Here is a 140,665-nt window from a genome sequence, read left to right on the forward strand (position 1 = left end):
GGCTACAGGTAGAAAAGGTAGCGTGGGGAAATATTAACTGGGCTCGTCACTTAGCGAAAGGCAATGATGTTATTTTTGAGCTCGTTTTCTTCGCGCAAGAACTGACACAACCACGGAGCCGAAGCTTACAGGAACAAAGTAACAATTTCAAGTATAACTTATTGCAGTATCGAAAGGTTGATACCCAACATATGCACCGAACGAAATAACGCATGTTATCACCGTGATTTTGTGCCATTCCTTTGGTCATTTTTAAGCTGAAAATAAAACCGTAATGACTTACATGGTTGCACGTAGGATTGCTGGTAGCGTGCTCCCACTCAGTGCACTACCGCTTCGTACAACGGTGGGAAGTGTATACCGTAAAGTAGAATAACGCTTTATTGCCTTATCTGAGGAGTGGTATGACGACCGACACATTTCCATTGTCATCATCACCATGTTTTCAAAAATTGCTGCCTCTACTACCTGTTTGTAGTATTTCTGTCCTCTGAGGAATTCCGTCTTATAGCGATATATGTCAGAAAAACGAATACATTAGGCCGGTTCGGTTACAGCTAGCGTTGTTTTACACCATTAAGTTGCTGAACCAAAGTATTTTGTTGTTTACCTCCTTATAGAAACACTGTAACCATGATATTTTGACGCAGTAATTTTTTTATTGTGATAGTATACCCTATGGCATAGACTACGTTACAGGTATAAATTAACTCCCGTTTCGCGAAATTGTTGTGTCAGCAATGCGAAGGGGTGACGTTTTCGTGGTGTCTAAATCAATGTTGGACACGAATGGGCCTTAATTAATAAATCTCCTGTCACCATAATCGTTCCATATCAGCCTGACAAATAAATTAATAAAAACCAAGAAGAGTGTTCGGTTTGGGAATGAAGGGCAGTTAGCATTAGTAGGCCAATTGTCATCTTATGCAAAGGCTAGGCTAGGCGGGAGCCAGACGAACTGGGCCAACGCACCGACCGGTCTATACGTCACGTATACACATCAAGCTGTTGAGAGTAGATTTGTACGCCTTTTACGTATCTTTATCGTTATTCGGCTCGCCTCCCTACAGGACAACGCATTGTTAGGGTATCCCAACCAATTTACCAACAATCTCTGCCACGCGGCAAGCAATTTGATCATTTTCTTTCATACGCAGTCAAGTACTACAAGTATGTGTGACTTAGTATGACGAAAGTTAAAGTTCGAACTTATTCGTGTCCGATTGACGTAGCGCTGTACTTATTCTGATACCTAAGCATCTCACCTTTCGCAGATCATTTTGGGAGAAGAACTTTAAAGTTTTCTTCATAGCACCGCAGATATGTGTACGAGATAGACGCAAGGGACGCTGTACCTAATACTGCCTCCAATTTAGATATAGCATCAACGATTTCGAGGAGCATAAAAAGCAGCTTTCGAATTAAGGCAGCCACTTATTGCGTCCCATGCGCACAGCGTATACGTCTGGTTCTTCAGACTGGAAGTACTTGAACAGAACGCATTGATATTTGCCATATCCTAGTCAACTTTGTGTCGGACGAAGTATATCTCGATATCCCAAAGCCACTGAAACTTATCAACTCAACAGTGGCCCGTGCGGGAAACATTTCACCGGATGTCACGGCACTGCATAAACTTTAACTGGCCTGTATGTATAGCTATGTCTTCGGAGGAGGTATCTATGGTGGATATGCTTATCGCACACGAGAAAAGTGTGCAAAATGACTAGTTGACTAGCAGCTGTCCTCCCATGACTCCGGAGAAGGCCCCTGATCCCACGCCCAGCTCTCTTGCGAGAATCTCGACGCAACTCGGGCTTCTTTCACCTCCGTCGCAACCGTGCAAACGCCCATACGTGACCGTGTACGTCACACGTTTGTCTCCAGCCCGCCGGTCACGTACAAGTTGATCGAAACATCACTGGCCAGCTATAGTGAGAACTTGCAGTATGGAGTTTAAGTGCGTTGCATCTATACCAGAGCGTCGGACAAGAAAAAAAAATATCACCCTGAAGAGACCTCGTGATTTATGTGTCCAGCCACGATTATCCCCTATCGCCTTTAAGAATGCGCGCGCTACTGAACTGCATATGATCCATCGCTGTATATCAAAACGGTCCGTGCACACGCTCGTACCATTCCGAGCGATTATTAACTAATGACGGCCACGTCTTCCGCGGATGCCCCACGCGATGGCAATTAATCAAGCAGCAGGTAGCGGCACACCTTCCTTGCCGATCCCACTACCGGTCAGGAGAGCGAGCCTGCGCTGGCCGAAGCGTCAGGAAAAAAGCATTGCGAGGGCGCCGTCCATTCGTTCTCTGACCTCAGCTATCCGCGCATTGATTTGCTATACGCACTTGGAAAACGTATGCCTCGTTCTGACTTCCCTGCTTTACGCCCATTGATTTGTTATGCGCACCTCTTAAACACAGGCCCCGTCGTTGGCTTCTGCGCCTTCCTTTACGGCTTTTTTTTTTTTCGATTCACGATGTGGAGTCACGGGAGGTCAAGACGCCCTGCTTCCTGGAGAACATGGTGGACTTGGTGGGAAGGAAGCACCACTTGAGCGCCATGTGTCCAGCTAGCAATGTCGAAATGCGGCCAATCCTTCGGTGACGCTGCACAAAAGAGAAGTTTTCCTATTGCAGGACGTATTGCCACGGGACGTGGTGGACAATCTCCGTGGACAATGACGACGAGGAAGAAGAAGCTGTGTTCGGGGCGCCGCAAGCGCGGACTGTCTTATGGCCGGTTTTTAAATAGTGTAAATTAGACCGCTCATCCCCTTCAACGTGTCATCTGTTCTTCCGCCAAGCTACAATATGAATAAAAATTCTAAATTTCTGTGCATTCTCAGGAATTCCTGATGTCGACCTCACCTCACATTCGAGGTTTTTCTCTTTGTGCATGTAAGTAAAGACTATCGCATGGAACACTACCAAGCGCAACAGTAACCCGTAAAGAATCCTGCACACAGCTCTGGCGACTTCGCAAAGTTTCTGACGACCAACAAAAACTGATGGACCCGGAAAGCCGGACTGCAGCCGCAAATGCGGCCCTGGACAAGGGGCGGCACCCTGCTAACCAAACAAAGAAAGTGTTCTGTTACTACTGTCGATTGAGCCAACCTGGCAGGGTACCGAAACACCCTGTGGAGTGTTTCGCTCAGTAGATTCCAGCGGGAAAGCTGTAGCAGTGCTCGCAATCACGACTCCAAAAGAATGGGTTTCATGCAAAGAAAAATGGGTGCATGCAAGCAACGGTACCCTCCAGAAGCACCGCGAAATCTTCACTGCAGACCTGTCCTTCTTCACGGTATTGCAGTCGCAAGACGTGAATTCTGCTGGAGCGTTCGGATGTAGTCAGCGCCCAACTCGGCGTAGTGCGTGTCAGCTGCCAGCTACTACGGACTCACTGGCATAGTCAGAGGGTCATTACGTTCTACATGCATGCCCTTGCATGTGGAAATGACTGGCAATGATAGTCACTCTCCCTGTTAGCCAATACACAGCCTCTCTTGTTATCCCCCCCCCCCCCCCTTTTGTTGCCCGCGTTTTAACAGTATACCGCCTCCAATTCTCCTATTTAAAAATCGACTTTGGCTTTAGCCTCCCCATTCAATCGTCGTGCCGCTCCGAGTTTTAGGCAGGAAAAGAAAAAAAATCAAAGCCTTTTTCTTAAACCAAATATGGTTAAGGCCGAAGATTTCTCCCATGCAAGAGCCCAAGACAAAGTCCAAAATCTAAACTGCTTCAACCGTGTCGGTATACGTTTCTTGCCTACTGACAATGGACAGGGTGTTCCTTTGGACATTTTCATGCTCCTGAGCCTGCATAGAGGCCTATGAAAACTCCGTATGGATGTCAGGCATGCGAATCCAAATGGACGGCCTGCTAAGGATTATTTCACTGAGAGTGTTGCCTACATCAGAGATGTATTCGAACTAGAGGAAGAGCAACCCAGCTGGGTGCACATACTAGACACCCTTGTAACCATGAAACGCTTTTAACAGAACCGCACCGGCCAAAGTGTATTAATTGGTGTTATTTTTTTTTTACCTTGAAGTGTTTGCATGCATGCCTGCATGCATGCCTCTTTGTTTTGTGTTGTTGTATCAAGCAGGTAATAAAGAAAAGAAAAGGAAAGGTGCAATCCGATAGTCATCGGCTTCATAACGCGAGTGACCCCGGTTCAATTCCGACCTCGTGAAGCGTTTCTTTTTTTTTTTTCTTTCTCGAGGCGCTTGATATGCCTTCATATATCATCACCATCGTCTTGTGAAACCCATTGGGTAAAGTTGGCGTTCCTGCAGTGCGTTTCTACGTGGATGACCCACGCCTTCGGCGAAGCAAAAACAGCTTCGTTTTAAAAATTGTTGAAGCGAAAACTTTAGGCGACCATTGTGCGAAAAAGCGGCGTTGTTGTGGCTCGGTGCACAAAATAGCTACCGCTACAACGAAGGAATAAATGAGACGACATTTGCACCCCCCTCTCCAGAATAGGAGCCGAATGTTTTACCACCGCACTATTTCAGCACGCTGCCAGCGGTGGGACAAGAATTATTCTGTCACGTGCTGCTCTGACGTCATGTCGCGTGTCAAGTGAACGTCGACGGCTCGTCAGTAGAACAGGCGTGCTGCACCCAGAGGGCTCTGTTTCTGGGGAAGCTGCGGCGTACAGTGTCGCCAGCCTGCCTGTCGAATAAATTTGCAGACGACGAAACAAAAACGAAGAAAACCGAACGCAGCAGTAACGAAGTATTTGATACGTATCGCCGCGGGAAGCTTCAATGTTTTCGCCTTCAAAGCACTTAAGCAGACTTCAGTGCCCAGAGGAAGCGTGGCGCACATCCTCGCCTGCATCTACGAGTTCGAGCAATCTGATCGGTGGGACCAGTCTCAGTCCTCACGCCAACAGTAACCCTCGGAGCAAGAACTCTGAAAAGCCGGAAGATAACAAAAGTGCGACATTTCGAGTTCCTCACAGAATCCTGAGCAATATTTCCACCATTTCATAGACACGTCACAAAAAAAAACATATCCTGCCAACCACTGATTGTTTAGCGAAAACGATTCCTCCAAAGTACCGTGCAAAATTTTTGCTGGTTAGAATCTGGACGTAATATCCCTACGGATTTACGAAACAATTTCAGTACGTCTCCAACCAAAGTTATGACACTATTCTCCTGTTCTTCCCGTATTTATTTGTCTTCAGAAATTGAATAACTGGAAAATATGAAATTTTATTCAAGCCGCGGCTAGCATTCTTACCTTTGCTTATGTTTGGCATTATCATATATCTATCTATCTATCTATCTATCTATCTATCTATATATCTATCTATCTATCTAATCTATATATATATATATATATATATATATATATATATATATATATATATATATATATATATATATATATATATATATATATATATATATATATATATATTCTTTTGGGTGTGGGTTTGTGTACTTTGCCTCCCTGTTTTTTCTTTCTTTTTCTTTTTTTTTTCTCTTTCCTTTTCTTTTTGCCCATACCTGGTCAATCCCCCCCCTTCTCTACTTTCTCATTTGTCCTGAGGCTTGCAGATAGTTTCTGATAAGGACCCAACTCTCAACCCCTGGCCTGCTTCCAGCGGTTCTGGGAACCTTTCCGCATGCACCTGCAGCACGTCAACAAACACCCTCTCATCTGTTCTCTCCAAAAAATCCCGGAATTAACCCCCACCCCCCCTCCGCCTGACTTTCCTGTGACCTACCTCGCAGCTCAAACTATACAACCTTCTTTCCCCCTCAACATCTCCCCCGATATACTCCCTAACCAATCAGCTTGCTCAATTTCCCTTCCATCTTTCCTTCTCCCCTTCCACCTGTGGTCCTACCCCTATATAAACCGTGCCTGCCAGGCGAGAGATTGCCCTGAGGAAAGCAAGTTCTCTTTGCTGAAACGTAGGCCACAATCGTGCTTTTACCTTGTTCGAAGTTTTTCTTCTCTTGTGTTCTCTACCAACTTAATCGTCGCAACTTAATCGTCGACTTTTAGGTCTGTCGCGAATTCGCGACAACAGGCACTTAAGCCAATATCTGGAATGCAACGTTATCGCCTACTTGGTCTTTATCGCCTACTTGGGCCATCCTTTTGTTTGGTTTTTTTTTTTTTTGCGTTGCAAAAAGGTTGGTCTGCTGGACAATGTGATCCAGTAAGCTGCCATCAAAAAACTCTGAAATGTTCAGTAGGTGCTCGCACAGTGTCATTTTCAGGAAGAGTGGTATTCCAGGATGGTATTTCCCGCTGTTCTTTTTTTTTCACTTCACTGTCTGTTTTGCAAATGCAGTTGGCAAAGGCACCGCGTCACTGTTATCTTCACTGCTTTGACGGAGGCTCTCCCAAGGGGGCAGCTCGTGCTTGCGCAAGAGGATCGTAGTCAACATCGTCGTCATCACTGTCACTAAGTCAGCACTTTTCTTCCATACAACGATCCGACATCCATCGTCTGCCACAAAATAAAAAAAAACCATCATATCTGCAGTCACCGCAAACTGCCTAAATTGTCCAGTGCCGCGAATTCGCGACATACCAGGAAAGCAAGAAGAACGCAACAAAAAACGTATTTTTAGACAATGTAACACCTCATTGGCAGTCACCTGAATGAGTGAAAATAGAAAAAAATTGGGGGACCTTGTACTCACTATGATTAGGCAGAGAATGACGAAGTGAGAACTGTCGCACGTAGCGCGCGCAGTTCGCCGACCGATTGACATACTTGGTCTAATTTGAACAACACCTTATACGAGATGGCGCTACATGTCTGGAGTGCAACCACCACCTCTTTGCCGCAAACACATCACAGCCGCTGCTGAAGGCAGTAAAGGTTTCGCGAGTTGGTTGGCCAGCTTCATTCAGTATGTCGCAAATTCACGACAACCGGCATTAAAGGGATATATATATATATATAAGGGTTGGCAGTCAAGAAAACCTCGGAAAGCAAAGGGGAGGTTGTGGTGGGTCACTGAAAGAGATGAAGAATTTTTTTTGTCGAAAAGAAAGTGGTGAAAAAATTCCCGCCGGGTGGGATCCGAACCCATGACCTCCAGAATACCGGTCTGGTGCGATAACCACTACGCTACCGGCGGGGCTGTTTCCCCAGCACTTTCTCGGGTATTTATGTTAAGGTATTTTTTTGTTTCCTGCACTTGGGGGTGGTAGCCAGCGCCACTCGAACTACTCGGGGGTGAAGGGGACCTTCTTTTTTAACCCCCGGGCCGTGACTCGAGTGTCTACGACATGCCGAGAGTGGTCGACCAGCGTTGAACCCTCTAAAGCTCCCTTTGGCACCAAGACTGCCAGAACAGAGGCCCTCGCTAAGCATGTAGCGAATCAGAAAATGGGAAATGAGGGGCTCCGTGAAATAAGACAGAAAATAAGGGTTGGCAGTCAAGAAAACCTCGGAAAGCAAAGGGGAGGTTGTGGTGGGTCACTGAAAGAGATGAAGAATTTTTTGAGTCGAAAAGAAAGTGGTGGAAAAATGCCCGCCGGGTGGGATCCGAACCCACGACCTCCAGAATACCGGTCTGGTGCGATAACCACTACGCTACCCGCGGGGCTGTTTCCCCAGCACTTTCTCGGGTTCAACGCTGGTCGACCGCTCTCGACATGTCGTAGACACTCGAGTCACGGCCCGGGGGTTAAAAAAGAAGGTCCCCTTCACCCCGAGTAGTCCGAGTGGCGCTGGCTACCACCCCCAAGTGCAGGAAACAAAAAAATACCTTAACATAAATACCGGAGAAAGTGCTGGGGAAACAGCCCCGCCGGTAGCGTAGTGGTTATCGCACCAGACCGGTATTCTGGAGGTCGTGGGTTCGGATCCCACCCGGTGGTCATTTTTTCACCACTTTCTTTCCGACTAAAAAAAATTCATCTCTTTCAGTGACCCACCACAACCTCACCTTTGCTTTCCGAGCTTTTCTTGACTGCCAACTCTTATTTTCTGTCTTATTTCATGGAGCCCCTCATTTCCTATATATATATATATATATATATATATATATATATATATATATATATATATATATATATATATATATATACAGAAAATGTAGCAAGGGCGAGGACAGGGCAAGGGAAGGAAGAGTTTGTACAACAGCAAAAAAATGAGAGCAGTGGACGAGGTTAAGAAAAAAAAAAGGATAACAAGAACCCACAGTCACGCGGTACGAACATGAGAAAAAAGAAAAGAAACAGGACGAAAAAAAATAACAAGGTAATTCCCCCTTCCCCCGTGGTAACAGGGGTGAAAGAGGGGTCAAAACAAGATATGCTCATGCACGCATTTTACATCTGCAAAAAAATCACAGTCACGCGGAATGAACATGAGAATACAACAACTAACAAAAGAGAAGAAACAGAACGAGAAAAAAATTTAAAAGGTAATTACCCTTTCTGGCAATAGGGGGGAAAGAGAGGGGTAAAAACAAGATATGCCCTTGCGCGCATGTGGCATGTGCATAAAAAACGATAACAAAGAAATCACAGTCACCTAATACGAACATGAAAAAGAAGTACGAAGAAAAATAAATTAACAAGGTAATTGGTATTTTCAGTGTCCCGTGGCAACTGGGGGCAAGAGAGGGGTCTGCCTCTGCTCCCTTCCAGCCCAACGCCCTGCACGACGTCCCCGGACACACGTGCCAACCGACCAGCCTCGCATGCCCCCATGACCACCGTGGCCACGGACCTTCGGCTGAGCGCCAGGGACCTAGACCCGGAGTCCCCGGACGCCCGCCGCAGCCTGCCACCCGTACGTGCTCCTGAGGCCACGGCCACGGAGCACCGAGGCATCGCCTGCAGCCCAACTCCGAGAGTGCGCCGCGCCGAGAGCCTGCCATGCCCGCCCTCCGGATCCGCAGCGGCCACCGGAGCCCCAACCACCACCGAGCCCCTGGAAAACGCCAGCAGCCAATCCGCACTGCCTTCGGACGCCCCAAAGCCAGCCCATGCTTCGTACAACCTCCGCAAGAAAGTGCCTTCTGCGCCGGCCAACTGACTAGGACGCAGAAAACCCGGTAATGCAGCCTCCTACCCCTTGTCAAAACTGTTCTTAAGATTAAGAAAGATTTCTGAAAAACGCATACGTTCCGAATTGCACGTTTCCGCACTTTCACGGTATTTGTCTGCTGAGGTAGCTCCCATGGGTTTGAGGGTAAGGCTGAGACCTCCAACTGCCGAACTCTCCCCATCCAACATGAGGAAGTGGCAACAGGTACTAGACAACGCATCCTTGCAATTAACGCAGATAATTCTAAATCACTACGAGACTATGTCCCATTCCCTCCGCCAGGAAGAGTAAATTCTTAGTAAGGAGCTAAGTGAAAGAGAACAGGGCCTTCTACGCAGCTACCAATCCAAAAAGGCATCCGCCATATCCGAAACAAAAATCCGTAAATTTTCTCGAGATAATATTCCCAGCAATGACTGCACCCGTAAGAATAAGGTTAGTCCCTCTACTAATGGCTGTCCATTATCTGGAAATGCCCATGAAAATCGCCCCTTTAATGCGATTAAAGCGTCAAATACTGACCATTCACCAGCTCCCATTAGCGGCAGTACTGATCAGTCTGCCAACGCAAACCCAAATTTTTATCCCCCTTCTGTCAACACTGCCCAGGCTATCAACGCTAAGAAAAATCTCACTGGAAATGTGATGAACCTCGCTAGTATTACCCTGTCACCAGATAAGATGAGCGCTCTGTCAAAAGGTCTGAACTTTTGCCCGGCAAACTGGCGGTTTCGACGAATTTTTACTTTTTAAGGACTTAGATAACTTCGCCAGGCATATGAGACTGCGAGAGTACTTCCATGACCGTCCTCCAACCGACGAAGCCCGAACTGCATTACCTAGCCATAAGCACTAGGCCCCTCCCACGCAGCGCGATACATGCCTCGACATGTCCATTAAAGCCGTTCATCGCGATCTACGAGCAGCATGCCAAAAGCAAATCTCTTTCCGCCGTAACATCACAAGCAAGGAAAAGAAAGCCCTGGAGGAACTCGCAGGTTGCCCCGAAATAATAATCAAACCGGCCGATAAAGGTGGCGCCTTCGTGATCCTCGACAAAGGTGACTATGTCAACGAGGATCATAGACAACTATCCGAATCTACGTTCTACAAAGTACTCCCTAGTGATCCCACTAATGATTATAAGCTAATTGTCAAATACAAACTCACTCAGCTTGTTCAAAATCAGGAAATAACCGAAACAACTGCTCGTTCTCTTATCCCCTTAAGCCCAGTAGTTGGTAGATTCTACCTTCTCCCTAAGATTCATAAAAATAACAACCCAGGTCGCCCCATTGTTTCTGGCATTGGTAGTGTCACCGAGAACCTCTCGCGCTATGTCGACTCTCTCATTCGCGACATTCCCCCCCCCCCCCCCTCGCTTTCCATCCTTCATTAAGGATACAAATGATTTTCTCTCGGATATCATGAAGATTGAAATTCCTAACAACTGTTTACTTGTTACCCTGGATGTCGGTCGCTATACACTAACATTCCGCATGCGGATGGAATCACCGCTGTATCATGTGCGTATGAGCGGTCGGCGGGTGACAAACGTATATATACGTTTACGTATCTTGCACTAATGATGTTTTTAATCAAAAACATTAAATGCATCATTGTGCGGATACGTAAACAACTTCCACACCCAAATACAAATTGCGAAGCTCGCCATTCTACATAGCAAAGCGATCGGGACGCTCGAGCGGATATGACGACCGACTGCAAACCCCTGTTCAAAAACTTTCAACTGCGCGATTTCCCGAAATGTTTCGTGACGCCAATCTATTGCCTTCAAAAGCGGTTCCCGGTTTCCTCACCCTCTAGCCTCCACTTTAGAGGTGTGCACACGTGCCTCTTACACCCCACGAGGAACCTCCCCACGCTACCCGCTGCATCACTACCTGCAGCCGGGGTTTCCATGACGCTAGGCCAGCCACTGACATGGGCATGCTGCAAGCCCCGGAGGAGCGGCAGTTCCCCTCTCTCGCTTCAAAGATTTCGGAAGGGGAGCCCAGCTGCCGTCGGGATCGAGAGGCGGAGCCCCGAAAGCATCGAGAATCCGGCACCCTGGGTTATGACAGATGATACGAAAGTGGACTTTCGACGCACACTCACTCGGGTCATTAGCAACGGCGTCGTCTAAATGGAAATAACAAGACTACTCAAAGACATGCCCGTCCATTTCGCCGCTCTCACTGGGCCTAGAATGCATCGCGCCGAGAGGTCTGCGTGGTGATTGTTTTTCTGGATATCTGTTGCGTTTCGTTGCCGTTGTTGCAGTATCCAGGGCGCTCGCTGAGGCCGGCGCTGATACCTCTTCCCCGGATACAAAAGGGAGCAGCCACCTTGGGCTGTGCCTACTAAGACGAGTTGGTTCGGTCTCCGCGCTACTTAACTTCGAGCACTCCGTTGCGTCGTCGAACAAAGCGGCGTTTCTTGAAGCGCCGTCATCTGGTATGCACATCGCGTTATCGCCTCCACACCTCGGGCCTCCGGGGGCGGCGTTCTCACGTACACCCTCAACGTCTGGCAGCACTGTCGATGTGAACGAACCAGTTCATTGTGCCGTAACCACACGGAGCATTTTAATTGCCTAATTTCACCTCGTTTATGCGGCAGAAACACATCACAGGGCTTACAAGGAACACTGATTGTGCCGTGGGCGTCGACCATTGCGAAACTGTTGGCCGGGTCACGGTCATCTTATGGTGCGTCGCAGTGAAGCGAAACGGAGCAATTTTTCCTGAAATTTTAATACCGTGTTTTGTCGAGTCTTCAGAATTGCTTTTTTGTGTTGTTCCATGGATACGATGGCCGGTAGTGCTGCTCTAACGGGACGGTGACGATGGCGATGGGGATTAATGTGATGACGGTGATAATTATGATGAGAGGGGCAACCCAGAGAACCATGCGTATGCACATCATAAATGGATGATGTATACGCGCATTGTCGGTGTCTCTAAGATACTCGCTCAATCTAAATGAGGTGCACTCAAGGCTGCAATACAGGTGCACCTGAACGGACAGACAACCGATTTTTGTCGAGTATACTTACTTTATCCCAAGTGAAAGGGCATAAATGAAAACCTTTTAACCCGAAACGGTTTTGCTGATAGCGCACTAGAACTCTTGAAATTGGAATTATTTAAATCTACCAGCCTTACGTGCCCCGCAAAGAGGAACGCTGACAACCACGACAGGCAGCCATGTGGCGAGTGGGCAACACACTTTGGACTGCACGTGAGATTAAATGAGGCATTTAAAAACTTGCCCCCGGCTAAAACGACAGCAATAATGCGCAGCCTTTCCTATTCCTTTATGCGGTATTTGAATAACGCGTTGAAATAGACGGAGATTTTTCGGACAGGTAACGTGGTGCCACGTGTAGACACTACGTGTCGCCACCTTTCACACTTCAGAAGTTTTAGTGCAAAATTAAAATTATTTCCGCCTGTTTATCTAGAAATTTCTTGCGGTCAGCCCAGTATATAAATTTCTGGCTTTCATATGAGCTAGACGGCATGCACTCCACAAAAATAGGTTGTCTATCCGTTTAAGCCTGTAAACAGTGGAATATCGTTGATACGATTGGGCATATTATGTTTTCCGGCCTAATACGTTTTTCTTTTAGTTCCCGGCCAACGTCGCTTAGAAATAATGCATTTTCTACGATCACACTTTTTTCGAAAATTGGATAATACGATCGTGACAGCCGATCTTGACCGACAGCTCTAGTAATCTGAAGTTTATTCTTCGGTATAGACCTTTTCATCTGTTAATCTTAAATAAGATCAGAGCATGTTCTGGGCTGTGTTGGGAATGCGCAGTTACACCTTCCCGTCCACTGCGCCAATTGTAGGGCCGCTAGCACAGCCCAGTGATAAAATGGAAGCCCCCAGGACGAAGAAAATAAAATGGTCTATAGACGCTCAACCGCATACCAACAAGCTACGACCTGCAAGTTGCAGACACGCCCAGGGAGCGGAAGCGCCGTTTTTGCGGCAAAAACATTACTGCAATGCGTCGCCGTTCCGTGCAAGGCTGACGATAAGTGAGGCGATGCACCCCGCCATGTAGCAAATCGTATCATAATCAAGGAAGAAGGCGCGCAATGCTCGCGGCAGGCGCGACTTCCCTTCCCGACTTCTCCATGGACCGTGCTTAACGCGCATTGATTTGTTCTCATTTTTCTTAATTTCTATGCGCGGTCGTGGTTTGTAGCAACGTCAAAGAAATGCAAGACGCAAGCGGAAGTTGTACGCCAATTCGAAAAGAACTCGAAGAGGAAGCGAATGGAATCGGCAAGAGAGCTCCCTTTGCCAGTGTCAATGCTCAACACTATTGTCGGTCAGCGAGAGTAACTTCTAAAGAAGCTGCAAGTTTATGAACCTGGCTTAAAACAAACGCGGGGTGTGAAGTACGAGTAAAAGGAAAACATGCTGTTTACATGGTTCAAGGAAGTTAGAGCGACAGGAGTGAACTTCGGCGGGTCAGTCCGTCGCGCTCTCCTTGGGTATTCAAAACTTTCAAGCATCGGGAGGCTGTCTTCACAGATTGCGGCATGACACAGATTGTCGTACAAGGCTCTGTCTGCCAAAGCAACAGGTACCGGTATCTCCTTTTTGTACGTTTTCGAAGAATTTACTCTTGGACATTTAAAAGAAGAAAGGGCAGCACAAATTGAACAGTTACTTCAATGTTGCTCCATTAAAGCGAGTTGCTGATGGTGCATGAATATTTTCCTCCTGTTTTTTAACCTGTTTGTATAAAACGATTTTCGGATAATACGTTTTATTTTACGATTCCCGTGAAAAACGTATCAACGAGATTTCAATGTATATATAAGGCAATTTATATTTTTTGTCTCATTTGTTCGTTTTTAGCATTTTTTTTATGTTTCCGTTTAACGTCATCATTTTCCTTGACAGGACGGTCACTGTCCATTTAAAGACAGAATTCAACGCACGTATACGGCGGGAAAGCGGGACACGTGCCTTCTGGTGGAGGCGCCAAAGATGCTTCGTCGTCAAAGGAACTCTTCTGGCTCGGCTACCGTTAAGCGAGTATACGTGTATGCATCTAAGCGATGCGCCTAGCGTCGGGAAATGGCCTACCCGCACGCAAACACAGAAATTACGCCTTATCCACCGGTATGACGTAACGCAAAGCTGGCATTCTTTAAGTACAACGTCCTTGTCAAAGCAAAGTTCGCCGGCGTCCTTAAAAGCCCATTGTTAAGCATTGCATAACGATGCCGCGTAAACAGCGCATCTTCATTTCGCATATCTTACAAAGCGCCGCTTCGTGCTTGCTTTCTTTATTTCGTGGCTACTGTCCAAGCAGTCGCACCTGAATTGAAATAGCCAGAAGGATTTTCGCTTTTTGTAACGTTCCCACTTAGCATGTCTGACTTTATGTTTACCTTTTGCACGCACCGAAAGAGCTCGAAATGGGCTGAGTAGACAGACGGTAAGTGAACCTTGAATTGATGTGCCAAGACTCTAAATGTGTGCATCTGCGTGCATTTAGCGGTCCCTGTCTTTTGTCTGTTCTTGGCGCTAAAATTAAATCGACGCCATTGTTAACTTCCGGCTTAGAAATGATGTGTTTCCTTTGGCCCCTGCGCGTTTTAGAGATAAGTAGAACCCCGCTTATACGTTTTTCACGGGCGCGGGAAAAAAAGCGTAGTGGCCAAGAAACGTAGAAGACGAAGGTGCCCTTAGTACCGCAAAAAACATGCTGCTAAACATTATAAAAAATACATAAGCCAGGGTTGAAGCACAAAATTAATTTACTTGTCATTTTCAAGGCTTAAGAACACCTCTCATAAAATTACGCCCACCTCCCCTCGCGGGAACCCTGGTGTGATGCAACGCATCTCATGGGGGGTTCCATTGGCGTTTTCCATCGTATTGATTACGCTTATAGCAGGGATTCTCGCGCGAAGGGGAGGTGGGCGTAATTTTCCATTTTCACCATGCAATGCACATGCAGTACACGTATGTTCAGGTACGGTCTTTATTGCAGACGAGAATGAGTGCCTTGTGGTCCGTAAAGCGCACAGTTAGGGGCTCGACGATTTAATCGTCGAGTACTGCGAGAGAGTGCAAGCGTAACGCGGACGACCGTCGACTGAGACCGTCGGAGCGCGGCAGGACAGGAGAGCGCGGAGAGAGAGAGTACTGCACATGCGCAGCGCCCCCCACCGGCGCCTAGCAACGAAGTGAGAGCGCGCTGCGCCAACCCGCAGCTGTTTGGGAGAGAATGTTCGCTATCGTAAAGAGGAGAGGCGGAGAGGCGCAGCTGTACGGACAACGCCGGACAGACGCAGGAAGGACAGAGGGGCGAGCATGAAATGCGTTGCATCTAAAAGCTTGGCCCTTCTTCCGCGTCTGTGGAATGACATTGCCCTTCTCCAATTGCTAGAACGCCTTGTGGCTCTCCTCATCGCCGAAGTGCCATGACTGACGCACCTTCGTTGCTTCGTCCAGCTAAATTGGGTTCTACAATAGTGTTCAAACAGTAGCGATCCAAACTCTTTCACTATACGCATCTTCCTCCGTGCCAGTTCCTCGTCGACTCAGAACGTCGAGTTTGTCTTCGAGAGAGAGGGCTTTCTGTTTTCTTGCCGTCATCGGTGCCCGTGGCAAAGGCAGTCTGGAACGTTGTAAACTTTCTAGCAGAAAACAGGTGCAACCAGTGCAACGACGTGTACCGGCGCCGTAACTAGTAGCACTCCCGTGCGAATAAGGTAGCGACCACTGTGACGGTGAAAATGATGATGATGCTCACAGGTGTTGGGTTGTGCCCTCTCGTTTCCGGGACTTCGGTGGTGCACCAACAGCGATCGTTTTGGACTACGCCATTCAGGGTTCTTCTTAATTTTTTTCCACACATTTTAATCACATCAGCTATTTTTTTCATTGTCTCTACCCTATAAGCGCAACGTATAAAGCAGGAACGTCGTGGTATGACGACGTGTTAAGGGGGATTATACTACATGACTGTCTAAGGACATTTTATTGGGACCACGCGAGCACGACGTAACGGCCAGGAAAACGTAATAGCGAGGAACGTGTAAGCGGGGTTCTACCGTTAAAATAACACTACGTTTGGACAACCTCGAAGCACATTGTTAAAATAGATCGCTGAGTCACACTGTTCATAACCTCTCAAGATAAGTACCACCCCGTGAAAACTTGTTAAATCTTAAATACCTCATGCTGTTGCGTGGATTTTTACGCGGCCTTGGAGGCATAATTGATGCGCGAGACAGTTATAAATTTACAAATTGCTAACAACTAAGCATTAGTTAACCGAAAGGTATGCGTATACGTTTGTCCTGTTGAACTGGAGGACAAAGTAGAACACTTCGCAATCTTGCAACCCGTTTCTATCGCTTCACATATGCGTTACCCCAACTAGCATAAATTTTCGTTTTGCTAGTACCATATTCTGGTGCTCTTGGCTACAATTTGATATAAATTGTATTGCAATATTGAAGCAAGCTATGGCAACGCAGGTCTCAAACGACAAACTGGTTTGAATGCCGTTGAGAGGTTGGTGAGCTTGAAATAGCCACTGCTTCTGATTTCACAGAACAGCCAAGAACAGCTAAACCAATTTCAAAAAACTTGTTTGCTTGTTTGTTTAAAATGATTATTTCCACTTGTTGTCGGCTTACGCCGTGCGGTAGACAGGGCTTGGGAGAGGGTTACAGTACAGATAAGCGAATTGGTAATTTTATCCTTCCCACCACATAGTGCACCCCACTCCGTGGAACAACTTCCGTAGTCAGCAGTTTCTGTGCAATAAACCGTCGTCCCAACGAAATGGCTTCACTTGTAATCTTGCTCATTCGAAGTGTTTCATGGTTGCCTCTGCGGAGTATAGAGCGCACGTCATACCCGCTTTTAAGGAAGCATAGCTCATAACGAAGCCATCTTTCTGCTCCGAGGACTTCATTATAAGGAAGGTTCTCTGTCTACGTGCTGATCACATTTTCAAGTAAAATAACCCACTCCGCATTCATGTAAGCATAAAAATAGATCTGACAGGCGCCGACGAACGCGCGATTCACAGATACCTGATAATTAGAGCAGAAATGATACCGTCATTAAACTTGCAACACGTTCCTGCAGTCCTGGAGAACGTTGAGAAAGACAAATCGCTCGACTGAAAGTCAACAAGGAAAATAAATCTTTCGACAAAGCGCTTTCTTCACCACTTAAAAATGTAAAAAAAAAAGTTTGCGATCCTTGTGGCAGAGCGGGAACGTGGAGGTTTGTTCTGGAAGTTCAGAATTCCTCCTAAATTGCACAACCGGAAGAGTTCGACCGCTGCAGCCGCCACAAACCTCGCTTTCCTCGTGGGTTGGCAGATGGAGGGTAGTGGCTTATTAACCCTTTCTGTCGAGCGGCAGAGTGGCCACCTATCCCGTTTCGTATGATGGCGATGACCATGCGGTTGGCCGATGCGGCATTTCTTTCTTCTTTTTTTTTTCAGCTGCAAAGTAGCGTTGTTCTTGGCAGAGTTTTAAATGCGCATGCATTTATTAGCCGGGGGTTGTCTTGCTCCGTTGGCCGGCGTGCGCCTGCATTCCTCCAGCGCACGGTGTAAACACCGTGCTCCAGCGCGAGCGCACGTGAGCGCGCGCCTCGTAGTTCTGCCTTCGTCGTCGTCGTCGTCGTAAATGCGAATGCATTTCTTAGTCGGGGGTTCACACAATGCAACGTGAGCATTACGCCTCTCCCTGGCGGTGACGTCACTGCAGTTGCTTCCACGACATCATCATCGGTTGGAGAAGAAGAAGAAGACAAGTCTGCGAAGCGAAGAGCGCGTAATGCCGAACGCGTTACGCGCTCGGGAACATCAAGAAGGAGTGTAGTCGTTTGAACGCGCTTCGGGTTCTTTGGAACGAGTTTGGAAGAGGAGGGGATGAGAACGGTGACGCCATCATCGCGGTCTGTGACGACAACCCTCGTCTGCCTCGTGCCGCGAGTCTGGTCAACGGGCGCGTTCCTTCGATGAGCGTGAGTTTCGGCTACCGGTACCCTCCTCGTCCGGCGCACCTTCCCATTACTGCTTGCCGACTGGTGCCTTGATAGCGATGGAAGTCGGTGAAGTCGAATCCCTCGCAGCAACGATACCACCAGAAAGTACGCCATTAATAATAATTACTCGCAGCGCACTCATCGGTGCACCCAATGCATTCGCATTTCTGCACGATTCCCTTCGGGGAGGTGCGGGGGAATTTTTTTTTCTTCTTTTTTTCTCTGTGCGCATTGACTGGGCAGGCTCGCAGGCTGCGATGTTAGGTCGAATTAACCGACGCGCGCTAGAATTTTGCAGACTTAACGAGAGTTCCGATCCATAGACTCCTGTTTATAATTGTAGAGACCACGCGCGCTGGTCGCATTATCCAATTTTCCGAATTCACGGGGGGTGAATTAACGAGCTTCCAGTGTAAATTAATTTGGTGAATTTCGCGTTAAAGGTGGTGTCAGGGTTATTCTAACGAGGCAATCTTTCGAATGAACCAAACTTGCACTTTGTCTTCATGGCCCTTTAAGGGTTTTGTACTGGAGTTTGATTTTTATTTTTGTCGGTCATCGTGCAGATAGCTTGTGGTCTTCCTTAAGGACAGATATGGTCAAAAAGGTATCAAAGGCTACCTAAATAGAAATAAATCTGTACCTTGCACATGATAAGGCATCAAAAGAGCCTGATTCTAAAACAGGTGACATCCCGCATCCTGGCTGCCTGGACGCCCGTGCGGAAGAAGCCGCCCTTGCCGTGCAATCCGCTGCCGGCTTTCGCAGCCCGCCGTCCAAGCGTATATGCCTGCACATGGAAGGCGGCATCCTGGCCCGCGTGCGTGTCTCATGCCGAAGCAACGCCTGGGTGTTTGCGTGATGTTTGATTTACGCATCACGACTGCACCGCGGGCTGCCGGCTCGAGACGACGCTTGACCTCAAACGTGCAAGCTCCATTGCGCTACACTGCACGCACACCTTGCGGCCGCTGTGTGTTCCGCGACCACCGTTTTTATTGCTTTTCTCTTCTTTTTTATCTGTGATTTTTTCGCTTGCAGCATGCCTTTTTTTTTCTCTCTGCGTGTTTTTTTTTTTTTTCAAGAAACTCCGGAGGAAGATGAATGGAGGGATGTTTATATTAAAATATTTCCAAGCCTTACACGCTTTGAATGTTTCATGGCTCAAGTTCGAAGTAGCTGCAATGACTGTATGAACTTTCGTAACATTAAGTTCAGCGGTTGAGACGTTGGCCCGGCCGACAGGTTGATAGCTCGGCGGGACAGATAAGGCTAGGTCAGCACTCGGCCGCTTTGTTTTTGTTTATGAAAGGTTAGCGCTGGGAGAAATGTCGTTTATACTACGCGTGTTGAGAAAAAGCACACGCGTAGCCCTAGCACCACGTTGCGTTCGAATTCACTTCCGGCGAGGAATCTTAGCAGGCACCGAAATCATTCTGACCACCGCAGCCTTTTATACGCTCGCAAATCTCGCCGCTCTGACGTTCTGGGTTTTACGAGCTACAGCAACGTCTGTAGCACGTGCAGGCGAGCCGTGCGCATAAAACTGTGCGCCGTGGGAGAAATGAAACCTTTTACAACCCACTTTGTGGTTATCAGACGAACGTTGTTCACAGTACGTGTGTGCACTGATATACGGTGAACTACACACCCGCAGCCGAACAACGAGGGGAAGAAGGAGCGGGCGACGTCCTGGGATCGGAATTACGAAAGACATCAGGAGTGTGACCTGGCAACGCCCGACTAATTTGTCATTCAAGACGCGGCAAAGAGAGTGAATGGGGTAAGGGCGTGTGTATGACATCAGGCCAGCGTTACTAGTAGACTACCTTCATAACGTTCGGTCAGAGATGCGAATGGACGCGCTGACACTCTTAAAGCAACTTCACTTCCGGGAATAGATGTGAACGCAAGTGCACGCGAGGCGTATAACTCGCTTAGAGTTCAGTCAAACAAGTGAGCTCGGTTGGTATGTTTGCATCTTTTAGGTGTGATGAGAAAATTCAGAGATATAGAAAGGGGAGGAGAACGTTCAGCTGAGCCAGCATAAGCGAATACGATGCGTTGTAAGTGTACACATTTCGCCAAAGTGTACACATTTCGCCGGATGTTACATCCTTCCTCGCAAAAACAAACATTAGCCGTTCGATGTCGTGCCGTCCCATTGCACTGCTTGTATACGTGACTGCCAACACGTCGCACCGAAGTCCGTTGCTGTCTTCGACGTTTACGTAACACTAAAAGGAAACAGAGGACTAGCGAAATTAAAAGAAATATTGGCTATACAGCTGACTCTATAAGCTGCTTCAGCTCGACGCAGATTCGCCTTCCTGCGTGCAGTAGGCTGAGAGCGTAGGGCGAGGAGCTCTTGAGCGAAGGCTGACGTAAGGGCCGAGGGCGTAATGCACCGCTTGAGTCTGGTCCCGGTAAACACCACCCACACTGACAACAGCGCCTCATGGCTACGTCTTAGAGCCGAAGTTTCTCGTCGATAAATCGCTCATTTCATGCTTCCGTCGATTTCCCGTCTTTCCCTCTGACACAGCGCACACGTTCATTCTTGTCTGCTTGACGTTCCCTGGAGTCTTCCGATGGTTGTGCGGTTGCTTCTCCCTTGCAAGCAGTGTGTGCGCAAAGCACACAAAGGCGAAGGAACGCAGCCCTCATTGCATTGCGCCTAAAACGGCTGTCGGGCATAACAAGGCAAACAGTTAGGCCAAGAAGAACAAACTGAGGCCATTGGCTAAAAGGCACTACGTCAAGGCCTTTGGCACCGGCAGGGAAGTGCAGCTTTGGCTTAGTTCGGCTTGGCTCGACTTGATAAGTAGGAAGCCAAGCCGTGCGAGACGGGTGCTGCTAACGCGTAGAAAGCTGGGAATAAAAAAAAAAAAACGCGTAGGAAGCGAAGAATCAAAGAAAACAAAACCGCCCGAATAGACAGTGAAAGACTCGACAACAAACTAGCCGGGGACGCGTATTGCGGTAGCGGGCATGTAATGAGCGAGGAGAGTTTCCATGGCCGCCGAGTCGACACACCTGACTCAACATCTAGGGCCCGATACCTCGAAGCCAGCGGGCGTCTCCGCGGGGCTGCGTGTTCGTTTCAAAATCTGGCTTCTTCTCCTTTTTTCTTACCTTTCCCCTTCCCCATCTCCTCACAACCCCCCCCCCTTCCCCCTCGCCCGCCCCCCTGGACTTCGTAGCTTTGCACACTTATTTGTCTTTCTGCTGGGAAGTCAAGGCCGCTCGGTGTGTAACTAAGAGCTGCGTGTTACACAACGCCCTGGTCACGACTCCGAAGATCTCGAACTCGTGATCTGGGTACTTTTCTTCATCAATTTCGTACTCCTTTTGGGGGGAGCGGGAGGGGGATGCAAGCAGGAGCCGAAGTTCTAGTGCACTGCCGAAATCATGTTTGTTGCCAACGGCTGACTGTCGAAGCATTTACCAAAGCTGATCTTACCATAGCCTAGTTTCGCGAAGAAACCTGGCTTTAGATGAGGCTAGATCCTGACAGTATTTCCAAGCACTCGTAGGCTAGCGTAAGTCAGATCATTAAAAAGACCCACAGCAGGACTCGGGGCTGGGCAGCCGACCCACAGCTAAACCGATACAACGACTCATTCGAAGTACGTCTTGAGTTGAGTGCGCCAGCGTGGCACGTTTACACTGTATCCGATGTAGGCAGCCATTAGCATAACCCTCGCCGTGCAGGCGTTTCACAGACGACGCATGGGCACATAAATATGGCTTACGGGCTGGCATTTCCCGAGTGCCATGAAGTGTGCCACAATGCAAGTCAACCGCATTCCTGCCGCGCGCGTGCAACGTCTCGAAACCTGCGTGTCTGAAAGCCCCAAGAAAAAAAAAATGTAAAATATAAAATGTACGCTTCGGCTCGCAGTCTCCCCACAGGCTGTGTAGAAACGCGCTATACACGGGTGATAACCGTATATTTCCTGCCGCGAGGGGCGCTAAACTCGCGCAGAGGCATGCTTTTCGCCGTCGCTCCATTTTGAGCACTTTACGAAACACGGGGGCGCTTTGCAAACGAATCGCGCAGCCACGGCGTCGTAAGCTTGTGGTGTGCCTCCCATCACCATCTCACACGCCGAAGCCATAGGGAGGGGACAGAGGCCCTAAGACACACCATCACTGGTCGTTCGACTACTTTCTACTTTTCCCACTGGCCTGCACGTAATGATCGGTCTATGATCAAAGCCTGACCTGCTCCTGTCAGAAGAATGTGATGACGAGAGTTGGGCGCAGAGGTCTTTCGCTGTATATACGGGCGGGGTTGCCCAATGTCACCGTTAGTGTGGCCTACAATCTTCCCGGGGAGCCCAACAGCGGAATGTGAATGAACAAAGAAGTGGGGATAATGATACGGCTGCCTCAGAAGGATGAGTCAAAGTGCAAAGCAGCACCGTTTTGCATTGCAGCCTTGCAATGCAATCAGCCCTCCGAAAGGCATTGGTGCTGCTGCAAGGCCGCAGGGATCTGTTCGAAGAACCCTTTAAGCGGCCGAGTGTGCCGATTCATGAAAGGAAATTGGGCAATTCCTTCGCGCATCTGGAGCCTGCAATACCTGCGGCCTTCTTCGGGGAAACGAAGGCCCTTTTCAAATACCATGCTCCGCGCTGTTGTTGTCCGTAATGCCACTTCGGGAAAATGCATGCGGCTTTGGAAGCCGTCGAGATGAGAAGTATGGCGCAGAAAAAGTGGCAGGACAAAATCGAAGACACTTTGAAAGCCAAAAGGACTCGATATTCCGTTCCGAGATGGGCACAACCCTGGAACTTCCGGTGCAATGCAGGCCGTTAATTAAACGTGTCGATATGTCGCGCACCACCCGTGAGCCTACCGAAAGGATGCCAAACCGCCCTTATTTGCAAACAGAATGCGTGGATTTGAGCTAAGAGAACATCTGCAGTAAAAAGAAATCACGGTATTTCGCATTCGTGGGACTGCACTCTTTTTAAAAAAAGGTTGCGGCATTCACTAACGGAACATTAACAAGTTACTTGCCCAGGTTTACACTAGGTTCTTAGTAACTGGAGCTAGTAAATGTAGCACTAGTGAGGGTTACTAACTAAAGCAGGCAGTAAGCACCACTACCTTCTCTAGTAAAGTCCTAGCGATAACAGCCTTCTGAGCTACACGTGTTTACCAACTGGCCATGCATAACCTAGTCACAAGCCCGACCTTATCTAGTGCATACTGCTTCCTACACCCAGTTAATTTCCTAACTCTGCAGTTGCTAGTGGCAGGGCGTATACGTACAGTACCGCGAGGGGATAAGGTTCGTAAGGAGTTAGTAAATACGACCGCTGCTGCCCTCTTAGGACATTTTTATTCAGAGTGTGGGATCCAGGACGTTCGCAATAAAACCGGATACTCTGATGATTATGTGTTTGGATTTTTATGGCGCAAGGCCGACTGAGGGCAAAGAGCGCCAAAGGATAGTTCTTCATTTCAGTGGTATGACTACTACAGACATTTCAGTAAAAGTAACCGTAAAATCAAACAAAAGTCAATGAAGATGACCGTTGTAAAGGGCCAGGTTGTCATGATACATGATAAAAAATGAGATGTAAAAATTGGACATAAGTGAGAAACTCAAACACGCGCTTGATTGAAAACATGGGCTCGTCTCCTAAAAAGTGTGATGGGTGTAACGGGATGTGTTGTCTGTATAGCAGTGGGAAGTGCTTTCGTCGTGTTGTGTCAAGTGCCTTGCATTGAATGAGTATGTGGATTACGGATAGACCCTCTCCACACCCGCTGCGCATGGGTCTTGGCGATCCAGTGAGCAGGTGGGCGTGTGTTACATGTTTGCGGCCTATCCGTAACATTGATAAGGTCACTTCCGTGTGTCGGTTGCGTGAGTCAGTTGCAAGTTTGGCTTTATTACATGTATTTTGTTGTCTGTCTGTTCACTCCAGTGTGTTAGCCATGTTTTACGCAGGTGTTGTCTGATGAGTGGCTTGAGGTCAGTTTAGGTTACTGTTGTTATGTCTAGAGTGTTTCTGAGTGCAGCAGCAGCGGCCCTTTCATCAGCCAACTCGTTGCCAGTGATGCCAGCGTGGCCTGGAACCCAGCAGACGGTCACATTCAGATCTGAGGCATATGCTGACATCAACGATTTAAAAACAAGATTGACGTCATAATTTTTGAAAGACCTTTGGAATGACAATGTACGCACGACGCTCAGTTAATCCGTAAAAATGACGGACAAAACCGGGTACTTTACCCCTGGGCTGACGAGGACCAACAGTGAAGCTGTTTTAGCAGTTACCCAAAATGAATAGGAGTGTCCCAGGCGACCCAGTGCGTGGCGCTGGGTGCGTGTGGGAAGTGCCGGCTGGCTTGTATTTATGTGGGAACGGAATGTCGCGTCACTGATAAATCAAATTACGGAGTTCTCCCATCAGAAAGAGTGATCGAGACTTCCCATCAGAAGCACTGACACCATATGGGAAAAATTTGCGCAGCTTGCAGTAGTGGTGCAAGGCTGGAGAAATAAATGGCGGGGCTGGCGGCCCCTCTCCCTTCGTCGGAGACCCGGCTGTTCCACCTCGCATGGATTTCCGAACTTGCCGCTGAAAGGTCTTCATAACTGGCAGGCCCGGATCGTTTTTTTTCCGCTACCTTTCACAGCTCTCCCAGAGTGGAGCGCGTAAGCACGCCCCTCGGCAACCGGCTCCGCGAACTCGCTGTCTGATGCGCGAACTCGGCGTCTCTGCTGCCCACTTAAGGCACGAACACACGCGAGCTGGTGGAGAGAACAGCACGCGAGAGATCACGCAACCAACGCTGGGAAGAATGTTCTGAAAGGTGGAGCTGCTCGACGCCGACCGCTCCTCTCGAGGCGCACGCTCCCGTGCGCTCGGTATTTATGTTTGGTTATTTTTGCGAACTCCTCACGTGGCGCAAGCCCGCGCGCTTAATGGGCTAGTTGGTGTAGCATCATAAAGGAGTTAACAGCGCACAAAGACGACGACACACAAGGAAGATATGACTGGACAAGCGCTTGCCCTGTCATCTCTTCCTTGTGTGTCGTCGTCTTTGTGCGCTGTTAACCCTTTCACCACGCGCAATCCTGGCCGACGCCAAGCGCTCCTCACGAGGCGCACGCTCACGTGCACTCTGTCTTTTTTCTTGTCATTTTTTTTGGTAACGCTACACGGCAAAACTAAATGCTTAAACAACTCTGACGTTAAAACAGCTGTAACTTTTGTTCTATTAAAATTATCCCGCAACGAGTTAGGCGAAAATTACCCGCTGAGACGACTCTTTCATTCCAGCTACGAACCCTCCTGCAGTTTGTTTTTTTATTAAGGCGACCTTCGTTTACTTTTTATGACTGCGTAGTCTACAGTAAACTTTTGAACGTCACATAATTCTCATCTGCGACAAATTATGCAAAAATTAGCCGCTAAGAACTTTTATTAAGGCGATCTACGTTCACTTTTTATAACGGCGTAGTTCACAGTTAAGTCCCATCTGCGGTCAGTACATGGGATTCTACGGAAGGGAAACGGACAGCCCCATGTTGATCTGCTGGAATGAAACTCCAGCCCTTCTCAATTTCATTAAAAGGAAATTAACCAAGAAGTGTGCTGAATCGCAAATTACAACAGACGTATTTCGTTTCGTGCACTTCTTCGAACTGCGCCCCGGTCAATCTTGTTTGGCTCTGCTGTCGAACCACGTTCACATCATGGATTGGAAGCGAATTTGGGGGCGAAACCGCAGCTTCACTGGCCCCCACGTTTTTGTTTTCGTCCCAAATGACGTGAGGGCGCAGACCCACTGCCCAGCAAAGCTAATGCGTACACCTGCAGGCGGACTACTGGCGTTCCTACAATGCCACGTTGGCCGGAAAAAATAGGTAAAGGTGCCGGTATAAGTGCAGGCAGCGACCGGTGACAACCGTGCGGCCCAGCTCTGTACCGCTCCCAGTGCGCCCATTACCGCGGACAGTGAAAAACGACACGCGCCTCTCAATCCCCCCAGCGTCGTTCCTCATCTCGAAGCGCGACGAATTACTTTGCTGCGACAGAACTAAGTAGGGCGACGGGGCACCGTAAAGCATTGCCCGCAGCCAGCGGCGCTTTCCTTGCATTGATGAAGCGATCTGTGTACATACACGCTCGGAGCGCATAAGGCCACCAAATAACCTCAGCGCGGCTTCAAGTGCCTACACGAATGTTGTTCGGCCAGAAACCCTCTTTACAACGAAACCGCTTTATTGCAAAGCTCGCTTTATTCAAAGTGTTACATGGTCACTACTGCAGCTCCCTGAGAGCAAACCACCTTCGCTTTTAACGACCTAGCGGTTATAGCGAAATTAACTTCTTCCGAGCCCGAGCACTTCCTTATAACGAGGGTTTCTATCTATGATATGGCGCCGCAATTTGTATGGTGAAGTAATGACTGAGTAGTATTCCTCTTTGACCCGCTCCGGCCTACATGCCCGAAGCGGATCGCAGCCACAATGCCAGTACTTGCCACGAAAACAAGACGAATTATGTGCGGCAATTGAACAGTTTATTGGATGTGGAGAATTCATTAGCTACCCCCATCGGGATACGCCTCTGATATATCTGGCCCCTACAACCTTATAACTTTAAAACAACCTAAGTTCGTGCCGTGCGTGGTGGGGGGACGATGACACATCCACGCCCTCTTCAAATGGGGTGCTGCTGGGCTTGTTGGGCCACAGTATCCGCAACAAAGGTTAGCGTCGGACAGAGGAAGACGGAACAGGTTGCACTAGCGCCTGCGCTAACCTTTATTGCGGGTAAAGAGCGGAAGCGCGCGCTGCGCTCGCCGTACCTCGGCGAAGTTTGCACGGCTCACTTAAGCTCATTCACAAATTTATTTTGGAATCACTTCTCACTCAAACTCAAACTCAGTGCTGAGAAACTCATCTACACTCACTTAAATTCGAACTCACAGCGAGCGCAAAACTCAGGACTCACTCGGGCTCAAACAAAAGTCACTTGGGCTCAGGACTTAACTCAGACTCAGAATTCGAGTGAATTCACTTGGGCTCACAACTCAAAATATACTCAGAACTCACTCAGGCTTAGAACTCAAAATGGACTCAGAACTCACGCGGGATTAGAACTCAAAATGAACTCAGAACCCATTCGGGCTCAGAACTCGAATGAACTCAGAACTCACTCGGGTTTATAACTCATTCGGGCTCAGCACCCAAAATGGACTGAGAACTCAAATGGGCGCAAACGTTACCCGGGCTCAAAACTCAAATGGACTCAAAACTCAGACGAACTCAGATGGACTCAAAATTTATTGGATTCAGAGCTTTGAAAATTAAACGGGTTCTTCTTAAAGCGTACGGGCGCAAATTCGTGTGCTCATATTCTCGCGTTTGGCAAGGAAGATATGATCTCGTAACTACAGTGAGCTCGAAAACAATTTTAGCTGCAGATTAAATACAGCTATGTTTGCTAAAGCATGATGACTAGCGTCGATTATAAACAAATAAGCCCGGCAACCTCCTCCCGGCGCTCACCTCTTCCGTTTCGACCCCCGTAGCATATCATTAACCGTTAGCAAAAGCAGGCGGACAACCAGCAAGCAAGCGCCTCCGTGTGGTTTCCCGCCACCCTCTCCCACTTTCTTAGAGGATCCATCAGGAGGAAAAGGCAAAATAAGCATTTTTTACGACCTTACCAGTCGGCTGTCAGTATGTAAACGCTCAGCCTCTAAAACGCGGTAAAGAGAAAGGGCGCATCGTCATGAAAATTCCACAAGAAACTTTTGAAGATCAGACCCCCCAACCGATCATGCGGAACGCGAATGCTGCCGCATCCACACGTAACCACAGTGCCGAGCCCAAAGCTACTCATGAAAATGAACAGCCAACTTTCATAGCTGCCTCCTAGCTGACGCAAACACTTGCCCAACTATGGCGCAAGTTACTCAACGCAGTTAACTAACGACAAACGAACGTGCATGCCTAATCGTTGCGGCTGCAATCCTAGCACAACCGTATGGTGCTGCAAACCTTAAATAGACGGCTTAAAAAACATGGCATCCACCTAACGCAATACTTAAATTAATAACTGTATAACAACTACTATTACGTGCCACTGAGACGTTACTCAATTTCATTACACGGCCGCGCTTGCACATGGTGTCATGGAAGGCATGCCTTCCATCACAGTCACAACGGCATTCCGGGTCACAAAATTATTTGTGGTGAATTGAAATAGACCTCATTTACTTGGAATAGGCAAGATCAGCAGCTAGCCATGGGCTATCCGGTAATCTGTTTGGCTGATTTCAACTCAGTCGGGCTCAAACTCACTCGTCATCAGTCGGGCTCAAACTCATGATGCCACACCAGTCTCACGCTCACTCAAATTAAAACTCACGCGTGAGTGAGAGCCCAAATGAGGCTGAAAAATGCACTCATGAGTGAATCCGCTGACCTGTGGTGCTTCCACCCGATTGGCACTTGCTCAAGGAGCTAAATCACTTCCTTGCGTGCACGAAAGAGCGACAGTATGCAGTTTTTCACATTCCCACCCAAGAACCCGGTTTTGAAGTGGAGCGCTGAAATCGCTCGGACGTTAATGATTGCGTCCTAAACACCAGTGAAACCCGTTCTTGAGCCACTCGTCGGGCTAGACAAGATAGCACCCAGAAAGCGACCCACACCCAGAGAGGACGAGCTCCTCGGAGGGGACGGCTTCGTGCAACCGCCCAGAGTCGCCGATACGCAGCGATGGAGGACGTTGACAAGTAACGGCGCTAATGGATCCCACACAATGTGGCCTCTTCTCGTAGGCGACGTCGTCTCACGAAATCCGCACCGTCATGGTTATTGTCACCACCACCACCACCACTGCCATCTTCATCATAATAATCATCATAACCCTCACCACCATATGCTTCTTCATAATCATCATCCTTTTCTTTTTCTCCATTAGCATCGTCGCAGTAGTGAACAACAACAACAATCGTCATCCTTTTCTTTTTCTCCATTAGCATCGTCGCATAATGAACAACAACATAACAACAACGACCCAGTGAAAAGAATCCCGAGGGAATCCTGCTCCTCCTCAAAAGTTAGCTTCTGAGGAGCCTGGCTCTCCCCAACGCCTTGATTTCACCTTACCCACGCGCGTACTTACAGGCCCCAAAGCTTACAAAGGTTACAAAAACACTAACTACAAACGAAGGTTCAAATTCGGGTCTTACGCGCCGTCGCTGCCCCTGGGCTATGAGGCGTGCTGAGGGCTACAGATTATTTTAGAACACCTGGGCGGCTTTGAGCGCCCGTTCTCTGAGGAGACATTCCTGGACTACTGGCCTTCTCCGTCATCTACGGACAAGGCGACAAAAGCGCTCCTGTGTTTTCTAAAAACTACGGAATTGCACAGAACACTGTAGCGCAAAAAGACTACCCTCTATGAACTCTGAACGAGCGTCCACATCTCGACGCACGGACGTCTACGTCTCCGACAGAAATACGGCCATCATGGTCTAAGATGGAACCCACGCACAGTGCCTACACAAAACTGGATGCCACTCACTCGCACTCACTTAAAAAAATATATTAAGTGCGATGCACTTCTTAAGCGACCCTGAACCTGCGTCCACCGGCGATGTCCGCATAGCATACCCACGTGGGGGATTGGCCAGGAATCTCCTCGTTTTCCTTGGCAACGAGGGGAGATGGGCGCGCGCTGCCTGGCCGCTGACATGGCACATACCCACGTGGGGGATTGGCCAGGAATCGGGCGTGAGAAGGGCTAATGCACCCGCTTAAAGGAGTACTGACACGAAATTTCAAAGCTGAGATCCGCTCTAGCAATCAAGTACAACGACAACACAAATAGGTGTCTGTGAATAAATGTATCTTTCTTTCTTTGTAGTTGTGTGTGTGTGTGTGTGTGATCTCTCTTTCGCGAACATTACCGAACCGCGCAAATTCAACTCGTGCATTCGCACTTTCACATTCTTCCTCTCGGGGAAATGCGGGGAATTTTTTTATTCAAGCGCTCACTCGTACTCACTCTCACCACTTGTTCTCACCACTCGAACTATCTTCTGCTCACGCTCACCCCTTGCACAGACAGACAGACAGACAGACAGACAGACAGACAGACAGACAGACAGACAGACAGACAGACAGACAGACAGACAGACAGACAGACAGACAGACGAGCGGACGGACGGAAGGACAGTAAAATGTTCTGGTTTAAGTGGGGCAAAAAAGACTACCGATTTAAAATCTCTTGCGCAGGGGCGCTTACGTTCGCAAAGCGGGGCTGCTAAGAAATGTAACGCAACAAAGCTTGCATTGAAGCAGAGAGCCCAACTATGTTACTAAAGCGATTGAAATAAACAAATGGATACGGTAAAAAATTGTGTGGTGTTCTTTATCTCGACATCCGCCTTTCGCTCGCTTTTGGGTCAACGTTACTCGATCGCCTTGTGGCGTTGACGCCAATTTTGACCTGCAAAAATGTGTTTCTCTTGCCAGCCTCAGCTACCGTCTTAATTTTTATAGTACATGTCATGCGTTTTTATATCTTTTATGCACAATATTTGATACCTTGGGTGTGATCTTTATGAGTGAAGCGTCAAATTACACTGCATGTCGTCAGAGCTATACGTACATCCCGTCACTGATTACTTACATTGTGCTTACTCAAAAAAACATGGCGAATTCCCGGGAATCTGTGCAGTCGAGAATAGGGCCCCAAGAGGTTTGCGTGGACAAATTGGTTGCAGTTGGCACAGGACCGGGATAATTGGAGATCTATGGCAGAGGCCTTTGCCCTGCAGTGGGCGTGGACAGGCTAAGGATGATGATAACAATTAATATTATATTATTATTATTTATTTATTTATGCTATCCGACCCTCAACGACCAGCTAGCGCAAACCACCAGGGCAGAACGGGCAGCTGATCACCGCGTCTTTATCTACTGAGGAAAATGACCAAAACTGCAACAACCGTTTGAATAGACGCTTAATCAATCAATCGATCATATGCTGCTAATTCCAATAGTGCTTGGCCGTCGGAAATCGTTCCCCGAAGCAAAGTGCCGCGGGCCCTGCGGAATCGCCGCTACCGAGTATTTCCAAATAATAAATACAACTGGTGATAGTAATACAAAACAACGAGAATGGCTCGGGGCTACTTAGGAGCGCATCGATTAATCTGAATCTGACAGCGCCGCCTTGCGACAGTCAAAGCTCCGTGCCGACGTTTATGGACGTCCACCTTAAAGTGACGAAAGCTCTGGCAAGGCGAGGCAAAGCGGTGGGCAATTAAAATAATCTTGTTGCGCCGGCAGAACAAGACTTGCAACCATCAAGGCAAACGGAGATCTGAAAGCGTGGATAGGTTGGGGAATGCAGTCAATAAAGTACGCCGTATCAATTCTCTGCCACACAAGCTTGAGTGCGGGCACGTGCTGTTCTCAATTTTTATCGTTTTCATTTCTACCTTTTTTACGGCTTGATAGGCTTTGAGAACAATGCCGGCGGCATTCTTTCGGGTTAATGGCTTTGCACTGGCGAAAAAAGACAAGGCGTCCAGATCGTATTTCTAGCCCGGCTCGGCTAAATATTGCGGGCCTCGGCTGCGTACGGGAAGGCACTGCGCTATGCGCTAATCGTGCGCACGGTCGTTGAAGAATGGGTGCTCGACAAACAATTAACAACAATGCCTCATTTGCGTAACTCCGCGCCGCCTTATCTTCTAAGCTTTAGCTACCGTGGCGGCTGCGAAGGTCTTGTTGCAGGGCGCTGTTCGTCCAGGGCCTCCTTAACTTCGCACCGTAGCCACTCTCTAAGACACGGCGTCACGCGATCGCTTCATCGCTAATAAATGTCTACGACGTCCTACTGGAAACTTGATAGTCGGGAATAATTAAGGTGCCTGAGCAGGGAAGGCAAGAACCTCGCGCCCGATGAATTTACGGCCACGCGCAGCGCGCAGGGCTCGTGAGTGTATTTATCGCGAACTTGCGGTACGACGTCTAATGCGGTGCTACTACTTCGTGGAATTAGTTGCCGTTAATCGCTTAGGTATACCATGCAACTATGTGACAAGTTCTTCTCGAGCCACAAGTGCTAACAATAAGCAATCTAACTTCGTACATACAGGTCAACCTTCAGACCGACGTCACCCTGTTACGTGCACTTTTGAGCAGAAGCGTTCGTTCTGCGCCTGCCTGTGCTGGTTGGGAAGTCTGTAGACTGGATAAGTGAACCAAGATGGTAATCAGCTCAACGCAAGCTGGGCTGAGAATAAAAACAATTCTGGCAATTTCAAGTTGAAATTTGCTTTTGTGCCTTGTCCAATACATCAACGTATGACTTCATAGGCATGACTAACTCTTTGATGTACTATTATGAGCAATATGAAAGGGAACACAGGAACGCGTGGCAAACACCCTCAGACCCAGCTACCAGTGATACGCAGCGGCCGCCGTCGGAAACAAGGTGGAAAGGGGGACGCTGTTCTAACAACTGTTCCCATTCCCGCGGTGCGTCTTATCGGCTTTCGGACGACACCATATCATCGGCGAAATTACTTAAGCTGCTGCTTCGTAGAAACGCCAGCGCGGTGGGAGTGCCAACTGTTAATGGCACAGCGCCCTCCTTTCCCCTTCGTTTTTTACAGCGCCATCCGCGTATCGCTCCGAGTCTGTTTCGAGGCTGTTTGCCACGCGTTCCTGTGTTCCCTTTCATATTGCTCATAATAGTACCTCTCAAGGTACTCCCTTATCAGAATACGAGGATTGTTTTCCAGGCCTTTTATAACAAAACCACAATGTATGCCGGAGTACGAGTAAAATTCGCCCCTGCGGACAGTCGGGAGCAAAAGTCTGAATACCACACTAGAGGTGACTGTAAATTGCACTCGTCCTTTGGCTGGCACAGTAGGCGTGATGCACAAGTGTATGCCGTAACCTAGGAGTATTCCACCACCTGTAATATTATACATGTCACTACAGAGTGAACTTGGCGGCACTTTTTCTTTGCTCTTGCGAAAGTGGTGATTTTGTGGCCCGCTGCTACGACTGCACGTTGGGCTTTTCTGTAGTGCGGGAAGCTACGGGTTCCCAACAGCTTAATACACCCGATACCGCGTTGTCGTTCTGTTCCAATACCCATTGTCTCTCTGACAGCGCCAGAATCTGCGAATAACTCCACTGGCGAGCGTAATACATCAGCCCCACCCCCCTCCCCCTTCAAAAAAAAAAAAAAAAACTAAGTAGGTGTGAATAGTGTACACTGTCTCGTCCAACTTGCATCTCCAGATACATATGTAGTAGGTCATTTGTTTTCATTGTTTTTCTTTTGTACGACGCCAGACTATGCACGGAAATACTTTCAGGCTAAAGAACAAATTTGTTAGTTGCTCTCAAGTGCGTAGTCTCTGCTTCCCTTATTACCATTTTCTTGCCACACTTGAAAACAAAAAAAAATGGTGCAGCTTGAACTATAGGGGTGCAAGGCTGAAGAAATGGCAGAGCTGGTGGCCAACCTAGCTTCTCCCCACACTGAGAGCAGATCCCAGGAGAGAGAGAGAGAGAGCAGAAAGAGCAAGTCTATGGACGTTCCTCGTACGATGAGCGGAAACCCAAGACTGTCACCCTCGACATTAACCGCCGCCAAGACGTCGTCACCGCCGACTGAGCCAAGTCCGCTTGCGTCGCCTCCCTCCTACTTACCCAGGGTTTCCCCGTCTCAACGACGCCGCCCCGGAATTCCCATGCTCAACAGACCAAAAACGTCACGTGTGCAACACAACGGACGACACGGGTCCGCCGCTCTGAAGACGATGACGTTGAAGGCGGGAGCTCCTCACGGGGCGCAAGCCCACGAAGCCTGGACGACGCCGGGCGCTCCTACGAGGCGCACGCTTACCTGCGCTCAGTATTTTTTTTTTTTTTTTGATAAAGCCCCTGCGCGAAAGTCCTTCTGGCCGCCTCAAACCGGGGTTTTTTTTAAGGTATATTTTTTTGCTAACGCCAACGGACCAAGCTCAAGCTTACACAGCTGTACTATCAAAAAAGGAACATCGCAGAAAAGAACGGCTCACGCACAAGGTTCTGTCCTGCTCCGGCCTAGGCAGCCAGCAGTTTCGCTAGCACCTGCCGCTGTACGGCAGAAATGTCGGTACACTGTCCGCCTCGAAGAACAAAAGGGCCGCGCCCCGCGAGCGAGCGCCTCCGACAAGCGCCGAATCACTCGATCGGTCTAGTTAGTCTGGCTGATCGGCCCGCGCGTTTACCCGTGTACACGCCGAGAAGGCGGGCAATGCGTGCTCGCCCGCGCTGGCTACTACTGCTGCCGCCGCTATCACCGCCGTCGCTCGGCAGGGAGTTGCAAGTTGGTATACATCTCTCTCTGTCCGCCGGCCGCCTTTGTGCGGACGCCGGCCGAGCGGTCAGCGCCCATTGTGCCCGCTCGCCTTATCCCGCGCCTGTTGGGTGCACAGGGAATCGGAACACTTCCGCCATCACGGGCTAATGGAAGCGTCATGGCGCGCTTTCTTGGCGCCCACAGCCGCACGCACCCGCTGTTTATGTCGTTTCCCGCGCCTTCAGTGTGTATAGCCGCTGGCCCATTCGCGAGCCCCCGCGCTTTTGTTTCACCCTGCCATGTTCGGTTTGAACTAGCTTTCGATGCACTGTATGGCGCAGTATAATGATGTTTCGGCGTAAAAATGACCCACGTCGTCGACTGGAAAATCTATTGATAGTTTAGTAAGCGTCACGACGCGTGTATCTAGGATTTTAAACAATTTAATTTTTTTTCTATGACGGGCGTGCTACTTAGCCGCTGATGAATCCTCCCTCCCGAAGATTTATGAAAAGAAAATTATGCTTCGCTGTATGATTGTTCCTAAAATCTATGATTATTGGGAGAAGTAACAACGTAAACAGTTAAGTTCAGTGTAGAATTCATACAAGGAGTCTTTATAGCCGTGCAAATTTTGTTGCAACGTGCGGAAAGTGCTTTACACACTGACAATGTCCTTGTTTGGCAAGGACAGCTGCATTTTGCAGAATAAATTCCAGAATGGGGATTCAAATTTATTCGCCTAGCCATACGGATATTTATGTTAAGCTAGGCTCTGAACTTTCTTTAGATTCTGTAGCGCGTAAAATGGTGAAGCTTCCAAAAGGTGGCGCGTAAAAATGGTGAAGCTTCTGGTTAAGCATGAATTAACCGAAAGATAAATAAGTATAAAATCTAATTTGGTCGCTTGTCCTGGGGACTGTTACCAGTGTCGACCATCGGAACCATGCTAACTGCGGCGATGTAGAATGAGAAAACATGAAGGGGTATGTATTCAGGCTGTCACCTCTGCAAGGCAGTCAGATCAGAGTATAAAAGTATGGTGAACCAGGACTTTGCGGTACGCAAAGATTAGCAACGTATGCCAAAGCTGGCCGAAGTTGGTGAAATCAAGGTGAAATTCATACCGAGGCCTTACGCGCCAAAGTAACACCCGGGTACGCGACAATTCATCGACCATCGTTTCTTCGAACGCCGATTTATCAAGCGCCGTTTCATCGAAGTGACGTCACCCGTTTCATCGAATAATATTTGGAAGCTTCGGGAGCGATTAGTATTGCTGCTAGAAATTTTCAAGCCGTTTTAATCATCAGGGGTGCTTGAAAGCACAAAATACTTTATAATTTTAGGTTCGCATTGAAAAACCGCATGTTTTTCACGCGCAAGTCTTCACTGCCCATACACGCCGCAGTACACGCGGTCGTGCACGTGGTCGCTTTCGTTGTTCTCAGTTAGAAAAGCAGCCGTCAGGAACCGAACACGTGGCTTCACGCTCACCTTGGCTTATCTTGGCCCAATAAGCAAGGCACGTAGCCGAAACTAAAAACAGCGCAGAGAACCAGGAATGAAGTGCGGCAGGTAAGTAAGGTGAGGGATTTATTGAAATGTCGAGAACAGCCGGGAAGGGACGGGCTTAGAGTGCTCACCGGCCAAGTCAGAGCTACTGACGTACTCCCCCCGTAAGCCGGGCAAACAACCACCGCCCCCGAGAGAATGCGACCACCTAGAACTAACTCCAAAGACGGGCCAACAAATCCCCAAAGTGCAGGAAATCAGGGTGCTGGGAACGCTCACCAACGACGAAGGCAACAAGGAGAACCTCGTGAGAAAGCTGGCAACCAAGACGGCAAGCACGATGCTGCGAGTGCTACAGTGAGTGTCAACCAAGAAGACGGGCATGCGCGTGAAGAGGCGTTATCGAGACTGGTGCAGTGCTTCGCAATCAGCCACGGCACCTACACGGTTGCTTACCACAAGTGGACACAGATTGAAAAGGCCAAAATCGACATCATGATACGGAGGATGCACAAGCGAGCGCTGGGCTTGAGCGAGTCAACGAGTACAAGAAGACTGCTAACACTAGGCACCTACAACAAGGTAGATGGGCTCATCGAGGTGCAACTGAAGGCGCAGCGAGAGCGGCTATCGTCAACCAAGACAGGCAGGACCAGTCTCGTGACACTGGGTCAAGGACACCGAACCACGGGAAGACAACTGCAAGAACTCGACGCAGAAACGCGGGCAAACATACGCGCGAGCCCCATACCGAAGAATGTACACCCAAAATACAACCGAGAAAGGAGAAGGGCGAGAGCCAAGTACATCGTCGAGCAACGAGTGGAAGTCAGGTGAATTCTGGCGCACGCGGGCGAATGCTCGTCGTGCACGCACCGAACCACAACGAGACGGCCCACAGGGAGGCGCACGCACTAACACACCACGCACTCAGAGTCGAAAGCCGCCCCGAGTGGGAATGGTGGACAGAGACCAAAGATGGGGCCCGCGGCTACGGTGAAGCACTAAAGAACGTGCGACTGTCCAGAAAAGAATACCCCCCGCCCCATCGGGCGCGGAGCAGCGAAGAGGCGACAACTCTCAGACAACTACAGACGGCGTCGGTCATGTCCCCGACGGCACTGCACCGCATGTACCCAGAGGAGTGCACACGCAGCCTATGCGAGGTATGCAAAAAGGGGCCGGCCAACCGGTGGCACATCATGTGGGACTGCGTCACCGACCCAGAAGGCGCCACCTTCGAAGAGTACCCGGCACAACTACACGAAGCCATCGAATCGAGGGACAAGACGAAGCAAGAGTGGGCCATCCAGCAGGTCTTAACTGCACTAGAAAAGTACGGACTCCGTAAAGGGGCCTGCGCCTATTAGGGTAGCGAAGAAGATGCGACTACCGGCCGAGTCGGGACGGGGGCCATAACAAACCCCCGCCCACTGCAGGATTGATGTGAATAAAGTCATTTTCAGTCCAGTCCAGTGCTTTATTGAAATATAAAGTGTAAAAGGAGTGGACTGAGGATATTTCGACCTCATTTGGGAGTTCCCCAGCATACAACCCAGTCCGAGGGAAGGGGAGAGGGGGAATGAAAGAGGACAGGTGAGAACAAATAGGGACAGAGACAGAGGGAGAGAAAAAAGAGCTAAGGAGAGCGTAAGGCTGGCCGGCAGGCATTTGGGCTACAGCCGTTTGATGAGGTTGGTCTCCTTGAGGAAGGCCCGGACAAGAAAGCAAGGGCAAAGTGAGAACATTGTTGAGAGCATACTACGCCTACGTGTGTCTGCTTTACTACGTTTCCCGCCGTTTTCAGGGACGTTTTTACTTTCTTCCAAGCACAGAGTGAACGTCCTCGGGTGACCTAATCGAATAAAGCTGCGAACCTGCGGCAATCATTCACGAATGGTAGCGTAATCAGTCATTTCTTTAGCGTCGGCGAGTTCTTGCTCCCACGCCAACGACGCCTCCGCATCGCAGGGAGTGGCTGCCACATTCCCGGGTGGATGTTTCACGTCACGCATGGAACAGCGGCTTCGTGAAGCAATAGGGGACGCGCAGCAGCACAAAAGTCGTCCACTGGAATAGCTCTTACCGCGAATTAATGTTTATGTACACTTACAGCGATGGGTATAATGCAGGGACTGGTATAAAATGAAACAAACACCCTGCAGCACTCTTCGGTTGTCCCAACGAACTTCTAATTACGAAATCATTGGGGGCACAACGCTTTCTTTATTCTCATTGGTCGGCTGTCACTCTGGGCCAGTGAGGGCGAATATATGGCAAAAGGGGTGGCCGCACCTAAGGAAAAGTTCCTTGCGTTGCAGATGTACGTTGATCCATTGCGCATAGGTAACGCTATGGATATTGACACGTAGTTTCGAGAGGGTACACTTTCACATGCTATGATTTTACATGCGATCATGCCCGGATACATTTTAAAGGCATAAGAACGCCGAGGAAACGCAACGCTAACATAATATTCCTCTCGCCATAAGTCAGGGTCAGTATTGTGCGAAAAATTAAAGCACCAAAATCGCGAACAAAAGTTGCCTGTGCATTACAAGCTAGATTGACAGGCGTTGTGAGGACTAGCACTGGCGTACGGGAAAATAGAGAAAAAGATGAGCGCTGCAAATATATACCAAGGTGAGCAGTTGTTGGCATCGTTTTCTGCAGTTCGGCTAAGCAGTGCTGTCAGCATTCCATACTATGAAAGGAAAAGTCTGCGGGGAGCAAGATCACCGAGGAAAGGGATAGCGCCTGTGCTACGCGGACGCTTTCCATTGACAGTTGATTATTTACTTACAAGTGCTCCATATATAAATTCGATGGGCCATTCGACAGACAATGCGTTAAAAGGCCTTCGGATGGCCACTCTGACGCGCCATGGTCGCTCAGTGGCTTTGGCCTTGAGCTGCTGAACCCAAGGACGCGGGTTTCATTCCGGCCGCGGCGGATGATTTATTGTGGAGGCGAAAAGTAAAAACGCCCATATGTCAAGATTTCGGCACACGTTCAAGGATTTGTTCAAGGAAGATGCACTGAAACTCTGCTTGAAAACTTTTCTGACTTGTTAAATGTGGCTTTCGAACAAAACCAAGTTGCCTGTGCATTTGACATTGTACCCCCCAGTCTTCTGTTACGTAAACTTTCCTTGCTTGGATTTAGACGACTTTTCTTGCAGTTGCTTCAAAATGTCTTGCATTGCCGGCGTCAATGTGTCTCCCTAGGAGAGTCTCGTTGCAGCTTTTCACCGATAAAATCTAGAGTACCTCTAAGTTCGATACTAAGCCCCCTGCTCTTTCATATTTTTGCTAATGATCTTTGTAATGCAGTTTCCCCTCCGCTGTTTCAATACGCTGATGGCACTGATAGTTTCCTCCGCATCACATGTTCATCAGGCCATTGCATCGTTGCAGACTGCAGCAACGCATGCAATGGACTGGTTTGCTGCTAATTTAATTGTGGTTAATACTGTTAAAACACAACTTGTGTGCTTCCACAATCCGTTAAAAATGTAGTGCTTGATTACCCGTTAATTTTGCAGACGTCTTCATGTTCTTCCTGTACGTGCAAACCAGTGAAGTATGCTTTTATGATTATGAAGTATGAAGTATGATTAGTTTACATGCGTTGGGCTACGGTGTTCTTCGTTACGGTATTGCATTGTATGGAAACTGCGCAGCAAGATGGCAGGAGACGCTGAATTCCATTTTAAGCTCTCTGCTCAAAAATGTAGCCCATAATCTATGCCTCCCTGGAAGTGAATATATTTTCACAACGATACAATTGCCCAATTTTATACTATGCTGTTAATGAAACCAATCGTGTTAAACTATTTTTGAACGAGTGACTATATATATATATATATATATATATATATATATATATATATATACAAAGAAAAATATATTCCTACGCGTAGCCTTAGACCAAGAGATCTGTATCCGATACCACGGTGTCTTAGAAGGTATGGTAAAAAAAAATGCACCGCTACTATGTTCCGTCGTCCTTCAATAAATTGCCACCCAGGGTATTTGAAGTGAACAGTCGTTGTAAACTGAAAAATCGCCTACGTGCATTTTGCTCTGCGGTTGCCTGACTCTGCCCCTGATGCCCACCTCTGTTGGCTTGTTTGCTATGTTTACCGTCACTCTATGGCAGAGTGTAGCCTGTAATGGTTTTGCAGTTCACCCTGTTTTTTTTTTTTTTCACTCGCTGTTATACTGTACCATCTTGAATATAAGATTCTGTTACGGTTTCATGTTCGGCTATGTGCACGGATTTCGCTGCCTGCCAGGCGCTGCCCTTCGAGCCTACTGTGGCTTTGGCAGGCCGGTGACTGCGTGCAGTTTTCTGTTCTGTGTAATAAAAGTAGTAGTAGTATTATTGGTTATTGTTGATTATTATTGATTATTACTTATAATTATTAATTATTAATTATAATCATTGATTGTTAGTGTTGTTGTTGTTGTTGCTGTTGTTGTTCTTGTTCTTGTTACGTTAAAGATCCTCAAGTGGTCAAAATTACCCTCGAGCCTTTCACTACGGCGGGCATCATATTGTCGCGAAGCCGAGGTATCTTGATGTCTGTTTGTTTGGAGTTCTGTTCCCGCCGCCGGGGCTCTTCCTCCCAAGTGTTTTGTGCGAAAGCGGTTCGGACGCGGCGATGCCTTGGCCCCCTTTTTTTTCTAAGAAGCGCATGCGAAGTTTGTCTCTGCGTGCTGACCGACCGAGAGAGAGAGAGAGAAACCGAGAGTCGCGGCTGTTGGGGGAAGCGAACCATCGCCTCGGCTTCTGTTACCGCGCGCACTGGCGTCTCCGACCCCCCCGTTGCGCGCCTACGCGGGCCGCTATGTTCTCCGACCCTCGGTCTCGTTCAAACGGCCGCCTGTATTTTCTCGTTTTCGAGTTTGTATACCTTTACTTTATTCTCACCAGTAATTCTTTTGCCAGAAACGGGCGCCTTCGAGTTTGAACTGTGTGTCTTCTGTGTGTGATTTTTTTCCTTTTCACTTTGGCGGGGACATGTCTGATTGGAGCTAAGAAGCGTCTCCCTGATTGGCTGCGGGTGTGCTTTAGACTTGTTCCCAGGCGTCCGCACACGCCAGGATGCGCTTTTTTCCCCAATACGTCCCCCACCGGACCGCTTGAAGCAAATATAACGCGGCGTCTCCGGCTATTGAGGGCGGAGGGGCCGCCTGCACCAGCTCACTTCAGAAACTCTGCCGCTCGTCGTCGTGCCCTCCCGCCGGGAGACCGAGATCCAGTCAGCCATGTCCCGCTAAGTACTCTTGATCTATTGACTGTCTTTCTAATTTATGTAACAAGTGTATTCGTTCTAATTCGTATGTGCTAAATGTCACCAATGTCATCAGTAAATTAAATAAGTTAACCTTAATACTTCTTCGACATCTCGACTTCTTCACTGCAATCATCATGCTACATACAGTAGCGGCAGGTGTTGACCAAAATACGCCGTTACAATATATCCCAGGTGTAGCTCCGGAGCGTTAAACCTCACAGTCGGTCGGTCGGTCGGTCGGTCGGTCAGTCAGGCGATCACTTTCATTACTGCTGTGACGGCGCGCCAGCACAAACAGTGGTCTGCTGCCGCACATTGACAATCCCCAAGAGCGATGTTGCTGAGGCTGAGCCAGCACCGATGGGTGCTGGCCCCGCGCGGCTAGGGCGGCGCCAGCCATGAGCGGAGCAGCCGGAGCGTAAATGGGGACCCCGGTTTAGGTTCGCGGAGCGGGAGCGTCCGGACGTGCCCCGTCTCGCCCCTCCCCGGCTGTCGCGACACGACTTTGGAAGGCCTTCGAAGCGGCCGTGTAGCACAATTAAGTGTGACACCAGAAACTTGTCCAGGTAAAAAAAAATTGTTGGCAGGGAAAAGGAATTGCTGCAAAATACGTGAGGATCACGAGGACAGTGATTATTACAGTCGAAGAACAACCAAAGCAATGACGCAGCATGTGTTTCATCAGCCTAATTTATGTGGCGATAAACCCCTTCAACGACATTCAAACCTGCATCGCTAAACTACCGCAAGAGGCGCTCTTACACATTGTTATCGGGGCATTGAATAAATCAGTTCAGTGCCCTTCCCCTCCGTGAAGGATGGCTCAGTGACCAGCGAAGGTGCGCGCAGTCCAAGGAGAGCACGAAACAAAACACGTTTGTTCGTAATTTGCGATTGAGCATACGTCCACTTGAGTGTTATTCCAGCGGACAAACATGGGGCTTTCCCTTTTCCCGCCCTAGAAGCCCCCAGCAGGCTAGAGTCCCGCAAAAATTACTACTTCACTGGGAACCACGTAATTATGAAAAGTAAATAAACCTCGGGGTAATGTTAGAGTCGTCTAATAGTCACATAATCTGTTTCAGGATATCTTCGAGTAAAAAGTGTTACGGCAGCTTTCTGTGGCCATACTCTTACAGTAAATGGCCATGTATTGGCAGCAGCTGGTAATTCTGTAACGTTTACAGCTTCACTGTGAACTAATATTGGCAGATAAATGAAACTAGGCGTAATGGTATACTCATCTCAGCAACAATTTCAGTACACAGATCATTCACCAGAAAGTTATCTTTGCCGCAAGATTCAAGATTGTTGAGGCGACAATGTCCGAAGACGCAAAAAAAATTTCATAAACATACCATACACAGCTGTGCGAAAAAAATGGGTCAATATTTTGCTGTACGCAGAATACATTTGTATGGGGCCTCAGGCAGAAACTGCCGTAACATTCGCGCCACACTTCAGAGGGTGGTCCTGGCGATGTGAAATTACCTAAGAAGCTGCGGGTTGATCTTATCCTTTCAGATGTGTGCAGCGATTGCGTTCACACGGCGTGACGTCTCACGATACATGCTCATTGTAGAAGGTACGCAGATACACTATGCCAAACAACACAAATTTCTCGGTGCCATCTTTGACCACTCGATGTCTTGGACTCCCCATACGCGGCAGTTTAAAGAGAGGCTTTTGTCTTTCGTGCGCATATTGCGCATGCTGAGTGGACAATCTTGGGGATGCTCCGTGTCCTCTCTTCTTGGACTCTACCGAGCACACTTTCTCGGCCTTCTACGCCCCAGCCTGCCGGCCCTACATCAACTGTCTTCTACAAGTTTGAAGGTCATAGATTCAGTGCTGGCGAGAGCTCTACGCGTGTGCCTGGGTCTTTCCCAATGCACATCGACAATTGGAACTTTTCGGGAAGCTCGGTGCCTCTCTGCTTCAGTGCTTCAACATCAAGAGTGACTTCGAACGTCTCTACGCCGTGTCACTCGGTGCCACGCGTATCATCTGGCAGCCATCACCGCATCGCATGTAAGAGACTTGCTTCCATCAAATTTTCAACGACCTGCCAAGCCAGCATTGCTACCAAGGATATTCGCACCATGGAATATAACAACAAAAATTCCCAGATTAAGCAAAACGTCGTCCATGTCCGCACCTGCACTGAAGGTTGTCGCACTTGAATATATATTTACCGCGTACGTAGACCACACGCACGTTTATTCGGACGGCTCAGTGACCGCAGAATCATCCGCCATTGGCGTGCGGATTCCGTCGGTGCGCTGCACATTCAGGAAAAAACTGAGCCATAAAACATCCTCCACCGCTACTGGGCTAGCGGCTGTAAGGGCTGCCCTTCATTTCATTGGTGCACATCATGCTCGGCGATGGGTGATCTTAGACTCGCGGGGTGCTTTGCAAGCTTTGAGAAAGCTGTCCAACCACCGCAGTCAGCTTGTGTGCGAAATCAGCGAAATCCACTCAGCCGTAGTGCGCGCCGGCCATCACATCGTTCTTCAATGGCTGCCTGGTCATTCGGGAATAGAAAAAAATACATCTGATGTAGCCGCCAGCACTGGTCACTCTCTACTTAACAGGGCACAGCCTCCTTTCTCTCGCGAGGATGGTTGGGCCCTTATTTATTGGACTGGATGGAGTGAGCAAATGTTGAAGTGACAGGACCCTCACAGCGGATATCCACCTCTGCGTGGCATTGACCCTCTCTGCAAACTCTGTGTTTCACCCAGGGATTTATACACACCCCCCTAACACCCCCCAACACCCCCCCCCCCCCCCCCAGAAGGACTTCGACACCCCCCCCCCAAAAAAAAAGATTCCACAACCACAAGCACCCTGCCTAAGAATTTATACAACACCCCCCCCCCCCCCCCCCAAACATCCCGCCAACACCCCCCCATTGCAAAATCGAAATTCTGCATAAACCCCTGGTTCCACACCACCTAACCAAAGCGTCTGAAGGTGTACTGCATCGTTTGCGTCTCAACGTGGCTTATACCCGAAGCTTCAAGTTTAAAATAGGGTGGGAGGATTCACCACTGTGCCCCACGTGTGCTGTGCGCGAAACTACCGCGCACTTCTGCCCGCGATTTGCCTTTGCGCGAATAACAGCGGCTAGCTGCCTGTATCGTGTACGACGTGGAGCAAGGCTTTGGTTGTGTCACTTTCTTGGACCCTGGGCCAACAACAATGACTTATCTTTACGGACAAAAATTTTGCTCGCTTCTTGCGGGACACAGGACAAGACAAAAATTTTTAACTCTTAATTTGTGAGCATGGCTACATCTGTACGCGTTTGCGTCGTCATGTACGTTTTTTCTCCGTTTTGTTGTTTGGCGCTCTGTGCTTCCTCGGCACCATTTGCTCAACTTCTTTAATCAACTTTTTTTAGAGTTTCGTTTCTTGCATTTCATTTCGTGTCACTTTTTATTTAACGTTTGTTTTCTCTACAGTTGTTGGCTTCCTAATCTGTCACATTCACCTCACTGCGTTGCAATCGCCCCCATCTGGCGTAGCAAGCACTGCCGCTATCACAGCTTACCTCTCCAGCCCCCGTTAAAGAGTTCCCTCTCTCCCATCTGGACATTGTGCGTGCTATCGTACCCATGTGCGGACAGCATAGGTATAGGCATGAAGGTGCCTCCACGGTGGATGGTCCAGGAACTACAAAATGGTCTTCAGACCATTAAACGAAGAACCATCTCAAAAATACCAACCCAGCATGTCTATGGTGCTGTTGGCGACGGTGATAGTAGCGACAACCAACAATCTAATTCTTATAGCCGGCGCTTCTGCAGCATTAGCTTTGACACTACATGTGCCAACGCGGAGAAACTGAAGCCCCCTTTATAAGGGCGCTCCATATATAACAATCGCTTGACAGCTGCCACTACAAGTTTTCCCAGTGCAGAAAAAAACGCTCCGAGCTAGAGTGATCCCCTCGTACTGCGTCCAGACATAACAGCCGCTTGAGCACCCATCATATCACTGTATTTTTCGTCTCGTGCAGTATATATGTGCAGGAATGGGCAGTTCGAGAGGCCGATCCTGCAGTACTGGAATTGTAACAATAAACCGCAGTTGGGTCCTTCCAGCACATTATTCGGAGTACAAACACCACCGCGCAAGTACACGTAGCGGGTGCTGTGCAAGCTTGCTTCCTTTGCATGGAATTCTTCCTTCCTTTAACGCGTCGTCAAAGCCCTAATTATTAGGTTAGGGCATTTTTTTGTTTTTTGTTAACCGCATTTTTGTTAACGTGTAAAAAACTGATAGTACTGCTTAGTTTGTTATTCGTTTGCTTGCTTGCTTGCTTGCTTGCTTGCTTGCTTGCTTGCTTCTTAATCTTGCAGTGACTTCCTTGTTTCATGACATTCCAGTTTTACCTTGCACGGCAACAACAATTCGAACGGCAAGTCGCCTTCATATTTCATTTCGTCACGCCACCCTGCCATCAGAGACATATATCAGGACTATAGATGTCCCAGCGCCACTTGCGCGATTGGAGATAGATAGGCCGCTCCATGCGTAATTTTCCGATGTTGTCGAGCTTGTTATGAGGGAATACCACGGCCGAGATATTCCTCGTATACAAACTGCACGACTGCGAATCTATATCAATTTCGCCATGTAGAAGACGAGTTCGCACGACTGCGGGTATATAATATACTATGATTGAAGAAAAAACATTTATTTGAATACACCAGTTGTGCTTTAGTAATCTCGCACGCCCCTCACTCATTTACGAATTTTGTTTGCTTCATTCTTTCTTTATTTTTTCAGTTGTTTGTTCTTCTTGTAGACTTCCTCGTTGTTTTGCTGGTGTGCTTCATTATTTTTGGTATGCTACTTTCCTTAGAGGTAGTGCCGACTTGCGTAAACTGCAAATTATTTTAAATAAATTAATGACGCAATTTTTGGCTTTTAATCGATTATTTTTGTATCATCCGAGCATTTTCAAATCAATTGTGTGGCTTGATATGGCCACCGTGGTAAGATTGTTAAAACCAGATTTGCATGACATATGTTGCTGTCAATCGCACTGAGGCAGGTTATGGCATATCAGTGGTCCTTGTTCGCTATATAAACGCAAACTCTAAACCTCTCCAGTCTGACTGCCTCCCAAACATATTTTCATCATTTTTTTGCACCCAGTAAAATGAGGGGAAAATGCAAAAAAGAGTACTGTGCGAAAGCTTTTTTTTTAAGCATGGCTGATTGACAACCAAACTTGTTGGCGTCCACAGATAAAATATACGTCAAACATGCAAAGCAACAAGGCCCGGAAGTAAAGAAACGCTGTTTTTTATGAAGCTAAAATAAAACCGAGACACACACAAAAAGGTTTTGCACTATTCTGGCCAAGGTGACTTTTAATTCAGCTCAATATTTCTGAAGCTGAACCGTCCGTCACCAGATGTCCAGCTCCTATTTTATCTTGCAGAAATCGATGTGAATTCCCATAGTGATTAAGAAAACGGACAAAAATATTTTGTCTACGAACTGTTTGTGGGCATACTGGGTAATACCCTCTTAGAACCAACGGCATACACCTTGGCCGAGGATAAAATCTCGCGTCACCTTCCATTTACCTTGATTAATCGGTTGAAGGAATGAACCGCTAACCATTCAATGCATTATTCTATTAATCATGCTGGAGCCGATTAATTTCGCGGCCTTGTTTTTAAGCATCCTAATAGAGCTAGGTAAAATTAACTAGAAGTAATTATCGTATCATTAAGTAAGTATAAAATACATTGAAGTGGCAGACACCAATGGTTGTTCGAGCCAAAGAAAAACCACAAAAAGAGCTTAAGCGAAAGGTTGATCAGGGCGGTTAATACTTCTGGGAAAATGTAGGCCGATTAATACGTGCAGGCGTATGAATTGTAAACGCGAAGAGGCGGCTAAAAGTAAAACGAAAGTTTGTGAGGAGTAACCCGCATACAAAGAGCTTAGCCGCACTACAGGAGGGCCTTACTGAACGAACCGCCACCTGTCAGCTACGGCGTGTAGTGTGCCTGAATTAACACACCGTGCCACGGAGGGACTGGTTCTAATGTAACCTCAAAGATGTCGCCACTGCACCGGGACCTGAAAAACGCGGGCTGCAGGAGCGGGAAAATGATGTATTCTGGTAAATGCAGCCAAGCGCTCATACGGTGTTGCGTACGACGCTTTTATATTTAGCGCGCCATAACAGCGGTGATTTACCGAGAATTTGTTGCCCTCACCTGCGTCAGCGCCCGTATCTGTGCGGATTTGAGGTATACAGAACCAACAAGCAGTGGCGTACGCATAATTTCATTTCTGTGGATGCCGGATGCCTAAAAAAGGGGGAGAGGGGAGAGCATGAAAGCAGAAAACAAAGTAAAAAGAGGAAGAACCCAGAACGCTCCAGTTAAAGAACGAAGTCAAAATTACGAATGCCGCACATCGAGAGCCGTGAACTTACTGATGTAACCTTCCAACTGTTGTGTTCCTTTTTCTTTTGTTTCAAATGACAAAACGGCTGGTCTTAAAGAGCAGATGTCTAGGGCGGGCAATCCGAGTGCGTTGTTTACGACAGAAAAGTAGTTGTAGCAATACACTTTCTTTGATGATAGAGTTAGTCGCCTCGTGTGGTAGTCTCCGATTTATTTTTAACTTGTGAAGAACACGCGTTTATTTATACGCCAGCCAGATTTCCCCGAAACGTTGCACGCCTGATCGTGAAATATTAGCGCAGCACCTATACGTGCCAGACAGACCCAATGACATGTTTTCGTCAGATGTACACGCAAGAGGAAGACAACACGTAAGGCCCAAGCAAAACTTTTGGTAAACGTAGTGCTATTCTTGCTAAGAACTTTCACGCAGCGTACCTCTCCTGGGATTGAGCAACATGGCTTCTAGAATGAACACCAAATGATGTAGTACTCCATTGAATAAAAAAATGGCAGCGAATAAAATAGTACCATTTCAGTGAAAAAATGTCAGTTTAATAGGAAGTGCATATTCGAAATTTGAAGACACAAAGCTCTCACTGTCAAGTCAGCCGGCTGTTTTCAGTTCGATGCAGGAACGAAATCGGTCTGATTGTCAACGCGTGACTTGTTCTTTCGCGAAAGGTGCCTCTACAGCGCCTGTGAGTGCGGTATCACAGGATACTCGAATGGAGGGAGGTCAGTCTTGTGGCAGCAAAAAAATTCAATTTCTGTGGAACAAACAGCAATAATGAAATAGCCTATGTTAGAAGCGGCAGTCAGTTTTCATTACTACGCCAAAAAAAGCGACGACTTATCGGGAATCTCAGAATGGCCGTAATTGTGACAATGAACTTGTACGCTGAGGCTCGTAGCAAGCTCCATCTTTCCAGACTATGGCTTTGAGCCTTCAATAAAAGCATAAATAGAAACAAATCAGGAAGCCTCGGTCTCTGAAATTCAGTTTACAGCGGCAATCTCAATCGCTTTCACTGGTAGCATGACGCATTCTTGCATTTGTGGGATGCCCTGAAATGGTAACACTACTTAACTGCACCGAAATTCTTTCTAGGAGCTTACGATATTTTGAAGCGCACTGGAAAAGTCATTAGAGCAACAAATGAATAAAATCGGTTCCATTAACTTGACTAGCTATGTATGTCTTGGGTAAGAAATGCCTGGTAAGTTTTGTATACCTATTGTGGGCTTCATGTTGTTGTTCAACACGCCCGGAAATGCAATGTTGCTCGGCCAAGTATACTTCGAGCTCTACGCCAACTTTGTGGTTGCATGGAATTGTCTGAGTCGAAACTTTTCGTGGCGGGTTTAGAAAGGTTCTCAAGCCAATGTCTCGTGCGCTGAAGTTGAGCCCAATTTTCTGCTGTAGTTTGCAATCACAGACATTCTGCCACATTCAACACACTTTCTGGAGTTTACCCGTGGCACTAAGTGACTAAGGCTAGCGCTGCTCCGCCTTCTGGCAGGCGGGTTTGGTTCCGGGCTTTGCCGGCTGCTCTTCTGATGGAGGAGAAAAGCAAAAACGCCAGTGCGTCAAGGCGCACGTTACAGGCCTTCAGTTGGAAAAAAGAAATCAATCTGCGGCCCTGCAACATCGCCTGCTCCAGCTTTCCTGCCTGAAACACCAATTTCAATTCTAATTTCTCCATCTCCTCCTGATCTACAATTTCTTCCAACGTCAATGTGAAAGAATATTTGTGTACTGGCGTTGCATGCAGCACGCGCATCCCAGAAGGTTTGAGGAAGCACTTCAGTAAACAGCGCTAAAAAAAAAAAAAAAACGCTAATCTTGCAGGCTCTCGCCGCAAATAAAAAAAAATATGCAGGAATCTGACACTAACGCGTAAGACTTGAAGGTAGCGAAGCTGTACGCAACCTTCACGACCATCATGACGGTTTACTACGATTGCAGCCGATTTGCTTCTTCTTCGCTGCCACAATGCCTTTACTCCATCATTGTTGCTATAGATGTGAGCATCCTTAATTTTTTTGGAAATGTTAATCATTGGACATCACCTTGGCGACGCGTATGACGTGTCTTTCTCGTTCCGACCAAGTGTTGCCATGATTACGGCGAACGTTGGACTTTTTAGGGTTTTTTTTTTTTTTTGCCAATCTTGGGCAATCTTCCTACGTGGTTATTCTTGGCTCGACAAACGTCCGCCGGGGACGCTGTGCGGTCGCCGCGAGGCACGCACACGCGAGCACTCGGTATTTTTTTTTTGTCTTTTTAACTTCCGGTAGGTCGCTGCGAGGCACGAGCTCACGTGAAATCGGCATTTTCTCGCTATTATTAACCGCGGACACGAAAAATAACGATTTGCTAAACAGCTTCGCCGTTAAAAGCTACGTGTCAGTCCCAGCAGCCGCATATGATGCACGCCTATATGGGTCGGCATTTGGCAAGGAGCAGTCATACAAAGCTGCAATGTTATGATCCGTGCTTCATTCCTTGATTTCCATTTCTGTAAAACAAATATACACGGTTTTATTTATGTTCCCCTCCACGAGCCGTTCTGGGAACTTGCAGTGGTATGCACAGCACTCATTGTAGTTGCACATTGCACTCACAGCACTCATACTCGGACATCATGGATGCAACTGAAAAACAGAAATTCGTCGGCAAATTTCGAACCTTGTGCAACCCCTGATGATATATACTAAATGCGGTCAAATATTCAGTGACATTCCGTAAGACTGATGAGCAATCTTGATTTTGAGTGAGAACAATGAGTTTTGATGCCAGGCAGCTTCTGAATAAAACGATGGTGCTTTGCCACGTCTCAGGCTTTTTACAGTGGAGCTGTCCACGGCTAGGATACAGCAGATGTATCGGGCGACAGGCCAACAATTTTCAGCATCCTACAGAGAAAATTCACGCACAAAAAAAATAGAAAAGTCTTTTAGGGGCTTCATATTTTGTTATCTTATACCGCCCCAGGTAAAATACCTTCCCTGAAATGCAGTTGTGTTTACAGATGATGACAACTTTAAGGGAATGAATACCAGCTTGGTTTTTGTAAGCTGGCTTTCCCACATTACGTGTTGCACAGTGAAGCATAGTCATCTGCGGAAGGAGTGTGGTTACAGCTTTCGAATCACAGCGTAAAAACACAGACACTAGCGGAAAAAAAAAATGTTTTTACGGCTGTTATTCGGAGATGTTCAATCAATACCAACTCGCCCAAATGGCTATCCTTCTGCAGTATGGTTACAGACCCACTTCGTTACTCGTCCCCACGCGCGGTCCCCAAGCACTCAGTGAAATTTCATCTTGGAAACATTTGGTCAATGGCGCAATCTGTTTGACGGCGGAGCTGTTGTACAAATATTAAGTTCGCCGCTGCAGAGACTTAGACTGTCGCCGACGCGCCGACGCAAGGCAGGCGATGAGGCGCGCCGTAGTGGAGGGCTCCGCATTAATTTTGACGACCTGGGGATCTTTAACGTGCGCCGAAGTCTCGTACACGCGGGCGTTTTTTGCTTTTCGCCTCCATCAGAAAAGCGGCAGCCGTGGCCGAGAATCGAACCCGCGACCTCGCGCTCAGCAGCGCAACGCCTTAGCCAGTGAGCCACCGCGGCGGGTGAAAAGAATACCAAGCAAATGCGGAGCGCCCGTGAGCGCGTGTCTCGCATCGAACGCTGAGTCCCCGGCTCACGCAGTGGCTTCAACAAAAAAAAAAAAGAAAAAAAGAAAAAAAAAAAACTCCAGCGCTGTCGTCAGGCTCTACTACCGCACATGTAATGCTTGGCATGAGGCACACGGCGGTATCGATGCGTATGACGATGAATACTACTAGCACAGTGAAAACCAACGGCTGAACATGTAAATAAACAATTTAAAACTTGTAAAAACACGTGGTGCTGTGTCCTTCAGTGCTCACGTATAAAGAAATCCTTCAGCTTCGCTATGGTTCAAGCCTTGCGCGATTGAGTGCAAGCTTTGACAGTTGAGCTGGTGGAAGTAGTTTACAATGCTGAAGATGATTTTGCATCCACCCCTCGCCGTGAAGACGACGACGACCTCTTCGATGCATATGATGATGATTATTAGCACCGCAACTATGCAAATAAACAATGACACTGGAACTTAACTATGTGTCCGGCAATGCTCACCAACAACAGCTTCGCCATTCAAGTCTTGCGCGTGAGTGCAGGCTTCTCTGAATTTTCAAGGGGGGGGGGGGTCAAGTTTAACGCGAGTTTTACGAATACCCTTTTGCCCGTCTCGTACAGCCGTTCTATTATTACAAGTGGGTATAAGTTAGGAAGAATACACCTTAGTTAAAAGAGCGTAAGTTTCTTTTATTATATTTGGCGGATCGCTTTATGGACAACTTTTTTTTTCGTTTTTTTTTTCGCAACAGACACAGTGGCACTGCAGTAAAAGAGTACATTAAACGGGTTTTCTTTTCTTTTTTTCTTTTTTTTTGGGGGGGGGGGTTGCTTTTTTGCACGTTTACCCGGACCTTGTTCCGGGATCATTTCTTGCGGGCCATTTGTTCCGAGACCGTTTTTGCACACGCCCCGGCGTCGTTGAGTACTTTATACATCGTCCTTCACCCTTCAGCATAACAGCATGTTCTAGTCCCCGCTATGCTTTCACAGTTATGTGACGCGTATTATGTGACACTTCAGTAAGACTCCTTGTTTGGCGAGTTGATTTATGATTGCCGAAGTATGCTTGGCGCAGCGAACTTGACAGACGGAACGGGCGCTGTCACGGCTCTTGTCTTCGCTGCATGAACACTACTTCTACGGTATTATTTGACTTCCTTTGCAACCCATCCCATAAAACAGTTCCTCAACAGGAAGGAATACTTGGTGCTACACAGAGACAAGCAAGACTTCGATGTGTGTAATTTGCGCCAACCTTATGCGAACAACTTTCTGCTAAGAACATCACCACGAATCTTTTTTCCCGCCAATTGGACGTTTCGAAGACGCAGCGACGCATGCAGCGTGCTCTACGTTCGCCTACGCGATCACACGCAACGGGCGGCCGCCTTCTTCCGGTTTGCGCCAGGACGAAGCCAAGCTCGAGCGAAGGAGGTCAACCACAGTGCGACACCTCCTCGCCGCTCCTTCTCCTCAAGAAACCGGTCGGCGCCGTGCCGCGCTGCCTCGATTATGTGGAAAGGGGCGAAAAGCGCCTTGGGCCTAACGGCTGGCATCCGCGGCTTCCGAAGACAGGGACGTTTCGGCTCCCGCGACCCCCATCGACTGACGAGTGGTGGTATGCGAAGATCTCCCCGACAGGGTGATGGCGTGACCAGTGTTCGGCAGTTGGGTGAAAGGATCAGCGGCGGGAGTTGAGGCGAGGTGGTGTCAACGGACTCGCCGTCCCTGCACGCACGGGCGGCCGGCGAAGTTGCGGAGGTCGTCGAACAAGAAGCCATGTTATCCTTCGGGGCCACGACGAGATGGCTGGGCCCCGCTGCGTTGGCAGTGGTCGTGTTCGCCGTGCTCCTGTGCTTTTCTCCGGTAGAAGCCCGTGAGTGTTACGCATCCCTGCACCACCCTGGCGAATTTCGAGAGCATAGTGACGTGTCCGCGTGCCCGCTCGACAGTGGGCTCGAGTTTCCTGCACTGTCGTCTCCCAAGGCCGAGTGATTGTGCGTGCGTGTAGCTGTGTGTGTGTGTGTTTATGGGCAGCCGGCGTTCGTATCGTGGTTCCATTACTAAGATTGAATTTGGTGATATCGAAAAGTTTCATTACCCGGTGTTCAGTTGCAGAAGTAGAAATATTTTACAGCCAGACTCGGTTCCGGTAACCTGCGCATGTGCTGCACAGGAGCAGCTGTTTTGTTGTCAGTGTGCGCTTTGTCACAGTAAAATAATGCTTGCCGCGCATAACGTGTTTTGTGGCGTTAAATGTCCGCATTAATTTTGTGTAAGTACCAGCTGCCTATTTAAATTTGTTTTTTAGTTTATTTTATCAAGAACATAAATAAAACCAGCCTTAACAATTTCAGGTATATTTTATGGCGTGCGAACCATAGTGAAACAAAAGAGCAAAGGTCTCCCGTACCTATGCGTTGAATCGATTCGAACACAACCATTTTGACTGGTGAGAAAACGTTAGGGTCTCATATATGGCACGTTTGAAATACTGAGCTGATTCCTCACTTTCTGAACAAACATATTATATTTTTAAGACGAGACCTATATTTGCGACATCTGTCTCGGGAACTGCATAAAAATTTTCCCTTTAGGGTATTTCCAGCAGACAAAACAGTAATGCCATTTATTCTATAGCGGTTTGCGACGTACTTGGTTGCACATGTGGATGTTTAAATTTGTTTAAACATCCACCAGCGCATTTTGTTTTTATATTTTACCTTTTTCTGACGTTGGAAAAACATTTACAAACTAACTCAAGAGTTTAAAACACCCAATAATTCGTAAAGAGCTGATTTTTAATTCAGCCAATTTAAGTGTAACAAATTTAGACGTCGATGAAGCGCCTTGTCCCGTCTACCCGCGTACCACATTTTCGATTTTAATTGCGAACCAGCTAGCCCAGACTGCTGAAACTTGGGGAAGCATGGAAAGCAAGCTTAGATCGGCTCCACGGGCCGTAGAACGAGTAATGTTAGGGGTAACACGCAGGGGCAGGAAACGATCTTCCTGGGTCAGGAAACAAACTCGAGTAGATGATATCATAGTTCAAATAAAGAAGAAGAAATAAACTTGGGCTGGCCATTGAGCGAGACGAACCGACAACCGATGGACAGAGTGGATACCAAGGAACGGCTCTAGAAAAAGGGGAAGGCCAATAACACGACAAAGAGATGAAATAGGGAAATCCGGCGGCCTGCATTGCCATGGCCGCTGGATGAGAGCGCCTTTTATCCAGCGGCCGTGGCAGTGCACTCGAGCGGCGCAGGACAAGAGCGGTTGGAGGCCAACGGGAGAGGCCTTCGCCCTGCAGTGGGCCTCAGTAGGCTGCTGGCGACGATGATGAGCGAGCCCGGCAATGCCCTTTACTAAGTTATGAGAACTTTTATCTTTGGGTCTGAGCCTGTTTTATCTCACATGCCGAGATTAGAAGCCAACTAAGGCTTTCTTTTGACAGCATGTGACACTTTATTATGAAGGCCCGGTCGTCCAGAGGGGTGAAACAAACAACTTTTAGCTTGCTTTAGCGGTGTGCAAGTGATTCAGGCATTATATGTGCAAAAGTTAAGAAAAACATGGGAAGTTTTGTTTTTTCCTGCATAAATGCAAGAACGTAGCAGACGACATTGCGAGGGCTAGGTCACTCAGCCAAGTTTTTCAAGGATGATGATGGTGATGATTACAGTAGACATTAATACTAAAAATTAATAATCGCGCTTACTTTATTGATTATGAGGTTTAACGAACCGACGCTATACAGGCGATGAGGCACGCCGTAATGGAGGACTCCCGTTTAATTTTGAGACCACCTGGGGATCTTTAACGTTGGCCGAAATCTCGGACACGGGCATTTTCGCTTTTTGCCTCCATAAAAAAAGCGGTCGCCGCGGCGGGGAATCGAACAAGCCTTTATAGGCACCTAAAACAGTAATCGGTAATTGATCACACATTAATAATATTTTTTTAAGTATTTTAATGCACAAAAATACCAAGCAAGCAACATTCGTGAATATGTCTACAGAAACTAACGGAGAATGAGCGTAGCCACTGCTTCTGTCTAACAAACTGAAAGGAGCAGGGAAAAAAATTGTATAAACAATGTATCAATTCACGCTCGCACGCGTAAAAAAAAAAATCACGTACAAGGATAATCAAATGGCTCACATTCAAAACACTCTTTGTGATTTGAGACTTGACGTATCCCATAGAACTAAATTTAATACGTTGATTCTAGCTGTTCACTTATTGGCTGAACTGACGAAAAATATTAGTAGCACAGCCGTAATTGGCTCCAATATAAGTACGAAAATATCAGTTTATGTGGTACTAAATGTAGGTTACCACCTCCACGGAGCGCCGGAGTCGTTGCCCATTGCCGGCTCTGCGCAAATAGCACATACTGCGGACATTTTTTTAAATAATGTAAGACAAGCAAAGGCCTGGGCCGCCGCTTCATTTACACAAGCCTGGGTGCATGAACTGCAACGTACTGTTCGTGGAAATGCAAGCCATTGCTAAGGCACGACGCTCAAGCTCATTCACTTATCTTTACAGAAGTGCGGCCGTAAACGAATTCGAATTCGTTCGCTTACACGCAGCCAATGCCGAACGCAGTCTTTAGTCATTAGTACAACCCCATAGCAAAGTTTTGGGCATCTCTTCGGTGCTGTGGGAATACAGCGATCCGCGAACCGATAGCCAACGTATTCCTAAACTTTGCATAGGCTGGAATGGCACAAACGTGAAGTTCCACGGCATGCCTAGTTTGAAAATCGGGCATATTAAACAGAAGGAGGAGACGTAGAAAGCGCTTGCAACTGCAAAGCAGAAAAAAAATATTTGCTGAAATTACAAGGCGTCGCCTGTCGGTAAGAAAGAAAACCGTTATTTACTTACCTAATTCAAATCTGTAAAATAAATAAATAAATAGACGCGTCCTTTTGCTTCGTTGTGTAAATGTTATTGGAGGCTAAGTGCTTTCGAAGGAAGTTCAGAAATGATTGGACACGTGCCGTTAGTCTGCAACAATAAATACTAATGACGGGACACATTTTATCGCAATGTAGTCAGCGTGTCAGCAGCGATCAGGGTACGCTGCGGCATCTCGATGCCCTGTTGCCGGCGCGCATGCTCCCCTTACAACTGCCGAGCGGGGCCGGTCGGCGGTCGGCCCGCTTGAACTGCCAGGCGGCCGTGCTCTTCACGTCGGCCCTGCTCGCGTTGGCACGTCAGTTTTAGAATAAGGGCAAACGAAAGTTTGAAGGCCAGATGGTAGGGGGGTCTCGAAAACAACATCCTCGCTCGCGGCAGTAACTAAGCATCTCCACCGACGACTAGCGACCAGCTAGCGCTTCCGGCGCATGCAACGCTGTCCCGGCGAACCTGTCCTTCAGAGGCGGGGTCGCGCAGAAAAGACTTAGCTGCTGCGGTGCATGCCGTATCGTGCATATACCGCACAGTGGGCTCCTTGTCGACCGTACTTGCCACGGTCGCGCATCCAGTGGCGTTTCCGCCTGCAGAGGCGCTCCGCGTTTTGCATCGTTATCATACCTTGTAAAAGACGCACTATATCTACAAACTCAGCTAAGCTCGTGTGACTGATGGCGACGATCGACATTCGTCCCTGCTAAGATACTCCATGCCGCCGGTGCCGCAGTGTCGCTCGCCGGAACCGCCGTAACGTGCACCCGCGTTTCCCCAGAGCCGGGAGCAGTGCATTGAAAAGGGCCCACCAATAGCGGCGCCGTACTTTTCAGTGCTTCGTGCGTCATTGAGGCTGAATCAGGGAAAAAATTTACGTCAGAGTGTGACAGAATGGGGACGAGGATCGGTAGGTAAACAAGGAAAGAAAGGAAGATCTTTTGCGTGTTTGTGCGGCCACTGAATTACGCAAGGTGTAATATTTGGTGTACGTTGTCGTGAAGGGGTATACTCAAGCGATTGCGCGGTTGAAATGGCGACCTTCAGAAGTCTATTTAGGGTTCCTCTAACGAAATAAAGAAATCCCGTCTTTTGGCAGAGCTAAACAAAGATCAAATCACATCAAATCTGCGTTTCGCGACATAAATGCAGGTGCATTATGCCTACGAGGCATGGCAAAAGGAGGTTCAAACGTCTCCCTACGGGATCGGTAGATGTGCCCATGGCAACAACTTCAATGCTCGTGGTTCTATCTAGTTTTTACACGACAGGCCCCGCGAGTATTGGCATGGCCTCGTAAATCGTAGTAATCGATTTCCCTTCCCCCCAAACAACTCGCAGGGCGCACGTCACACTGCTTCACGTGCCGTTCACGAGGACCGCTGGGTGACTGCCGGGACGCGTTCCCCTACAACGAGACCACTGCTGAGGGCGTGCGCGGTGTGGAGGCCACGCCCTGCGCCTCCAGGTGGTGCGGGAAGCTGGTCGAAGGCAAGGACGATGGTGAGCACCTCGAATAATGGACCGCGAGTGCATAAGAAAACAGTTCGATAAAGAAAACGGAAGCCAGATACTTTAGACACAGCCACGCAAACGGTCAAAGCAGCAGGGGAAGAGACGAAGGTGCCGTGCATATTTACGAATAATTTGTTGGAATTCGCTATTAAGCATGTACTTTGGCAGAGAGAAACGCTGACCTGCAACAGAAAGACTCAAGGTGAGGTAAGCCCTCTTTGTTGGCATACGTACCACTGGAGGGTCGCTCATCCCTTAAGACTGCTCAACCTAAGGTAAATACTGTTGTCTGTGCGTTTTAGTGGCTCAAGAATGCCTGAAGAGAAAAGAGCGCCAGAACTATGCTGCACGGTCTTCGAGTGTTTATGGGTCTATAGTCTATAGCTTGAAGATAGCCACAACGAGAAGTGAAAACGGCGACGTTGAAACGTAAAGGGCACCGGGAGTCTCAAAACGGGCCCTTTGCACTAGCATGGGCAGTAAAGAAATCCTGATCTATCCATTTCATAAATATTGTTGTCACGTGGTTTGGACAGGTATTATTTATTATTAACCTCATTATTTAACGAAATTTTCTCGCAAAGCCATTTTAGAGACCCATAAAAGATCTAAAAACGCAAAAGGGTGTGTTAATGGCTCTTGCCGTGTTTCACCTTACTGGTTGCGTATGGCCCCGCACTTTTTTTTCCCGCTTCCACAGACTTCGACTTGGCCACCGAGCGCCTGTGCCTGCAGCGTCCACCTGACGACCAGGAGGAGCGTTGCGCAGAGACTCTCTACCAGAACAGACGCGTCTACATGTGCTTCTGCAGAGGAGACCTGTGCAACGGCGCGCACACCGTTACGGCGGCGGGCACGTCGACCATTGCGCTAGTATTCGCCACCACAGCGGTAGCACACTACGTGATGCGGACGGGACTTTAACGACGACATCGTATAGATCGTGCCAGAAAATATAGACCTATGTTCGTGTACAGGGAAATAACACTGCCAGTCACCAAGAAACTCCTAAAGAGCATAAGCTTTGTCTACAGAGGTTAGGTTCCCTTTCAACATTTAACAGATTTTGTTAAAGGTAAGAACGCTTACAAAAGCTTGCCTTAGAGATCTATCGTAAACACCTCAATGCCGTTCATACAACGGCAAGATCCAAAGCAGCCAGAAGCTTCCTATAGCTTGTCAAATCACAAACCCTTCAAAATCATAGTCATGTAATGAGAAAAAACATTGAAGCCTGAACAAATTCTCACAATCATTTTATTGCGAAGTTTGTTTAGTCGAGTCACGCAAAGGCCGATCTAGTTCTGAACGAAACTGATATACGGTCTTAACGTCGCAGCATTTTAACTTTCCCTTACCTCCCTAATTCCCCCGTTGCGAACTGCATTCTACTTACACTGAAAGCTCGTGACGAAAACAGACACCGTTTGCAACTCTGGAACAGTGCGCAACTGCCATTAATTCTTCGAACAGAGGTGGCATCAGCAGTACTTCACATGTTCTTGTTATTCTCAGGCCTCTATGTTGTGTAATATGAAAGATTAATTAAAATGTTTGTTTTTCGACATCAGCGTCCTCATTATTCGATTAATCACACAATGCGCGCAAGCTTTGTTCAAACAAACAATTTAATTGCATCGGCGCGGGGATTTAGGTGCTTGAATGTTCCGACATGTAGTGGTGGTAGAAATTCTGGAGCAAAAAGCAGACTGATACTTCTGTTGTCTAAAGATTCAAATCTATGTACTATTCACGGCCAACCATGGTCTGACGCTGATAAACATTATTCAGCATCGTGTGAGCAATTATCCCCAAAGGAAGGGCTGTCCGATCCTGAAAGAATAAAAGGGAGGCTCATCTTTACAGACGCTGTTTGCAATAAAAATACAGCCATTTAGAGTTGGACAGCGTCAACTCAGCATGCATGGTGCCTTTTATCAAGCATACGGCCAAGCGAAAATCGGGTTTAAAGCCCGCTAAACGTAGCACAAACCATGCCTCGCGCTTTTGTCTTATCGATGGCCGTGATGGATGTTCGTGCACGACGTACGTATCTGCGGATAACATTACTTGATATTTTGATATACATACAATAACAGAGAGTAAGTTGGCGTAAATAGTGTAGCAAGCAGGAATCCACTCATGCCTACATGGCCTTGCGGCTGTTAACATGAAAAGGGTGTCCCATTACACTGGAACTGGTTGGAAATAATATTACAGGGATCCTGTGATGGATGCTGAACAAAGCGCAGTAAGTAACAGTGAATTATGATAAAGATTACACTTTGTTCGAGCCAATATTATTCGGTGCCCAGGTTGCGTATAGCAAGCTATTAATACCCATTATCAAGTGACACTGTGTTTTTGTTCCGATGTTTCTGCCGAAAAGCTGAAGGCCCCGTCTGCTTATTTTCTGGCTACGCTGTCTGTCCATATCCCGCGATGCGTCTTTCAAGTGCATGGGCAATGTTGACATTTTTAGTGACTTTCAGCTGTGTGGAAGCGAAACACTCCACTAACTCCCAATTGTACTTTTGATCGTCTACACCTTGGGCCACGATTCAGTTCTCCACGAGACACAGGTCAACTCCTTCCAAAAAAAAGTGCGTGGCTGGCTCACATAACGACATCTATACGTGTGCTTCGCAGTCACCGTATTCTGGACTTGCAGTAACATATCCAATTTTCTCTGTCGAAATTGTGCACACGTTATACGGGTGCACTATGTTGTGGTCGCATTGTTTAAAAGATATGCTTTCATTTAAACAAACGATGTTCTATTCAGAGTCCTGTAAAGTAGCACAATGACAAAGAATTCCTAAAATTATGACCAACTGACATCCCTCGATGTGCTCTCCGGTAACCTGTAACAAGACCTTTGCCTCACTGCATTTATTTGCACAAGTACTGCCTCCTCCGGGCCGAAGTATCAAACTCTACTATTGTGTTTACACGTACTGCACTGCAAAAATCGTTGGCCTTGGTTGGCGAGCCTATACACAAAACTATTTTCACAACGCACCCGAAATACTTTTTACGGCCGTGTTAATCGGCAGCCGATTCGCAACATATATCTTGCTCGTGCGCACGCGCGATATCCGACTCCTTCAGTGTTGGCCTCATGGCCTCAGCCGTGGAGCAGTCACGTTTCGTGGGCGCGCAGGTACGTGGTCTCAGACATGTAGGGGGACTTCCGGAATATGGGCTCGTCGTCCATGTGGTCCACGAGAACGTCGGCCTTGACCTCGAGCGTGACCTTGTGAAACTCGCGGACGTAGGTGAAGAAGAAGAGCACCAGGCAGAGGCCGATTGTCCACTCGAACGCAGCGGCGCTCACGAGCAGCCCGAAACCCTGCACCGGGAGCGTACACAATTGCCCATGCCATACTGGACACCGCGTGATGGAATTCGTGCTGCGCTGGATATGCTGCAGCTTCATCAGCCAGCAAGTACAGTGCACGTCAAAGCGCGGCGTACACAATTACCCATGCCATACTGGACACTGGGCGCTTGTTTAATACGTTTTTATGCGCAGAGGTGTCTCAGATGCACTTCATCGTGCGCATTAGGAATGCGATAGTAGTCACAGCACGGAATCGGTTCGCTAGTTCTTTCTACGAGAAAAAGAAACACAAGGATATCTTATGAACTACAAGGATCACACTGTAACTCGAGGGAGAAAGAGCAGCGAGTGCTAAGAGTGAGCGCTGTTGGGTTTAGCTGAGCAAGAGAACATTTAGTTTCTTGGCCAAACTTCTGTCGACAAGTCGACGACAAAAATGATGAATGTTCGTCCGTACGACATAAGCTGGGTATCAAAAAGGGGCGCATGCAGTTTCGTGCCAATCCTGCGGAAGTGAATCGTCACTTATGTTTCTGCTTCAGGATATCAACATGCTGAACTCAGTCCCGGCAAACCTGGCCGCAACAGAGGGCCAAACAAATCGCTTATTAGCGGGCGATGTCTATCATGCAGGCTTCTCCATCATATATAGCGAACATGTCAGGACTAGTGTCACTAGATAAGATACAGAGTACCGGCACTGAGACACTCAAGTGAGCAACGGTGGCCATTTTGATGTTTATCAGTGTTGTCAGATCGCCGCTTCTGCGGCCTTACTGCTAACTTTGACGAGGTCATTTGTAAACAACACTGCTGGAGACGCAGCAGCACGGCACCTTCGGGCCCACTTTTGCAGCTGAAATGCTGCGATGCGCGTTATCTTCGATTCTCATTCGGGACGACGCCAGTCGCGCGCAGAAGCAGAGCAGGGAGGACAAGCTGAGTCTGCCACAGTTGACTGACCGAAAACGCATAAACAACAAAACGGTTGTGCCCATGAACCGTCGCAGTGTAAACCACGGTCACGTGATGCGGCATGGAACCATAGGAGAAAAGAGTGCTGATACTCTGTAACCTTACCTAGTGACACTAGTCAGGACCAAACAAGTTTCTTTTTTTTTCTTTTTTTTTCAGATATTCTCTCATCTACCTCACGGCCTCATTATCGTCCATTTAGGGACGGGCCAGATTCATGTTCCCACGTGCGCACAAAGCACCGCTTTTCCCGCTGCGTTTTAATCTTATCGCAGCGGCTGAGAGGGGTGTAGAACAGGCAGTCTACAATGCAGATAACAGTGGACATGCCCGGAAACAGAAGGAAACCTCTACGGCCGAGCAGCTGTCCGCGAAACAGGCGGTTTGTTCTTAATGAATTCGCCCCTTCGAGTTTTAATAAGGGATCTTGACAGAAACGATCGATGCCCGGAATATTCGAGAGAATTACCGTCTATGCAAATGCCTAGTAGAGGGTGCTTGTGCCCCCAATATTTTAAGCGAATATTCTCCTCTCAGCAAGTCACTGAAATAATGTTTCCATCCAAACAATTTTGTGATTGCGGGACGTGTGCTAAGGAGCGCTTCGATGTGTACACAGTTGACAGGACAGGAGCAACTTCAAATCCCATTAAAAAAAGACCGCAAAATAGTTTTTTTTAACATTCTGTATCCTGTTATGTGGAGCCTCTCTTATAAAAAGCCCAACTCTGACCGTGCGATTTAAAAAAGCACGTTAAGTAATACGTGCCCATCATCTGAATAAAAATATTTATATCGCACATCAACAGAAACTCTCAACGCAACTCAAACCCCAAGCGTACGCGCACGCTTGTGGTTTCAATAGCGTACGCTTCTGGCGATAATATAGTCACAGGGCCACGGCAAGTATACATTGCGATGTAAATCACAGGCGCCGCACTTTATCTTTAGAGTCCGCAGCACTGCGTTTAATAGGCAAACAGAAGTTCAAATAGCACATCCAACATTAAAGGCCGAAGGCTCGGCCTTCGCGAGCGATACGTTATATCCAATATGCGTGGGTTTGCGTTTACCGACTTTGCTTTCAGTTCTTTAAAGAAGCCGGCAGCCAGGTAAGGCTTGTGCTAAGATCCTGGGAAACTCCTTCTATAGACCCTATAGACGATTAGTGGTTATCGATTGCTGTCAAGGTATCGTTACGCCCATGTCATCCATCAGCCACATGGAAGAGATTGACTTGCGCGCAACCCTCCCGTTAACAAGATTGCACTGAATAACGCAAGCGATAAAGAAAGGGACAGAAAATGAAAAGAAAGTAAAAAAATCGATGACAGAGTAAAGCAACGAAAGAAGGTAGAGAGAAGGAAACAAAAGAGTGAAGGATATGGCTAGCCAGAATAACTTCGGCTTTCTAGAACCCCACCCCATAAGTGAAATCTAGGAAGAATAGCAGTTCAACATACTTAATCATGCAGTCTTGGTAACCTTTCTGCGACGCTGCGCCGAGAACGGAAACAAAGGCCAAATGGCTATACCTCGTCTGATGGCACCTTCTGTCTCAGCGGATGGTCGTAGTTTTTCTCCGTCCATATTCGTCTTCCGACGGAGCCAAGCACGCCCACTGTGGAAGAAAAAGAAGTTAAGCTTCGGCGTGATATAGGCGCAAGGAATGTTCATTTTTGTGGTTCTCGGCGATGCAAAGTGGCCTTCACCGAGCTGCGCTACAGGATTCCAAGACTAAGTTTCTATCTGTTTAGAACAGGGCTTACACCTACGGAACTTTGTGTGCGGGGCCAGGTCCCCGAAACAATCGAACATTTTTTTTTCTCGCCTGTCGCCGCTTCTCGGCAGCTAGAGAGCTGCTTTTGAAAGACCCAATTGAGCGTTTGGGGTTGACTTTATCGGTTCCACTTACATTATCTATTGGCGCAATAAATTTTGGGTATGCAAACAAGAATATATATATATATATATATATATATATATATGATTCTATTCAAGCTTTTCTTTCTGCTTCATGCCGCTTGAATTTCGGAGGGGTAAGAATCAAGAATAATGGGTAATTCTAGTTTTAATCATAAGGAAGCTTCATTTTACGGCCTCGTTCTTTCCGGTAATAAATTAAATTATTATTTTGAAGTCCTCGCGAATTTCAGCAATTGAGTTAGCCCTGGCAAATCCCCCCTTGTGGGTACGTGTCAAAAACTTTGAAGGTATCACCCTCATCAGGTTCTGCAACTTAAACTGAGCAAAAAAACGTGTGCATAGTGGCCAAAGCACTGCCAGCGAAATTCGTGATGAAACGGCGAAAGTGTGAACGTATAGGCCTACAAAGCTGATAAAGTTCTTCGCGAACGCGGGATAAGAAGCTAACATTTCTGTCATCAACGGGACCACGTAGAACACCCGCAGCCTAGACGAAATATTCTGAAGGCCGAGGTGACGAAAGACTCCTAGGATGTACGAAACACAATACCAATGCGTCTCAAATGGTGGTAAATGACGATGACGCCGTCTACGTAACAAATGCAACTTGACAACTTGAAACCACCAAGAAGAGTTTCGGACGCAGCAAACGTTTCACGAAGACCAAAAAGCACGAGTTTACATTCGTACAGTCCGTCTGGTGTTACAAAAGCACTCTTTTCATGGTCCATGGTATCAACAGGAATTTTTCAGTGTGCGTATACAAGATCCATAGACGAAAAATATATTGCACCGTAAAGGCAATCCTGGAGGCCTCGATCAATCAATATCAATATGTTGGACGTGAACGGCCATCATATTGTTCAAATGCGTCTAATCGATGCAGAAGCACCATAAACCATCTTGCCTTTTCACCAAGACGACCAGTGACACCCATGCGCTTGAAGAGAGCTCAACCACATCCCTTCAGCAGTTTTTCCGCTCCATGTTAGGTGATAGTGCTCTCGGCGTGATACCTAAAATTGTAGGTGGATAGAACTCGTATTGCCGGCGCTTATGCGATGCGTTACTGTCGACGTCTGGTTCAAAGTACGGTCATCCAAATAAGAAGTGCCCCGGTAATCTTCAGTAATCTCCAAGAAGGCAGTGTTGCTCGCAAGCTTATGACGGTGAAAGGTCCGACGCTATCCTCATCTTGACATCACCAATGGTCGGCAAAGGATATTTGTGACCGCCTGAAGCAGTAGTTTGGGGGACGAAGGCTGGCATACGCCGGGGCGAAAAGCGTAGCCATAGAAATTTCCTATTGAATAACCTCTGCGGGAAAACCAAAACTTCAGGAACAGCAGGACTAAGTGATGTGTTATGACTGAGAGATTTGATATGGTATTGGGGATGATTAGGCGGAGCAATTGCCGGCAGCTATGCAAGGCTAAGTCCGCCTTATTCAACAATACTTACTACTACTACAGGCTTATTTGGCTATTGGCGACCATTCCAACTATATAACAAAGGGTCGCATTGCGCCGCAGGACGAGGTCGGTAACAGGCGAATCAATGTAGACGCCATACGCGACACGTGGGCACCAGGACAAGGGGACGTGGGTCATCACTCCGGGAGTTGAGAGAACATGTTCGGTAGAGTAGAGACAGCTTGGTTACAGCATCGGCTGCTTAGGATGAAAGATGCCGCTGGCACAGCCAACTAGGCTGGGATGGTCAGTAAGAAAGACAAACCACCCAAGAATCAATGTGACCGAACAGCCACGGAGTCATTGCTATGAAGACCGTAACGACTATGGGAAATCCGAGTGAGTGCGGTTGAGAAGCAGAGCCGGAAGCCTCGCGTTCTCCTTTTGCGCCATTTTGAAAACTACAAAGCATAGCTACGCAAACATTTTCCAATCGAGCGGCGCTTCGAGTCAGTGTTCCAGCAGCATGACGCCACCTTGTTTCTTGTGCCTGTCGTGGACGTGTGCCTGCTGGTGTCGTGGCAGTCATTTTACAGGTCCCGTTTCAAGGGTAAGGCGCGCTGCATTCTGTTTTCACCTCTCTCGACACGCGACGCATCTCGAAGACGCGCTTCACGTTGTTCCGGTAAACACGTACAGATCGCATGTGCCCGCAGAGACGAAGCCCGATTGGAACTTTTTTTCCTCACCACTTCGGAATGAGCGCGCTGATCTCATTTGCGGAAAGAAATACGGGAGTAACGGCCTCGTGGGACGCGTTTCGATCCGACGAATATTTTTCGCCATTAAAACAGTTCTATCTTATTTCGGTGTCCAGACAGACCATTAGAAGACTGCCCAACCCATCAATGGATGCTTCCCTGATTGTTCTCAAAGTTACAAAGACCCAACCAAGCCCTTTGTTCTTTTTTTCTTCAAACCTGCGAACGACAATCACTTTAAATGAGAATAAAATAAAAAAAGACCGTCTAGATTAATGTACATACTCAACACAACCGAGATTCCAGAGCCGCAGGTGATTACGGTCCTCACGATGACGATCACCTTGCCGTTAAAATTAGGATACATCCAGTAGGTGATGACTGTTTGCATGACCTGGAAAGTGAAAGATTTGTCATTATTGTCACTCGGTGGGGAACATCGCTCATCGACTGTTTCACAGGTTTCCTGAGTCTGGAGCTACCTAGTGCGCCGGTGGCAGATGACACTCACCCGACCCGCTTGTGTTCAACAGCGCGCCCGTCCGTCTCCTGCCTCAGGCCATCACGTATGTTTCGTTAGCGTCCCCTGGCTCTCCCGTACCCGTACCCGCCTCTCCCGTTGCCCGTACCCGCCCCTGCTCATGCCAACAGTCCCAGAAGACACATTATGACAGCCGGCACCAAGATCGCCACTTTACACCTGGGGTCACTTGTACTTCTTTGGTCGCCCTCACACCATGTGGGCCTTTGTGAAAAACTATTGTCCCGGTATTCTCGGCCTTTTCGTATACTCCGTGAAGTTACACCCGTAACATACGAAATAGCCCCTGTTCAACCTGACACGTCACGCCGCATCCTTACGGACGTTGTGCATGTCTCCCGTCTCAATCCCTATTGCCAAACTTCCGCGCCAGGCTCATGAGCACCGAGACGGTGCTTCTACCGGCGAGGGTTATGTCGCGGGATGGGTATGCACCCTCTGAAAGGAATACAGGCACCGATGTATTGGCCCCTGCCGGAACAGCTGGTGTGGTGGACGGTTTACTGACGAGGAGGAAGAGGACGAACCATCTCGCTCTCTGGCTGCACTCACTTGAGACTGTGTGCTGCTCTGTTCCCCACCATGTGACATTTTTAATTACCTGCAAATTACCATTTTCCCCGTAACAATACGTAGCTGTGTTTCGACATGTTCACGCCCCGAGCTAGCACCACAGGATGTTTTGAAAGCGACACGGAAGAGTACAAGACAGCAGCAGGTGCTTCCCGATGCACATACAGACAGCTTGAGATAGAAACCGGCCTATTTCCTCCAGATGTTCTGTTCTTCCTTGAAACACCTTCCGCTGCTTTACCGCAAGCGCATAACCTTAATTGCTGCCTAACAAATATAAAATGCTACAGCTGTGTGCATAGGTTGACACCCACTTCTTAGAGGTTAATGCTTTACATGTTTGTGCAGTTAAGAGGAAAGGAAAATGATCACATCTGTTCCAAACGGTCAGTTTTATAGTGCGTCGTTTTTATTTCTGTATTTCCTTTCCTTGTTCCATTATGATGCCATGCACGCATTATACACCACTATTTCCTACCAGCACGAATTTTAACGTATTGTTCCGTCTGTTAAAACTCTTCGGGGGTCCAAGCTACCTAAAATATTTAGTATGAAACTACTCCATCGAACTCGCACAAAACAGCTCGGAGAAATTTCCCTAAGACAGAAAAAACTACGCGACGCGTGACACAGGTCGTTCTCTTGCCCAATTGCTATGGAGCTGCAGCAGAACAATGTCGTATAGAATGATCCTGAATGTTTTGAATGACCCGAACAAGCGTGTGGCCGGAAAAATTACGAACTGACTTCTAACAATGCATGAAAACGCATTTTGAGGCAAAGCCAGCAGTTACCAAGCCAGGAGGGTGACCCCGTTTACTAGGGTTTCTCACGTACAAGTAAGTGACTTTTACAACTTCTGCCAGTTTTTATCACATCAAACCAGGGGTAATTTGTTCAGAACTATCCTGAAATAAATGAGGGTGCGCCTAGACCTTATCCTCTACAAACCCGGTGGGTTTTGAGCGCGCCTTCGCCAAGATCACATCAACTATTATCAATATAAGCGGTTACGCAACGCATGACGATGCTACGATAGCCTTGCCGAGGATATGGGGAACAGCTGCCGCAAGCCAAGCCTATACCCCAAGCTAGTTGATCGCTGATACGGCTAAAAGTGTTCAAAGACCTCGCCCTGAGAAAAGTGGTGCTTGAATTTCAAAGATATCGAAATACGGCGAGTGAAATTTTGCGCAGACCTATATCTTGACAGTGAGCAAACAAGACCACCTTACCTGATAGCCGAACATTCCAAAGAAAAGAACATTTGCAGCCACAGAATGAACTGTTGGGATTTCCGCCACCTGAAAATGGTACTTTAATCAGTAATATGCGGACATAAAGCATAAGCTTAAACCACCACAAAAGTGAGAATAGCCTAATAATGCAACTATATGACACGTTTCAAAGTGTTTTGTAGAATTACATTTTTGAAGAAATTGTATCTTTCTTCAGCAAGATGCCGCTGCCATATTTTTTGCTGAACTCCAGTACCTGCCAGATGCACTTGCACGCTACAATTTTCTATTGAAGTTTCACCTGACTGAGAAAATCATCTGACAGTCGTTTGGGAAGAATTCTGTCGTCGGGTTACGTCGCAATATCATGCAGTACAGAGAGTGGAACTTTCATCAAGTATGTGCAATCTATGTCTCGTGCTGGTTTTCAGTGAACGCATGTAGCGAAAATGTTGCGTACGCCGCGATATAATATAAACACGAAATACGATGGCATGTGGCTTTCCATGCCTCCTGTGATTATCTTGGAGACCGGTGGGTAATGTGAGTCGGCACACAGCTTCCCTCATTTTTATTCACGCCAACTTTTCATCGAATGCGTCCCTCAAAAATATTACTGCATTTACACGCAGATATACTATGGAACTCACCTATACGCTCATATATGAAGCAATTAAATGGCGGACGATTCTTCATTGCTAAAACTGCCAATCTGACATCCCCCCGCTGATAGGAGGACACTTCACGAAACTGTGCCATACAGCCGCATAGCAGTATAAACTCCCGTCGTCCTCATAACATTGCATCCCGCATGCTCACTCTTAGGTGGGTGTGATTGGATAGTTCTTAAAGTTAACAACTGAAAACGTGAAAACGTGCAGTCGCAAAGTATGCATGGGTTAGTGCGCTGGCAGGCCGCAACAGAGCTATGCCGAATATTGTTGATATTAGTTTATTGTAACATACCGGAAATGCTGCAACAGTAGCCATTCCTAGAAAAGAAACCAGGGCCACTATGGCAGCCGCGCCGTTCAGGGAGTCGAGCTTCTTGCTGCAGCTTGCATTGAAAGCGCGGATGGTCTGGTAACGAATCAGAACGCACTTGAGCCCTGGAAATCATCAGTAAGGCCGTTTGGGAAAGCATTCGTCACAATGAACGGCATAGCAGACATCTGATAACTAAGTATCACAGCTTAGGAACTCCTGGCTCTAGCGAACAATAACCTGGACACGACCAAAACAAGGATGAGACATGCGCTAGATGCGTATGTCGTTCCCTTTTCGGTTGTCGTCCAGGGAATTGTTTGCTGTCGTCATGAATTCCTTAGATCAGTGGTTCTCAGCCATGACTGCCCCGGGAACCCTTTTGGGCTAGCAAAAGTGATGAGGGACCCCACGATGGCGCACATGTTCATCGGTGTAAATGTCAAACAATTCGTACTTTCAGCTTACGTCGCCTAAACACTAATCAAATGCCTGCCTTTTCTGCTGGAAGTTAATGACGATGCGCCTGATAATGTTAAACAATTTTCTTTTGAATCTAAAAGTGTTTTAATCACTTATATGCTGTTTTTTTTGTGTGTATGTTCTTTTTCTTCTCATAGCTGGCGTTTTTTGCAGAAAGCAGGTGTTAAAATATGTGCTACGCGGAGAAACTAAACGCACATGTAATAAGGGGAAACCACCTTTCTTTTTTTTCTCATTGCAAGAAAGCGGTGGCAAAAACTGAGAAAGGAATGGCAGGGGAGAAAGTTTTGAGGGAGGCTTCGCGGACCACTCAAATGTTCTCGCGGTTATCAAATGCCCTGTGGTCCGCGGACCCCCGTTTGAGAACCGCTGCCTTAGATAGTAACCAATTTGCCTAACTTTCCGCATCAATTATCAAAGCTTCTCAGAAATGCGTTTCCCCTTTAGCTAAACGCAGATGTTAAACAATGCCCAGAGAAAAAACACAGAGAGAGAAAAGCTCGCGAATCCATGAAAACAGTCTAGCACGGTGGTCCTGAACCATGAGCGTGCGGAGGTCTTCTGGGCTTGCAGAAGTGATTCACCCTCCGCAAATAATAATGTTGGCAGTGCTTATTGTTTTGGCGCTCTTTGCCCCAGTTGGCCTTGAGCCATAAACATCCAACCATCATCATCAATAATGTTGGCAGGTGTCATAACTCCAGATAATGTGCCCTTGCATCCAAATCTGCCCGCCCACCCATTTCTAAGCCCGCATTTTGTGGGCCTCGCTTTCTCGCACAACTGCAGTGCTGCGCAAAAAGCAAACTTTACAGCGCCCACTATACGGGCAAGTTACATGTACGTGTCATGCGTCAAAGCCCCTTTTCAGCAACAATGATGAAGTAGAGGTCGCTGCGGCAGCGAAGAAGAAGTAGATCGACTGCAATCGTTAACGTAAACCTTATTGATTGTCATGAAGGTTGCGTATAGCTTCTCTACCATCAAGTGTTACGCGTTCGTGTGAGCTCCCTTGATTATCTTTTTTTTTTTTTTTTTGCATTGGCAGCAAGGTTTGGCAAATAGGGTTGGGAAAAGGGTAGTGTCGCGGAGGGACTCGCTGAACGCCTGAAGCGCCCCACGGGTCCCTTGAAGACCCCGGACCACCATAGGAGAACCACTGCTCTAGCACGATAGGCACTTTTGCGGATTTCCTTGTTGTTCATCGGATGGTTTCTTTGAGATTACGCCGAAGCAAGAGCTCTGCTTCGGCCTATGGCTTATCAAACTGCACCGCAGATTGCGTCACGTAGAAATGATAAGTGTTGGAAAAGTAGGCAATGCGACATGGTGGCAGGCATGTGACGATGTGGGTGGAACAAAATGACGTGAAAGACAAACACAGCGAAGCATAAACGTCTAGCTGGAGCTTATTGAGCGCTTTCACCGGCATTTATATTTGCAAGACCCCGCGAATGCATAGCCTTGAAAACATCGGCAGAATATGCACAGAAAGCTTGCATACCTATAAGTATTTACGTGAGCGCGCTTATAACTGGTGCACTATCTCCCGTATAATGGCACTGGCGCACTATCTCCCACAAATGGCCCTTACTAACTCCATCGCTCTAAACGTGGCATTCCACACTGCTGTGCTCAGACGACCAAAATTACTTACTCCCTGAGCCAACTCTCGTCGACAAAGACGGCGATGATGCTCACAATGGGAATTATTTGATTATAGGCGACACCCAAAACTTCGTACGCACGTTGGATGCTCGACGGGTTATTCTTAATCTTTCCTGCGTCCTGTTTCAATCGGCGGTTATCTGAACTTCCAAATATTTAGAATTTTCTGGCTGTCATTGCTAAAACAACTCGGGCGTTAGTAAGCAACATTGCTTTAACGCAATTTTAAGAACACAAATGAAGAACACTCTGCACATGGTAAGCCTAGATAATACGACACAAATGTAAAAAGCATTCACTTACCGAACGTGGCCGCTATGAAAAGGCAGAGAGAGAAGAAACCGCTCTGAGGGGGATCAGCGCCAGCTTCACTGCAATGAAAACCGTTGTGTGTTTTGTATTTTAACCAGGTTCACTGGCCTCGTGAGATATAAGTCTATCATGAGCTGCAAGCACGGGAGCCACTTTGAGGAGACTCTCCGGGCACCCCATGGACGATCGATCGATCGATCGATCAATCAATCAATCAATCAATCAATCAATCAATCAATCAATCAATCAATCAATCAATCAATCAATCAATCAATCAATCAATCAATCAATCAATCAATCAATCAATCAATCAATCAATCAATCAATCAATCAATAAGTCAATCAATCAATCAATCAATCAATGAAGGGTTCATTTACTGGGTCGGGGACAGCCGATGGGCTGTCGTACTGGACGTACTAATAAAAGTAGCTAGAAAGTAGCAACTAATCCTTTAACGTGGACACTATTTAACCCACGTACAAGAAATATTGAGAATATGACAAAGTGAAACAACAATGAGCGAATAGAGAAAGAATTCCTTAATTAAGGAGATGCTGTATTAACTACAAACAAGCATGTAAAACACAAAAAACAACGAAAATGGGAACGCACTGATAGTTTCGTTCTGCTGCTGGTTGGTTAACTCGTCAACTACACATTAGTTCATTCTGATCACGCAGAGAGAGAGAGAGAGAGAGAGAGAGAGAGAGAGAGAGAGAGAGAGAGAGAGAGAGAGAGAGAGAGAGAGAGAGAGAGAGAGAGAGAGAGAGAGAGATTAGCAAAATAAATGCTTTCTCTCGTACCACCGATGTGCTAACTGTGAAGTTCCCATTATAAGATAAATATTTAATTAATAGTGAACATCCAGATTCTGAAATAAAAAAGCCGGACAAAGTTCGAGGTAATATTGAAGAAAACAAAGTACAATAAATGTAAATCTACCATCACAGTTCCCAGAGCACGCAGTGATATTAATCCTTTATTCCTCTTGACTAACACTTCATCTTTTGTAATCTCCGGCTCTCATGACAAATCATCTCGGTAGCAACAACTGCTATATTTATGGTTCGTTAATACAATACCCCAGTGAGTTTTATATTTGTGATTTAAGGTTGTCTCACATTTCTTAAATTTTATTTTGCCACTGAAAGCCTCCAGCACCATTACAGGCACTAGAAGAGTCTCGCCGTTTATGTGTGTGTGTGTGTGTGTGTGTATATATATATATATATATATATATATATATATATATATATATATACACTGCTACATATATATATATATATATATATATATATATATATATATATATATATATATATATATATATATATATATATATATATATGTATGTGTGTATGTGTGTGTGCGTGTGTGTAAAAAAGCAATAATCATTGCATATGGTGAACATAAAACAAAAAAGATGCGATCACTACACATGCGCACTACACATGATCACTACACTACACATGTTCGTGCACATGCGCAGGTTTTCAAAATTAGAAAGCAACAGCGGCATTAGTTCTGATACAGAACTAACAGACAAAGATCCAGACGTCAAAATCAAACCGTAAAACAGCTGCCTTATCTGCCTACATGTCACGGATACAGCTCTACAAATTTGCACACGGTACACATAAGACAACTGTCCATGAAAAGCGCGCGTTTGTGTCAGTCATGCCGCTGTTGCTAGTTTGCTTCGAAACCACCGGGAACTGCCGCTCTGCGAGCTTAAGGGTACGGGAGATAGAGGTAACCGCTATCCGCGAAAACAATCGAGCCTTTTCACCTTCGTACTACGCGTGACGCTCGGTCATACGCCCCACTAACGCTCGGCTCGCAAGCGAGGTCTCAGCAAAAACAATATGACGACAGCGCCTGTTCTGATCACGGCGAAGTTTCTGCCCAGGCCGCCAAATGGCGCTACCCCCCCCCCCTCCCCCTCCTCCATCCGATCATTAGAATTCCTCTAAAAGGATAACATGTAGAGTAATTCTACGCATCACTTGATAGGCTCACTGGCCAGCCACGCATGCGGTGCTTCAACCGGCAGTCCAATCGCCCGAAATAAAAAAAAGAGGGCTCCGTGCGTGTATTTTCCGGAAATGTTGAAGATAGTTGTCCTCCAGTTCTTCACTCACATAATGTTGCAAAATTAATTAGTCTATTTATGTACACTGCGGGACGAAGGCCTCTCCCATCGAGTACCATCTGCCTATATATACAAGGGGCGACAATTCTAATGCGCAGATTATTCTAATATTAGTGGTATCATCCATGTACGTACGAGTCCACGGCTTCATTATGCTTGAGGTGCGGAGCAAAGTTTAATGGCACGCACGCCTTAGTTTCAGTCTTGCATAAGGAACGGAGTAGAAGCCCTCTTCTCTACACACTTCTCACTAGGCTCCTCTACAAAGTGGAGAGTGGTAACATAACTCCCCTTCCTAAAGATAATTTTCACGAAGGTGTGGATCGCAACTCATCCGTCTTTTCCCGTATGAAAGAAGCGGTACACAAATCGAGTGTCCACCTAGCAGGAACATGTCATTCCTTTGCTTTTAGCCTTGCGCGGCCACATTGATTAGTCGCATGCCCCACTCGCCTCAACCGTTCTTTGCCGCAGAGCGAACTCTCGAAACAAAAAGGAAAAGAAATGGTCTGCCCTCTGGCACCAAACAATTCAGTCACCCCAAAGTACTTATCATTCGGGCTTGCCATAATCAGATGGAACTTTTCATAACTTTGTTTCCATTGAATTTAGTGTAGACTTGCTTCCAAGTAAAGAAAATTCGAAAGAATCAATTCCTGTTGACTGTAGCGATTAGCATTCGTCCGACTGAGAGACGGGTTCGTGCTGAACTCAACCCACTTCTGAATTCACACAACCAACGCGTACTCCCAGGGATTACTTTCGGTGCGGAAACATTGGGTCTTACTAAGCACCTCGAAAGGAAACTTGTGTCGCCAAAACCATGCAGACATAAGTTTTCTGCAGCCATGAAAAGAATAGTAGGATAGCGCTTAGGGGAAAGGTGACGAGCTTTTCGGATTGAGGAGCATACAACGGTGGAAGACATCCTAGTTCAAACATAGGAGGACCGGACACGTTATAATGCGGCCAACTGAGAAGCGATGAATCGTCAGGATCACAGGATGGCTATTACGCAACTAAACTAGAAGAAGGACGCGAATAAGTTGAATGGAGGGTGCGTGAGAAGAAACCTTGGGGAAGGAATGGATTCGGGCAGCCCAAGATATATGGGCGGACGGTACTCGATGGGAGAGGCCTTCGGCCCGCAGTGCCTAAATAGGCTGTAATAAATTTTAAAACAACGTATATTTTATATGCAATGGAATTTTATGGAGAAGGATGGACAGTTCGGCGAGTTGGTGATTATACGCGGTGGAGAAACAGCCTTGCCTTAACAAATACAAAAGAAGAAGGAAACAAACAGGACGAAACAGACAAACACAAATTTTTTGTACTCGATTAGCCTGGATTACTGCCTGCCTCCATTTTCGTAACAAGATGTGGGCTGATTGTCTTTAAAAAATCCCGGGCCATCTCCACTAACGTGAACCCTGAGGAAGAGCGAAGCATGCAGTGTATAAGTGTATTCTTGGCCCCTTGGCGTTTTTGCCCACGGAGGGGAAACCGTTGGGAGTAGAGGTATACAGCTTTGCTGCAAGTCTCGTATCTTTGAAGCATGAAGAGTTCTAGGTCGAGGCGTTGGAAAACGAATGTCCCGGTGGGTTTTTTTTTTTTTTTAGTGCGCGTTACGTTCTAGCGCGAGGCGTTGGAAAACGAGTGGTGTCCCGGCGTATTAGTACCGTGACTACACGAAAAGACGACGACAACAGCAGTCCGAACCGCGAAGGGGGCTTCGCCCTAAAAATGGCACGAGCCTTTCAAGTCTTGGCTCCCTTCAACCAGACCCATCTGACTTCATCGCAGTTATAGAAATTTAAACGGGACTTTCGGTAGCATGACAGCCATATGGTGTTCCGCCATTCATATCGTCATTATTGTCTCGTTGTTTTGCTTTAAATTCCCTCTGCAACACTTTCTTTAACTTTTTTTTCTAAATCCTGAATGACTAAAATGTGTTCAACAAGCGTGTCCAGTACTTAGATTAGGTTGCCACAAAGTACCCAAGCAAAATACGACTTTTCTACGCCCGTCACATAATTAGAAATTCCCCCCAAAAGCTTTTTTCCTCTTTTTGGAGTTTGAGTGACGCCACCCAAGATGTGGTTGCCACAGACCGGCTTCGTTTCAGCTGCAGCACATAAAATTCGATAGCCGCTTTAGAGACAAGCGCCACCAAATCTGCCGTGCGAGCAAATCCCGTAGTGCAGCGTTTGCCAGGCTGGGGTAGCGAGAGCTATGCGAATATACTCAACGAGTTCGAAAGCTGTGTTTGGGGCTTGCTTTCAGGAAGAACTGGTTGAGAACGGCAAAAAGGCAGCCCACGATTGTGCAGATCGCTACTTTGAAAAGGATCATTCGAGGATAAATCTGGTTTAACCCGATTCTTCTGAAGTATGCTCGGTGTGTAAAAATAGGGTAAAATCGGGTTTTCCCCGTAAACGAGCAACCCTAATTATATGTCACTGTAGCAGGAAATTAAAAAGTGTTTCGAAATTTCTCGCGTTTCTTTTCGATTTAAAGGGGCCCTGAAAGGCGTTTTGTGCACACTAAATTGACTAGCGCAATCGTTAGATTGGGTCGTCAACGTCATCTGTGCCAGGTATTACTCTTTTACGCGCAGCGGAAAGCTCACACTTTTGTTGCAAAGTTTGTCGCTTTTTTCTCACCCTTCCCTTCGTGTTTTTGGACGCCGCCATCTTCACATGTCTACGTCATTGATTCCCAGATGTTCGTCATGAGCTAGACATCCTGCTATTGGGCGGCTTTTTCGCGCACTTCCGGCAAAGAGATGAGTCGTCTGCTCAGCGTCGGCTCGCCGGCTGATCTGCCAGCGGAGTGCCGGAGTGCTTGGACATTTCACGACAAACGAAACAAGTGTAAACAAACGCTTAACCGTTTGTATTGAATGTAACAGGGCCATAACACGACATGGATATTCTCTTACTTAAGTACGTTCCATAAAGAAAGCGTTGAAGCCCCGTGGCACTTCTTTCTTGCAATCGCAGAGAACGCCCTCAGCCGAATGCCCGGGTTTGACGCATACATTTTATTCAACTTCAAAACAATCCGGAGATGAATTTCGAACGAACACAACGTCACAACATGCGTTGCAAGTCCGAACCGCGATTGACAGACGATGGGTTGCCTCCTCCTGCCCCTCGTAAATTCGGCACTCACCTCGCGAGCGGTTTGCGGGGACGAACAGCAAGTCACTTAATTCTGGCGCACAAGCCGAGATGGCTTTTAGCCACGCACACTGCACATACCCCATGCGAGGTTGAGTCGTACGCCGCTCGAGAAAGATAATCCAGACCATGGGAAGCACTATCCACCCGCAGAAGCACAACGTCGCATTTTATCGCGAAACAAAGGCGTCCACAACAAACACACCATCGCCTCCTGTAATTCCAAACGCATCTCGCACCTCCGAATGGGAGTGAGTAGTATGCCTGCAGTACCCATATGCCGCGAGGTGGGGCCCCGAGCTGAACCGGGATCACGCAACCGTAACTGACTTCTAGAGCGGTTTGTGCCTTGTTGTCAGGGCAACCGATGTTTGATATTGTCAAAAAATGGCGCTCGCTCCAGCGCTAGAAAGCTCAGAGCCGCGACGGAGCATGTTTTGCCAACGTTGCCGCTCTCCACCACGCGTCGCCCCAAGCTGAACTGGCGTTTTGTGCACGGGTTCTGTATCGGTTTAAAATGTCTTTCTCACATGCCGCCGGCAGGAATTACTACCGCCACAAAATAAGACCCGGCACCAGCGGGGCCACATCTGATACGGCGCTTTTTGGATAAACAGCGCGCTGTGCATCCAAGGGAGCGAGCCCACGATCCCCCCGTGCGGCTGCGAGTTCGCCGCCGATAAAAAGTCACGTGCCGCCGATAGCAACTCCAGCCAACGTTACTAGAAACTCCAGCAACGTACACCGCGAAAGGGCAAGGCCAGGCCGCCGCACACATGCGGTCAGATTTTTCGTTCGCTTTTCCAGCCTTGAGCGGAGTGCAGGATTCATGGTGTCAACAAAGCTTGCCCGTAGCAGACGGCAGTGGGAGCAGCGCAATAGCGGAAGTACGTCACCGTTGCGGAGCGCAGCATCATGGGAGGCAAGGCTCGCGCGCCGTCAACAGCGGAGAGTAAGTCGATGCGATGCGATGAGGTTTTACGGGAGGGGGCAAGAGGGAGAGAAAAGGGCCCGAAACTGTCTGGCGTGGGGTGCCGACACCTTATCAGGCCCAGTAAGTCGAAAGGAGGAGGAAACGCGGAGCGACGATCATGCGCGGTTTTTGATTTACGATTTCTAAGCTAACACTCATCGCTTTAACAAAATTCTTGCGGGAGGAGATTGCTAATACATTGCTTTATTTGGTTACATGTACATCCCCGCATCGGCGGAAGGTATTTCAGGACCCCTTTAAATAAAAATGTTTTTCGTGGCTTGAATGAAGTAGAGTGAGTTAACTTCCAGTTCTTGCATATTCAACAAAGTTGTATATCGTCTTCCTGGCTGCTTTAAACCGGTTTTAGGTTTTATTTCAGCACGTGCCGCTCCGAGCTTTGCACTCGCCCTCCGGCAAAGCAGTCTCCAGCAAGCGCCGGCGCTCTGCGTAGCCTAGCGGAATAGATTTCGTCTCGTCCCTGGTCTTTTTTCGCGCTGTGTTGCTCGTGGATTACCAACTAGCCGGAACCCTCACTGACGTCACGATAGTCGCCATGTTGGTGAACCACGTGCGTGGCTAAAGGCAGTGATTTTATCCGGAAACTGCAAGCAGTGCACAACAAAGGGCGGTAGTGACGTCACGTTCAAGCTATGTATTCAACTGGACGTAAATGTTTTTGCTCGCAAGAAGTGCTTAGGTGTCATCAGAGCTTTTATCCAGCCGTACATCGTTTTTATTTTTGTTTAGTAAGAATTTCACCGTTTGTTGTACTTTCACCGCTGTAACAACGCATTTTCCCAGTAACAAAGTGAAGGTCACTTTATGATCGCGAGTGCCGAGTTGATTGTGTGCACTTCTGTTATATTAACACAATATAGAAGCGCAGAAATGATGAGTTCAAGGATTTGACAGACAGATTTTTTTATGTGTAATACCCGAGTTAAATCGGTGTACGTCACAGTAAAGCAAACAAATATGATGGTATAAGCAGAACATTTTCTTTACAGAGCCCGTAATATCACCTGGTACTACACGAAGCAATCAATCTCGCAATTGTTAACGAGGCCAAATCGACAGACCATACAGTTTGTACGCGCCACACTCGGGTGACTAAAACCGCACGATATATACGAACAACGCACGCAACGTGCACGCAACTCTGGTGGCAGCGAAGTACTAAAGGCCCCCTTCCACGGAAATTCAGCGGTCATTAATGAACCCCATATGGTCTAAATCAACCCGTAGTCAGCCGCTCCTCCACTCATCATTTCTTTGAAGGTGCTGCTTTGAACAAGCGCACACTTAAAACGAAGTCACACAGGTAGGCACGGCGTGATCACATAGTAGCCGTCTCACAACTGTCGAAACATGGGCTGGCCTACAAAGAACGTCTGCCCCTGATATTTTCCTTCTTTTGAAGTTGATTTTTTATTGCAGTCATTTAACAAATAGTTCTGATTCCCCCGAGTCATCATGACTTTCTATGACCTACTAAGCTATTCCCGCAATTGGCCTCAATGCAATATCGCGGGTCAGACAACCAGTTTGATTCTCCCGACGTAACCCAGATTCGGCGCCTGAGCCAAACGACTCGACCGCTGACACAACTATCACCCGCGCCTCGGCTTCAGCGTTCACACCCACCTGACAAATGGAAGGAAAGGCGTGACATCGGCGCGCGCGGCGGCCCAGACGAACGTCAGCAGGGCTCCTCCAGCGAGCACCACGCCGAAGACCAGCGGTATCCAACCGACGCCGACGTGCCGCATCTCTCCTGTCCGCACTGAACGCGCAGCGTTTCAGATCAGCTTCCACCGACGAGACAGCGAAGGCTATCCGCCGTCCGCGAACGTTCCCATTTGCTTACAAGCGCGCTGCAACGCGACCCAGGCGCTCTCTCGTACTCAACAAAAGCACGCAGTCGCTGTAGTAAGCAGCAAACACAACACGTCGGGGCTGGAACACTACACCCGAAGGTAACTCGCTGCGGAAGGGATGGTCGAGTCAACCGCAGCGGCGGCGAATGGTAGTTTCGAGAAACTCTCGGAAATAACAGCGAATGGGCCGACGTCGGCGTCGAACACCTAATCCGGCAATCTGTTCTCGGAGGGGCATGTGTATAGCCTCGGACAGCGATAGCGCTGATAACCGCGACTGCATCGGCTTTTTTGCGGCGGGCCGATGCAACGAACGGAGCTGATAGTGGCGGCGTGGACAGGGAGCTCTTCTCTTTGGAAAGGTGGCTCGCGAATTCCAATACGATTTGCTGCGACGGCGCGGTGCTTTGAATCGCGAGCAATTAAGAAAGCACAGACGTATGACTTGTTCAGGTTCTTCCAAAGACATACGTAAGAAAATATTGATAAAGAATTTGTCGTCTTATCTATCATAGCCGCGAACTTGTGTCTTTTGTGATTCAGTATGTCAAAAACATTCTTAGTACGAGCTGCGAAACAGCTCACAATAGCTTCTTGAATAAAAACCTCTGCGGTAGCCGTGGACGACACGTAAAAGGTAAATGACAGCCCGAGGGTGATACCCTATATATAGTTATCTTCTGATAAAAGAGAGAAACGGTACAGCTGGCACGGGGCCTGCCTTTCTCTCTGGCAACCTTTGGTGTTGAGCTAAAGGCTCGTGAACGCATATCCGTGTTGCCCGCCCATCAATGAAAACTGTATCAAACCGCCTAGCAACGACCACAAGCCTAGCATCTCCTCCTTGCTGGCTCCGGAGGCTTCGGACGCTTCAGAATCGTGGTCTTTCCGGGAGCGGCGCATGCAGTGCTCTCGCACAAAAAGAGTAGGCCATCATCGCCAGCCGTTAAATGAAGACTGCGGGGTGAAGCTTCTTCAGTCACTTCCAACCCTGCCTGCCTTGCGTTTGCCTAACCCATCCTTTGACCCATTCCTCTCCCCAGTCGTCGCCATTTCAGAATCCAGACTGCGTCGGGATGTCCGCCTTTCGGGATACTGTCTGCATCGGTCTTTGACGAGCTCAGAAAACAGCAGAGTGCTCCTTGCAATTCGTAATGACTTAACTTTTCTGGTGCATAATGTTGAGCCAGATGACTCGAATGAGTATGTCGCGGCAACAGTGAAGCATAATCAGGTGGCTTTCACTGTAATCACAGGATACATTGCACCTAAAGCAAAGTTCAGCGTTAAGCGCCTGCAAGCCCTCTTGGACACTACACCGCCGCCGCACTTGCTTACGGGGGACTTCAACGCGCACCATCCAGCTTGGGGCAGTGTTAAGACGACAACAAGGGGAAACCGTCTGCTCGATGTGGCCAGCCAAGCAGGACTATCAGTGCTCAACAGTGGTTGTCCCACGTTTTTTCGGGGCAGGGCTTCAAGCGTGTTGGATGTGACTATGGTGTCCACTTCTCTGCTGACGGTCGCATCCTGGTACCCAGACATTGAAAGCTTCGGCAGCGACCATATCCCAACGTACACCATGATTGATGGAGTTCGCGGCGGTACCATCAAGCGGCCACTGTCGACTGTAAAATGGTTGACTTTCCGGGACATGCTGGAGGATAATGCTGCTGCATTGTCTACGAGCGAAGAGCTGGCGGAATCTATTGCCAGGGCCCAGTCACAGTCAACACGGCGGAGCTTGGCGCCAAAGGCGTGGGCACCAGTGGACGGAGAGTATGAACGCCTTCGCGCGATTCGCAGGAGAGCAGAGCGCCGTGCGAGAAAAACGCTGTCACCAGATGACATTCGAGCTTCAAGACATGCCCAGAAGCGCTTTCAGAAGCACCTGAATAAGCTTGCAAGACAACGTTGGAGAGAATTTTGTTCCAAGCTTGATCCCCGCAAACCGCTAACTCGCATTTGGCAAGTTTTCCGCAGCCTGAGAGCAACACCGAGTCAAGCTCATCCGTTCTCATCAATAGCTCTCCAGCGTGGCGTCAGTGAACTGGACGTAGCTGACGAATTTTGCGCCAAGGTTACAGCTCCCCGGAGCTCTGCAATGATTCCAGAAGTCCTGACCGATTGGCTCTCCAGTACGAATGCTACGCTCATGGATGAATCATTCACAATGCACGAGCTTATCTCAGCGTTAGCGTCAGTTAACCTGCTTTCTTCGCCAGGCGCCGATGGCGTTACATACTCGGCTTTACGACATCTCGGCGGTAACGCCCTCCGGCAACTGCTTACCTTCTACAACAAGTCGTGGGAGACAGGCTGCGTGGAAGCAAGCTGGAAACTTGGTCGCCTAGTTCCGTTCCTTAAACCAGGAAAACCGCCAACCGACATCAACTCTTACCGGCCTATTGCTTTACTAAGCTGCATAGGGAAGGTATTGGAGAAAATGGTGCTGCAGCGACTCGTCTGGGATCTTGAGGAGAGAAAAGTGTATCCCCCAGAGATGTCAGGGTTCAGAGAAGGAAGAAGCAGCGTTGACAACGTCATTGCTTTGGTGAGGGACATTCATCGGCAAAAGGCTGCGAAAAAGATCACAGTAGCTGTGTTCCTAGACATCAAGGCGGCTTTCGATAGCGTTTCTCATGAAGCTGTTCGAAGGGAAATGGCGTTTGTAGGGCTACGAGGGCGGATGCACACTTGGCTCTGTAACTACTTGCATAAGCGGTACGTCTATATGACCACCAAGGAAGGCGACACAAGGCGGCATGAGATTACACAAGGCGTCCCTCAAGGCGGAGTCCTAAGCCCTGTGCTGTTTAGCATCTGTCTCATCCGGATCACGAAAGTGCTACCCCAAGGTGTTAACATATCTCTCTATGCTGATGACATCTGTATTTGGGCTTCTGGCAAAAACCGGAGAAGTATACGATCAAAACTGCAGAAAGCTCTTCTTGCAATTCAAAAGTACCTTAGCACCTGCGGCTTGCTAATTTCACCCGAAAAGTGTGCCGCGGTCGCCTTTACGAGACGGGATTTATCCCGCTATCCTCTGGTCATAAATGAAACAGAAATACCATACGTTCACAACCATAAATTTCTCGGAGTTACATTAGATCGCTCACTATCTTGGGCCCCCCATATCCGTATCCTTAGAGAACGCCTGCATTCATTTGTGCCCATTTTCCGGATGCTGACAGGAAAAACATGGGGCTGCTCAGTGGCTTCGCTACTACGACTTTATAAGGCACTATTCCTTGGCCTTCTGCGGTACAGCCTCCCATCGCTGATTGGTTTGTCTAAGACAAACTTCAGAGTGATAGAGTGTGCGCAGGCTCAAGTTCTGCGCATCTGCCTGGGCCTTCCAAGGTGCACATCCACGAATGGAACTCTCTGCGAAGCAAGGTGTACGTCCGCCCGGACACTCCAAGCCGAAGAGTTCCTTCGCACCAGCCTCCGTCACGTAACCCGGTGTGCTGACCATCCTCTAGCACAGGTGTCTTCCCCGCATGTACGGAGCCTCCTACCGGCCAACTTCGAACGCCCAAGCAAGCCTGCCTTTCCGCCATGGAAAGCTGCACCATGGCATATAGGCCTCACCATACCAGGTATAGGCAAGAAATCATCTCTGCCTGAGCCAGCCTTGCGATACTATACGCTGGAGCATATCAGTTCGCGTTATCTTGGCCACATTCAGGTATATACAGACGGATCCGTGAAGTCTGACTCGTCAGCCATTGGAGTTTGGATTCCGTCGGTGGGACTAACTGTGAAAGAGAAACTCAGTCACAAGACGTCGTCCACCTTCACTGAGTTAACTGCTATTAGGGCGGCACTCCTTCACATCACCAATAGTCCCGCTCGACAATGGGTGATTTTTACCGACTCGCGGCCTGCCTTGCAAGCACTGATGAAGCCATCCCACCGCTGCGGCCAACTTGTGCGCGAGCTAAACGCATTGCACACACTAGGGCTACGAGACGGGCACCGCATTTCGCTTCAATGGCTACCGGGTCATTCCGGCATCAAGGGGAACGTCATCTCTGACGCAGCAGCGAAAGAGGCGCACAATCTGCTTGTGTCTATTAGAATCCCGTATTCCAGACAAGACGGAAGTACGGCCGTGAATGCGCTTGGATGGAAACTGCAGTTATCAGCTTGGCAGGACCCTCTTAAGATACCCTTGCCTCTGCATGCGATTGACCCTCAGTGTAATTTCCAGTTTCCGCGAGGTCTGCAAAAGAAAACTGAGGGTGTCCTTCACCGACTACGCCTGAACGTTGCCTTCACTGGTAGTTTTCTTTTTAAGATAGGCTGGGCGGACTCGCCATTGTGCTCTGTGTGCTCTGTGAGAGACGACATACAGCATGTCTTGTGTTACTGCCCGAAGCATACAACTCAACGCGAAACAGCTAAAAGAACTCTAGTGCGACTGCTACGAGGACACTCTTTAGAGCTGCGTCACTTTATTGGTCCGTGGCAAAATCACGCTGACGCGGCGCGAGGGACAAAGGCTCTGTTAACTTTTCTGTCTGACACGGGACTAACCGATGTTCTTTAAACTTGGGATCCTCAGATTTTTTCTCCTAGTGCTGTAATTTTTTTTTCTACGTTCCGAACTGATTTTATTTTCTTCTCCCTCTTATTCATTGTTGGTGCGCACTTCTTCCCCTCTTCCTTTTTTTTTTTTTTTCACCTCGCTATGTTCACCCCCATCTGAAGTAGCAAGCCCCGCCGTTTGTGGGGCTAACCTCTTCAGTATTCATTAAAGTTTTCTCTCTCTCTCTCTCTCTCTCTCTCTCTCTCTCTCTCTCTCTCTCTCTCTCTCTCTCTCTCTCTCTCTCTCTCTCTCCAGTTTCCTTACGTCATCGTGCACATATACCTATCAGCCTACATCTGCTTCCCGTCACGTCTTTCAACCACCACACTAACGTAAGTGATAAACAGCTTAAGAAAATGATGAAGGAAAATAGATCCGAAGACACATCGCCATACTTCAAGGAGACAGCATACGGTGTGCGCCACAAATGTGAGCCACAAATGAGCTCCTCATTAAATGTTCTCAGAAGCCCATCCGCAGCGGATTACTTGGAATCAGTTTTGTGGGACTAACACGTTGCACTCTTGGAGTAGAATTTTGCATTTATGACTGATAAAGAACTGCCCTGGAGCAGCTCCATATTTTTTCGCTAATCCATTTCTATTGCATTGGTCCGCGCTTTCGCTGCTCTCGCGCCATTCTAGAGAAGTCAGAAGTGACAATTCAAGGAGACCTAGGTATGATGGGTAGCAGTTAAACAATCAGCAGTTCATTCCTCAGAACCAAAAGTAAGCAGAAAGCAACGATTCCTGCCTCATCTTATCTGGTATCCTTGAGTTTGGCAACTCGAAGGACGAAATGAGTATGGCGAGGCAATATAACACTAAAGCTTCCAAGTGAAAGTTTCGCGTAGCGGGCGTGTTTCTCAAGTAGCGATAAGAAAGCGGCTTGCCTCTGTTCAACGCTTCGGCGTTTCACTACGGTAGGCCTACCCACAGTCAGCAACAGCCAATGTTCCGGCGTAAGGCAGTAAAAGAAGGATACACTCGAAACTGCGTTGTACGCACTAATCCAAACACACAAATCATCGTCGTGTACCAGGCTACTAGGACCAAGAAGGCAAGAAAGCTCATGGCCAACTTAAGCAGGTCAAAACGGATATTTGCACACTGTATGATGATGATTTGATTTAATTAGAGGAGGATGACACTTTGGTATTCCAAAAGGCAAGTACAGTTATGGAACGGGGAAGAGTTATGAAATCTGGGGAAGCATCGTTAACACCACAAGAGGGGGACATCTCGCGAACTTTATCCACAATCATGATTTGGACATTCTGAATGATGGTTCGCCGACATTTTTCCAGGGCGCAACTTACAGCAGCTGTCTAGACCTCGCAGTTATATCTCGACGCCTTTTGTCCGAATCCGCGTGGTGCGCTGATATGACTCTTACGGAAGTGACCACGTTCAGTTCACTTGGTACCAAGGTTCACAACGTACACGGGTACAACGTTATACTGACTGTCAGGTCTTTCGGTCTTCTGTTGAATCGTCCTGTAATAGCTTGTATTCAGTGACTGATTTTGAACTGAGCATTGTCCAGGCAATCAGGGATGCATCACGCAGTGCCGCATGCTCCTCTCAAGGTAATCCAGGGGATGCTTTGCATCAAATACTTCGCGCTGTTAAACGCCGTGCTGAAAGGAGGTACAGACGGACAAAAGCTGTCTCTCACCTGAGAGCGTCTCGCGGAGCCCAGAAACTTGTGCAGCGTTATTTAGAGAAGCTTGGCCGACAGCGCTGGAGATCGTTCTGGTCCAGATTAGACCCACGGAAGCCACTTTCTAGGATATGGCAGATCGTTCGTGCATTGCCGTCTACGCCCACTCAGCAGCATCCATTTCGAGCTCTGGCCGTATGCCAGAACCGCATGGACACAGATGTTGCCGAAGACTTCTGCATTCAAGTGGCAATGGACAATGCTGAAGGCATAGCTCCATTACATCGCTGTGCTCCTCCAACTGCTCCCCGAGCTATTGTAGCGCTCTCTGCTTCGGCTCGTTCTACAGCTCCTAGGCCTGATGGAATAACGTACCGTGCACTTTGTCATCACGACACGCAAGAGAAAAAAAGATCAACATGTGCAAGAACATGTTGTACAGACAGAAAACCCCTTTTTTTTTCGGACCCCCTTTTTTCGGGGTGGCCTTCACAAATGCTTACTCGTACTTAATAGGAATGGCAGCAAGGGCGGAGTGCGAAACGTGCGGCACATCGGAGACGATACGCCACGTTTTATGCGAGTGCCCAAGCTACTCGGCTGAAAGAAAACAAGGGCAACCGATAATATCAATTAGGTACTTGGCTTTTGTGGAAGACCATCCCGAAATCCTAAACGCAGGCGACGCTGTCAGAGCGCGCACAACGAGCAATCAAAACATCCCCCTCGCGAGGGGCACGATCAAATTTTCACAAACTCGAGCGTACGACGTCTAAAAGTATCGTATAAATTTTTCAGTTTATTGTACAGCGCCTAACTCTTCTTCAGTCGTCCGATTCATCCAGTTGGGTTCTATTCGGCCCGAGAAAGGGCTGGAACTTTCTCGAACGAACGACAGTAACGCGATCACCCGCCGGCTCGCCGGCGAGAAAACAACAAAAATAAAACCTCCGTCGCTCCAGTTTCGTCGAAGCTTCCAGTGCTTTCGAGGAGGTGCGCGTGGCCTTGCCAGCTCTAAAGAGCGTCGAAGATTCTAGAAGGGAGAAGAGTGAAGTTATTCGCTCACGGCGGCGGGCGCGTGGTGTATTGTGCTCTCCCTCTCCACGCCGGCGCGCCTATAAAAAGAGAAGCCACACCTAAACACACCAGCTACGTTTGGACGTCGTGATTGACAACGGCACCTGCCAGTTTGTACATCACACCATCGGCGACCCGCGCCCTGGAGGACTCCAACGTGCTCCCGGGCCTCGAATGACCGTGATTGTCTCGGACGGCCTGGCCTACAGCGAAGCCACGCTTCCCAGGTAGCCGACTCGCCTCCGACAGCGGTACATCGTCCGGCCCGGTCGGTGAATATGCTGGGACTCTGTCTCTCATATGCATCGAACTGTTCATTTTCTTTTAGTTAACTGCTCCGATTCGTAATCTTCATTTGTTAACGCTCCTGTTTGTATAATTTTGTCTGATTGGGCTGTTTCTTGTATTTGAATTCCATCTAAGTTGTCTGTTATTATCGATCTGCTACTTCGTGCTTGTGTTTGTAACTTGCCTGTTTAAATATAAGTCTTTGTGCTGTTTTTCGTTCAAGGCTCTTGCTCATTCTTGCCGCTCTGGTCGGCGAAAGCCGCACATCAGACGGCCACCCCCTTTGTCACCTGTGCCCTGTGGATTCGGTGGGGTTTGTTGGCTCTCTTGAGTCGACTCCCCATATCTTCTGGCAGTGCACCCTAATTTAAGGAAACGGGTGACAATTTCTGGCGTCCGCGACAGGACGTCTGATGTGAGCGGTAGGGAGGAGAAAGAGCCTGGAACTTTTTTGGCATAGGTTGCTACTGCCTTCATAAGTTGGTGCTCTCGTTAACATTTCTCTGTGTAGACATACCTAGCTAGAGGCTAGAGTATTGTGGCTAGATTGCGATACATTTGCAATCATGGATTTAGAGAAAATAGTAGCGTTGGGCTGTTAGCTGGGCCTGTCAGGGGCCGAATTACGAAAATGGGTCGCACAGAAAGAAAAGGAAGAAAACGAGAAAGCTGAGAAAGCAAGACAGGCAGCACGAGAAGAGGCTGAGAGGGCTGAAAGAGAAAGAGAGAAAGAATTTCAGAGACAACTTCAGTTGGAGCGAGAGAAAGCGGAGCTAGAAGAGAAAGCCCGCCAGGCAGAGGCAGAAAGGGAGCGAGCGAAAGCGGAGCTAGAAGAGAAAGCCCGCCAGGCAGAGGCAGAAAGGGAGCGAGCGAAAGCGGAGCGAGAAGAGAAAGCACGCAATGATGAGATAGAGAAATTAAAAACAGAAATCGAGGCACTGCGTTTGGAGAGAGACTCTACGTCAGCCGATGGGAGCATACGAGAAAAAAATAACGGCGTACGCCTAAACCCGAGCAAGCTCCTTGTGGCATTTGACGAAAAAAAGGATGATCTCGACGCTTACATTCGTCGGTTCGAAGGAATAGCCAGAAGCCAAAACTGGCCGGAAGACCAATGGTCTACTGCTCTAAGCACTCGTTTAAGCGGCGAAGCACTGAGCGTGTTTGGGAGATTGACCCCAGAGGACGCCGCTGATTACAGCAAGGTCAAGGCCGCGCTGTTGAAAAGGTTTCGCTTCACAGTAGATGGCTTCCGAGAGAAGTTCAGAAGTGAAACGCCCGCAGATGGCGAAACCGCCACACAATTTGCGGCTCGCCTGAGCCACTACTTCGACCGCTGGACAGAGCTAGCCGAAATAGGAAAGGAGTATGCATCACTGCGGGAGCTGCTGATAAAAGAGCAATTTCTGAATGGGTGTCACCCAAGTCTTTCTCTGTATCTGAAAGAAAGAAGAGTGAAGTCTCTTTCCGAAATGCTGGAACTGGCCGACCAGTACCTTGAGGCGCAGAGAAGCACCAATCTAGGAAGGGCAAAAAGGGACAAAAGAGAAGATTCTGGACGCGTTGAGCCGGAGAAGAAAACGGCCGGTCAGAAGCCCCCGCCCAAGTGTTACCTGTGTAACAAGTTGGGACACCACGCAAATAACTGCCGGAGCAATTTCGCGGGAAGCAACGCTCCAAAATGCTTCAAGTGCGGGCGTCACGGACACAGGGCAGACGTTTGCAGGAGCAACAACAAAGTACCTCAAGTTTCGTGCGTCTACGCACCACCTAAGCAGCCAAAGCCCGACGAGATCAGCGAAGGCTTTGTAGAACTCAAGAATGGCAAGAAGATCCCGGTCGTGAACGCGGTCATTATGACGGGATCGCAGTTCCGAGGGGAGCGTATGCCCGTTGCTCAGGGAAAGTTGGCCGATCAAGATGTTTCGGTTTTGCGTGACACAGGATGCAGCCTAGTGATCGTGCGAAAAGACCTGGTACGAGATGAAGATCTCACAGGCGAGACTAGCCCCGTGTATTTAGCGGACGGCACCATTCGGAATTTGCCCGAGGCTCAGATCGAGGTACAGACTCCATACTACAGCGGAAGGGTTAACGCCCTCTGCATGAAGACGCCGCTGTACGACCTCATTCTCGGCAACATCAACGGAGTGAGAGCCCCCGACGACCCCATAACTTCACCGACCCAGGAAGAAATACCCCCAGACACGATCACACAGCAAGCTATGGACGAGCCACAGCCCGATGTCTCGGCCGAAGGGGAAGTCGCGGCCGTGGTAACACGAGCACAGTCACAAAAGAAGGCGCGACGCTTTCAGCCGTTAAAGACTCCTGCGCCGACGTCCGAACCACTTGAAGAGTGCAGTTATGCCGAAGAACAAGAAAAGGACCACTCTTTGAAATCCTGCTTCGCACAAATCGGCAAGGAGACGAAAAACTCGAAGAATAAGCATAAGATCGAGTTCAAGCTGGAAGATAACCTCCTTTACCGGCGATTCACCGAGAAGAGCGGTCGGGAAGTACGGCAACTAGTCGTCCCCATAGGCCGCCGACCAACCGTCCTGAAAACGGCCCACGACGGCATCATGGCTGGCCACTTGGGTGTGGAGAAAACGAAGGACCGGATACTGGAAGACTTTTACTGGCCGGGTATCACAGCAGACGTGAAGAGGTTCGTCGCTTCGTGTGACATTTGCCAACGAACGATCCCCAAGGGAAGAGTGCCACGAGTACCCCTGGGAAGGACGCCGGTTATAGAAACCCCGTTCCACCGAGTGGCGATTGACATCGTCGGTCCTATCCACCCACCGTCGAAGGCCGGAAACCGATTCATCCTCACGCTGATGGACTGTGCAACCCGGTACCCGGATGCTATTGCACTGCCAAGCATCGAGACGGAACGCGTCGCCGAAGCGCTAGTCGAGATGTTTTCTCGAGTGGGAGTCCCCAAAGAGGTGTTGAGTGACCGGGGGACCAACTTCACATCCGAACTCATGAAGGAAGTGGCGCGGCTGCTCTCAGTACGCCAACTCCACACTAGCCCATACCACCCGATGGCCAACGGGATGGTTGAAAAGTTCAATGGAACCTTAAAACTCATGTTGAAGCGAATGTGTGCGGAGAAACCCCGGGACTGGGATCGCTACCTAGCTCCACTACTCTTCGCGTACAGAGAAGTGCCGCAAGCAAGCCTCGGATTCTCTCCCTTCGAGCTACTGTACGGCCGCCACATCCGAGGTCCCCTGTCCATCCTTAAGGAGATGTGGAGTAATGAAAGTCTGGATGAGGAGACCAAAACTACGTATCAACATGTTCTCGACCTTCGTAACAGGCTGGAAGAAACCTGTCGCGTAGCACACGAAGAACTCGAGAAGGCAGGGGCCCGTTACGCGAAGTTGTACAACCGAAAGACGAGGAATCGACGATTCCAGACCGGAGACAAAGTCTTAATCCTGCTCCCGACAGATAACAACAAGCTCCTTCTCCACTGGAAAGGACCATTCGAGGTGAAAGAAAGAAAAGGGGAAGCTGACTACGTCATCGAGACACCCAGTGGGGCCAAAATCTTTCACGCCAACCTGCTGAAGAAGTACGAAGAAAGGAAACCCAACCCCGAAAAGACAATGTGCAACGCAATATGCGGAGTGTCTGAAACTAGTGAAGAAAGCAGCATACCGGTTCCGGAATTTGTCAAGACGGAAGGCATCGCTGACGTCAAACTTTCCCCGCACCTTACAACAACGCAAAAGGCCCAAATTGAGGCAGAACTGAAGCAACATTCTAAGATTTTCTCAAACGTTCCAGGAAAAACTAATTTGGTGGAATGCCACCTGGAGCTCACCACCGACACTCCAGTTCACGTAAAACAATACCCACTGCCGTTTGCTACGGTGGAGAACATGGAGAAGGAAGTTCAGGACATGAAGGCCCTGGACATCATAGAAGAATCAGTGTCCCCGTATAACTCCCCGGTGTTGCTGGTGAAAAAGCCCGACCACACCAATCGGTTCGTCGTAGACTACCGAAAACTCAACAACATACTAGTCGCCGATTCAGAACCAATGCCCCGAGCCGATGCCGTATTTGCGGCCGCAGGCGGCAAAAAGTACTTTTCCAAATTGGACTTTGTAAAGGGGTACTGGCAAATTCCTCTTTCGGAGGAGTCCAAACCCAAGACTGCCTTTTCCACAACGTCGGGACTTTACCAGTTCCGTTACATGCCGTTCGGAATCAAAACCGCTCCCGCCGTCTTCGCCAAGCTGATGCGGAGAATCGTCAACGGTGTCCCCGGGGTTAATCATTACTACGACGACGTGTTAATTGCCAGCAGCACGTGGGAAGAGCACGTTGCATCACTCCGAGAGCTTTTCAGCAGAATTGAGGCGGCTGGACTGACCGTACGCCCAAGCAAGTGTGAGTTCGGGGCAACAGAGATTGACTTCCTCGGACATAGAATTGGGCAAGGAGAACTAGCACCACTGGAAAAGAACCTGGAAAAGATCCAGACCGCACCAGCCCCGAAAACAAAACGGCAAGTTCGCGCATTCCTCGGCCTAACAGGCTATTATCGCGAGTTTATTCCGAACTATGCCGAGATCACCGCACCGCTAACCGAACTCACCAAAAAAGGGGAAAATAACATCGTCAAGTGGAGTACCGCTCAAGAAGAAGCCTTCAAAGAGCTCAAACGGCGCATCTCTAGCCCTCCTATACTTAGACTCCCAGACTTCACTAAGACATTCGTGCTCCGCACTGACGCCTCCCAAACCAGCCTCGGAGCCGTACTCATGCAAAGCTACGAGGGCACGCTTCACCCTATAGCGTACGCCAGCAGGAAACTTGTGCCCCGAGAGGCCTCTTATAGCACTATTGAAAGAGAATGTCTTGCCCTTGTTTGGGGAGTCCAAAAGTTCAACGCGTACTTGTACGGTCGGCCGTTTATCGTGCAAACCGACCACCAGCCACTCCGTTACATTCAGCAAGCAAAACAGCTGAACAGTAGAGTCCTCCGCTGGAGTCTGCTTTTACAGGAATACCAGTTCACAGTCGAACATATTAAAGGGAGCGAGAATGTGGGAGCAGACCACCTAAGCAGAGTGTAAACCCAGGAATACCTGTCATTGTGTACCACGAGTAGAATATTTTAGGTTGTATCTTCACAAGGTGGTGTCTGACGTTTACATTCGTGGCTTCTATATTGTACCGAACTTGAAGTGTAACTATGTGTACTACTAATTGTACAGTACATTTGCCGTGTATTGTTGGCGTGACTAGTGGTGGCATTCGAGAACGCTGCGGTTGTCGACTGCTAGAACTTTATTGTTTTCAAACTTATGAATTGGCCCTAGGATGTGTGTTTGTTGAGAAATCTGCGCCAAACCGCTGTTCTGTACGCGAATTCTGTACCTGTCATTATTCTTATGAAGAACATTGGGCTGTACTTGATTCTGTGTTAGTAGGCACAGCCTCTTTTGTTCACTAAGTGTGAACGACGCGAACGCACGACTTTGTGAGTTTGGGAATATTATTGCATAATATTCTGAAACTGGGGGGCTGTGTCACAAACTCGAGCGTACGACGTCTAAAAGTATCGTATAAATTTTTCAGTTTATTGTACAGCGCCTAACTCTTCTTCAGTCGTCCGATTCATCCAGTTGGGTTCTATTCGGCCCGAGAAAGGGCTGGAACTTTCTCGAACGAACGACAGTAACGCGATCACCCGCCGGCTCGCCGGCGAGAAAACAACAAAAATAAAACCTCCGTCGCTCCAGTTTCGTCGAAGCTTCCAGTGCTTTCGAGGAGGTGCGCGTGGCCTTGCCAGCTCTAAAGAGCGTCGAAGATTCTAGAAGGGAGAAGAGTGAAGTTATTCGCTCACGGCGGCGGGCGCGTGGTGTATTGTGCTCTCCCTCTCCGCGCCGGCGCGCCGGCGCGCCTATAAAAAGAGAAGCCACACCTAAACACACCAGCTACGTTTGGACGTCGTGATTGACAACGGCACCTGCCAGTTTGTACATCACACCATCGGCGACCCGCGCCCTGGAGGACTCCAACGTGCTCCCGGGCCTCGAATGACCGTGATTGTCTCGGACGGCCTGGCCTACAGCGAAGCCACGCTTCCCAGGTAGCCGACTCGCCTCCGACAGCGGTACATCGTCCGGCCCGGTCGGTGAATATGCTGGGACTCTGTTTCTCATATGCATCGAACTGTTCATTTTCTTTTAGTTAACTGCTCCGATTCGTAATCTTCATTTGTTAACGCTCCTGTTTGTATAATTTTGTCTGATTGGGCTGTTTCTTGTATTTGAATTCCATCTAAGTTGTCTGTTATTATCGATCTGCTACTTCGTGCTTGTGTTTGTAACTTGCCTGTTTAAATATAAGTCTTTGTGCTGTTTTTCGTTCAAGGCTCTTGCTCATTCTTGCCGCTCTGGTCGGCGAAAGCCGCACATCAGACGGCCACCCCCTTTGTCACCTGTGCCCTGTGGATTCGGTGGGGTTTGTTGGCTCTCTTGAGTCGACTCCCCATATCTTCTGGCAGTGCACCCTAATTTAAGGAAACGGGTGACACAAATGCAGAGCATTTCTGCGGGGGGGCGCGCCTGCAAGTCGTATGGATTACGTATTGGTTGTTGTTGTTGTAATTGTTGTCTTCCAGCGTAGACATTGTCGATGAAGTCGATGGTGAAACGTGCCGTGAACCCCCTGCCGCGGCTATGACGCAACGTGGAGCGGCTATGACGCAACGTGGCGCGGCTATGACGCAACGCAATCCAACACAATCCACTTTAATCCAATCCAATCCAAATCCAAGCCAATCCAAGCCAATCCGATCGAATCCAATCCAATGCCCCTCGCGAGAAAGTGTTATAGCGCCGAAATCGCCACCACGCGAACGCGTGGTGCTGACGTCACGATCACGCCACAGATGTTAGCGACCGCAGCGCGCGCGAACGACATTAAGCGCGAACCGACCGCGGCGAGAGAGCGCGATGCGAGCGCCCCACCTGTTCTTGCGCGCGAACCTAACGCGGCGAGAGAGGGCGTTGCGCACGTCCCCACCTGTTGTGCGCCCGAACCGAACGCGGCGAGAGAGGGCGTTGCGAGCGGAGAGAAGGCGAGGAGGACGCGGGGGAGAGGGCGCACCTCTGGCCGACGGTTGAATGAGTCAAGGATATAAGGCACGTTCGTAACCTTCCGTTCTGTGTCGGCTTTGTGGCTCAGTTGGTAGAGCACCGTGCACCTTGCGTTCCGCCCGCAGAGTCGTAGGATCGAAACCTGGCGCCGGCAAGTATTATTTCTTTATATAGTGTAGGGGGAGCGATGCGGACGCGGACCACGGACGCCAACGCGGGTGACATCGTGAGTTACTGAAATGCTCTGCATTTAAAAACCTCTGTTGGACCTCTACAACCTCTATTGGTGTTCTGGGTCTGTCCCAAGCCACTGGAAAAGCAGTCGTTTAGTGGCTGCCCTGGAGCCTGGCAAGTCTCCTCGGGACATTTCGTCCTACAGGCCAGTGGCATTGGCTAGCTGTGTTAGCAAAGTGATGGAGCGTATGGTCCCCTCTCGTCTGGAATGGTTTCTAGCGAAGCGTGGCTTGTACCCAGACGACATGACAGGCTTTCGCAAAGGACGGTTTCTCAATAGACAGCGTTATTGACCTTGTCACTACCGTCGAGAATCAGAAACACCACCATCGTCTTACAGCTGCCATGTTCCTGGACATTAAGGGAGCATTTGATAATGTCTCTCATGATGCCATTCTGGATGTCCTTGAGTCCATTGGTATTGGAGGACGGTTGCATCAGTGGATAGCGAGCTATCTCTGCGGACGGATGGTTTGCATGTCCACACCTGATTAGTTATATCCGATCACCCCGTCACGCGCGGCGTTCCACAAGGAGGAGTCCTCAGCCCTACGCTATTTGCCCTGGCTCTCTTAGGAATCACTAAAGTGCTTCCTAAAACAGTGTCAGTATCTGCCTATGCGGATGATATATGAATTTGGTAATCAGGTGTAACGCGACTTCATGTGCAAGCACGGCTTCAGAAAGCAGTATCTGCCACCTTGACGTATACCTACGCCACCAGGGACTTGAAATTTCAACGTCAAAAAGTGCAACATTGGCATTTACCCGAAAACCCATGACCCGGTAAAGATCGAAGGAGCTGTTATTCCATGTGTCACGCATCACAAATTTCTCGGCGTGACAACTGATCGAGATCTGTCATGGTCATGGCTCTGTACTAAGATGGAAATTACAAAGTTTCAACCACGTCCTTCAACATATGGCAGGCAAATCATGGGGCCCATCGGCTTCATCGCTGTTGCGCCTTTACCAGGCGCTCCTTATTGGCTATTTTCAATACAGTGCCCCTATACTGTGTAACCTTCGGCGATCGTCACTACGCGTGCTTCAAAGTGCACAGGCACAAGCCCTACGAATCTGTTTGGGGTGGCCTCGATGCACATCAACACGTGGAACGATCGCAGAAGCGCGAGTACGCCCAATTCAAGTCGGCCTCGCGCAAGAACCTCTTCGTGTGCACCTCCGACATGTGACAAGACATCAGTGTCATCCACTGTCGAGTGTTTTCAGGGACCGGCCGAATTCAAACTACTCCCGAAGTATTTCGGCGCAGCAACATTTGATGTCCTTCAGATTTGCAGCCGCCAAAATCTCAGAAGTGCCTATGGGTTGTACCTGATCTACAGGTGCGGTTATCGATTCCTGGAATCGGTAAAAAATCCCACATGTCGTCTTCGGTCTTAAAACAACTTTAACTATTTTACAGCAGTGAAATGCACGGGGAGGCGTCGCATGTTTTCGTTGACGGCTCGGTCACGGCGTCCTCGTCGGCAGCGGCAGTGGTTATGCCTGGGAAGGACCTGACCCAACGTTTTAAGATTTCTCACAGGACGTCGTCTACCGCAGCAGAACTGGTCGGTTTACGCGAAGCGCTCCGCACCATTTCTTGTGAAAGGCCACAGCAGTGGACTATCTTTTGTGACTGCAAACCAGCGCTGCAGGTACTAAGGTACCCAGTGAAGCGAGGCGCATATGATCAGCTGACCACTGATGCTTAAAGAATTGAGTGAAAAGGGCCACACGGTGGTGCTTCAGTGGATACCAAGCCACTGTGGCATCGCTGGAAATGAGTTGGCGGATGCAGAAGCACAGCAGGCACACCACAATGGAACTCTCTTGTCTATACAGATCACAAGACAGGATGCTAACGCGATACTCTACCGAGCACGTAAACAAGTTGCAGCCTGGCAGTCGTCAGACCCGCGGAATCGATAAGAACGCCTTCACAGGCTCGATCCAGAGCGCAAGTTCTGGCTCATTCATGCTCCTCGAGTTCGCCGAAGTCAACAGACATTGCTACACAGGCTGCGTCTTGGAGTAGCATTGACCCGGAAGTATCTTCACACAATAGGACGGGAGGACAGCCCGGACTGCCTTCTGTGCGGTAGTCCTGAGGCTATCGAACATTTGCTTAGCGCTTGTCCAAAGTACTCTAGTGAGCGAAAGAACCTTGAGACAGCATTACTACGCACTCGCCCTCTGTCTGAACAAAAAATTTTGGGCACGTGGGCTGACAACAGGAAACAAAACCGAGCCATTAAGGTCCTACTTATATTTCTTAGTGACGCCTCTCTGGATTCTCGGCTCTAGGTTGCGACAAAATTTAACAGAGTGCGAAATAATGTCTTAGTAGTTTTTTTTTTTTTTTATGAACGATAGTCATGTACTGAGGAGTGGACTGTAATCATCTGATTCAGCGCCCCGTTGTATGTGAGACGTTTATTGGTTTTACTGCTTGTACATAGTCCATTTTCCATACCATCCATATTCATTCCTTTCTCTTTTTGTCCCCAGTACCCTCCCCCCCAGTGGAAAGTAGCAGGCCGAAGATCATTTTCTCAGGCCGACCTCTTCTCATTTTCAATGAACATTTACTCTCTCTCTCTCTCTCTCTCTCTCTCTCTCTCTCTCTCTCTCTCTCTCTCTCTCTCTCTCTCTCTCTGTCTCGTGGAAGAGTTCACAGCCTGCGGTAAACATGGTAAAAAGCGCACTAGATGGGGAAAGAAGAAAAGACAGTGACACTGTCTTTTCTTCTGTCCCGCTTTTTATCACGTAGAAGTCGTATCAATTCCACTAGCCCAAATTTATGCACTGCGTTCCACGGCGACAGAGCATGCGAACTCCCGCAATGAAAGAAGCTTGTACATTTTGACGTACTTTTGGAGGATGCGGATACGTGGGTCTCATTAATCCACATTTTATTTTGCAGACCACAGCCGGCGTTAGATCATTGGGCTTACGGCAGGCCTTGTACTTAGTGATGCCTATCCCTCGTCAACGGACACACCCTCGTCAACGGATGCCTATCCCTCGTCAACGGACAAAGTTTCGTTCGTCTCCATCAAATGAGCCTCTACAGTTGTGTAAAATCCGCGTTCTCGTGCTCAGCAGTATAACGTCTGAGCCTCCCCGCCGGTATGCTTCATGTCCACACCGGCCACCTCACGTGTGTGGTACGCACGAAACCCCACAAATATACGTCCTTACAGAGCTTTGTCACTTGGCGAACCTACGAAGTTTACAATTCATACACACTAAGTAAAAGTCGCCGAGCACTGCTGCGGACTCTAAGTCCCGGGTCGGTTCGGTTGACGCTTTTTGTGTACAGTCCTCTGATATATACCTTCAGCGATCAGTGCGGTAGTTTTGCACACGGGCCGCTGTTGCACCGAATGCCAAGCATGCAATGCACAATGTATCGTGCCACTTTTTAGCCCATCCTGTAGCGAGACAATCGCTTTGACCAGGTATAGGGACCGGGCGACCGTTGTATAGCCCCACCGTTGCTTCAGCGAACAGCGCCGCCCGTGGCGAACCGCTCGTCAGTGGAATGCCGGTGACGGTCAGCGCAGCGTTAGGGCATGGCTTTCAGTCGTTTTTCTGCGGTGCGGTTTGCAAAGCGTAGATAACTACAGGGGCTTTTTTCAGATCAGTAAATCTTGAACGTGGATGTGACCTTTACGAGGCATGCCATGTGTGTGATTTACGCCCATACTCAGTATTTACAAATAGCAGACGACGCTCAATGCGCCAAGCTGGAAGTCAAGCTGGAAGTGAAAGTCCTTTCCTTCGTGCAATTTTTTCATGCCTGCATGCAGTTTCGCTCGCATATAGAGGAGTATATTGCAGCTAAATGCTCCCACAGAGCTGGTGTGTGCAACCGATTCAGGAATGCTGCGGCGCTGGCCATTGGCAGTTGATGACGAAACAGCGTCGTGCACAAGCGGAGGACAAAGTTGGGGGGTGCCTTTTAAGATTTACCTCAAAACAGAAATTGTGATGAACGACGCTTCCGTAACTTCATTAACTACGGCTCAAACGTGTTTAATTTCACATAAATGCTCTTACTAGTCATCGGGAATTGTTTACAGAATAAATACCGCATGATTTAACGTTATTACTTGTCGTGGAGATGACATTGCTTTACAAGAATTGCAATGGTTGCTGGCTAGTATTGGTTAATGGTTTTTCAAAAACCAATTCCTGCGTGGCTGAAGGACGATAGAGAGGAGGGTGCCGAAAACCTGTACTCAGTTTCACAACTGAATGCTGCGGTCGTTTTACAATCTGCCACGTAGCGTTGAAAAATCATTCACTTCTCCGTCTAACGACGATGGCGGTTTCTCGCAAAACGTTCTCGTGTGGCTTTCATTGATTGCCTTCTGGATTTAAACTTTGACTACTTGAGCTTCGAATTTGACCAGCACGCAGTTTGGTCTTTTGATCGCAGCGTCTTTGACCAATTCCCATTTGATTTCGCGCGAAGAAAGCTTTGCGGTCAACCATGGTAATCATTAGACGGAGGGCTAGATGATTTTGCTGTTTAATTTTGAACTTCCGTGCACCCCTCTCCAAAGCTAAACTTTTTCCAGCGTGTCGGAAATGTGTCTGTGCTGGAGGATTCGGGGTGATGCACCCATATTTTAGGCAACTAATCGCGCGTTTTTGGCGTCCTTTAGGTACTCTGTAAATATTACTTACGTATTAAAAAACACCGGCTGACGTTAACGCTGCCACATTTTTAACTATCGGTGCCAGCATTTATTTCACGCAGGCGGTAAAACGGGAAGGGGAGGAGGGATGGTTTGTAGCTTGGGCAGTTGGGTGGGTGAATAACTTTGGCTGATAAAATGACCACCACAAACGTGGGAGTTCCACTTCTGCATTCAGGCTCCCATGCTGTCACAGTGTCGCTCAACAAAAACGAAGGCACAAAGCTCACGGTTACCGAAAGAAAGTATAAACTACCGCAACATTTCTACGGCTACACGCTAATCCATCTCGTACGCAAGTGCCTTTCTCTTCAAAGCACATGTATGGAGGTATCCCAGCGCTAAGGCTGGAGTGGAAGCAGTAGTCATTGAAGCCAGTGAAGATAATTTAAAGTGGTACAAATGAATACTAATATTCGTAATAGTTTGATTCCTACTCAGATCACGCGGAGCCATGCGCCGAGCGCTGCCAAAAGCGCTCATGTCAGTGTCGCCCGTTCCCAAACTTAGAGTCGTCAAATAAGTCTATGTAGCCGTTAGTGCATTTAAGAAGAAATTAATACTAATAATAGTAGTTTTATTCGTACTAAGAACCGGTGGAGCCAAGCGTAGATCGCTGCAAAAGGCGCTCATGCCATTGTAGCCGATACCCAACTTTAGAAGCGCCCGACAAGTTTGCGTAGCCGTTACTGCATCTAAGAACCCAACACACCTGTCTAGGCTTCGTTTCATCTCACATGTCCGCCCAAAACACCACCAAATCATTCAAAGCACCGAAGCAAACACGACAAAAAAACAGGAGGCTGTGTAGTCCAATGCACCGGCTCATTCCACTGACGAGGGGAGTGCCGAGTGGTGGCGCCACCCGCCCAGCTGCCCGGCCCCTATAAGTTTAGGCGTCGTCGGGCCACGTACACTATTTTGTGGTTTCGACAATTTTGCAGTTTGGCCGGAGATCACACCCATTTATTAAGGGCACTGCAGCGAAACAGTGGTCCAAACGTTGGGTGTGTGAAGATTACCCCGACTGAAAACATTGCAGCCGACACAAGCAGTCTTCACAACATCAGTCACCCCCCTTGGTTGATCAATCGTGGTCACCACAGACCACAGAAAGTTCGAGTCGGCACTGGTCTGATTCGAAGCCTTGCATAAAAAAAAAAAAACCCTTCCGAGAAACTGCTTACCACCGGTGCCCCAATGGCATAGCCGAGGCCTGTTCCGCCAGCTCAAGTGAGCCGTCATGGCGCATCAAGACCACGCCCTTTGGGCTACGTACCAATCTCCAGTCGAAACGGGTCTTAGCAATTCTGCAATAAAAAAAGCCCGGTGATGCATGAGCACGCTCAGCGGTAATCTTATCACCTGTATGAGTTTCGCCATTTTTTATTTGCCATTTTGCACTGCTCTGAAGTGCTACAAACCACCTCCGTATTTTATTTTCCCATGGAATATCTACCGAGAGAGCAGTTTTGGACTTCCAGGGAACTGCATAAAACGGCTCTGGAATGCAAATGAAAGAGACCAGTTGCTTTGTCTAGGCGCTCACACACATGTCCCCGAAACAAATTATGCGCCTTTTCACCGCCAAAGAAGCTTCATAACCACGTCAAGGTTCAACTCGTTCATTGCCGCAAACACACAACAATCGTCGTTTCAAAACAAATGATATACTGACGCCAACCTTCCGCAGCCATATAGAACAAAACTAAAATCCCGCCAAGCTTCATCGTGTTACTTAGCTAAGAGGTACGTTCCATTGACGTTTTAAAGAAATCTATCTCATTACGTCCGCGTGGTGGCGGTCACGACTACGACCTTGGCGGTACTCCACATCAGTACACAGCCCTGGACGCTGCTCGTGGCGTTCGACATCTCCTCTTCGCTCACAGGTCCGCCTGGTCAAGAGGGCGGAAGAGGTCGCCGGAAGGCACCAGCCAACGGCCACCACGGACCGCCAACCTAAGCCACGTCCAGGACGGGGCGGGCCTTCAGCCCGTTACCTGCCACCACCATTAGGACTTCGATTCTCCTCGAGGCACTTCCTCAAAATAAAGTTTATCTCTCTCTCTCTCTTGTGTCGTCTCTGTAGACATCCACTCCGACACGTCCTAAGAGCGGCCTGGATACCCCGCACGTTCGTGCACACGACGTGACAATGTGAATGGATGGCAAGATGAAGCACGGTGGCATTGAAGACTTTCAAGTAACGCATAGCGAGATGGATGCGGCTGTCTTCGAGAGACCATGGAGTGCGAGACGTCGAGACCACATCCTCGCCGGAAGGAGCGCGCTTCCATTGTGGATCTTTTGACACGTCAAAGTACCTCCCGCACCGGTGTTTTTAACAGGCTGCATAAAGCAAGCCTATCATAGAAAGAAGGGGCCTCTATCGCAATCCCAGACAGCCAAACGTTTGGCAAAACGTGCCAGTCTCAGGCAGCTCAATCGCCTGCGAAATGACACAGTCGCTGTGACCACGTAAAACGCACAAAGAGCACACCTTTGCTTTTATAGGTTCTTTCACTAGCGAACTGATAAGAACTTACCATGTTCACTGGTATACCGCGTAAGTTGCCTTGTTCCCCACTTCAGTTCATTTCTTTAATGCTTTGGACTAGATATTTTTATTTATTTTGTGTTGCTCTTGGTGTGTATGCGTTCGTGTAAGAGCGGCTATAGTGTCGTACAATACAAGATATTTCCTTGTTCGGGTATGTTATTGTTTTTTGTGTTCTGTTAAGCAGGCGTATACGCTAGGCGGGATGTCCCGGTTTCGTTCCGACGAAGCTAAAAACCCCCAAAACGTAGTTCACTCTGTCTTCACATGCAAGGCATGCAGCGAAGCTCCTCTTCTCAGCGTCGTGCCGGTCACGCGGCCCTTGTCCGCTTGCTCATGCTCGAGCTGCAACTTACTTGATGCCAACAATGTCTTATACACTGGACGAGTGTATTTTGAAGGAGTATGATCAATCACACCATTACACAGTCTCGATTTCAAGATGGGAGTTCATACTTCTGCAAAAGAAGGCCGCCAGATGACGTCCGGCGAGCGTTGGCCATCACACAGACAGGGGAGCTGATACGTTAACGGGGCACGTCGTGATCTGCGCTAAAGGGAGGACGACGTGAGCAGCGAGACGGAGTCGTGTGGACGCAGCCGCGTCACTTCGATGCGCTCGTCCATGTGGCCGACCAGAGGGAACACGTCCACGGTGACGATCACCCTCCGGAACTCGTAGGCGAACGTGAGGAAGAAGCTCAGGAACACGGACACCAGGAACCACTCGCCCAGGGCGCTGATGGTCAGCTCACGGAAGCCCTGCACGGGGGAATCGCAACAACCACGCAGAGCTCTTCGGAACATGTCTCCCTGTTCATAAACTAGAATACAAAATGAAAGAGGGGAGGAAGAGCGCAAAGAGCGCTGGAACACGGCTCAGCACAGAGTTGGCCCTTTTCGAGCTCGGTGGTGAGAAGATGCGCTTTGCTCACAAGCAAGTACGAAGCACATCACTACGTCCCTTACGAGTGGTGTGTACGAGTGATCCTCTCGAAGAGTGTCGGCGAAAGAATGACGGGACAGCCGCTTGGCCATGCCTTTCGCACAAAAACCCGTTTAAAACGTCTTTTCGGTGTCCATCTAATCATTCCTCGCATACGGACACGGACATGTGCGAAAGTGGCGAGGCTAGGGAAAAATAATGCTGACGCACGAATCACATTAATCACACTTTCATTTTTTTTTTTTTTGCTTGCTGTCTGTGTGAACTTGACATTGATTTAAGCTGGACCACAGAGTGTATGGTAACAAATATTTGATTGATTGTGGGGGTTTAACGCACCTACGCTACAGAGGCGATGAGACGCGCTGTAGTGGAAAGCTCCGGATTAATTTTGACCACCTGGGGATCTTTAACGTGCGCCCAAATCGCGAACACACGGGCGTTTTCGCTTTCCGCCTCCATCAGAAAAGAAGCCGCCGCGGCCGGGAATCGAACCCTCGTCCTTGGGCTCAGCAACACAACGCTTTAGCCACCGAGCCACCGCGGCGGGTGGTAACAAAGATTTGAACACTGTATTTTGTGCCCAGCGTCTTGCCTGCGCCTTTCCTGTTGTGTCTCAGTGACCGAAAACAATCGCGATATTTGGCATCTTTCTGCGCATTTCTCTGTTTTCCCTATAGTGTATAGGAAGTTACAGTTAAATATACTGTTAAAATGAGTACAACAAAAAACTGAGGTGGGCACATTCTATACATTTGACAAAGTGTCCGATGTAATCAAGTAGACGCACTTTATTTTTTATTCCCTACGAGCACTTACATGCACATTGTACTTTAATTTTAAACACCTGTATGGGTGATTAAATACTTGCTCTCCAGACAGGAGTGTAATAATACATGATTGTGCAGTCCACATTACACTTCGTTTCCTCCGCCTGAAATATCCGAAATGACCACCGCAGAGCGACCCAATATTTAAAATTTCTCAGGTGTGCCCCTTTCCATTGACCTAAAATGTAATACAATATCTAAGGCAGATGCAGGGACGCAAGAATATACCGTAATTACCCGATTCTAACGCGCACCTTTTTTCCGCAAAATTAGGCCGAAAAATCGCATGCGCGTTAGAATCGAATACGAAACCGAAACTGCCCAAACAGCTGAAATTTCGTTCCACCCATCGCCATCGCCATCTCAAGATGGCGCCAAAGCTTTTAGCAACGTTTTTAGATTAGGTAATCTAAAAACGTTGGCTTTTAGCAACAGTTTTTCGGATCAAGGCGCCTAGGCTTTTCTTTCGGCGTTCACAGAAATCCTCAAATTATTCCACTTGCGTGCTTGATAACAGCAATGACAGCAGCGGCAACGAAGGTTCGCCGCTTCCGCGGCTTACGAGCGGCTCCAACGCGTTCACAACGAGCGGTTGGCTGAAGCGTATGCCTCTGGAGAAGCTCTCGGGATGGGCATGCGAGGCGTGGGCCACGACCCCATCGAACATGGTTGAACGTTCGTTCAGAAGTGTGTCATCGCGAACGCGCTTGACGGAACCGAGGACGAGATGTCGTGGTCAGCGGAAGGCGACAAGGAGCTCTCGGAGAGCGACGAGGAGTGAGATGAGTGAGATTACTTCGGGGAATAAATCGCCCGTTTCTCTCGCATTCGTTTTTCTTGCTCACAAAGTTCCTTGCACGTTACAAACGGAGGTGCAAGTTTTTTCGGTTTTTTGCCTGGAAAATCGGGTGCGCGTTAGAATCGGGGGCGCGTTAGAATCGGGTAATTACGGTAATTTGTTGGTTACGAACATTGCGGCAGGCATACAAATACAGATAATTGCATATATAAAACATGTATACATTAAAACAGCAATGTATAGCAAATAAAATCACGTAAGAAGAAACAACATACCGGGTCACCAGGTTCGCGTAAGTGCTTCGGTTTTTCAATCTCGCTGTATGTCCAGAGTTCATCACCAATGTACTGGAAGCACGCAGCTGGAATATAAATTGTTAAGGAAACAGTAACGCTGATGGAAAGATTTTTCAGAAGTGCGCATCACCCATCACTGCAAGGATACTGAAAATGATTCCGACGACCGAGGCGACGGTGATGCCGAACCTGAGCCACACCATGGTCTTCGAGAAGTGCTCGGGGCAGAGGCAGCATGTGAGGCCCGTCTCCAGCATCATGTACACGACGGCCGCTAGGAACATGGTGTAGGCGCCCGCGTTGTGGATTGCCCGGCTGGTCAACACCTGCATACGGCAACAAAGCCTGTCATTTTTCAAGCCTACACGCACGGACTAAAGTACAGCCTGTTAAAATTTTGTGGCCTACGGCGACCACGGCCGGAGCAGGCGCGCGGACGAGCATGGGCGCTGCGCTTGCCGCTGTCGGCTGGTTGCGCGGCTAAAGAGAGTGAGGGGGACTTTCGCGCTTCTTTTCGTAGTATGGCTGGCGCAATAAGTACAGTGCAGCGGGGCCGGTTTCTTCAGAGTAGAGTGAACTAGAGTGCGCCTACTCTACTCAGAGTAGGCTCACGTCGCTTCAGCGCAGGCACTTTGCGCAGCACTTGTCGCGCCTGACACACTACAAAAGCAAGAGCAAAAGCTCCCCTCGCTCTTTTCAGCCGCGGAACGAGCCGACAGCGGCAAGCGCAGCGCCCCTGCTCGGCCGCGCGCCTGCTCCGGGCACGGTCGCCGTGGCCCACAAAATTTTGACGAAGACTGTACCTGTGACGGTAGAAACGGGCCATAAAAATTCACGGAAGCTTGCACTCACGCGGAAGACTTGAATGGCGAAGCTGTCTTAGGTGATCATTGACGGAGACAAAGTTAACTTTTACTATCGTTGTGGTGTAGCGGGTTGACTTGGGCGGCATGGCATTTCAATGACCTTATGTTGAGCGAGGCCAGAGTGAGCTCGTCGTTTTGGTCGACGTCTTCGTGCGCGACTCGGCAGACGCAACTTATCGTCTCTAGCGGACGCTTTGCACGACGAGCCTCTCGAAGCAAAGCGGCCTCTTCCCCGGCCCTGCGAACTAATCCTCGGCGGGGCCATGTGGAGTCAATCATTCCCGACAGCAGCTCCGACATTCAAGTCGCGGCTCTTATACCGTACAGAGCGCATGCGCGAGACGACACGAGGACGAGCCAACGAGGGACATACGTTATGACGCGTCTTTCTCGTTCCGAGCAAGTGTTGCCACCATACGGCGAACGCTGGATTGGGGTCAATGTTGGCCAACCTCCCCAAGTGAGGATGCTTGGCTTGACGAACGCGCGTTCGAGGCACGCGTGCACGAGCGCTCGGCATTTTCTTGGTATTTTTAACTTCGGACGCAATACACTAACTATCTGCTCAACAGCTTCGCTGTTAAAGAATCCTCTAGCGTTAACCTCCACAGCAAGCCTATACACTACATCGCATCATTTACGCTCAAAAAGGCGCGTTCTATAAACTTGGTATTTGACAAGACGCCTTACATTAGAGATGAAAGCGTTTTCCCATCTATTTATACAGATCATACCTAAAGTGAGGGTCACGTTCTGTGGAAGTTTTTGTTTTATGTGACAATTGAATGCGCTTTTTTTTTTCGTTCACGACAATTGTAAAAATGAGTCGCTTTCCTTTTACCACCGAATTTGCGGTATAACGCGTTGTAACTTTACGCGGGCCGCGGTGAGGCTCACCACATTAAAGAGCAACAAATTAAGTAAGCGCTTTTTTTTTTCTACTATTACGATCCTCCCACTACATACGCTGTGGTGATGCCGGTTGTAATGACGCGTCGGCGCGTCCGTTGAGGGTATTGTGATCACGAACGTTCCACAAGAATTCATAGAACCACGAACTAGGGTTGCACCGCAAATTTTAAGGCTGATATGACGATAAACTCCAAAGTAAACACGTTTGACATTATCCGCGAGGCGGCCGTCAAGGACGCCGAGTGTTTTATTTTCTTCGTTGAGGATATAGATATGAGCTAAAGCTTTCCTTAAATGGTAAAGTAATGTATTTCACGAGTTAAACTTTGGAATCCTGCTAAAACAATTTAGTTCTCGGTTTCCCTTTAAGTGATACTGCTTTCAAGTGAACGCATTTGTTCCTGAGCTGACGTTATTTATTTATTTATTTATTTATTTATTTATTTATTTATTTATTTATTTCCCCCACTGCTGCCTTTAAAGCCAATAGTTTCGGCAATGCGGCATCCTCTGTGAAGTTTTTGACGTACGCTGTTTATGCCTCCTTGTTTAGAAAGCCTGCCCTATGTGAACACATGCAGTTCAAATTTCGCGCTTACAGGGTAAGCAGAAACAATGAGGTTGCCGCCAACGGCGATCAGTCCCGCACCGAGGGAGGCCAGGTTCAGGACGTCCACGGTTGTTTTGTAGCAGCGGTTCAGGTTGCCCACAACCACGTAACGAACCAGCATAGTTGCGCACGCTGCAAGATAAATCATATCTAGTCAGCATTGATAAGGAGTCGGTATCAATAAGAAACTATAGTGTTTGACTTCGCTTATAATGTTTGTGTCAAGACAATTAAAGAGCTATAATAGCGCCCAGACAAATATTTATTTACATAAGTAGGAAATTCAACCACGCTGTAGCAAAAAAAAAGTAAAATAATGCGCATTTTCATTTTCCGTGTACCGACAGAGGCGCAACCTCTTTTTTGCGCCACAAACACCGCGCTGTTTTAAAGTGGAACTTTATATAGCTAGGCGAAAGAAAAATCTGGTGGCTTGTTGTAAGCGGAAAACTCCTCCGGCGCAACTCCTTGCACATGCGCGAAAAAACCAGGTTGGAGACGAGTTAGATGTAAGGGTAGAGAGATTAGCTGCGTTTACAGGTGACGTAGCTACACTTTCGCATCTGCCTATACCGGTTAGTAGAAATGGCGCATCGAAGAAAGTGAAAAATAGACTATCTCATAGCAGAGCTCGCGCGAAGCGAGCTCAAGCAGCAATCGCGGGTAAGGGCGTCGGTGGTGCTGGCGGAACCGCGTGTCACAGCTTCGCTGGTTAACCATCTAGAAAAAAAAAAAAAGAACTTCCAACGTGGGTTAGGGTTACACCCCCACAACCTTCACCAGATAAAGCGAATAGACAATGCGCTGAGAAGGACAATGAGGTTTCTTATGCACGTGAACCTAAGCAATAATAGCTGCTCGGTTTTAAGGGTTTTGAATAGCAGTGAAATAGAGTTCTGAAATGCGGTACTGAAACAGGGCGCTACCTTACACGCGAGGCATAGCTCTCTCTTTTTTTTTAATTCCCTTCAACAGAAAAGGCTCTTCTACAATGCATAATTCCTGCACAAAGTGCACTCTTGTTCGAGAGCAATATTCTAAATTGAGCTTACACAAAAACATGTGCTTTGGTCTCTGCCAAGCTGTGACACACCGTGACTAACAAATATTTACGGCCATGCCGTACAAGCGAATGAGCCTTGGACAGCTATCTACGTTCCGTCCTCGCAAACACACACCATAAAGCGAGGACATCTCCGGTTGAGCTATCGGTGAACAAATGCTCGTAACAGAGCTTTTCGTGCCGCACATTTTCAGACGTAAGCAGTACCAGTTATTGAAAAAGGCATGCAGCGGGCGTTCACTCGGGGATAGTAAGGCGAAAGGAGGTGTGATGTCATCTCAAAGCGAGGACGCGCGCCATTACTTCGTGGGAGGACCACAGTTACACTCAGTGCACCCCGCGTGTCACACGTGATTGTTGTGTATATCGCAGAAGGCGGGAAAGTATGAACAAGATAAAGACTGAAAAGTACAGACAACGCAGGTCTCATAGCATCAGCACAACACATGGTGGAGCAGGAAAGTTACAGGAAGTTACAGGAAGCCCGGCAGAACCGGTTAGTGACAACAACCGGCTAGTGGCGCTTAGTACAGCCGACTCTCGATCATGTTAAATCGCTTAATTGGATATTCGGTTAACTGGACGTGATGTTCTGGCCTCAGAAATTTTACATGCAATTAAATGGAAGAAATCGCTCGATAGTAATTCCAAGCTATAGAACCCATTATTCGAGTTAATTGGAAGTTAGTTCGAATAAAAGCATCAAGGTTACCGTAATTTCTCGATCAAATTCAAAATTTCTAAGCGCCAAAACACCGCTGTGCTCTGCACTATGTCGCCACCATTACAACCGAGCAGCGCACAGTCGATAATAGCGACAGGTCAGTTGAGACTCGCGCCAGTGTACGCCTCTCTGAATCTTGCAACGTTCCCTACAACTCCTCCTCACTTTTTACCTGTGAATAAAATACTCTCTCTCTCTCTCTCTCTCTCTCTCTCTCTCTCTCTCTCTCTCTCTCTCTCTCTCTCTCTCTCTCTCTCTCTCTCTCTTCCTCTTCAGGTCCTCAGGCTTCTTTACTGCGCACAGCAGTATGCGTGAGTCTGAACTATACCGGCAAACAGTATCGTACACTCCAATGGGCGACAAAAGCCGAAATTCTGAACAAAATCAGGAGTGTTGCAGACCAATGGCTATGCGTTATTTTACCATCTGTTTAATTGGAAAGTCGGTTAACTACAAGATTTTTTTTTTGGGGGGGGTGGGGGGGGGGTGGGGGGGGGGGGCGGTACCCGTGGACTTCGTATTAACGGGAGTCGATTGTAATACTACAGCAGACAGTGGAATGGCACTGACCAGAGCCGATGTCCGCCTTATGTCTGCTGCACATCACACAGAGCCCATGCACACACAAACAAATTTACGCCGAGTGGCATAGAGTTAACACTACTGGCTCCGAGTCACGATTATACTGTATACCGTCGATTTCGCAGGATTCAATACTACTTTTTTTTCCCTCGCGTACGCGCTGGTAGCACGCACTCCGTTGTGAACGGCAGCGATTGTACGAAGGCCAGGCGTTGGGAAATTTATGGAGGAAGAAAAATAATATTTTTGTAGTTTTTGTAGGGGACTACTATAAAGTTAATGTCGATGCCAAAATGAACAAAAAAATATAGGCACTGTTTCGCAACCCAAAAGATAGATAGTAGCAACGTGACGTCCCTTCGGGGCCGCAGTCGTTCACATGCACTGAATGGCCCTAAATAAAATTTCACCTCATAACTCCGGATCACATCTCGCGCGCTTCTAACTTCTGAGTCTCTCCTCCACTCCATTTGCTCCCTCAACTGGGCTGAGGGGAGGATTAAGCAATGCTTATGCATAGGGAAATCGATTTCAAGGATTTCCTCCACTGGAGGCTCGAGTGGAGGCAGGACTCAGAATACCAGGGTAAGCCTCAGAAGTCTAGAGAGGAAATTTATGCGCACAAGTCCAGAGTCGATTATTTCTTTTGAGAAACGCATACGTACCTAGAAGAGATCCGAAGTAGAGCAGCAGGCTGAACACGCCACTTTGCGGTGGTATGGCCCCGGCTTCGCTGAAACACGCCAATACCGGCTTCAACTTAATGTAAGCTATGCATTCCTTACTAACCCTTCCTGCTAACTGTGAGAGCACACAGCCGAGGGTACCAATCGTTTGTTAAAATGGTTGTAAATACCTGCAAGCTTCATCATCATCAACCACGACAGCAGCCTGCAATCTTTCCCGAGGTTTATGCTCGGCTTTCCTATGATTGGCTCCAAGCAGAAATTTCCCGCACGAACATTTGTATGTACATTCTTGTGTTAAGTAAGCACACCGTGTAGTTAGATTTCTAACTTTAGAAACATCAGAGCAAAAATATGCATTTCTTGGGGACCAATCATCAATGTAAATTTTTCGGCGTACAGCCCTGCTTTTGATCTTTATCCTTAATTGACGAAGCCCGTAAAGTCTTCTCGTTTGCGGCCACTCACGTCAACTCTACAAGGCTGCAGACATCTCGCAAAAAGGAGTTCAATACCTGGGCCTTTACCCGTACGCATAAGTTCCCGATTAAGTTCCCGCTTACGAATAAGACGCCAATAAGTTGAAGTCGGCCACCGCAGATAAGCCGGTTGCCAGAAAACCCGACGGAAACGCTACCTTAACCGAGCATTTGTATAAGTTTCGGGCAAACGACTTATTACCTACACGTCGCTGAAGTCGTAGTTGAGAACTTATTCCCAAACTTATCGCGTTCGGGCAAACGGGCCCTGCTTTTTTTTTTTTTTTCTTTCACAAGGTCCACAACGGTGGGATAGCAAGTGCCCATTCGAAGTTTTTTTTTCCGTCTGCTTTGTTTGGCGCTCCACCATGCATATACCCTCCATTTCCTTTGAGCGAATAAATAAACGGAAGGTGATGGAGCAACTGGAGGCAAAATATGGTGAAAGGGAAGTAGCGGAACAGAATTTCAAGTAGGCTGCCAACATTGTGACAATCGAAGAAGGCCGCTGGTTCGATTGTCAGTCGACCACGCTCGCTCACACAGGCTAACGGCCATCTGGCACATGCCAAACGTGCGTGTGTCTCAAACGAACGCGTGCACATGCGCACACGCACACACTCACACACCGTCTCTCTCTCTCCCTCTCTCTCTCTCTCCCCCTCTCTCTCTCTCCCTCTCTCTCTCTCTCTCTCTCTCACACACACACACACACACACACACACATGCACACACACACACACTCTGTCACCTGCCCACTTCAACAATTCATCACGCTATTGTTTGGGTTCAGAAATCATAACAACTTTTAGTGATCGGATCGGGCTGAGCACAGGTAGCGCGTTCCGAATGCAACCAGGCGGCCCGCTAACAGCAAAACGGAAGTTTCCCTTGCGGCCGACTGCTGCCAGCCGCACTAAGCGTGCACACAGCCCGAACCAAGGGTCTCACCTGATGTACGGCGCGAACGGTGTGACCGTTCCCGTGAGCGTCGCCCAAGCGTAAGCAATCAGGGCGGCCCCTATGAGGCTGACCGCCACCATGGACGGCACCCAGCCGATACCGGAGCATATCACCGTCGCGTCCATCTTGTTCGACCTGGTGCCTGCGTACATTCTCTACGCGCGAACGTCACCGCACCGTTGCGAACTTTCGCCGCCCAAGCGCGCACATGACGCCGGCGTATGAGAATCCTCCGACGTTTCCTGCGAAACTGAACAGGGGAAACGCAGCTAGGTGGAGACGGGCGACCGCTATCGCCGAAACGAACGCTAGGGAGAGGCGGAACACAATCGAAAGATAACCGGCTCGCCTACCTTTGCCCCGATGCACAGGCGCGCAGATTACGTGGACGCTCTTTCTACCGTCCACATACCGATCCGCCAGCCTGTTTGCAGGAAGGGAAGAGTTGTACGCTTGGAGAGAGAGAGAGAGAGAGAGAGAGAGAGAGAGAGAGAGAGAGAGAGAGAGAGAGAGAGAGAGAGAGAGAGTAGTTCTTTTGTGTGCATCCACTTTCGGCTCAGCCGTCAGTCGTTGAGAAGAGCACACTTGCGCTAGTCAGCGAATTTCCGTGCACTCTAGCCGGTGGCAGGATAAGAAGGCGAGAGAGTCCCGTGATGCAACGACGGTAAAAATGAAACAGGGGCATAATCTTCCACGCGGTATACTGCAAGCGCCATCAACAACCAGCGCTAAATTCTGTTTCGCAATGGCCATACCTATTCCCTCGTTGTCGGTAAGCGTTACATCTATCTAAAAGTTCTTCCTTCAATTAGGTCTATGTAAGCTAATGAAAGAGCGAACACTCGGCAGGCCTCGGAGAGATCTAAAACGACTATCAGGTCACGGTTTCAGTGTTACAGATGCAAAAGATGAAGGAAGCTCACATTAACGCGTAAGACTTGAAGGTAGCGAAGCTGTACGCAACCTTCACGACCATAGCGAAGGTTTAAGTCCACGATTGCAGCCGATTCGCATCTTCTTCGCTGCCGCAACGACCTTTACTCCATCACTGTTGCTGTAAGTGTGAGCTTCTTTCATTTTTGGGGGGGACGTGATAATCATTGGACATCACCTTGGAGGGGAGTACGCGATGTCGTGTCTTTCTCGTCCCGAGAAAGTGTTGCCACGATCACGGCGAACGCTGGATTTTTTTTTTTTTTTTTTTGCCAATCTCCCTAAGTGAGTATGCTAGCGCGTGGCTTGACAAACGTGCGCCGGGGACGCTGGGCGGTTGCTACGAGGAACGCACACACGAGCGCTCAGCATTTTCTTGTTTTTTTTTTTAACTGCCGGGTGGTCGCCGCAATCTTGGCCAATCTCCCTAAGTGGGTATGCTTAGCTTGACAGATGAGCGCAGGAGACGCTGGGCGGTCGTCGCGAGGCACGCACACGCGAGTGCTCGGTATTTTCTCGGTTTTGTTAACTGCCGGGCGGTCGCCGCAGTGCCCGTGCTCACGTGCGCGCGCTCGGCAATTTCTTGGTTGAATTAATGCTTACAGCACGAACAATTCGTGGTGCTCAACCAGCCTGGCGCAGCGACACGTGCAGTGCAGTATTCTCGCGGGGCGTCCTATGCACCGGATCTTACCTGGTGGTTGGGGCCAGGCACTCCTTTATGGCACCCTGGAGCCCGATTGCAGGGGGAGTGATCACCATCCCATCATCATAGGACTACACCCGTCGCGGACCCGCCGACTGCGACGCAAGTGCTGTGTCGTGAGTCTGAGTTGGGACAGCTTTCAGTCTAATCTGGCTGCCCAGTCTGTGGAGGCGGCAACAGACCTTGTCGACAGGATACAAAGTGCACTCAACTGTGCTACCACTACCACATGAGTGGACGTGGATCGGCCTGCGCCGGATATCGGCTGCTCGCAGGCAAGCAGATCTTGCAGCCTCTCGTGATCCTTTTCCCCCACACGCCCACACGCGCTTGCAGTTCCTAACAGCAAAGTCACGCCGATAGGAAAAGGACCTTTCGCGTCGTCAGTGGCACACTTGGTGCGAGGGGTTTTCCTCGAAGACCTCCAATGCCTCATTCTGGCGAACAGTCCGGGCGATGGAACGTGGGCGGCGACCTCCAGATCCTGCCGCTTACGCTTGCTTTGCTGCTATAGAGTAGGTCTCGAAGATTTCGCCAAGGAAGCGGCCAGAGCGTTTTTCCCGTTCTACGATGTGCCGCCTGTCCGAAATCTCCTGCCCAGCCCAAGATTCCTCCCTGCACATGTGGACAAACCTCCATTGCCTTCTGACGTCGATGGTATTTGCACGGCTTTTAGGAAGGCAGAATTGCTTGCGGCAATAGACTGTGCTAAGCGGAAAACTGCGCCTGGTCCAGACGCTATACCCTACGAAGCCTTCAAGAATTTGAACAATGATGTGCTCGCTCAGCTCCTCGATTCAATCAACGAGGTATGGCTTAGGGGCGTCGTTCCTGGCAGCTGGAAAGCAGCGCATGTCGTTCCTATACCAAAACCTGGCAAGCCAGCGATGACACTAGAAAACCTTCGGCCAATATCACTTACGGCGACGATTTGCAAGCTTGTAGAGAAAATGTTAACCACTCGCTTGTCGTGGTGGCTTGAACAGCATGGCTATTACCACCCCGCGCAAATCGGCTTTCGACCATCACTTGGCACGGAGGACGGCCTTAGTGTTTTAGCAGCGTCAACATTGGCGTCAGCCCGCAGTCATGGTGCACGAACCATCCTGGCAATGGACATCCAAAAAGCCTATGACAACATCAGTCATGCTGCTATCCTGGACTCCATTGAAATGCTCTACCTTCCCATGCGGGTGCGGCAGTTCGTCTAGTCATTTCTTCAAGACAGGACATTTGCCAAACGTCTTCACGGAAAAGCTGTTGGGTCCGTTGTTCGTGTATGTGGTGCGCCCCAAGGATCGTGGTGCGCCCCAAGGATCGGTATTGGCTCCGACTTTGTTTAATATGGCGTTGATTCCACTGGCATGGCGCCTTCACGATGTACCGGATGTTAAATTTCTCATTTACGCCGATGACATCACCGTGTGGAGCACGTGCACCATGACCTGGAAACTCAAGCGAATTGTCTGCAATCAGCCTTAGATGTGACCGCAGCCTTTGCCTCTTCCGTGGGACTTCAGCTTTCATCAAGTAAAACAACATCCACACCTGTTGCAAAACGCTGGGGCCGCCGAAGGCTGGCTGCTTGTCCCATCCGCCTTCAACTGGCTGGGCAACCACTGCAAGAGAACCCAACAGTCAAAGTCCTGGGGTTGATGATACATCAGTCAGGAACGGCGACAGCTTGGCCAGCTCAGGCTAAACACCAAGCCGCTCAAACGCTACAACTAATACGCCGAATCGCTCCCAAAGCTGGTGGAGCCAGCTCACACGTGGCGCGACAAATATTACAACCACGCTTGGTCTACTCTGCTCAGTCCCAGCATTTGATGGCAGCGCAGTGGGATCGACTGGAAGCAATTAACAGAGAGGCTGAGAGCAATTACTGCGCTCCCACGCATCATCCCTATAGTTGTTCTCCAGGAACATGCCCAACTGAACACATTGGATGAACTTGTTCATCAACGTCGCAGAGCTCGAGAACTGAAGGCTTCATTGTGTGATTCTGCGCGAGCATTAATAGCTTACGCAGTCTCGCATACGCTGCCAGCCCTACCACAGCGAGTGCTCCCCTCGTGGCAGTTCGTGCAATTGAGCGGCAACAAGCCAACTGACCTTCGTCGCCCACAGTAGAACAATTCGGCGACTGCCCTTCAACAACGCATCACCGACATGGTTAGCCACCTTCCACTCGGCTCCACCATATTAGAGTAATCTCTAGTTATTACGAAATCGCTTTACTCGAAATATCGCTTTATTCGAAATTTCTGCTGGTCCCAACCCAAACGCATGCATTTTAGGCCGCATTACTCGAAGCGCACGAAGAGCTAGACCCGCTTAGAGCGAAATAGGAGCCATCGCCGAGCGGCGGCGACCCAGCGACGGCGAGTCAGGCGGTGAATATGGCGGGTTAACAAGCTCTTGTTTCTCCAGCGATTTTCTCGAGCAGGTCATGCTCGATTTGCACCACCCGATTTAAGACAAACGCTCCAAATGCATGGCAGGGTTATCGAATTTTGTTCCTAGACATTGGTCAATGGCGTGGATGCGACGGTGCGTGAACACTGCCACTCGAAGCGTAGTGTCGTTGAGAGCGGGGCGCCCAGAAACTGTTGTTTTGCAAACTTCACGGCTGCACACCTCGGGAAAAAATTGCTCAGTAATCATGCAAAGCCCATAGTGCAAAACCGGCCAGTTTTCATGATTGTGCTGTGTACCCACAATGAGCGGTTAATTGTTTTTTGAACTCAACACAACCTCAGATTCAAGCCGTGGAATTTGCGGCGCTGTCCAGCGCGAAACTCTCGTACCGTTGCGGGTGCCAAGCGTGCCTCTCCTGAAGACCATTTATTTATTTATTTATTTATTTATTTATTTATTTATTTATTTATTATTTATCTTCACATACTGCAGCCCTTTAAGGGCTGAGTGGTTCAAATACGGAGCAGCGATTAGAAATGCATCACTTCAGGGAACAAGAAAATACGATATACACACGTACAGACATGACAATTCCATTTAGATCAATCAATCAACCGTCACCATGGTGACGGTTGATTGATTGATGATTGATTGTATAGGTTTAACGCGCCGACACAACACAGGCGATGAAGCGCGCCGTAGTGGAGGGCTCGGGATTTTGACCACCTGGGGATCTGTAATGTGCGCCAAAATCTCGTACACCAGTCAGCGCGGTCACGAGGCCTTCTGGACTAAGGAGGCTTCCCACACCCCCTCCTCTTCCCCTGTTGCTCCAATAGACGTTCACCACCACCACCACGGGCGTTTTGGCTTTTCGCCTCCATCAGAAGAGCGGCCGCCGCGGCCGGGAATCGAACCCGCGTCCTCGTACTTTGGTGACGGTGGGAAGAAGGCTGGAAAGGTGGCCGTGGTTCCGTACATCCACCAGGTGTCTCACAGGCTGAAGTAAATAAAGGCGAGTTCTCAAGTAAATGTAGTTGTTTCAGCTCCCCAAAAACTGTCAAAACTTTGCGAGGAAACATCTAGTTGCCAACTCAAAGAAGAAAGGCTGCCAGGTAAAACATAAAAATAAGTTTGTGCCTTGTTTTGAGATCGTCGTCTACGACACCTGAGCGCCCATTGCAAGCATTGTGGCCTTCGTAAGGACTGTGCCCCTCTGTACAGTTGGTGTCGGATCATTTTTACGAGCAACAATCAATTAACAGGAGAAATAGTAGAAGCCGCCGAAATGGCACGTCTTGGCGACGCATGCATCGGCATTCCGTCCCTCAGCCTTTCAAAGAAAGAAGTGGGTTATCTGTTCTCAGCAACGGTGCTCCCCACGCGCTAAATCACGCCTTTTTGTTTGCTGTTTTTGTGTAGATACGGTGGTTATGTTTGTTATGCGCAGTGCCTGCCTGGCTCCCATGTTTTTCGCGCAACCCGGTTAATGTGTGAATACTTATGTATTTGTGTTTTCCGCTATAAATCATCAGTTGGAAGTCAGCGCTTGTCCGTGTTGCCACCCTCTTCCGTCCTTCGTCTAACTGTTCGTTCTGTAAGCATTAATTCAATGCAGTACCAACTCGCCCAAACTCACGTTAATTAATCTCTTGATATTTCTTGGTACACGAAAAATTACGATTTGCTAAACAGCTTCGCTGCTTAAAGGCAGCGTATCCTATTCATGCAAACTTCCCGGTTGTGCAGCGCGATGTGTCCGAAGCTTTTCAGGGGGCCCGGGCGTGCACCATGCACTTACGCCAGTGCCGCTGTTCGCGAGCGCACGTGCATGACATACCTTCTCTGGAGCTGCTGCTGCAGCTTCGGCGACCCTGAGAAGCTCGACGACGCAGCGTTCCTGCAGAGTGGTAGTGGTGATCAGAACATTTTTATTGCACCGTGAGCTACACTGGCCGAGGTTAAGCAGTTTCTCGTGGGTCCTGGAGAGCCGTGCTGCGCATGCGCGAGGAGCAGTGACGTCTCACGGCGCACAGCTGGCGCGCCGGAGCCGCCACCGCCGCGACTGGATTGGATAGGATTGGTTTGGATTGTACTGGATTGGAAATCGTTTTAGCAGCAGTAAGCATGATAATCAGCTAATCCTAGACAACCAGGAAAGCTAAGAATAACCAGCTGAACTGGCACACCCTACGTATATCCTGGCATAGCCGAGCTAAGCCCCTGCTAATTTTTGTCACGTAGAAAAAAAGCCTGCACACCGTATGCGTTGCCACTACGAGAGCTTCGCCGCTGCGACATTCCGCAATAAAACACAATAAAAACAACGTAGTCTACTCTCGCTACCAGACCACTGCTCGGTCGTGATCTCTGCGCCCTCAAGCGTACTTTTTTTTCTTCTTTTTTTTTTTGTCTCTCGCGTGATGGCGGCTTTGTTGTAGCGTAAGTAGAGTCTAGTTCACTCTAGCGTAAGTGCGGTCGTCGTTTTTCAGCAGCGGCCGGTTAACCAACGGATCGCCAGCGATGCGACATGGTGAGTGTGGTGAATACATACGACCAGTCTGTTACGGTTCAATGCTTTTAATACCTCTACGCTTCCTTCTTTGCTGTCCCGCCCCGGGACTGTTGTCGCGAGGTTTCACACTCGATCCGCGAGGACAAATTAAACGAACGATCCTTGGACGAATACGAGGAAGCGTCTACAGACTATGCACAATCGAAGAGCCCCAATAATATTCCATGTCCTGCTTCTTCCGCACTGTGCATCACATTCGTTGTGGTGTTGCAATGCATTCAGAGGCTGTTAAATATTACTGTTTATGCATCTGCCAAATATAAACACGTGACAAATTTGTTGTCAAGGTGCGTGCGTATGACCAGCGTACCAAGCAGTTCCAATAATCACACCAGCAAACGAAGAAAACCAATTATTTATTTATGCATCAAAACACAGAAGCTGCGAATTGTTCAGGAATTTTTGCAGTATTAAATAGCGGCAACCCTGTTGCATGTTCTCCATATGAACATCTCATCATGATACAAGCACGTGATATTTTTCGAAAGTAATGGTGGAAGCGAGCGCCTGAATTAAAAATGTGCCGGCAATTTTTTCCTCCCTAAATCCTCCAGAGAGAAAAAAAAAACATCAGTAAAATAATGGCTGTGCCTTCCTAAAATATCGTTGTTCTGTTCACTATTTATCTACCTGACAATTAATATGCTCTTACACATATAATTCAGTTCCTCCTCCGTCGGTTATCTTTGGGAAAATGCAGCAAGTGTAAAGCGAGCGACACGTTGAACAAGATCCCCAGCGCGCCCCAGAACTATCGCCCCGTCCGGCCTAAGATGTGAGCGAAACGGCTCTTGAAACCCAACAGGCAAGCCGACAGACACACGTTCTAGAAGTGGGTGCAGCGTTCGCGACTCCAGAGCAGTGACGCAAGGCGAAATGTCCGCTGGCGCGCACCACATAGCGGATGAGTGGCTGAACTAAGCGTCCCTACCCTTCCTATTGAAAAGCACGCGACGTGTCAGGCAATGTTTATACAGGCGGCGTTGGGTGGTACTTACTACAAATTGATAAATCTGGCCGAGCTGAAGTGTGAGTACCGTTGGCCTTTAATGAGTAACCCTGACCATTCCTTGATTTTTACAGGTGCCATTCTGTCACGGGGCATGGTGGACGAAAATTCCCATGGCTGACCATTGATGACAATGACGAGGGAGAAGCTGTGTGGGGGCGAAGCCAGCACTGACTCTCTCATGGCCATTTTGTAAATGATGTAAATAGATCGCTCATAACCTTCAACCATGGTTCGTCTTATCTGCTGTGCCACAACATTACAGTTCTTTGCTAAGTTTCACAGTTACTACAAATCCTGTTGTAGAGAAAACCTTTTATTCGCCTTAAAGGGGCCATTAGGACAAAATACCAGTTTCACTCACAACATTGGGTGTCTTATAGTGCCCCTACTGCTTGCCAAGCAGCGAATGATGCCTTATTCATTGAGAGATTACACAATTTAAGCCAAAGTTTCAATCCTCTCGCTAAATAGTGTCTTGTGATGTCAGCGATGATATATCCAGGGCAGGTATTTGAAATGAATGTTGAGCACGTTAACTAGGGCTGCGCGGATAGGGAAACCTTGCCTTGCATCCAACAAGGATGCAACATCTTGCGGTGACAGGCCTCCGCGTAGGCGACGCAACTGCATACACTACATGGATACATGGGGCTCATCATCATTCCCTCTTGGACTTCATCTGCGAAGTGAACATTTTCATGTTCAATTAACTTTGGTCATCAACTCCTACTCCCTCATCTATGCCCTGTGGCAAAATAAATGCCTTATAATTTCATTTCTTCGTTTACCGCCCATCCTCTAGATGGCGCATGAATAGCACTCAGGCCCACTGTCCATACTCACTTTGTTTTTGAGCGTATTTGTACCTCGCTTGTATTTCTGGCTTGTCTTTGTTACAGCATGTAGTAATCGTTTCGTGAAATATAGGGTATGCTCAAGAAATAGGGTCATGTAAGACGATGTCGTTTACGCCAATCGGCCAGTGTTGTGAGAAAACTCCAAAGCGCCTTACTGCTGAGCAGCTCTAACAAGCATAGTGTGCACAGTACAACAGTGCACACTGGTACTTTTGTTTAGTTTACATAAGTTTTTCAAGTTCCATTGTTCACCCGATTCTTACTATTATAAAATGAAAAAAAAAACTTGTTTTTCAAGCTCATAAGCCCTGCCTAACAACTTGTGTTTGCTTTTGCTGGCCTCAGCCAGTTGCACTGCGTCCCATAATGCGTGCCAGTGTCATACTAATGAGGCAGTCATTCCAATGAACCAAACATTCATTTTTTCTTCATGAAAAAATGAAGAGTAAGCCCCTTTGAGTAACAGGGATTTACTTTTTCGTGGCATTTACAGTGAAACCTCATAAGAACTGAAAAGGTAGCTTTGTTATAGGTAGTTTACTAATAGTAACGTGATGAAAACAAATAACTTGCAACTCCTGTTGTATCCCTTACTCCATTATGGCTCATTTTGTCGCCTCGCATGACCTTGTCACACTTGCTGAGGAAGTGACACGGCAACACCAAAATGGTCAGAAATGGAAAGACATTTATTCTGCACTTCAGCCAGACAAATGATAACTAGCCGGGGATCACGGCATGTGTAACTTTGCCTATGTAATTTGCTTGTGTACAACTGCTCATCCGTTATACTGCTCCTTGCGCGTCGTTTTAAACTGTAACCGGACAATGGTGGCGGTGGTCAATCCCACGGGATATGTCCCAGGGGAAGACGAAGATCTGGCACGACATGGCCTGGATTAGAACATGGCCAACAGTGCTGGACGAGGTGTGCACAGCATGACCTGCTGATGATCGGACCTTGGGGGAACGGGACTTCCAGTAAAGGTGTGGTTTTCCAGGGACTCCGTGTCTTTCTTGGGAACCACGGTCGGGTGAAAGGACCCTGGTACTAGAAAATAAGGCCCTGCAATTACCTCTATGTGATGAATTTTGATCGGCCCATAAATCAGAAAAGTTTTCTGGTAGCACAGGTAACCATTCAACAGAAGTATTTCGTTATTAATTGCGCTGCTGAGCACGAGGTCGCGGGTTCGATTCCCGGCCGCGGCGGCCGCTTTTCTGATGGAGGCGAAAAGCAAAAACGCCCGTGTGTACGAGATTTCGGCGCACGATAAAGATCCCCAGGTGGTCAAAATTAATCCGGAGCCCTCCACTACGGCGCGCCTCATCGCCTGCGTTGCGTCGGCGCGTTAAACCCCACAATCAATCAATCAATTTCGTTATTAAAGTGTACAAATTTATTGCTCCATTTTTCTGCACATCCAAAGATGGCCCAGTGTGTCGCAGTCACCGTGGCCATGGTCAGCTGCAAAAGAAGCAAAGTTTCACTTCAGATGATGGTCAGCTGAACTCTGAATTACATGCAGTAGCTACAGGGCCGTACCCAGAGGGGGGGGGTTTGGGGGTTTGAACCCCTCCTGAAACCTTTTCCAGGCAGCATGTAAGCAATACTTACTGTTGCCTTCGGGAAAACTACCCCCTTCCCAAAATCCATACCCCCCCCCCCCAAAAAAAAAAAAAAAAAAAAATCTGGCTATGGTCCTGAGTAGCTATAATGGGAAGCACAAATTGGGTGCCACATGAAGACAGCACCAAAGAATGGTTGATAAACCGGAAGGATAAGCAGTCTAATTTCGGGTTTAACACACCAAATAACACTTTCACCTGCCTGCCTAACTGATTTGCATGACTTGCACACACGCACACACACACGCACTACTTCTCAAGCAGCTCTTAGGTAGACAACAGGGGCCTTAGCAGTTGGCCAACAATAACTGAGCAGAAGGCTGTACAAGATGTTCTCCAAGCTGCGGGTGGGTCTGGTGGCCAGCACACAGCATTTGATCACACGTACTAAAGGGAGCACTAGTACCAGAGGCCTTCATACCAAAAAACTGAACCCTGAAATTTCTGTTATGACCAGCAGCATGTTTAATTTATTTGCATTAACGGAAAACAATGCAAACTTATTTACCTTTTTACATTATTTTTTCTTCACCTGGTACAATACTTGAATAATTGTTTGTGGGGTTTGTGCCAAAGCTACACCTTCGCTAAAGGCACACTGTAGTGGAGGGCTCGGGATTACTTTTGACCACCTGGGGATCTTTAGCGTGCACCGAATCTCGACCACACGGGCGTTTTTGCTTTCCGCCTCCATCAGAAAAGCAGCCGCCATGGCCGGGAATCGAACCTGCGTCCTTGGTCTCAGCAGCACAACACCATAGCCACTGCAGTGTGGTCCCAGGTACATTGCAATGATGCCTGAATGGTTTACCCAATCTCAGCTCCACCCGCTGCAGTCGATCGAGCGATCGGCACAGTAGGGAGGTAGTTTTTATGCCGATTAGCAAACTTCAACAATGAAAAAATAAAAAGTAGAAGCAGCAAATACTCAAGACTGCATAAGACAGGTGTATTGGCGTGCATCACTTGCACCATCAGGCAGAGAAATTGAACTGAAATTCAATTTTGCAATGGCGCATGGGTTGATGGGTGTCTGAGCGTGCAGAATTAATCACACGTGATTACCCCTTTATTTGTTCTTTTTCTTTCTGCACAGTTTTATTTGTCCTTAGCTTGTTTTTAAAAAAGAGTGTCTGTATAATAAACTGCAGTTGTAGTAGCGCACTTGTGTTGTCCTTTCACAGTCCCTGTCCATTTTATTGCCCTCCACTGTTCGAGCAATGGAATATCAACTAGGCCAACCGGTCACGTTACTAAATCATGCAGGGTTCTCAGTTTTGGTGAGACTGCCCTTGTACTTTCAAAAATGTTGCGGGTACCTTAAAGTCACTTGTCAAAAATGATAGCTAACTTAAACAGTTTTCCTTTCCCTCTTTGTCACTCCTTTATCCCTAGCTCCTTAACCACCGGTGATATAGTATGTACAGAGAGCAACACATTTATCTATAACACAACTGTCGTACTTCTAGCCTCATCCTTCCTCGCCCGAAAAGGATATAAAGAAAACTACTATGGCATGGCGTTCTTAAATCTTACCCACCACTTTTGGCCTTACAGTTTTTGTAAAAGCTTGTTTCCGCCGTTTTCAGAGGTAGTTCAATGAAGATGAACTCGCTGTTATAGACAAGTGTGTGGCACGTGCACTGTACTCTGTTTTATTGTGTGATGGGTATAGCAACGCCCCAACATTATTTCCGAGTAAGAGCCAAAGGGGTTGCGAAGTCTTTCATCGCGTGAAAATCCGTAGGCTTGACTTTAGCCGTACGAGTGCATACTAAACTAATGCCGCGACAATATGCCCTGCGAGGGACTGAAAAAAGCTGCGAGAGAAAGTGAGACGAAACAGCGTCGCGAACAATGTACAAAGCAACGTTTGTACCTTTCAGTTAAGGAACACAGATTGCGAGAATGTGGTTTTAACGTGATGGATGGCGATCGCTATAGCTCATCAATTTTCTTGGTGCAAACATTTTGCTGTAATTATATGCCAAGGCAGCCAGTTGTCTCATCCGCGTCGCTGGCTTCCTACCTACCTAATGTGTGCTGCGTTTTCATTCGTTTGCATTCAGGTTGAGCAACCAGCTTGTCTGCGAAACACCAAAGACTGGCACTATTAACAGCTAATGCCAACGGATTCCAACAGTCATTAGATGCTGCGGTAAATTTACAATGATCGTCCGTTTAATTTGCCCTCGCGGATCGAGTGTGAAACCTCACGACAACAGTTTAGGGCGGGACAGCAAAGAAGGAAGCGTATAGGTATTAAAAGCATTGAATCGTACCAAACTGGTCGTATGTACTCACCACACTCACCATGTCGCATCGCTGGCGATCCGTTGGTTAATAACCCGCCGCTGCTGAAAAGCGACGACCGCACATACGCTACAACAACGCCTCCTAAAATTTAGGAGGCGTTGGCTACAACAAATCCGCCATCACGGGAAAGACAAAAAAAAAAAGAAAGAAAAAAAATACGCTTGAGGGCGCAGAGATCACCACTGAGCAGTCGTCTGGTAGAGAGAGTAGAGTACGTTGTTTTTATTGTGTTTTATTGTGGAATGTCGCAGCGGCGAAGCTCTCGTGTTGCCACTTCCTCCGCCCAGTCCAAGACTTTGTGTTACGGGACCCCTATGTGGCCAGCAGCTCCTGGCCCCTAGCCGCTAGCACAAGTTGAGTCTGCAGGGCGGGGCTGGCCAGCAAGGTCCCCCATTGCTCGTGAAGTGGGGGGTTGGGGAGGGGAGTGCGGGGTAGAGGTGCCTGGGGTTTAGTGCACTCTGCGATTATGTGTGCAAGAGTGCCAGTGCTGTTGTTGCAGAATGGACACATGTCCTCTTCTTCCTCGGGATACATTCTATGTAATAGGACGGGGTGCGTGAGCGACCCCGCCTGTAGTCTCCCGAGTATTGTTTGCTGGTCCCTAGTCAGGGTGCGGTGTGGCTCAGGGAGGGTGCACCGGTCTTCTCGATATGATCGTGTTATATCTCTGTACCTGAGCACTGGGGTTGGGGTGTCTGTGTCGTGCCCTGCCCGGAGTGTCATTGCTCGGGCGTGGTAGTCTGCGATGGTGTTGCCGGCTACCTTTGAGTGGGCGGGCACCCACGTGAGCTCTGCATGTGGCTCTCCCCCGTAATCGTTTCTTGGAGATGATTGCAGCCACCACTGAGGAGATCGTCCCCCTCCGGTAGTTGCCGTACGCTCTTTTGGAGTTGGTGACCACTACCTCTGCCCCCGGTTGAACGAGTGCTAGGGCTATGGCCACTTCCTCCGCCGTCGTTGGGTATTTGGTCTTAATTGCGGCGCTGGTAACAAGCCGCTCCCTGTCGGTCACGACTGCTTCCGCGCGGTCGCTGCCTTTCTGCAGCGAGGCGTCGGTGTAGAGGACTCCTGGGTGTCCGTCTAGTTGCTTGGAAATGGTTAGTGCTCTTGCTTCTCTCCTGCCATCGTCCTTCCCCGGGGTCATGTTTCGGGGAAGGGACTTTGTGTGTATGACCTCTTTCCATTCCTCGGTCAGGGGCGTTGTTGTTGGTATTGGCTCTATGCGCCATCCTATTTCGGTGAATATTACGCATCCGTGGGCCGTTTGGCTTAGTCGGACGCGCTGACTGGAGAGATGGGCTTCTGTCAGCTCATCAACCGTGTTATGTAAGCCCATGGTTTGCAACCGGTTGATTGACGAATAAATAGGTATGCCTAGGGCCTGTTTGGTTGCCTTGCGTCATTGCTCTTTTAGGTGACAGGCACGCCTCGGACGATGCTACATTCGTGCAGAGCAGGATCTTCATGAAATTGCGTCCGCAACACCTACCGCTGAAAAAAGAGACGTGGTGAACACTAATGCATTTTCTCATGGCTGTCAACATAACAACACAACCGTGAGTGCCGCCGGCTGTTGGCACCTATGTTCAGTCGCATGACTGGCGTAGACAGTGCAATCACAGTTCATTTTATCGAGCTTAACTTGCCTGCAGCTTTTTACTGCAATGACAAATATTTTCGTGCTGCTTCTGCCACCAAAAAAAAAAAAAAATGCGCCAGCTGCGGTATCCTTGCCACGGAGAACAAAGTTCTTTATAGATAGTAATCCTTTAAGAAGCATCCAGGATACTCAGTATAGGATAAACACGTACAAGTATAATTCTATGTGCATCCTCTGCTTTTAACGCAAGTACGGTCATCCTCAGTAGACCCCCAACGCTCATTAATATTTATAGCAGTACACATCATATGTTAGGCACCCAGGGACCAACATCAGGTACACATAAGGTATACATAACGTCCTAAAGCATCAAATGTCGTGCTAACCTTTGTGGCAACAGTCACTGTATCAGCCACCTCCAGAATGCTGATCAGCGTTGCAGGTCATACTAAGCGCGACTTTACTTCACTGCCTTTTCCTTGAACGTATGCGTATACCGTCCTACTTCCTGCAACAACCAGAATGTGTTAGATTGGAAAGCGATGAATTCCAGCAGGCGAAAAACTAACCCTAAGCGCATTTTAATGTAATTGAATGCGTTTTGTCTTTTCCAGGCGCTTGCAGCTGGAGGGAAATTGATGTAATGAAATGTGCAAAGACAGATTTTAACCTAAATTTGGCATATTTTTTTTAATTCCAAGCCAACCTTTTTCAGTCCTCATCTGCCGCCCCCCCCCCCCCTCCAATCTATAGCAAAATTAGATAGCTGGCATTGATAGCATTGAGAAGTTTCTACGTGCGCGAGGAATGGATGTCTCTGCAGCGAAATCCGGCGTGCTTGCTTTCACGCGAAAGAAGTTGCGTGGATTACGGCTCACCATGGGTGGTCAGGAAATACCTCGAGAAAAATGTCACAAGTTTCTTGGGATATACATTGACACATCGCTCACATGGTGCCGACATATGGATTATCTGCAGGAAAGGGCATCACGTGTAGTCCACGTTTTGCGTTACCTGACAGGCACCCGATGGGGTTGTTCGTCCGATGCTATGCTTCGACTGCATGCTGCACTTGTCCGTCAGGCCGTTGCCTATTCTATACCTGTTCTGCATGGCCTGTCAAATCGTCAAGAGCAGCGACTGCAAGCATTGGTTACCAGAGGCCTCCGTCTCTGCCTCGGAGTGCCCAGGCCAACGTCGGGAACCATGGTTCTCGCGGAAGCAAGAGAGCCACCCGTAAATGCTTTGCGCGTGCAGGAGGTGCGCCGCCATTACCTGCGCCTGACTACGCAGCATGACTCGCACCCTTTGGTTTCCCGTCTTCAACAGCGTTCAGCGTCAAAGATTCATCAGGCCATCTTTGGTGATGTCATGGCCCTGCCCGCTGTATCTCAATAGCAACACAGCACTGGGTCGCCTCCATGGACTGTTCCCTGCATTGACACCAATGCTGATATCCCCGGGATGCCCAAAAAACAATCTATATCTACAGTGGCAGCACGGCAGATGACGCTCAATTACATGCATGACCGTTATGCTGATTATGTGCATATATATACCGATGGATCGTCGACAACCACCTCGTCGTCGTCAGCTTTCACAATACCGAGTCTTCACATCGATCAGGGGGTCAAGCTCTCGCACCCTACATCGTCGACGGCTGCAGAGCTTTACGCAATATATCATGCAGTCAAATTTATCGCTACAATGACTTCACCGACTAAATGGGCAGTTCTCACAGATTCAAAAGCGGCTCTTCAAGCCCTAAATCCAATTGCGGCTTACAGTCATCACAATATCTTGGCAAGACACATCTGTGATGTGATTGCAAATGAAATAGGAAAAACTCAGAAAATAACATTTCAGTGGATTCCCGGGCACATTGGAATAAGAGGAAATGCACGAGCTGACCGATTAGCAGCAACCGCTCATTCAAATTCCACGTGTAGCGCCGTGCCTTTTACCAGAGGTGATGTTAAAAATTATTTGAAAAAACTAAGGACACACATTACTTTGGAAACTAGGTTGACCGATAAATATCGTTCATCGCTGTTATACCAAGTGGACCCGTACCTTACATACCCGTGTGCGTCTCACCTGGGTCGTTCCGTCGACACGTTAATACATCGCCTTCGCCTTGACGTGGCCTACACCAAGAAATTTCTTTACCGTATTCGATTCGCTGATGACACCTGCTGTGCTTGTGGACACCAAACTGAAGATGTGCATCATGTCCTGCTTGAGTGCCCTCTATATGCGACCGAGCGGAAAAAATTAAGTGATAAGCTTAACCTGCTATCTCGGACACCCCTATCCTTGCCGAAACTGTTGGGTCCGTGGGACAATGTACGCAACCAAACGAAAGCCTTCCTTGCCTTAAGGGAATTTTTTCAAATGACGAAGATGTGTGAACACTATTAAATAAGTGCACTTTCCTCTGAAACGCTCTGAAATGGGTGTGGAAACACACAAGGGTGTTATGTATATTGGCGAAACTATCTGTGTCGCGTCGTGGATGTCGTCTGTATATAGATGTGTATAGTTCTCTTGTTTTTTTTTTTTTTTTTTAACTTTATTCCACTGCTGTAAGGACCGCTGCTGTCTCAATGTACTTAATCTAACCCCTTGTGGTTCCTTAGGGCAAGTATTGTACCTTTTGTATACTCCAATGCCTGGAGTAGCCAGCTCCTGTTTGGGTTGGAGCTAAACTCTCCAATAAATAATTATTTCTCTCTCTCTCTCTAGATGGATCTGGGCACCTTGAAACGTACTTACGGTATGTGCATATACAGTACTGTGCAATCTTTCAAAACGAACCCGGACAAATTCAAAGGCTGCTGAGTTGTGAACAGCGGCACTGCAGTGATGACGGAAAAGTTGAAAATCATGCAGCCTTCCTGAAAATCGTCGAATTACCGCCTGAAGTCTTATCAGATAAGCCAACTTTTCGAAAAGTTCCTGCGCTTGTTGCCTAATGTGATCTTGATTCAGAGACGGATCCAGTGAGGCTGTATAGCGGGACAGACATTTTGGAGACTGATCAAGAGAGGAAAGGACATGGCACGTAGGTACTGTATGCTCGGTAGTGGTGGGGGATTCCTCACCCCCTCTGTTTACGCTTGTGCCTTATACCGTCATTACGGACTATATTCACAATATTTTTTCTGGAAACGGATGCGCCCACATCAACGAGACATGACTGTCTCCCACTGTGTCACCTAGGAATGCCCCGGAGCCAATTCCAGCCCTTTGTTCGGCGTTCCTTGACAGACTGGCTGTCACCGTCCGTTGCATTAGGGCAGCTTTTCTCACACCGGACCGGCGCCACGAAGAAGTGTCCGCGCGTAGGAAAAAAAAAAAAAAAAAAAAAGAAACTGGCTCGCTACGCCGCAAATGTCGTCGCAAGGCGATAGAATTCTGCCACCCTTGCCACGTAACTCCCTCACCTATCCCCCCCCCCCGTTTCAGTGCACCCATGATAAACACGATGGAGGTTTGCTCGATTCAATTTTACCGTAATGATGATGATGCGTCGCGCAGCGACCTTAGTCGTAAAACCACTGTACAATCACCTCGCAACAAAAAAAAAAAAGAAAAGAAAACCCGACCCTTCATGGTATTTTTGTGCGTTTGATTTCTTAATTCGGATGTCTTTCTAGCGTCTTCTCTGTTCTTTTCCCAACTTCATTCTAACCTTCTTTTACTAACCTCTACCGCTTTCTAATTCCCTCTCGGTTAACCTTAAAGCCAAGGGCTTGAGGAAGATGGATGTCTCCCTTACCAAGCACTGGACGGATACTTCTGCACTCTGTTGCAATATGTCGCATAGTTTCTGGCTCTCTGCAGCAACTTGTGTACAGTTCTTCCTGTACCGGCTCGCGGATAAGTGTTTTTGTCCGCAAGCGATCCGCGTGGGCTTCGAAAAGCAATGTGCTCCGATTCTTTCACTTCATTTTTTATTTACCTTAGTCGTTTCCCCTGCGCTTCCAGGTTTCATGTACTTTGTCCCGAGCCTTCTAGTCCTTTTCCTCCACTGCATGTCCACACTTTTCATGTAAAGATACCGTCACTCCCTGGCCACCCATCTCTGGTCATCAATATTTCTAAGTCGTTCTTCAAAACATATTTTGATCTGTGCTTCTCTCACTTCAAAGGAGGCCCATCCCATGTCTCCCTGCACTGCCCCATTTGTTCTTTTACTGTGGGCTCCTAATGCCAATTGACCTACCGCCCTGATTCACTTCTAGCCCTGATTGGATGGCTGATATGACACACAATACTGCGTTTCAAAAAGTGAGTGCCGGTACCATTACACCTTTCAAGATTCCTCTCACTACTTCAAATCTGCTATATCCCCATAGTGCTCTCAGTGATGTGATTGGGTCGAGTCATTTTGGAGAAAGCTTTTGGAGCAGCCAAAAGTAGGTTTTGGAACAGCAAAATCGGCTTTTGGAGCAGCCAGAACGAGCAGTAAGATTTGAGAAATATTGCTAGAAGGGGAGCAAAACAACCGAGAGGAGCCCCAAAAGCAGCATCCTGGGCACACAGAAATGTTAACACTAAAATTCCTTCGGTGCAGACGAGTTTCTGCCGCACAGATGTCTTTTAGCAGTGACTATGAAATGTCTTAAGACTTAAGCACCGAAAGAGTTCGTGCGAGTGTGTACAAGCATTCACTGCACGAGCCAACAAATCATGAAAAAAGTTTAAGTTTTAAAAAATGACTATCGGGGTAGCATTCCAATCGCTAGGGTACAGAACGTTTCGTCAAACCACAATGAACGGAACACAGTGACGTGACAGAATGTACCGAGTGCATTTTATGTAAAAACTTCTAGCGCCCAGCCTAAATGTCTGTTTCTCTCCAGGTTTTAAGACGAAATCGCATGCTACATGTCCTCTCAGACTTCTACACTCGCTTTCCAATTTGCAGGAGGCTAGGTTTGCAACAACGGCAACTCTCTCGCTTTTTTTGAGCAGTAAGACTGTCTTCATGAAGCGCCCACCCAGCTTGAGAAAGAGGGTCACCTATGATAATCATTGAGTAGGTGGACCAACGGCTAACTTATTTGAAATGAAGACAAAAAAAAAATCAGTGAAAACGTCGACCACGATCTTCACAAAGGTAGCTTTCCAAAGGAAGTTTTATCATAAAATGCTTTCCTGAAGCGCTCCTGTAACATTCCTCCTGAACGACATGTTGTAAGGCAAGATCACTTTCTTCGAAGCTCAAAACTGTTCAATGAATCGGCTTACAGCCGGTCCCAAATTAAGCCATCTTGAACTTTCGTCCCTTTCCCATTTCCAACTCAAGAACGGCACCACCTCATGTAGTGTATCACTCCGCCAAAGCGCCGGACCCATGACGTCAGTGCGCGCGCGTTTTGAAAGGGGTTTGCTATGAATGCGTGATATCGTCTGCGTTGTCTCACGCAGTTTGTTTGTCGTTACTGGAGTCGTTTATAAGCATATGAAGTCCAAAAAATCACGGGAACGGCTCACGCCATGTTCAAAATATTCCCAGTAACGCCCTACTTGCGCCGCGCGGAGAAACATCCGGCTACGGTGATAAGGCACAGCGGCAACTTTCGGTGCCGTTCTTAAGTTGTAACCGGGTCACGGTGTAAGAATATTCTTACACCGTGAACCGGGTATAGCTATCCTTGCTATGCCCTCTCCATCTTGACTCCTCGGTGTCACTCACCTGAACTCCTGCCAAGCTTTCATCATCACCATCACACCCTATCTACGCCCACTGCAGAGCAAATGTCTCTCCCAATAGGCCTCCTGCGCTGGAGTTTTGGCGACATGCAGCGCCCCTAGCGGCCGACGCCTCTGGGTAGTACAAAAGCAGACGACTCTCGCCGCCCTCCATGTGTTTTCAATTACAAGCCAGAGTGAAAGTTGGTTGTGGCGCTTTGTGGCGTGTTTAAATGACTGCATAATCTATGAAATAGCCCTTAAAGTAGCTGCAGAGGCTAAACAAAATAATATCCGGTAAAAGAAGCCGATTTGTCGGCTTTCTTTTGAGCGAGCTGTCGCGGTGGTCGCGGCGTGGGACAGTATCGCCATGTCGGGTGGTTTAACTGTTTGACGACAGTTAGTTAACGACAGTTAGTTTTTTCTTCTTGCGTGCGGTCGAGAAAGGAAAGTTCACCAGTAGCATAAACACGTAACGCTGTTCATCTTGCATCCTGAGGTAACTGCAAAAGGTTGCTTCATCGGGAGCATGCAAGCGAACGCAAGAATTGCGCAGCCGACTCAGCTGACACTGCTGGCCTGGAACCGCCTTTGAAACGAGTGGAAATTTTGTTTCGTATTTTCGCAAACTAAATGATTCTTGCGTAACGTTTTACGCCGCATGATTTACGAACGGCAGGGTACATGTATACTAGCGAGTAGGTGGGGCAATAGCGCCAATTAAATAAACAAATTAAGCGCTATTAAAGGTCGCAAAACACGCACCAAATCACACGCCCACTGCCTGCAAAGATGTGTACTTCTATAACATCACATAACACAGCATAACATAACACAGCCGCATACACTGCGCGGGGCCCCGAATATTGATATACGATCATCACTGACTGTGTTGGTTTCCTAGTGCAGGGGTCCTCGAATCTGAACGCCGACACGCCAGTTTTGAGGTTTTGACTTCAAATGGAGTTAGACAAGCGAGACAAGAACAGAGAATTGCCGTCCTCCAGTTTAATTGCCCCCCCCCCATTTTCACACTTCGCCAGATTATTGTCAAATATTATTAGAAATTCGCTGAATCGGCTGCATGGAACTCGGCCGTTGCTGACCCTCATTCTAGGCTATTAAGTGCGAACTGGGAATGTATGCTGCAAGAGCGTAATTAAGTAAAGAGAGAGCAAACAAGGAAGGCGAGCGGCCTCTTAATTCACCCGACCACTTTGTTTTACGGCCACTAATTTCGGAATCGCAAAACAGATTTCACGCTTCTGACGGTCGCGGCATTTTGTCACTGAGACACGCAACAAAACGGCAAGCTAACGCTGCACCATGTATTCGTAACGGCGACGCAAACGAGCACTGTTTAATGAAAGTGCACGCATAGTGTGCAGGTACGCAAAAGAGCGGCGCACCGCAGCAGGCGAGCCTGCGGTCCGCCGGACTCGCTGGCTTTTTAAAGCGCGATCATCGCCGATTGCGTCACTCTTCTTTTTTGATCGGCTGTTTTTGAGAAGTCTTTGTCACCTAGAGTATTAGTTTAAACTAGAAATTTCACTTAAAATTTCACTTCGTACGACCATCGATCAGTGAACCTGCCAGTAGCAGACGCCGTCACGGTCCCGGCACTTTCGTCGGCGCTGTAAACGTGTTTAGCGCTGCAAAGCTTATTCCCCTAATGCCAAGTTGATCGCCAGAAGATATCGGATTCGTCGGGGATGGGCTGGTGTCTATGTCGCAAAACAATCGGGAGCATCGAGCTCATTTTGCTTCTGTCAACACGGGATCCTATGGGACCCGCGCAGCTTTGTACTACCCGGAAGTACTGCCCGGAAGCCGCTTGCGCAGCGCCCCCTGGGCAGCGCAGGAGGCCTATAATCTCCTATTATACCGGTCCTGTGCTAACTCGCCAAGCTTTATTACAAAGCAGATAGTCAAGCGTGAACCGCATGGCGCGTTTTTACGTGCGATTTTTGCACATCGGCTTTGCGAGCGCGATAGTTTCAAGCCCGCATCGACGATATCGTGCCCGCAGCACCTCCTACCTCGGTCAGAAACTGATGCGCAACTGAGTATTTTAGAGAGCTGTTAGACGCAGTCGCTCGAGATCCCCACACGCGGCCAAAGCCAGCACTATGTTGCCGCCGCCGGCCGCGCCACGCGCAGCGTGCGGGTGGGTTTTACCGCGTCAGCGCGCCTGTGGCGTGCGCCATAGAGTTAATACTACTGACTCTAGAGCAAAAGCTGCCCGGCCAGCCCGTGCATTGAAACCGTGCTACACCCGGGCGCTGACATGATGCCACCCTCACAGCGTTGCCCGCTGCCTTTTTGCCTACTAGTTGGCGGCAGTAGTCGGTATTCACCTAGTAACCAACGCATTCCATCATGGCAGCCACCGTGCGCCGTGGAAACTTTGCTGTGCAGAAACGTTGTGTTAAGTTTTTCCTGTGGTAGGTAGCGAACTTTTGTGCCATGCTGCCGCGTTAGATGCAGTTTTGCATTCTCCGCAACTGAGAAGGGTAGCGCGTAGATTAGCGGGTACTTCGTACGCTCGGAGAGCTAGCTTTTGCGGGTACGTCAGGGGAGTTCGGTCGTCGCTTCGGAGTTGAGCGGACGTGTTTTTTCGTGCTCCTGTGCTTCGGAGGGGCTTCATTTCGGCGGCCTGTTGCTAGCGCGGGCCGTTGGACGTCGCCCGGCTTTCGCTCTGATGGTGTGGGCGGTCGAGTGCCAGCTCCCTCCCCCCCCCCAGTACCCGTCTCCAAAGCGGTCGGGACCGCCGCAGACTTCGCTCTTCGTCGCACCTTGCTCGCCTCCGCGCTTCACTGTTCCCTTCGAGGTTTCTCGTCTCCCGGACGGAGCATTACGCCAGCCAACAGTGTTCGTGGTGTGTTGTGTGAGACGGAATCGACCACAGTGGAACTACTCTCGTCTTTCCTCACCTTTCTAATCTTTACTTTTCTTTCTCCTATCCTATTTCCCAAAGTATTCCCGCTTCCGGACTGTGTTAAATGCAGGTGAGCTCCCATGAGAGCTTAGTAATAATATCCCCAGTCCATTTATTTTCCTGCTTCCTTTAAAAAGAAATCACTTCCCCTTGATTGCTTTTTTCCTCTGATTCTTTTCCTGGTGGCTTCCCCTGCATTCGCGCATGCGCTGTTTCCGTATATATCATTTTGTGTGTGCTAAAAGAGTTCAGTTGATATGCAGCGCTAGTCCTGTGTATTCTTTTCTATGTTGTCCCGTCTGTACAGCGCTATTTTAACATGTTTCACACGCCTCCCCCCCCCCCCTCTGTATGCGTCAGCTGATTGTTTTCGCAATCTGTTGAGGTGCTCTTTACAACTACTTGCTGTTCTAGCGAATGGAAGTTCAAACTGGACAGCGCTTCCAAGAAATGCATGTAAATGGAAATCGTATTTGTGACTGCACTTTATGCTAAACAAACATGCTTTCTGTGCCTGTTCCTGTGCCTGTCTACGAGGCCCCTGCAGCACGTGTCTCAACTTTTTTCTCCAGTTGAAATGCTTTTAGGTGAAATACCGTGAAATACCCAAGCCTAATATTACTAAGTTATGTGCATCAAGAAACTCTCTCAAGAGATTTTCCGTTTTTCTGGGTACGCTTAGAAGATTTGTCATTGATTGTATGCTTGGGGACGTCACACAAGGTACATGATTAATGTTGTCAGGTTACATTAGGTCGCAATAATTCTATTTAATAGCAGCTTAAACAAAATCTCGACAAAAGCAAACCAGAGACTAGAAGATATCATGTAGAACGCGCATTTCCATTCTGGGTTTGTGGAACTATAGCTTTCAGTACTTCCAACTACAAAGAAAGTAGTGCAAGTGTTCATTAGTCGCTGCAGGGCTGTTTACCTTTTAAAATTTCATTCCCCCTCTCCCAGAATAAAGAAAGAGGAAAATTGTGTGAGGAACTATTTCCAGCAAAGCTATGGCAGGTTTAAAGCCAATAAACAGACAGGGTTAAAAGCCAAAAAACCTTTTTGAAGAAAAAACAATTTCGTGATAAAAAACCTAAGCACTGGAGAAGAGGAGAAGAACGAAATAAACAAATACAATCAGAGGCAGCATAAAATAGCAACAAATGAACAAAGCAAATGCAATTCTACGAGGCCGTTAGTCACGAAAGCTTCCACGAAGGAGCAGACACTTCCGGAGAAATTTTAAAAAATTAGAAATTATGTCCCCTATTTACATTATGTACACAGAAAATCAGACATATTTCAGTGGTTTTAGACAAGATGGAGCTGAAGTAGCAAAATCAGTTCTTGCCTTGAAGAAGCAGATTGCAGTGATTAAGAGAGAAAAACAGTCACAGGTGCTGTAGGGGTGTTACCAGCATGCAGCATCCTTCGTTTGCCCATTTTGTCATTTTGCCTGCTTCTTTTATGCCTATCTTTTTTTCGCCCATGGTGCTGTCTTTGTACTGGCCATTTCCATGCCATGTTTTTTTTTTCTCCCGAATTTTTTATCCTTTATTTTATGCCAGTCCTTTCCATTTCTTTCAAGTTTCTTGTGCCCATTTCCACATGTAGCACAGCCAGCTGGACAGTTCTTCTTCGTCTTTCCTTGGTTAACCTCCCTAGCTTTCTTCTACAGTTTCTTCCTTTCTTTGAAGTCGCACATTAGGTCATCTTAGCCTTGATCTTACCATCACAAACTTCCATAGAGGTCTGGTGGTATTACTGGTGGTGAAATAAAATTTGTTGGATAAGAATTGCTTGTAATATGACCCTCTTGGTTTTTCTGTGTTTATTTTTGCTTCTGATACACGGACTGATGGCATTGCGATGGCCCATTATTTTTGATGAAAATAAGAATGCTGATGACCATAATCTGAATGAGCATTACCCAGAACTTTCATAATCAGCTACAGCATTACTGGAACCCAGCTTCGCTAATGCAACTTCGTCATCATCTTTGTTGCTGTGAGCACGCTGGAATGGAAGCGTGGAACTTCTACAAGGTCTGGTGTGGCACCTTTGTGGCCACCGGTTTGATATTGGCATAAATGAGAAGGCTGTGCTGCACATATCGAATTCCTTCGTTCTATCGCGTATCGCATTCGCATATCGCATTCCTTCCTTTATCTAGTGTATAACGCTGCAGAACGTCTCCAGATGGCTCTGGCTGAACCGATACGTGCAGATGTAACTGTCGCAAATAATAAAATTGAGAGTTCAATTTATTGTCGGCTTTCTTAATGGCTGCCATATGCAATGCACATTAAGTGTCTGAATACTCTATATTAGCGATTGATAGTCTCATGCTAGGCAGTCTGATTCACCTGCTATAGTTATGTTTGGCAGCTGTTTCAAAATTAACCACTATGATTGAACTAATGAGCGGCAATAACAATTTATAGGTGCACTCAAATTAATTTACTTTTCAAGGGAGACGTATATCCATCGTCGACTTCGCCTTGCACAAAATACATGACGGTCCCATCGCGACCCAAGAAAGCGCATATGTGTGTTCCCTCAACATGCTTCCTAGGCGGTTTCTGTTGACAGACAGATTTCCGGCCGAACCCGCAGGCATTTCAGGCAAAACCGCCTGCAGGCGGGGTGGTCCTGATAATTGGGCGTGAACAGAAGTGGCCGTTTCTGTTCATTAGCGAAGGCACCCAGGGAAGGACAGAATAATATTTTTAACGCCCCACCACACGGGTGCCCATCTCACATGAACGAAGTTTACTCCTCCCCCACCTCCTCTGTACAGGTATATACATGGGCCGTATTAGAGCAGAGGTGCAAGTATACGTAATTAAACAACGTCGCTGATCCGCCGAATTTACGAAATGTATCATGCAAAGCATCAAATATATTCTCGAAAATTTCAGATTGCGTGTTTCAGCGATCGAAGGAGCATGCACCAATCGCACACACCCATATAGGAGATTTCTGCACCTACATTCGGGATTACCTTTCGGCTTCGCCTTGTCCTCCTCTAGAAAACCACCTTATCGTGCAAATAAAGTTACCATTACTATTATTAGTTGGCGGTTGTTTTATCTCTGACTCAAGTAAAACACCGTTCAGTGAAAGTATAACAGCACCCGTAAACAAGAGCCTACTTATACGCTAGGCATGGTAAAATGGTTCGTACATTTGTTTGTTTTTAATTTACGAATCATATACGATTAAAAGGTGCCGATCTGCCCAGACATGTTTGGCGTAACATGATATGACCGGCTGACGGCGAGTTCAAATCGGCAGCAACCACTATGGACACGTAGAGAAGGTGTCCTTGAAGATAGGCGGCGGCGGCTTTATTCCGTGTCGTCGGCAGTCTTCACAAGCTTGTCTTCGCAAGTAATAAAGTGACACAGCAGACACTAACGCGTGTTAGAGTGAACCTTTTGTAAATTAGACCCACACGACTGACGCTCCTCAGAATATACCGAAACTGAATTTGGCGCCTCAGCCCGACGTCTTCTTTTTGCTTATAATTTCATTTATTTTTGTTCGTCAAGCATAAATACTTCAAGAAAACTAATAAAAAGCATACAAAATCGTAAAGAAACTCAGTTATTGCCATAAAAGTAGCCTAATTTTAGCTTAGGGCTCTAAATTTGTGCCTCATTTTCAAGAAAAATTGTTAGCCATATCTTCAACTACTGATCTGGCAACTACAGCGTGGCATCATGGCGGCATCCGTGTTTAGACACATTTTTGAGCCAGCTTTACCCGCCTGGCGTGCGCGGCGCGTTTTCGCGAGCAGAAAACACTCCCAAGATTCCCTCCTCTTCAACGCTCGTGGCGTAAAGAGCACGCCACATCTAAGAAGCCCAGCGAAATGAAGCTTCGGCGCAAGATTGGCGCAGATTGCTTGGAATCACAGTCCTTGTAGCAGGATGTAGCAGGATTTACCTCTTGGCGCAGTTAGGCGCAATTGGCGCAGCTATCACATCACTGTGCAGATTCATGTTAGAGGCGTTTCTTTTCCCTTTCATTCTTAAATGCTCCTCACGAGTGTTTAGATGGCAGGGCGTGGTTGCACTGCTCGCGCGCCCTCTGTTGGTACCTTTCGTTATTGTTGGAATTGGGGTGCAGCCTTGTGTGCTGTATTTTTTGGGTGAAACATTGAACTAATCCAGAGTTCGTACAGGATTCAAAAACAAGAATTCAAGGGTATTCAAGGACTTTCAAGGCCCTGCCAAGGCATTTTCAAGGGTGATGGAGAGCACGTGTACTAATGTTTCACTACTGTTTTCACGTGCTAAACGTCTGCTTCTTTAGAACACAAAAAAAGTGACCTCAAAAAACATCTCTTTGGAAGAGCTCCACCATTTGGAAGTGTACAAGTTTACCCCCACCCACAGTAATACTGAGGGGGAACTTTACGAAAGCCATGCCATCTTGAACTTGTTTGAGCTCTGCAAAGGAGCTCTAGTCTCTGCAATTGAGCTCTACATTCTCGGATAGGGAGAAACACAACTTATTACCCCTGCCATTCTCATTCCCCAAATTTTTGCGTTCATTAACGAGGGGAGGGGGGGGGGGGGGAGCATTGACGACTCCACTGGACCTGCCCAGCATCACACCCGTCAGAATAAAATATATTCTTGTAAAGCTTAGGAGCCAGATGCATGTGTTCTCACACCCGGAGTTATGCTTATCTGTGCTCATGTTTAGTTCGCCCTGGAGTGTCAGCACCATTCGTTTTCGAAACATAGTGGGGCATAGCTAAGGCAGGGCAGAGCAATAGAAAGATATGAAAAATGAATAACAGTATGAGGCAATGCAAAAAGCATTACGAAAAATTGAAAGGGGACCTATGCTAACTTCTGCCTCGTCCAATGCAGAGATTTCGTTCCGTATGAGCCATCGCACAAAGCAGCACGCCTGTGCTTTAAACCTTGCTTTCAATTGTAAAAGCTGCACAAAGCAGCAGGACTGCACCCCTAAGCTGGCTTTGAATTGTAAAAAGCATGTTTTGGATGGGGAGGTTGCAGGGCCACATGGATATAAGCCACGAAAATCAGGTCACGTAATCTGGTCTCTTCTTTGTCGCCCAAAGAAATCAAGGGTTTTCAAGGAGAAAGAAAAAATTCCAGGCTTTCAAGGTCGTTGAAAAGTCAGTTTTCAATTTCAGGGGTTTCAAGGACCTGTACAAACCCTGTAATCACTTGCCATCTCAGAAATCGAGTCTATTTTTCACTAAAACAACACTAGCACCAGTTTGTTTAGCCTCAGATATGCATTTGTTGTCAATATGTCAATGTTCACAAGTTACGTATGAACTGTGTTACCAGATTTAGTAATTTGGAAAGGCTTGGCCTATATAGTCCAACCCATTTATTATACCAGTTAAAACAATATATCAAATTTAACAATCGCGGTACCACAAACTTTGCTACACATTACACGACAAAATTAACAGCTTATTACTATGGTCATTTTGCTTATTATTATTGGGTGTAACAATTGTGCCGGACGGTATGAGCCTACGTGAAATATAGTATTTGGAGATCAGAGAGATGATGGGTGCACTGTGCGAGCAAAGGCGTGACTTTAGGCATTAAATACGTTAGTGCCTTCTATCCCTGGAGGAAGAGACTTCTTGACTGCCCCTCTATTTCTCCTGCTGTCAGCTGGCCCCAAAAACA

At 48.1% G+C, this 140,665-nt stretch overlaps 4 protein-coding genes and 1 long non-coding RNA gene across 6 annotated transcripts; 3 read left to right on the plus strand and 2 right to left on the minus strand.

Moving 5' to 3' along the window:
• Positions 1–52,924: 52,924 nt before the first annotated feature.
• Positions 52,925–59,421, plus strand: Rtv (QVR superfamily protein rtv). Its single transcript, XM_077702264.1, has 3 exons — positions 52,925–53,294; positions 57,683–57,844; positions 58,557–59,421. The coding sequence occupies exons 1-3, from the start codon at positions 53,198–53,200 to the stop codon at positions 58,778–58,780; spliced, it is 483 nt and encodes a 160-aa protein (XP_077558390.1). The 5' UTR covers positions 52,925–53,197; the 3' UTR covers positions 58,781–59,421.
• Positions 59,096–80,542, minus strand: LOC144173922 (DNA damage-regulated autophagy modulator protein 1-like). The gene is made up of 7 exons (XM_077702263.1): positions 80,034–80,542; positions 72,064–72,131; positions 69,592–69,734; positions 68,623–68,691; positions 66,559–66,667; positions 63,710–63,795; positions 59,096–61,208 (listed from the first exon to the last, which is right to left on the minus strand). The coding sequence occupies exons 1-7, from the start codon at positions 80,156–80,158 to the stop codon at positions 60,999–61,001; spliced, it is 810 nt and encodes a 269-aa protein (XP_077558389.1). The 5' UTR covers positions 80,159–80,542; the 3' UTR covers positions 59,096–60,998.
• Positions 80,543–81,764: 1,222 nt separating this feature from the next.
• Positions 81,765–96,453, plus strand: LOC144173795 (uncharacterized). The gene is made up of 3 exons (XM_077702054.1): positions 81,765–82,045; positions 88,843–92,287; positions 96,385–96,453. The coding sequence occupies exons 1-3, from the start codon at positions 81,765–81,767 to the stop codon at positions 96,451–96,453; spliced, it is 3,795 nt and encodes a 1,264-aa protein (XP_077558180.1).
• A 4,887-nt stretch (positions 96,454–101,340) lies between these two features.
• On the minus strand, positions 101,341–115,536 carry LOC144173925 (DNA damage-regulated autophagy modulator protein 1-like). Of its 2 annotated transcripts, none has more exons than XM_077702266.1 (6): positions 115,476–115,536; positions 110,826–110,888; positions 107,781–107,923; positions 105,552–105,729; positions 105,383–105,468; positions 101,341–103,294 (listed from the first exon to the last, which is right to left on the minus strand). In XM_077702266.1, exons 1-6 carry the CDS (start codon positions 115,519–115,521, stop codon positions 103,085–103,087), a joined length of 726 nt encoding a protein of 241 aa, XP_077558392.1. In that variant the 5' UTR covers positions 115,522–115,536; the 3' UTR covers positions 101,341–103,084. The 2 variants fall into 2 exon arrangements, with proteins under 2 accessions (XP_077558392.1, XP_077558391.1); XM_077702265.1 differs by lacking the exon at positions 115,476–115,536 and adding an exon at positions 112,277–112,612 and having other exon boundaries at positions 110,826–110,893.
• Positions 115,537–118,692: 3,156 nt separating this feature from the next.
• LOC144173926 (uncharacterized) lies at positions 118,693–120,159 on the plus strand. The gene is made up of 2 exons (XR_013323403.1): positions 118,693–118,881; positions 120,007–120,159. It is a non-coding gene; the product is annotated as an uncharacterized LOC144173926 (long non-coding RNA).
• The last annotated feature ends 20,506 nt before the right edge of the window (positions 120,160–140,665 follow it).

Source organism: Haemaphysalis longicornis, unplaced genomic scaffold, assembly GCF_048455015.1.
Source record: "Haemaphysalis longicornis isolate Haplotype H1 unplaced genomic scaffold, Haemaphysalis longicornis Haplotype H1 scaffold_3, whole genome shotgun sequence".
NCBI classification, from domain to species: domain Eukaryota; kingdom Metazoa; phylum Arthropoda; class Arachnida; order Ixodida; family Ixodidae; genus Haemaphysalis; species Haemaphysalis longicornis.

Excerpts from the sequence above, each read along its gene's own strand:
- Rtv (XM_077702264.1), top strand. The coding sequence starts at position 53,198 with ATGTTATCCTTCGGGGCCACGACGAGATGGCTGGGCCCCGCTGCGTTG. Across the intron at positions 53,295-57,682 it reads CTTTTCTCCGGTAGAAGCCC|GGCGCACGTCACACTGCTTC; the intron begins GTGAGTGTTACG and ends AACAACTCGCAG. Across the intron at positions 57,845-58,556 it reads GGTCGAAGGCAAGGACGATG|ACTTCGACTTGGCCACCGAG; the intron begins GTGAGCACCTCG and ends CCGCTTCCACAG.
- LOC144173922 (XM_077702263.1), bottom strand. The coding sequence starts at position 80,158 with ATGCGGCACGTCGGCGTCGGTTGGATACCGCTGGTCTTCGGCGTGGTG. Across the intron at positions 66,668-68,622 it reads TTGGAATGTTCGGCTATCAG|GTCATGCAAACAGTCATCAC; the intron begins GTAAGGTGGTCT and ends TTCACTTTCCAG. Across the intron at positions 61,209-63,709 it reads AGAAGGTGCCATCAGACGAG|GGTTTCGGGCTGCTCGTGAG; the intron begins GTATAGCCATTT and ends CTCCCGGTGCAG.
- LOC144173795 (XM_077702054.1), top strand. The coding sequence starts at position 81,765 with ATGGTGTCCACTTCTCTGCTGACGGTCGCATCCTGGTACCCAGACATT. Across the intron at positions 82,046-88,842 it reads TGGGCACCAGTGGACGGAGA|AGACTCTACGTCAGCCGATG; the intron begins GTATGAACGCCT and ends GCGTTTGGAGAG. Across the intron at positions 92,288-96,384 it reads TTGAGGCGGCTGGACTGACC|AAGCGCGAGTACGCCCAATT; the intron begins GTACGCCCAAGC and ends GAACGATCGCAG.
- LOC144173925 (XM_077702265.1), bottom strand. The coding sequence starts at position 112,440 with ATGTACGCAGGCACCAGGTCGAACAAGATGGACGCGACGGTGATATGC. Across the intron at positions 110,894-112,276 it reads CCGTTCGCGCCGTACATCAG|CGAAGCCGGGGCCATACCAC; the intron begins GTGAGACCCTTG and ends GGCGTGTTTCAG. Across the intron at positions 105,469-105,551 it reads GGTCGTCGGAATCATTTTCA|CTGCGTGCTTCCAGTACATT; the intron begins GTATCCTTGCAG and ends TTTATATTCCAG.